The 109,083-nt window shown below is 32.4% G+C and overlaps 12 protein-coding genes, 1 non-coding gene and 1 pseudogene across 18 annotated transcripts; 8 read left to right on the top strand and 6 right to left on the bottom strand.

Annotated features, from left to right (window-relative positions):
* The first annotated feature begins 9,836 nt into the window (after window positions 1–9,836).
* On the top strand, window positions 9,837–10,604 carry LOC137809925 (uncharacterized). Its single transcript, XM_068610985.1, has 2 exons — window positions 9,837–10,186; window positions 10,271–10,604. Exons 1-2 carry the CDS (start codon window positions 9,837–9,839, stop codon window positions 10,602–10,604), a joined length of 684 nt encoding a protein of 227 aa, XP_068467086.1.
* An 8,043-nt stretch (window positions 10,605–18,647) lies between these two features.
* Window positions 18,648–19,199, top strand: LOC137809926 (uncharacterized). Its single transcript, XM_068610986.1, has one exon. The coding sequence runs from the start codon at window positions 18,648–18,650 to the stop codon at window positions 19,197–19,199; it is 552 nt and encodes a 183-aa protein (XP_068467087.1).
* Window positions 19,200–21,399: 2,200 nt separating this feature from the next.
* On the top strand, window positions 21,400–22,065 carry LOC150028968 (uncharacterized). The gene has a single exon (XM_090299404.1). It carries the CDS (start codon window positions 21,400–21,402, stop codon window positions 22,063–22,065), a length of 666 nt encoding a protein of 221 aa, XP_090155530.1.
* Window positions 22,066–32,734: 10,669 nt separating this feature from the next.
* Window positions 32,735–37,590, top strand: LOC137810515 (L-tryptophan--pyruvate aminotransferase 1). Its single transcript, XM_068611844.2, has 5 exons — window positions 32,735–32,893; window positions 33,098–33,404; window positions 36,017–36,300; window positions 36,771–37,072; window positions 37,159–37,590. The coding sequence occupies exons 1-5, from the start codon at window positions 32,802–32,804 to the stop codon at window positions 37,338–37,340; spliced, it is 1,167 nt and encodes a 388-aa protein (XP_068467945.1). The 5' UTR covers window positions 32,735–32,801; the 3' UTR covers window positions 37,341–37,590.
* A 946-nt stretch (window positions 37,591–38,536) lies between these two features.
* On the top strand, window positions 38,537–41,929 carry LOC150028969 (uncharacterized). Its single transcript, XM_090299405.1, has 4 exons — window positions 38,537–38,609; window positions 38,773–39,744; window positions 40,746–41,437; window positions 41,588–41,929. The coding sequence occupies exons 1-4, from the start codon at window positions 38,537–38,539 to the stop codon at window positions 41,927–41,929; spliced, it is 2,079 nt and encodes a 692-aa protein (XP_090155531.1).
* A 1,400-nt stretch (window positions 41,930–43,329) lies between these two features.
* LOC137810516 (AP-1 complex subunit mu-2) lies at window positions 43,330–47,784 on the bottom strand. Its single transcript, XM_068611845.2, has 11 exons — window positions 47,485–47,784; window positions 47,253–47,399; window positions 47,103–47,165; window positions 46,828–47,004; window positions 46,649–46,752; window positions 45,276–45,383; window positions 45,056–45,152; window positions 44,846–44,943; window positions 44,569–44,710; window positions 44,336–44,458; window positions 43,330–43,836 (listed from the first exon to the last, which is right to left on the bottom strand). Exons 1-11 carry the CDS (start codon window positions 47,611–47,613, stop codon window positions 43,738–43,740), a joined length of 1,287 nt encoding a protein of 428 aa, XP_068467946.1. The 5' UTR covers window positions 47,614–47,784; the 3' UTR covers window positions 43,330–43,737.
* A 3,761-nt stretch (window positions 47,785–51,545) lies between these two features.
* LOC137813154 (U2 spliceosomal RNA) lies at window positions 51,546–51,731 on the bottom strand (annotated as a pseudogene).
* A 1,196-nt stretch (window positions 51,732–52,927) lies between these two features.
* LOC137813153 (U2 spliceosomal RNA) lies at window positions 52,928–53,123 on the bottom strand. Its single transcript, XR_011081386.1, has one exon. It is a non-coding gene; the product is annotated as a U2 spliceosomal RNA (small nuclear RNA).
* Window positions 53,124–53,665: 542 nt separating this feature from the next.
* Window positions 53,666–58,381, bottom strand: LOC137809600 (lysM domain receptor-like kinase 3). Of its 2 annotated transcripts, none has more exons than XR_016518413.1 (10): window positions 57,574–58,373; window positions 56,903–57,106; window positions 56,636–56,772; window positions 56,468–56,557; window positions 56,275–56,398; window positions 55,652–55,803; window positions 55,229–55,326; window positions 54,944–55,082; window positions 54,632–54,730; window positions 53,666–53,983 (listed from the first exon to the last, which is right to left on the bottom strand). XR_016518413.1 is itself a non-coding variant. In XM_068610713.1 (10 exons), exons 1-10 carry the CDS (start codon window positions 58,241–58,243, stop codon window positions 53,819–53,821), a joined length of 1,860 nt encoding a protein of 619 aa, XP_068466814.1. In that variant the 5' UTR covers window positions 58,244–58,381; the 3' UTR covers window positions 53,666–53,818. The 2 variants fall into 2 exon arrangements, 1 of the variants encoding a protein (XP_068466814.1); XM_068610713.1 differs by having other exon boundaries at window positions 56,275–56,380; window positions 57,574–58,381.
* Window positions 58,382–60,387: 2,006 nt separating this feature from the next.
* Window positions 60,388–62,050, top strand: LOC137809601 (peroxidase 57). The gene is made up of 2 exons (XM_068610714.2): window positions 60,388–60,812; window positions 61,141–62,050. The coding sequence occupies exons 1-2, from the start codon at window positions 60,441–60,443 to the stop codon at window positions 61,918–61,920; spliced, it is 1,152 nt and encodes a 383-aa protein (XP_068466815.1). The 5' UTR covers window positions 60,388–60,440; the 3' UTR covers window positions 61,921–62,050.
* A 4,186-nt stretch (window positions 62,051–66,236) lies between these two features.
* LOC137809927 (Putative thiol-disulfide oxidoreductase DCC) lies at window positions 66,237–68,856 on the top strand. Its single transcript, XM_068610987.2, is given in 3 exon segments — window positions 66,237–66,417; window positions 67,648–67,815; window positions 68,636–68,856. Coding segments are annotated over 3 exon segments (570 nt in total).
* A 5,025-nt stretch (window positions 68,857–73,881) lies between these two features.
* On the top strand, window positions 73,882–77,864 carry PHR1 (photolyase 1). Of its 4 annotated transcripts, none has more exons than XR_016518414.1 (9): window positions 73,882–74,287; window positions 74,755–75,104; window positions 75,183–75,423; window positions 75,554–75,711; window positions 75,787–75,823; window positions 76,065–76,123; window positions 76,280–76,874; window positions 76,968–77,039; window positions 77,295–77,864. XR_016518414.1 is itself a non-coding variant. In XM_068611839.1 (9 exons), exons 1-9 carry the CDS (start codon window positions 73,970–73,972, stop codon window positions 77,481–77,483), a joined length of 1,506 nt encoding a protein of 501 aa, XP_068467940.1. In that variant the 5' UTR covers window positions 73,882–73,969; the 3' UTR covers window positions 77,484–77,864. The 4 variants fall into 4 exon arrangements, 2 of the variants coding, with proteins under 2 accessions (XP_068467940.1, XP_090154316.1); XR_011080908.2 differs by having other exon boundaries at window positions 76,731–76,874; XM_068611839.1 differs by having other exon boundaries at window positions 76,793–76,874.
* Window positions 77,865–78,990: 1,126 nt separating this feature from the next.
* Window positions 78,991–89,051, bottom strand: LOC137810510 (SNARE-interacting protein KEULE). Of its 2 annotated transcripts, none has more exons than XR_011080910.2 (21): window positions 88,654–89,021; window positions 87,399–87,457; window positions 86,868–86,949; window positions 85,889–85,967; window positions 85,328–85,378; window positions 85,137–85,233; window positions 84,999–85,031; window positions 84,225–84,350; window positions 83,926–84,117; window positions 83,764–83,847; window positions 83,577–83,675; window positions 83,419–83,495; window positions 82,018–82,114; window positions 81,012–81,137; window positions 80,753–80,848; window positions 80,498–80,617; window positions 80,338–80,422; window positions 79,840–80,024; window positions 79,525–79,615; window positions 79,340–79,429; window positions 78,991–79,241 (listed from the first exon to the last, which is right to left on the bottom strand). XR_011080910.2 is itself a non-coding variant. In XM_068611840.2 (21 exons), exons 1-21 carry the CDS (start codon window positions 88,724–88,726, stop codon window positions 79,188–79,190), a joined length of 1,989 nt encoding a protein of 662 aa, XP_068467941.1. In that variant the 5' UTR covers window positions 88,727–89,051; the 3' UTR covers window positions 78,991–79,187. The 2 variants fall into 2 exon arrangements, 1 of the variants encoding a protein (XP_068467941.1); XM_068611840.2 differs by having other exon boundaries at window positions 80,338–80,415; window positions 88,654–89,051.
* A 6,727-nt stretch (window positions 89,052–95,778) lies between these two features.
* Window positions 95,779–96,878, bottom strand: LOC137810511 (uncharacterized). Its single transcript, XM_068611841.2, has 2 exons — window positions 96,734–96,878; window positions 95,779–96,613 (listed from the first exon to the last, which is right to left on the bottom strand). Exons 1-2 carry the CDS (start codon window positions 96,791–96,793, stop codon window positions 96,035–96,037), a joined length of 639 nt encoding a protein of 212 aa, XP_068467942.1. The 5' UTR covers window positions 96,794–96,878; the 3' UTR covers window positions 95,779–96,034.
* Window positions 96,879–109,083: the final 12,205 nt, after the last annotated feature.

Below are 109,083 nucleotides of genomic sequence, written 5' to 3' on the forward strand. Positions count from 1 at the left end.
TTGGGTCAAGCTACGGATGGTAGAGAAAGGAACTTGTACATGTTGCATAAAGGCCCACTCCGTGTAGCTTAGTATTTTTGTGGTGTAATTAGCCTAGCTTTATGAACCTTTTGATTATTTTTCTGCACATTAGAATTAAGGAAGAGTTAACCTTGATTAGCTAAAGGTTTCTAGAAGCCTTCACTAATCAAGTTCGGCCATGTGAAGGTTGGAGGACCATGTGCACCCATGTGCTCCATGTGGCCCATGTGCTTCACATTTACATTACATTTAGCTAGCATTTCATCTTCTATTAGCTTAACATTTACGGCCTCCTTAGTCTATAAAAGGAGAAGCCTATCACTTGTATTGCAAGATTAAATTGAGTAATGTTATGTTGCCCATTTAGTGCCATACTTTGCTCCTTGCCTACCTTCTAGGTTTTAATCTTCCTTTCACCATCTATCAAGGGGCTGGCCGAACCTCCCCTCTTTCCACACTCTTCATGCACCTTCAAGGTCACCACAACTCCTAGGAGGACCTTGCCCATCTCCTACATTGAGCTTTCACACCATATTACCGAACATCCAAGAAGAGCTCCTTGAGAATGCCATCAAACCTACTACGAGAAGTTGCTCCCCCAAGGACACAACATGTTCACCCATGTGTAATGAAGTAGTCTGTCATTCATAGTCAAACTACCTATGTTTCTTACATTTTGACCGTGCATCTCTTCTCTTATCATGGTTAATAGGGTCTATTGACGATAAAAATGTATGTTCTCAGGGATGGTACCAGGGGTTAACAAGAGACCATCATATTTCAGATTCGCCACGTTCATACAATCTATATGTCTAATTATAATGTTGTCTGTTCCGATCTGAGTAGTAAGGTAACCCTGTGTCGTTAGATGAAGATTTAAATAAAAAAACCTTAACCATATCCTTATAATATGGTAGTCTTATACTAAGAAAGTGTTGCAATCATTGGAAGTTCAAATATTCTTGAAACTGAAAACCAGATGTGGCAAAAAATGAGAAATCTAAGACTTTTGGAGGTATGACTGGTCTGCCATGAAAATTTTCCTCAAATGCAACCATCTAATGTTTCATTTGAAAATATCAAGAATAATCTAAAACGCCCTCCCTCCTTTGTAGTGGGATCATAGGAACTTCATTATCATTTGGACCACCTTTACCCTTACCCTTAGGCGTTTTTGCCTCTTTGTGGATGAAGATGTCATCGATAAGAAAGTTAAAACCTATGATAAAAATGTTACGAAAAAATGATAAAATAATATTATATTAGAAAATATCCTCACACATAAATTTCAGATGAAAAATAATTCAACAATAATAATATTAGAAGTCAAATAAGAAGAACAATGTTTGTCTTGAATTAAAAGTAAATGCAATTAAATTACAAATTGAACAACATAAAAATATATTTAGACATAATTTATTAACGTCAAGTCATGATATTAAACAATTTTGCAATTCTTCGCTCTTTCGGCATACCAAATACTCGCATAACTATAGCTGAATTTTCACAAAGAAAGTCATAGCATTGATCCATGACTGCTTCATCCTAAATATTTAGATCAAATGGCATAGACCAAATATCCGAAGGCGAGTATTTATACGAACTCTTACGACGATCATTTCATACGTGTTCACCATAATAGTCATTCCGTTGTCTGATTTCCGCAACGATTTCTTGTGATGAGGTGGCTTGTACATAATCAATGGCTAATACCTCATCAACGACATTGTTACCACGGTTCATGGAAGCGACACAATTTTGCAGGTTCGTATTCAACATATTGAACTGATTCTCAATTACATCCACCATGAGGCCTTTTCTCTTTGATCCCCTAGATGAAAATGTCCCACCAGATGGTTGAGAGGGTGCAGATGGAGTATTACCTGGACTGTCAGTTGATTGAACATGCGCTACAAATGAGCGTGGAAGTTCGTGGTCCGTAGCATGAAATTCTGGTAGCTTAGGTATGTAGTCCATGTTATGACCGCCTAGGTCCACACTTAAATTTTATGTGTGCACCTGTCTGGATGGCAATCAGGTTGTCCTTTGACCACTTCCAGTGGCCCTGTTGTTTGACCATAACTCCTCCATAAGATTGTAGTGTCAAATGGATTTGGCACGCTACTTATTAGTTGATGGTTTCACCTACAAAAAGTGAGGTGTTATTATAATAACAAATTATGGGATATTGCCATCTTTAATTACTTTACGTGAATCAAGTTTTCCTAGACTTCATCTTCGACCTCAAAAGGTTTTGTTGCTTGGTTGCAACCAAAACCACTAAGACCACTAAATAGGTTGTGGACCTCCCTCCACCTGTCTTTCAAACATTTTTGTCGGTTATTGACATTATTTTTCGCAATGGCAGGGAGTCCGACCTCGTGTAGTGCAAGTACAATGTTATTAAATCCCTGAGTCGTCCAACTGTCATCGATTCTCGACCCTCATCATGCCTCATCCACCATGACACTAAATAGAATAAAATCCATATATGTAGTCCATTTTGTGGTCTATGTGATCCCAGTGGATGAACTTAGTTGAACACTTTTACTACGATCCATCTAAACATGCATGATGAAAGTTAGGACCAAGTAGAGTAAGCATAATATAAAACAACATTAATTACAATATCAATTGTTTACATAATCTTGCCACATTTCGTTCGATATAGTGTCCCTAATGTGTGAATCTAGTCTATGATCATCATCACGGACTTGAGAAGCTGTAACTTGTATTTCTAATTGCAAAAATTCACAATCCACTTCTTCTATCAAAGACTCATTATTGTACACCCTGCGAAGAAAGTTATGCAAAATACAACAAGCTAAAATAATATTTGTCATAGTATGCAAATCGTAATGTGGCTCGGTCCCACTAGCTATAATTGAGAAATGTTTTTTTATGACACCAAATGTCCTTTCAATTACATTTGTGAGCGACAAATGAAGATGATTAAACAATTCTCTCGCATCTTGTGGTCCTTTTCAAGAATACTCTTTCAAGTGGTATCTAACCCCACGATAAGGTGTTAATATTTGTGGTTTTCATATAAAACCTGCATCGTCAAGAAAGTATTTTCCTACAAACATTTCAAGGAAACATCCATTAGTTATGTATATTATGACCTTTGTATCTATTGTTATGAATTCTCAAACACTTTAAACTTACCTTCTGAAATAACCAAAGGATCCTTTCCTATGAAAGCCTCCTTCAATATCCTCGAATCTGAGGTTGTTCCTTCCCACCCGGGTAGAACATTTGTGAATTTCATAGCCAAATCACAAGTTGTGAATACATTTTGAGTTGGCCAATCTTTTCTTCCTCGAAAACGAAGTGCATCAACACGTGAGACCTTCACACATACATGAGTGCCATCAATGACTCCTAAACAATCCTAATGGTAACCAGAATTTCAGGTATAAAGAAATACAAATACAAAAGACATTATGAGAATTGTAAAGGAAATTTGTAATAAAGAAACCTTAAAGTATGAAAAAAAATCGGTTGTTGTGTAAGATTTGGGGTTAGACTTCAATACCATATGCTTGCTTTATGAATTGTCATTCCAACATCAAAATTGCATTTAATACGTTGTGAAAGTGACGAGAAACTGTTTCTCCAGACCGATGGAAAAAAATGAAACACTTGGATTCTTGACGTTATGTCCAATAATATGAAGAAAGTTAGCAACTTATTCTTCAACTGTTGAACGATATGCGTCCTTAACAACTTCGGTTGCCCTAATCCGTTCACATAATTGAATGAATGTTTCTGGTCCCATGTGAATAATGTCATGAGAACGTTTGGTGTGCACTAAATACTCCATCAATTCTTGTTTGCGACGCTCTTTTCTTAGTTCAAACCCAATAATAAAATTCGTTGTATCACTTAACGTACACAAATTCAAACCAAAAACAATGAGGCAAAGGATCATTGCTGATGCAAGTTAAGTATTTCTCCTCAACTGTTCTTGAATTTTTGAAATTAGATTCATGTTCACACGAGCAAGATCATTATAAATTGCAATTGTGTCCTCAAACTCTTGCATGTCGTCGTCGTTCGAAAATGATTTTTACTTGTTCTTGTTTTCCATGTAATCTTTACCTTATCATTGACAACCATAAAATAATTTATAGATATACTTGAAATAATTTATACTACGAATAATTCTAACCACTTAAAGTTGAAGTTACTACAATATCATTAGATTAGGGTTATGCAAAGGATAATGTTAGGGTTAAGATTTACTTTAATTCTTATAATTAAATCTATACATAACTAATACTACTACTAATTTTTTTTATAACTAATTCTAAATTTATTTAAAATCATAATAATGTGAATTTAATTATAATACATAATAACATTGCATATTTAACAAAATTAAAATCAAATTAAAACAATGCATATTTAACAAAATTAAAATCAAATTGTTATAGTTCTAAATAAATTTATAAAAATTTAAAACAGTAAACACATAATAATAAAAAATATAAAAACAATAAACACATAATAATAAAAAATATAAAAACAGTAAACAAATAATAAAAAATATAAAAATAGTAAACACATAATATAAAAAAAATGTAAATAAATTTATAAAACTTAAAAATAATAAACACATAAAAAAAATAAACAAAACAGTAAAATCCTAACAAAAAAAAAACTTTCAATACGATTATTAAAATTAAAAACAGTAAACACATAAAAAAAACTAAGCACTTTCATGTTAATAAAATATATAAAAACAGTAAACACATAATAACAAAATATATATATATATATATATATATAAATACATTTATAAAAATTAAAAACAAAAAACACATAAAAAAAATAAACAAAACAGTAAAAATATAATAAAAAAAATTAATTACAATTATTAAAATTAAAAACAGTAAACACATAAAAAAAACTAAACAGTTTATTGTTAAAAAAAATATAAAAAGTAAACACATAATAACAATATATATATATATATATATATATATATATATATATATAATAGAAACAGTAGATACATAAAATAAAATAACACTAAACATATAAAAATATAAAATATAAAAACAGTAAATACATAATAAAAAATGTAAAAACAGTAAACATATAATAATATAAATACATTTACAAAATTTAAAAACTTTTTGATGTAAATACATTTATAAAAATTAAAAATAATAAACGCATAAAAAAACAAAAAGAAATGTAAATCAATTTATAGAAAAAACAGTAAATGCATAATAAAAAAATGTAAATACAATAAAAAATAGTAAACATAAAGAAATAAACAAAACAGTAAACACCTAAAAAATGTAAACACGAATAATTAAATATAATAAACAGATAATAACAAAAAACATAAAAACAGTGAACACAACAAACACATGCTAACAAAAAATATATAAATATATTTATAAAAACTAAAAATCAGTAAATACATAAAATAAAAATTTAAACAGTAAAGACATAATATTAAAAAAAATATAAAAACAGTAAAAAAATAATAAAAAATTACAAACAGTAAATACACAATATAAAAAAATATAAATATATTCATAAAAAATAAAAATAGTAACACACGTAAAAAAAATGAAATACGTTTATAAAAAATTGAAAAAAATAAAGATATAAAAAAAATAAGTAAAACAGCAAAACCTAACAAAAAAATTAAATACGATTATTAAAATTAAAAATAGTAAACATATAAAAAATATTACAGTTTCTTGTTAATAAAAAATTAAAAACATAAAAATACATAATATATATATATATAGTTATTAAAATTAGAAACAGTAAATACATAAAATAATAAAAACTAAACAATAAAAACATAATAATAAAAAATCTAAAAACAGTAAATGCATAATAAAAAATTAAAACCAATTAAGATATAATAATAAAAGAAAATGTAAATACATTTACAAAAATTAAAAACAATAAACACTTTTTTATATAATATATTTATAAAACTAAAAAATAATAAACACATAAAAAAACAAAAAAAAGTATATCTTAAAAACAGTAAGCACATAATAAAAAAAATTGTAAATACATTTATTAACATACAAAATAAACTACATAGTAAAAATATAACATAAAAAAAGTAAATATAATTATTAAAATTAAAAACAGCAAATACATTAAAAAAATTAAACAGTATCTTGTTAATAAAAAATTATAAAAACAGTAAACAAATAATCATAACATATATATATATATATAAATTACAAATAATAAAGACATTGAATAAAAAACTAAACAGTAAGCACATAATAATAAAAAAAATGTAAATAAAATTACAAAAATTAAAAACAATAAACAAATAAAAAAAATATAAGTGCGTTTATAACAATTAAAAATAGTAAATACATAAATAAAATAAAAAAAACAGTAAAAATATAAAAAAAAATATAAACACAATTATTAAAAATAAAAATAGTAAACCGATAATAACAAAAAATATAACAACTGTACACACATCAAACCGGTAAATTACCTATCTAGCACCATTTACACTTTTATTTCCTAGTTAGCACCCTTTTGTTTTTATTTCCCTATCTAGCACTTTTTTGTTTTTATTTCCCACCCTTTTATTTTTTATTTCCCTATCTAGCACCATTTCAAAAATAAATTAAAAAATAATAAATTATTATTTTTTGATAATTTTAATTTTGAATGCATTAAAAAATAAATATTTGTAATGTTTAAAATAGTTAGAAATATAATTAATGAATAAAGAAATGTGTTTTTACAAAATAAAAAAAGTAATAAATTTAAAATGTTTAGTTTAAAAATTATTTTTTTAAGAATGAATAAAATTAAAAATTAAACTCTACAACAATATAAAAGTTGAATATATAAACATTAATTAGTATTTTTATTATTATTATTGATGATGTAATTATGTTAATTTCAAGTAAAAATACAGGACATAATTATAAAAAAAACAAAGTTAAATAAGGACTGATATGGACATAAAAGAACAACATGATCGGAAAAAAAATGTTCATATTGTCAAACACCAAGACACACATAAAGAATATGTCCCAACATTACTGGATTGTGCACTTCTCGTCATTAATTATGTTTCATTTTGCACAAACTATTTAATGTACCATTGAAAAAAATATTAAATGAATTATCATCTTTCATTTATTTTCATTTTTATGATCAACATATACTTATTTAGTATCGCCTTATATCTCTTATATTTATCTTATTTGGATTTATTTTTATATCTTTTATCTTTATCTTAATTTGTTTTGCCTTTATTTTATATCTTTTATGTTTTTAGTTATTATTCTTCTTCTACCATTCTTTTTTTTTATTGTTGCTGTTTTTATTTTCTAAATTTTTTTTTTCTTCTCAATTTTAAGCATTAAGTGTAACATTTGCATTAGTTTTTTTTTTAGGATTTTGCATTTAGGATAGACACTTTAATATTACTTGTGTATCCACTATTAATTAATACTAATTAACTTTGTTTTTTTTGTAATTATGTCATGTATTTTTTACTTGAAATTAACATGATTACATCATCAATAATAATAAAAATAAATAGTAATTTATGTTTATAGATTCAACTTTTATGTTGTTGTAGGGTTTAATTTTTTATTTTCTTCATTCTTAAAAAAAATAATTTTAAACTAAACATTTTAATTTTTTTTATTTTATTTTATAAAAACTCATTTCTTTATTCATTAATTATATTTCTAACTATTTTAAACATTAAAAATATTTATTTTTTAATGCATTCAAAATTAAAATTATAAAAAAATAAATAAATTATTATTTATTTATTTATTTATTTTTGAAATAGTGCTAGATAGGGAAATAAAAAATAAAAAGGTGTTAGATAGGGAAATAAAAAATAAAAAGGTGTTAGATAGGGAAATAAAAACAAAAGGGTGCTAGATAGGAAAATAAAAACAAAAGGGTGCTAGTTAGGGAAATAAAAGTCTAAATGGTGCTAGATAGGGAATTTACCCCACATAATAACAAAAAATATATAAATATATTTATAAAAACTAAAAACAGTAAATACATAAAATAAAAAAATTAAACAGTAAAAACATAATATTAAAAAATATAAAAAACAGTAAACAAATAATAAAAAATGTAAAAATAATAAACACATAATATAAAAAATGTAAATATATTTATAAAAATTAAAATAGAAAACATGTCAAAAAATGAAAATACATTTATAAAAATTAAAAACAGTAAACACAAACAAAAAACAGTAAAACCTGACAAAAAAAAATTAAATACGATTATTTAATTAGGAAACACATAAAAAATTAAACAGTTTCTAGTTAATAAAAAAAATTAAAAACAATATATACATAATAACAAAATATATATATATATATATATATATATATATTATTTTTTATTTTTTTTATAAAAATTAGAAACTGTAAACACATAAAATAAAATAAAACTAAAGAATAAACACATAATAATAAAAAAATGTAAAAAAAGTAAATATATAATAAAAAATGTAAAAATAATAAATTAAAGTGTAAATACATTTATAAAAATTAAAAAACAGTAAATGCATAAAAATAAACAACACAGTAAAAATATGAAAAATATATAAATACAATTATTTAAAATTAAAAACAGTAACACATAAAAAAAAATTAAACAGTAGTATCTTATTAATAAAAAAGTTTAAAAACAATAAATATATAAACCCTAAACTCTAATCTCTAAACACATAATCACAATAAATAAATAAATAAATAAATATATATATATATATATATTAAAAATAATAAACACATAGAATAAAAACTAAAAAGTAAACACAAAATAGTAAAAAATATAAAACAATAAATACTTAATAATGATAAAATGTAAATAAATATATAAAAATTTAAAAACAATAAACACGTAAAAAAAATTAAATGCATTTATAATAATTAAAAATAGTAAACACATAAAAAAATAAACAAAACAGTAAACACCTAAAAAAAATTAAATAAAATTATTAAAATTAAAAAAATAAACAAATAAAAAACACATAAAACATAATAATAAAAATATTAAACATATAATAATAAAAAATATAAATATATAAAGATAGTAAAGTCATCAAATAAAAAATTAAACAATAAAACATAATAAGTTATAAATAGTTTCTAAATTGGTATCTAATTAATTACCAAGATTTTAACTACCAATTATTTAGATTATGAATTTGGTAGCAAAAATCTTGGTAGCTAATTAGATACCAAAATTTTTTTTAGTCTCTAAAATGGTATATAATTTAGTCAATATAACAACTAATTATTTATTATTTCTAAAATTGGTTTTTATTTAATGATTTTCTTGTAGTGATATAATAGAAAATATTATAAATTAGTTTACAAAATCGATTTTGTATGTAGTTATAAAAAAATCAAAATCAATTCAGCACTTTTGTCACACAACAAGAATCTATTCTCGTTCTACTTTTAAAAGTCATAGAATCGATTCTCTCAAATCATCCCACATCTAGAAAATTCAAAAATCGATTTTGCACCATTTTGGAAAATACGAAAATCAATTCTACACTTGGAAAACTCGAAAATCAATTTTGCTTGTTTAAAACAAGCACTAGAATTGATTTTGTTGTTTATGTTAGAATTTTAAATGACTCTCAACATACAAGGGAATTGATTATGTTAAAACAAATCAAGACAATCAAGGGATTTTACCTTCTTTTATTGCTCTTCCTCAAACCAGTTACAAGAGCTCTAACTTCACTAGTATAACATAATTTAAAATTCTAAAGATTTATCATGAATCTTTCTGGTGTGTTTTATAGAATGGCTCCTAGACCTCCTACCCCTCCCCAACCTTCTTCTGAGATGAACCAGATTGCAAGGGCTATTGAGATTATGGCAAATGCTATCCAACAACAGAATGTGGCAATGGCTCATAATCACCAGGCAGCAATGCATCATTGGGAGAATGCTAGATCTGTTGCAACAGCTTCCCATGTCAGTTTGTCCCAGGAACAGATGGGACTGACAGATTTTATGAGGCATAACCCACCTAAGTTCAGTGGGAATGCCACTCCTGATCAAGCAAACCAATGGATAAGGGAGCTAGAGAAGATCTTTAGGGCAACCTCTTGCCCTGAGGATAAGAAATTGGTTTTTGCTACATATTTGTTGTTTGGAGAAGTGGAGTTCTGGTGGATGGGAGCTCAACAAATGATGGAAGCCAGAGCTTAAGTTTTGGACTGGGAGTGTTTTAGAGTGAAGTTTCTGGAGAAATATTTTCCAGATAGTGCAAGGTTTGCAAAGGAAGCTGAATTTCTCAAGTTGGAACAAGGAGAGATGTTAGTGAATGCTTATGCTGCTAGGTTTGAGTATCTAGCCAGATTCTACACCCAAGCTACCTTTGAGGCTTGGAGGTGTAGGAAGTTTGAAGAAGGTTTAAAACATGAGTTGAAGAAAACCATATCACCTATGTGCATCAGGGAGTTTCATGCCTTAGTGGAGAAGGCAAAGATGATGGAGACCTTGGAAAAGGGAGATTCCAGGGTAATGAGATCACACCCAGGAGGGTCTTCTAGTGGGAAGGCCTAGGTACAACATCAACCACACAAGCCTTATGCTAGACCTCCACCGCATAGGACAGGAGCAACTCCACCCCAGTTTCAGCAGCAACAACAATGGAGACCCAGATGTTCCCTTTGTGGTGGACCACATATGATGTGATTCCAATAGCCACATAGAACAAGATTCTTGACACTTTGAGGAATCACCTTGAGCTGGAAAATGTAGAGGCACTTTCTTAGAAGTTGGATCATAGTTCTAAGATCAAGAACTCACCAAAACAAGTACCAAATCCCAAACTCATTTGGATGAACCAAATATTGTCAAATTGAATCAACAAAGGAGAAGGAAAAGAACAAACCGAACAGAATTGAACTTCAAAACAAAAGAACCGAACAGAATTTAAAAACTAAACAGAAAATAGGTGCTGGAAAATTAAAGGAACCGAAACAAAAACAACTCAAAACTCAAGGCAATAAGAACAAATTGAAGAAGAAGAAAGGAAGGAGAAGAGAATGCTCATGAAGATGGAGGAATGGTTGGATGATCACGCCACTAGAAGAATGGATGCTCCTAGATGAGTGTGGAAGCCGCCACTTGAGGAAACCATGGTCCTTCAAGATAAGACTAGAGAAGAAGCTCAAAGCTCTCCAAATGCTCACTCCAATTTTGAGTATAGTTTCTTTAGATAAAATTCAAATCTGAATTTTACAAAGGAAGCACCTCTATTTATAGCCTAAGGTGCTGAAAAATAGGTGGGAAATTTCAAATAAACTCATTTGAAATTCCCACCAAAAACAAGTCACATGGGAGGTGTGACCTTTTTCTACTATGACACCTCCCAAAAACTACACCTACACCTATCTACTAATACACCCCCCTAAAGGTCCTATTTAAAACCTAAAAGATGCTATAACAAAAGAGGTTTCTAAGGTTTCCCTCTAAGCACCTTCAACTAAAGACACTACAAAAAGAGAAAATAAATGTCCTCTTGCTCCCAAGGCTTTGAACATGCTTCTTGTAATCCTTTGAGGTGGACTTTGACCTCCATGGGCATCCTCCATTTGTGCCTCCACCTCTTCTTGAGCTTGATGAGTGGCCTCCATGTTCTCTTGGGCTTGATCTCCATCATACTCCCCGAGTTGGAGAGAATTCGACCACGAATTCTGGAGACCTACAGAAAAAGGAGTTAGATCGCTGACATTAAAAGTATGACTACCTAAGAATGTATCAGGCATATCTAACTCATAAGCATTGTCATTAATCCTCTTGAGGACTTGGAAAGGTCCATCCCCTCGAGGCATTAGTTTGGACTTCCTTTGAGTAGGAAAACGATCCTTCCTCAAGTGAAGCCAAACCCAATCGCCCTCATCAAACAACAATGCTTTTCTCCTCTTATTGGCAAGTTCAGCATACTTGCCAACCTTCTTCTCAATTCTCTTCTTGATGTCTTTATGCAAAGTTTTCACAAAAGAAGCCTTTTCATCCCCATCTTTGCACAAGACATCGTCAAGAAGGGGAATAGGAAGAAGATCAAGAGGTGTTAGGGGATTAAACCCATAGACCACCTCAAAAGGAGAATGGGAGGTGGTAGAATTTACTACTCGGTTATATGCAAACTCAACATGGGGTAGTAAATTCTCCCACACTCTAGGATTCCCCGAAATAAAGCATCTCAATAGTTGTCCCAAAGTTCTATTTACCACCTCGGTTTGACCATCGGTTTGTGGGTGGCAAGTGGTAGAAAATAAAAGCTTAGTTCCAAGCTTGCCCCACAAGGTCTTCCAAAAGTGACTCAAGAACTTAGGATCTCTATCGGACACTATAGACCTAGGAATCCCATGCAAGCGAACCACTTCTTGGAAGAAGAGGTTTGCAATGTGGCATGCATCATCCACTTTGTGGCAAGGAATAAAGTGAGCCATTTTTGAAAAACGATCCACTACCACAAAAATGGAGTCCTTTCCCTTTGATGTCTTGGGTAAGCCTAAGATGAAATCCATAGATATATCTACCCAAGGCATTGAAGGGATAGGAAGAGGAGTATAAAGACCATGGGGATGCATTTTAGATTTAGCTTTGCGGCAAGCTATGCATTTATCACACAAACTATGAACATGTTTATGCATATGAGGCCAAAAGAAATGTTCATGCAACACATCCAAAGTTTTAGCAACCCCAAAATGTCCCATTAAGCCCCCCTCATGAGCTTCTCTAACAAGAGATAATCTAATAGAGCATTGGGGAACACAAAGACGTTTTCCTTTAAAAAGAAAGCCATCTTGAATAAAAAAATCTTTGTGTCCTCCCTTAAGACACTCTTGATAGAGGAGAGAAAAATCAAGGTCATCATGATAAAGTTCCTTAATGTGATCAAAACCAAGATATTGAAAGGTTAAAAGATTTAGCAAGGTGTATCTTCTAGAAAGAGCATCCGCCACAATATTTATTTTGCCTTGCTTGTGTTTGATCACATAAGGAAATTGCTCAATGAATTCCACCCACTTAGCATGCCTCTTGTTAAGTTTGTTTTGGCTTTTCAAATATTTAAGAGATTCATGATCACTATGTATCACAAACTCTTTGGGAAAAAGATAGTGTTGCCAAGTAAACAAAGCCCTAACAAGTGCATATAATTCCTTATCATAGGTGGAATAGTTGAGATGACTTCCCTTCAATTTCTCACTAAAATAGGCTATGGGGTGGCCCTCTTGAAGGAGAACAGCCCCAATACCTATGCTTGAAGCATCACACTCAATCTCAAATGTCTTAGTGAAATTAGGAAGGGCCAAGATGGGAGCATTAGTCAATTTTTCTTTCAAAGTATCAAAAGCATTTTGTTGTGCTTCTCCCCAATGAAAGACCACATCCTTTTTCACTATGTCATTGAGTGGTGCGGCAATGGTACCAAAGTTTGGGACAAATCTTCTATAGAAAGAAGCAAGCCCATGAAAACTTCGGACCTCATTCAAAGATTTCGGTGTAGGCCACTTTTGAATGGCCACCACCTTGGTTTTGTCCACATGGACCCCTTTACAACTCACAACAAACCCTAGGAATTCTATATGATCAAGAGCAAACATACATTTAGCAAGGTTAGCATACAAATGTTCCTTCCTAAGGGTTTCCAAAACTTGCCTAACATGCAACCTATGGTCATTCAAAGATAAGCTATAAATGAGAATGTCATCAAAGTAAACCACAACAAACTTACCAATGAAAGGTCTAAGAACATGATGCATGAGGCGCATGAAGGTACTTGGTGCATTAGTTAAACCAAAAGGCATAACTAACCACTCATATAAACCAAAGTTGGTCTTAAAAGCCGTCTTCCATTCATCACCCGGTTTGATACGGATTTGATTGTAGCCGCTTTTAAGATCAATCTTTGAAAAGATTTTTGAACCATGTAATTCATCCAACAAATCATCTAATCTAGGTATGGGATGCCTATACTTAATGGTTATGTTATTTATGGCCCTACAATCCGAACACATTCGCCATGTGCCATCCTTTTTTGGCACTAAGATGATAGGCATAGCACAAGGACTCATGCTATCTTGCACCCACCCTTTTTCAATCAAAGCCTCAACTTGTTGGCGAATTTCCTTGGTTTCACTTGGATTGGTCCTATATGCGGGACGATTTGGTAAAGAAGAGCCCGGTATCAAATCAATTTGGTGCTCAATCCCTCTCAAAGGTGGAAGGCCATTTGGAGGATCTTGAAACACATCTTTGAACTCTTCTACCAAATTTTCCAAGCAATGAGGACTATCAACAAGTGTTTCTATGCTAAGAGTTCTAGGGATGGCTAAAAAAAGAGGATGATGAGCCACTATTTCCCTTTCAATGTCACGCCTAGACACAAGGAGTGTAGGCTTAGAACTCTTATCTTTTTTATCTTTTTTATCTTTTTCACTCTCCCTCTTTTTCTTCATGATAACTTGGTCCTCATGGACTTCTCTTGGAGAGAGAGATTTTAAAGTAACCTTGTGACCATGGAATTCAAAAGATAATTTGTTGGTAAAGCCATCATGTAAAACTTTTCTATCAAATTGCCAAGGCCTTCCCAAAAGAACATGAGTGGCTTCCATGGGCACAACATCACATAATACCTCATCTTTGTATTTTCCAATGGAGAAATGGATGAGGACTTGTTTATTAACAATTATTTCTCCTACTTCACTAAGCCATTGTAATTTGTAGGGCTTTGTATGAGAGATAGTAGGCAATCCAAGCTTATCTACTACTCTTGTACTAGCCACATTTGCACAACTACCCCCATCCACTATCAAGGAACAAATGTTGTTTTGAATAAGACATCTTGTATGGAAAATATTTTCCCTTTGACTTTCATCAAAAGGTTGTGAAACTTGTCCAAGAAGTCTTCTCACAACTAACAAGTCCCCTTCAAGTGGACATTCACTCTCTTCCTCACTAGATGCATGAGAATGCAATGAATGCTTTGAAGAATCCGAATCATGCTCACTAACTACAATGCCCTCATGTATGTACATACTTCGTTTTGAAGGACAATTTGCAGCAATATGACCATAACCCATACATTTAAAGCATTTAGTGTTAGATGTTCTAGTGGGAGACTTAGGTCTAGATGTTGATGGCTTAGATTCCTTGGGTTTGAAAGAAGAATCTTTGGAAGGATGTTTTGAAAAAGAAGTTTTGTTTCTCCAAGACTTGGAGTAGTATCCATTATTGGAAGCATTTTTAAAAGAGTTTTTCTTAGCAAGTTGGGCTTCCACCTTCATTGCAAGATGAACTAAAGAGCCCAATGATGAATACTCTTGTAACTCAACAATGTCTTGGATATCCTTCCTAAGACCACTCACAAACCTAGCAACCATGGCTTCTTCACTTTCTTCTAATTCAATTTTAAGCACAAGCGTCTCAAGCTCCTTATAATATTCATCCACATTTAGCGTGCCTTGTTGAAACCGTTGGAGTCTCAACATGAGGTCTTTCCTAAAATGTGGGGGCACAAACCTAGCGCGCATATGATCCTTTAAAGAGTTCCAAGAGTCCACGGGAGGACCCTTGTGATAGATAATGTCCTTTACAATCCCATGCCACCATTTCATGGCATAATCACTAAACTCTAGGGTGGCTAGCTTGAGCTTATGCTCATCTTGGATCTCATGGATCTCAAAAATTTGTTCACACTTAGCCTCCCAATCTAAATACACATTTGGATCACTAGAACCATTAAAACAAGGTAGTTTGACCGAAGGAAGCTTGGACTTTGCATCATGGTAGAAGCCATTGCCGTAGTGAATTCTTTCCCCTTGGTGATGATGTCTTTGTCCATGGACTTGGGGTGGAGGTCTCCTTCTCCTATGCTCATCTTCACGGCCAACATCATTTGAAGAAGCTCTTGAAGATGGTCTATGAGAATGATGTCCATCATGGATAGAAGGAGATGGTCTAGTTTGTTTGACCTCCATCTTTTGCAATTTCTCTTCCAACCTTCTAATTGTTCTTTGAGCTTCATGTAATTCACCAAGAATTGAAGCTTTGGAAGGAGAATTCTGCTTGGAGGATGCATCACTTGAAGATCCAGCCATTTGTAATTAAAAAACAGCAAACACACAAAACAGCAAACAAGTTAAAAATTAGCAAAAACAGTGAGCTTTCCAATTGAAACTGCCGAAGTGAATTTAAGGCTGAAAAGATATCACTCTCAAAGAAATAATGTTCTTGCACCAATCTGATCTTGAGGCCTTGGAATCCTCAAATGAAATATGTCAAAGCAAGCACACCAATCTTAAGAGCAAACCACCACAAAACCAATGAAACAATAAAGACAAACAAGAAAAGGTATAAGCAAGGAAAGGTAATTGCAAAAGGAAAACTATGTGTAAGACAAACTCAAAGAGTAAGAATGAAAGACAATCAAGAAAATAAAGAACTCAATGAGAAAAGTAGGCACACAAAAGAATACCTAAGGAAAAGCACTAGAGTAGATGAAGAAAACAAAAAAAATTTAGCTACTGGAAATTTTTTTTTAATGCAAACTGTGTTTGATATTCACTGATTTAACTGGAACGTTGTAGAGCGAACTGGATTATGAAATTTATACCACAGAAACTTCAAGATGTTAACTCAAAAATGGCACTGGAATCAATTAAAAACAGTAAGCCAATTGAGAGAAATAAATTTTTTAAAATCACTGCCAGATTACCGTATTTTTTTCGGCAGGAATGTACACTTTTTTTATTTTATTTATCATTTTTTGTGTACTTCATATTTTTGAATGATTCTTTTTTCTATTCTTTTCTAACACTTTCAATATCTCAAATCCAGAATTTCAGAATTTTACAGTACGTAAATCAATTGCAATAAGGAAAAACAGTAAGCACTTTTTCAGAAACAGAGGAATCCTAATAGGAATAAAAAAACAGGATGATGAACTAGCAAAGACATAATAGAAAATGATGTATTGGAACTTGTATAGGTCTAGAATACAAGTATGAACTCAATGCTAAAAAGAAAATGCTCAAAGGATCAACATCAATTCAGAAAAATATATGACACCAAAGCAAGAAACAATCAAAACAATAAAAGTACTACTAGAAGTAATGACATATATGGAATAACATGACTAAGACAAAACTTAACAAGATTCAAAAATTAAAAGACACAACACAAATTGTAACAAGTGGAAGGAAGCTTAAGGTAAACTCTAGGAAGGATAATGCCATTCCAAAAGAGCAACCATACTCATAAGAATTATGAGTGCCATAAACCTTTCCACAAACACTTGGAGCAAAAGAAAAACAGCAAGAATACTCAATTAAAATTCTAAAACAGAAACTTAAATTGCAAGAAATTAAAAAGAGCTCTTGAAATAAAGTGCACACAACTCAACAATTAAACAAGAATGAACCTAAGACTCATGATACCACATGATGTGATTCCAATAGCCACATAGAACAAGATTCTTGACACTTTGAGGAATCACCTTGAGCTGGAAAATGTAGAGGCACTTTCTTAGAAGTTGGATCATAGTTCTAAGATCAAGAACTCACCAAAACAAGTACCAAATCCCAAACTCATTTGGATGAACCAAATATTGTCAAATTGAATCAACAAAGGAGAAGGAAAAGAACAAACCGAACAGAATTGAACTTCAAAACAAAAGAACCGAACAGAATTTAAAAACTAAACAGAAAATAGGTGCTGGAAAATTAAAGGAACCGAAACAAAAACAACTCAAAACTCAAGGCAATAAGAACAAATTGAAGAAGAAGAAAGGAAGGAGAAGAGAATGCTCATGAAGATGGAGGAATGGTTGGATGATCACGCCACTAGAAGAATGGATGCTCCTAGATGAGTGTGGAAGCCGCCACTTGAGGAAACCATGGTCCTTCAAGATAAGACTAGAGAAGAAGCTCAAAGCTCTCCAAATGCTCACTCCAATTTTGAGTATAGTTTCTTTAGATAAAATTCAAATCTGAATTTTACAAAGGAAGCACCTCTATTTATAGCCTAAGGTGCTGAAAAATAGGTGGGAAATTTCAAATAAACTCATTTGAAATTCCCACCAAAAACAAGTCACATGGGAGGTGTGACCTTTTTCTACTATGACACCTCCCAAAAACTACACCTACACCTATCTACTAATACACCCCCCTAAAGGTCCTATTTAAAACCTAAAAGATGCTATAACAAAAGAGGTTTCTAAGGTTTCCCTCTAAGCACCTTCAACTAAAGACACTACAAAAAGAGAAAATAAATGTCCTCTTGCTCCCAAGGCTTTGAACATGCTTCTTGTAATCCTTTGAGGTGGACTTTGACCTCCATGGGCATCCTCCATTTGTGCCTCCACCTCTTCTTGAGCTTGATGAGTGGCCTCCATGTTCTCTTGGGCTTGATCTCCATCAACATACCACCAGTGTGTGTTCAAAGGGGGCTACAGAGAAAAGATGTTATACATGCCAGAAGGTGGGACATGTTGCTAGAGATTGTCCTAACAGAAATAGGATAACTCCATCAGGCGGTTCTCAATAGTTTAGGAGTGAAGGCAGTAGACCTCAGGCAACAGGGAGAGTTTTTGCTATGTCAGGAGCTGAAGCATCTCAGTCAGGTAACTTGGTACAAGGTCTATGTTATATAGCTGGTAGATGTGTGAAAGTTTTGTTTGATTCAGGAGTGACACATTCTTTTGTATCAAGTTTGTGTGTAGATGAGTTGGGTCTTTTAGTGAAAGAGTTGTCGTTTGAACTGCTGGTCTCTACACCTGCATCAGGAAAAGTATTGACCTCTACAGTTTGCTTAGAATGTCCAGTAATAGTAGAGGGACGCAAGTTCAAAATAAATTTGATTTGTCTACCTCTTCAGGATCTGGATGTTATTCTAGGAATGGATTGGCTATCTGCCAATCACATTCTCATAGATTGTAGTCAACAGAAAATAGTATTTTCAGATTCCAATGATTCATATGTGATGTCTGCTCAGAATGTGTGGTCAGAATTGAAAGAAGGATCAAGGTGCTTTGTAATATTAACTCAGATGGGAGTTAAGAATGATAAAGAAATAAGTAGTATACATGTGGTGAAGGATTTCATGGATGTATTTCCAGAAGAAATACCTGGATTACCTCCAAAGTAGAATTCTCTATTGATTTGGTACCTGGAGCTGGACCAGTGTCAATGGGACCTTACAGAACGGCTCCAGCTGAATTAATTGAACTAAAAAAGCAAGTTGAAGACTTATTGGAGAAACAATTCATCAGGCTCAGTGTATCTCCATGGGGGGCTCCGGTACTTCTAGTTAAAAAGAAGGATGGAGGGTCTCGGTTGTGTTTGGATTACCGGCAGTTGAATAAGTTGACCATCAAGAACAAGTATCCTCTGCCCAGAATTGATGATTTGATGGATCAGTTACATGGAGCCTCAGTGTTCTCAAAGATTGATCTGAGATCTGGATACCATCAGATTTTAGTAAAAGCTGAAGATGTTCAGAAGACAGCTTTTAGGTCTCGTTATGAACACTATGAGTATGTGGTGATGTCGTTTGGAGTAACAAATGCTCCAGCTCTTTTCATGGATTACATGAATAGAATTTTCCGTCCTTTCTTGGATAAGTTTGTTGTAGTATTTATAGACGACATACTTATTTATTCAAGGACCGAGGAAGAGCATGAAGAACATCCGAAGATAGTGTTGGAATTTTGAGGGAAAAACAATTATATGTTAAGTTCTCTAAGTGTGAGTTTTGGCTGGAGGAAGTCAATTTCTTAGGGCATGTAATATCAGCTCAGGGGATCTCAGTGGATCCAGCCAAGGTGGAGGCAGTACTTCAGTGGGAACACCCTAAGACAGTCACTGAGATAAGAAGTTTTGTGGGTCTAGCTGGCTACTATTGGAGGTTCATTGAAGATTTTTCTAGAGTAGTAGCTCCTTTGACACAGTTAACTCGCAAAGATCAACCTTTTGCTTGGACTGACAGATGTGAGCAGAGTTTCATAGAGCTGAAGAAAAGGTTAACTAGTGCTCCGGTGTTAGTGATTCCTGATACAGGAAAACCTTTTGAGGTTTACTGTGATGCTTCCTATCAGGGTTTGGGTTGTGTCTTGATGCAAGAGAAAAGAGCAGTTGCATATGCTTCAAGGCAACTCAAAGTTCATGAGAGAAACTATCCTACTCATGACTTAGAGTTGGCAGCCGTAGTGTTTGCTTTGAAGATTTGGAGGCATTATTTGTATGGAGCTCAATTTCAGGTGTTCAGTGACCATAAAAGTTTAAAATATTTGTTTGATAAAAAAGAGTTGAATATGAGACAAAGAAGATGGATGGAATTTTTGAAGGATTATGATTTTCAACTGATGTATCATCCAGGGAAGGCTAATGTAGTTGCAGATGCTTTGAGTAGAAAGTCAGTACAAGTGTCAGCTATGATGATTGAAGAGCATAAGTTGATTGAGCAGTTCAGGGATTTAAATTTGGGAGTGAAATTCCATGTTAATCATATTAGTTGTAGTAAGTTAACTATAACTAATGATTTCCTTGGAATAATAAAGGAAAAGTAGTTAGAGGATCCTAGTCTGAAGCGTATTGTGGAGTTACAAGGTACAAATCAAGTTAAGGACTTTGTGATGGGAAAAGATGAGATCCTGAGATTTAATGGCAGGATTTGCATACCTGAAAATGAAGAGCTGAAGAGAATGATCCTAGAAGAGGGTCATAAGAGTCATCTTAGTCTACATCCCGGTATGAATAAGATGTACCAAGATTTGAAGGAGTCCTTTTGGTGGTCAGGCATGAAGAAAGAAATAGCTCAGTATGTTGGTACTTGCTTGACATGTCAGAAGGCAAAAGTAGAACATCAGAGACCTGGTGGTTTGTTAGAGCAGTTGGATATTCCTGAGTGGAAATGGGATAGCATTGCTATGGATTTTGTTACTCATTTATCAAGATCAGTAAGAGGTCATGATGCAGTCCGGGTAATAGTTGATCGACTGACAAAGAGTGTTCATTTTCTTCCAGTTAATTTAAGGATATTTATGGCCAAGTTGGCACAGTTGTACATCAGAGAGATTGTGAGATTGCATGGAGTGCCTTTCAGTATTGTTTCAGATAGAGATCTCAAGTTTACTTCACGGTTTTGGAAAACTTTGCAAGACTCTTTGGGAACTAGGTTGAGAATGAGCTCTGCATATCATCCTCAAACAGATGGACAGTCTGAGAGAACGATCCAGTCTTTAGAAGATCTGTTAAGGACATGTATTTTGGATCATCTGGGAAGTTGGGATGAGATGTTACCTCTAGTGGAGTTCACTTATAATAATAGTTATCATGCTAGTATTGGGATGGCACCATATGAAGCTCTATATGGGAGGAAGTGCAAAACTCCTTTATGTTGGTATAAGGATGGTGAAACAGTTTTGGTTGGGCCAGAGTTAATTCAACAGACCACTGAGAAAGTGAAGCAGATACAAGACAAAATGAAAGCTTCTCAAAGTAGGCAGAAATCTTATGCAGATAAGAGGAGAAAACCTTTGGAGTTTGTAGCTGGAGACCATGTATTCATGAGAGTGACACCAACCAAGGGTGTAGGACGAGCTATCAGATCAAGGAAGTTATCTCCTAAGTTTATTGGACCATATCAAATCTTAAGGAAGATAGGTCCAGTGGCTTATGAGATTGTTCTACCTCCTCATTTAGCAAACCTGCACAATATCTTTCATGTATCACAGCTAAGAAAGTATATTTCAGACCCTAATCACATATTGGAAGTGGATAATGTGCAAATCAAGGATAACTTGTCTTTTGAAGCAAAACCATTTAGGATTGAAGATCAACAGAGTAAACAGCTCAGGGGCAAGACCATCAGTATGGTGAAAGTGGTATGGGATGATAGATCTGGTGATTCCACTTGGGAATTAGAAGAAACCATTAGGGAAACCTATCCCTATCTCTTTTCTGGTAAGTCAATTTTCGGGGACGAAAATTTTTTCTTGTTGGGGAGAATGTAAGGATCTAGAAAATTACTTTATAGTAGAAGTGGTATATTTTAAATGACTCTTGAATAATTTTAAATGAAAAAGGCATATAAATAGAAATTCAGTTATTCAGGTTTCATTTTAAAAAGAACCACCATCTCTCTAGAAAGTTCTTTTCCTTTCCTCTCCCTTCTCTCTACAATTCTGACTTCCTCGTTCATCTGTTCGACGATCAGAGTCAACCATCAGACTCCTGGCAGTGAGTACTACAAGACTGCCCGGTCAGAATCTCTGATAAAGTAAGTTCATTTTTTGCTCTTCTCTTTGAGTCAAATTTGGAACTTGTTAGGTTGTTTTTGTCCTTGCTTGCATGTGACCCTTTTAGCTTCAGGGTTAATCTCTATTAGCTCAGGGTCATAGTGATATAGTTAGATTTTTTATTAGGACTCTGTGATACAGGTTAAGTTACCTTTGGGTTCTTGGTGGTTTTGGAGCTCTTAGTGTATATCTTCTAATTTTCAGGTAAGGGAAGCTAGCCTTAATTTCCAATAGAACACTAGGCTAGAAGATTTGAAGGTGAAATTGGATATATGGTTGTTGTTATACAATTATAATGTTGTTGAGTATTGGTGGTTGATGTTGATTAGAGTAATTTAGCTATAACAGGGACTTTGTTAATTTGGGTGCTCTCTGGTGTGATTTCGATCAACCTAAAATATTTTCGTTCAAACCAAAATTTCTGGGTGCTCTCTGGTGTGATTTCGATCAACCCAAAATATTTTCGTTCAAACCAAAATTTCTGGGTGCTCTCTGGTGTGAATTCGATCAACCTAAAATATTTTCGTTCAAACCAAAATTTCTGGGTGCTCTCTGGTGTGATTTCGATCAACCTAAAATATTTTCGTTCAAACCAAAATTTTGTATACATATATGAATATTGCTATTTTTATTATTTTAGCATAGTTTATTTTAGATTACTATTGTTAAATAACTTTTTGGGTATATTTGGGTTGTTAGAAAGTCTATATTATATGTTATGATTGAATGGTGTATTGATGTGTTAAATGAAGTGTGCAATGATTTGAAAGTGTGATCAAGACATAGTATTTTCAGGAAAGGAAATACCGTGTTGAGATTGTTGTTAGGGTGTATTGATCTGTCAGGCCCGTAATGAGACATCCTGACTCTACTGATATAATGGAATCACATAGATGAAGTTATTCAATTGGTGAGAGTCGATGGAGGTTCATATGACTTTGTCTGGGGTTTGAAATATAATCTGGTCTTTCAGGTCATATGAATTTACCCTGTCATACGAGATGATGAGATATTGAGATGTTTATGCGCATGGTTGTGTGGATTCACAACGAGTAGTATGACAGGTGCAGGTCTCAGGATTCTAATTTCAATACACGAGTCTTCCGGAAGTAGAGTCAAGTGTCTATGTGATATGAGTCAGTGGAAGTCTGACATGTGAAAAATGAATATTGAATTTTAATAGACACTTGATGATTTGAGAATTTGAATGGCACTTGATGATTTGAGAATTTGAATGGCACTTGATGATTTGAGAATTTGTATGAGACTTATTATTTATGTTTTATTAATTTTAAAGTGAAATTTTATAGAATTTTGTTTTATATGGCTAGCTTACCCTGTTATTTGGTTGTGTTGTTTCTCTAACTGTGATGATCGTGTATTTACACGGGAGCATATGAGATTGCAGGGAATATAGCTCCTCAGTGAGCAGTAGAAGGATTATATAGATGTAAATTGAATGTTTTGCTTTGTTTTTGTTTTTTTTAAACTTTTTGATGTATATATTAAATCCCTATGAAGAGGGATATATTTTGTTTTGAGATACAAATATGAGAAAACAATATATGTTTATCTGTTAATTAGATATTGCATGTATAATATATTAGCAAATATGAGTAAAATTAGGGATGTTACAGAACTCTAAGAAACCTAATTTTATTTATACACTAACAAAACTCATGGGTCTACAACTTTTAAAAAAAGTGGTAAAGATTCTCTTTTGCACCACTGCTAGAATTCTGAGCACGGTAAGTAAGAAACCCCATTCAAAAATGCATACACAACTGCCCACACTGTGTTTAATATATTCAGAATGGAAGAAAGGGTATGAAAGTAAAATTGCATTGTGCCTCTTGTGCCAACGTGTAATCAACGCAAATCTTCTCAATTTTGTGAAGAGTAAAAAAACGCCACACCCCACTCCCCCATCCACACTAAAACCCTCAAACACACTGAACCAAACATACACTCCACCCGCTCGCCCCTCCTTCCTTCCTTGTGATACCCAGAAACAAACAGATCATTATTGAGAAAGTATATATGTAGTATATATTTAACAATAATATTTTAAAAACATGTTCTCCAAAATTTTACATACAAATAATACTTACAAATGTTAACGTATGAATTTACCTATAAATTTTTTGTCATAGATAATTTGTACATAACTTTATTTTACCCATAGATTTAGTATTACAAATATTACATACGAAAATTATGTACAAATTTTAGTGTATGAATTTACCTACGGATTTTTGAATTTTGAAAATATGTATGTAATATCTACTTATAAGGGATTTATCTATGAATTTTGGATTGTATGTAGATCGTATGTAACTTAATTTTAACCAAGTTTATTGTATTCTCTACATATTCACTACAAGAAAATTTGTTATTACCTATTGATAATTCTCTACATATAAAAGAATTCTATATAATTTCAATTTCAATTTAACAAACATAAGTCATCAACTCATACATTTTCTCAAATCTATCATAATTCACCATTCACATTACTCATGTCAGATTTCTACTAACCAACATACTCAAACACTTGACTGTACTTCCCTAAGACTCGTGCATTGACTTAGACTCAAATATCTGCATCTGTCATACTATCTCATTGTGAAATCCACACAACTATGCGCATAAATAATCTCAACATCATATCACCTAGTATGACAAGATTAATTCATATGATCTGAAAGACCAGATTATATTTCAAATCCCAAACAAAATAATATGAACCTTCCTCGATTCTCAACACCTGATGATCTTCATATGACTCCAATACATCAGGAGAGTCATGATATCTCCTTCTAAATGAATCCCTAATCAATGCACATCCTAAACAATCTTAACACAATATTTTCTTTCCTGAAAATACTATGTCTTGATTAAGATTCATATTTCACATCTCACAATATCCAAAATCACACAAATCAATCATACCAAAGTTTAGAATTTTAAAACACACAAAAATTCATCCAATAATTACACAAATATCTAACTAAAGGATTTTTCAATTATATATACATAAAATAAAATTTTACATAAGTTATAAGTAAAAAATATAAAATAGAAATAAACCAACCTTTTCACCTATTTCTTGGGTATTGCTATCGCACCTGTGAGAAGAAAGCAACTAAGATAGCAATGCAATGGATTTGGCACCATAGCAGAAGTGAATAAGCAAGGATAAAATTTTTAGTTTTAAGCTTTTTCTTTTAAAAAAGGCTACCTTTAACAAGATTGAACCTGAGAGCACCCAGAGTTTCATCTCAGGTCTTGCTTGAGCGAGATTTCTTCTTGCTTGGGCAAAAACAGACCCGAGAGCACTCCATTTTCATTTCATTCTCGCTTGAGCGAGAATTATCTCGCCTGAGCGAGATATGTAGAAAAATCTACATAAACTTGCTATATTTATGATTTTTCTACCAAAATTACATTCAACTCGTATTTTTATAAATCTACACATTAAAATGACAATTCTCACTCAAAATTATTCAAGTGCTCTCATTGAGCTATTATGTCAATTTATACATATATATATGCTCTCTAAACCAAAATCATCTAAAATCAAACAACCAATTCTCATCAAACATTATATTTTAAGTGATTTAACAAACTATTCAAATACATTCATTAACTCATTCAAATCAAACCCATATACATTCTACAACATCTATCATATCTACAATTTCACATTCCAATTTCAATCAAATTATAATCTATTCAAAAACAAGAAAACATGCAAGAAGATTTGAGATTCTTGACCACGTCACCCCCACATCCAAATCTTCTAACCTAGGATTCTATTGGAAATTTAAACTAGCTTTCCTTACCTGAACTTGAGCAGATGCTCACTAAGAGCTCCAAACCTACCAAAAGATCAAGGGTAGCTTAACTTGCACCACAACGTCTTGATAAAAAATCTAAAACTATATCACTAGGACTCTAAGCTAAGAGACTAATCCTGAAACTAAAAGAGTCACATGCAAAACCTAGACTGCGACAAACCTAACAAGTTCAAAGTTTGACTCAAAGAGAAGAGCAAAAATGAACTTAGTCTATCAGGGATTATGATCGGGCAGTCTTGCAGTCTTTATTGTCAGGAATCTAATGATGGTCTTCAATTGTCAAACTGATGAGTGAGGAGGTAAAAATCTTAAAGGAAAGGGAGAGAAAAGGAAAAAGAGAAGTTTTAGAGAGATGATGGTTCTCTTACATTACATTGAAACCCGAATAACTAAATTTTCTATTTATAATTTTTTTAATAATAAAATATTCAATTGTCATTTAAAATATAGTACTTTTACTCTAAGATTATTTTCTAATCCTTACAATTATTATTAATATTATTAAAATTGTTATTAATATTATTATTAACAATATTATTATTATTATAAATATTATTATTAGTATTATTAATATTATTATTGTTATTAATATTAATATCAATGATGAAATATCATTATTATTAATATTATTGTTAATGTTATTAATATTATTAACATTATTAATATGATTGTTAATATTGTTGTTCTTTATAATATTATTATTATTAATTATAACTATAATTATATTAATAATTATTATTATTAATATGATTGTTAATATTGTTGTTCTTTATAATATTATTATTATTAATATAATTATAATTATATTAATAATAATAAGTATTATAAGAATAATTATTATTATTATAAATGAAAACATTTTTTTAGTGTAGTGATTAAATATTTTAATTATTCCGTAGGTAATGTTATTTCTTCTACTGATTTTCTTAAGAGGTAATAACGATTTTTCTTTGTAGAATTGATATTTTCTTTTAAATTTTTCTAAAGCCAATATTTTTTCAGGTTGTTTTCTTTCAAGGTTGTTCAGATTTCTTTAACATAACTTTAATATAAGCTTCTTTGAATTATATATAAATTTTCACTCTTTTTTTTCTCTCGATATGCATAGTATCATTCAAGTCTCCTCACTTTTGAATAAGTGTGTATGTAATGTATTTTGACAAAAAATATGTTTCTAGGAATTTTTTGAAGTAATTTAAAAGAAAAAATTTTATGTGGCACGTGAGGATCTATATATCTTTTTCAAGTTAGCTTTATTTGAAAAGTAATAATATTACTTTTATTAAATCATTTAAAGTAATAACAAACTAAAAAAATAAATTAACATATTACTCTTTGATTTATTAAGAAGTTATATAATATTTTTTACCAAACCAGCATATACTTTTCTAAACATTACGATTACCAAAATTCTCCATTCTTAAAAGTAATAATTTCTGAAAAAACGATTTTCAGGCTTTTTTATGTAATGCAAAAACAAATATTTAGAAACATTTCTTTAGATTTTTAAATTAAATATATATATATATATATAATGAATTTAAATGAGGTTAACTTTTTTCTTCATATGAATATAAAAACGTAAAGGTGTATTAAAAATGTGTAATATTTTAAATTCGATTTTATAAATTAATACTGTTTTTATATAATTATTTCAATTTTGTTAGTTTTATGACGTGTTAGTTTATCAATTGAGAAAATTTCTTGATTTCTAAATAAGTAAATAGTTAATAAAATTTGCAGGCACTATAAGACGTCAATCACATACTTTAACATTCACGTGTGATAAAAAAAATTGAAACTATTTGATCATTCAAATTTAATTAGTTAGAGCCATATAATTAATAATTGATTATGTATGTTAGCATAATTGAATTAAATGTATCCATGATCTATATATAAATTTATTTATATAATTTTTTTATTTTGGGTATCACTATGAAATTTCATATCATATCTCAAGTAACAACAATCATCTAACACCACATGAAAAAAATATTATTAAAAAAAAAATACAAGAAAATATGAGGAATTAGACCAAAACTCATATATTAACAAAAACGGTACATAGGTAATCTATACCTATTAATAAAAAACTTTAAAAAAATATTAGACAGAAGTCTATTATACCAATGGAAATACTCTCTATGAATAAAACCTAGGTTAACAAGCTTATCAACACAGACATTCGCTTCACGAAAAATGTGAGGAACCTTAAACCTGATTTTCCTATAGTAATTAAGACAAGTGTTCCACCTATTACAAAACATCCAAGGAACATTAGTCTGAACCGTAAATGTAGCACAAACCAAGGTAAAATCACATTTAAACCATAAACTAGTAAGACCCATCTTTTGAGCTTGTTCAATAACATGTAAAACTCCATAAAACTCAACAACCAAAACAGTCCGAACATCAAGAAAAGTAGATAAATCACCAATAAATTCTCTTATACTCTCACGGAAAATACCACCACAAGTAGCAAAGATCAAGAGAACCCCTAGCAGCACCATCAATGTTTATTTTAATCCAACCTAAAAGAAAGAGACTCTCATTGAACTGGAAGAGGAAATAGAACTTTATCACTATGAGTATTAATAAAAAAAAACTTAAGCACATTGAATCAAACATATCATTTCGCATAGAACTTTTAGACGAATTATCCACTAAACAAATGAGATCTTTAATGACCGAAATGATCCCAAAAACATCAATTTTAACCTGAAATCTAGCATAATTCCTCATTAGTCATATAATCCAAATAGAAAAAGTTATTCCAACAAGTTTAATCAAATTAATCAAAAGACTTCCATCATTAATTAATAAAAGAAAAAGAACCCATATATAAATTTAGTAACACCATAACTATGATACACATTGATATCATATTTTGCAACAAAATTGGTTTGACAAAGTTTACGTTGTCTTAGTTAAATGTAACATGAAGTTTAATCAAAATAATGTCAACTGTAAATACAATAAATATAAAAGTACAATGGCAAAAACGTAAAATTACCCTTCCCACTTGTCTTTCTTCCCTATTCCTCATACAAACAACTCTCCGTACCTATTTCCCTAATATTATTTCATTTTAAATCAACAATCATAATTACTAAACAATCTTTTCTCACACACAATAAATAATAAATGACCTAAATAATAAATGACATAATGAACAAAACGCAAGAGAGTAAAATAACACAATTCATGCCTTTTAAAATGGATTGACTTGGCTCATCGTATATTATTTCAAACTCTTAGATTACACTACATTCTACATACATAGCAATATCTTGTTTAAAATTATTTATTATGAAACTTTATTAACTCTTTCTTTCCATGTATAACTAATAATATAACTATTCAATTTTTTCTATTGTGAAATAATATTTCTATGGTTGTTCCTAGTGAAATATCTCTTTATATTATTTTTATGTATGTGGATTTCCCTTCTTATAATCGTGTAATAGAGTTTATGCTATTTTTTACTAGTTTCTCTTTTTATAGTTTTTTTTTTCCTTTGTTCATGTGGGTTTTGGGAGAAAATTTGGATAGTTTATCTATCTATTTTGTATAAGGGTTGGAGTACTTTTAAAGTACTTATTTTTTTACATTCTATTAATTCTTATAAAAAAACAAAACATTTATTCATCATAAATAATATTATTAATAATTTTTTTTAATATCAATACCTAACTTTTTAAGGTTACTAATAGAAACAAAATTACTTAAAAAATATTAAAAAAGAGGGAACTAGAAATTAATATAAAAAAGTATGCACCTAATATTTTATGTAAATATGTTGTTTATATATATATATATATATATATATATATATATATATATATATGAAGGGTACTGTTTTATGTAAAAAATAATATTAAATAATAAAATAAAAATAATTTATACAACTTTCTATAATCTCAATGTATAATGTATAGTTTATACTAGTGGAATTACACATATAAGTAGTTCATGCTATTTTATAGTCCATACAATGTGATTATATTAATAAAGTGAAAAAATGTAATATTAAATAAAATCTTTACGTTTTATAATATTGATATAAATTTATTTGTAAGAAAATATTAAAAAAAAAGCATGATATGTATGAAAAAATAATCTAATTGAAATACTGTAAGAAAATATTAATTTTCTAATTAAAGTAAAGAACATACGAATTTTTTTTTCTAAATGAAAGAACTGCCTAATTCTAATTTTATAGATAATATATATTACACATATATAACAGTACAATTAACATAAAGTCAATATGTTAGGATATAAAACTCAATATTAGCGTTGAATTTTGGTGAGGTCATTAAATAGGGTTGGCAACTAAAATTACAAAATCTTTCGGAGAAAATAATCACTATGAAATTTCAAATTGTAATGGTTAACTAACAGAAGTTTGTTGGTGCACGTGATAATATATATATATATATATATATATATATATATATATATATATTTGAATAGATTTTTCATGTTTTTTTACGTAGGGTCACATTAAATATATATACAAACCTTTATTCTGAATATGTTAATTTGTAAGAAAGTTGATGAAAAACTTTCCAAAGTATCAAATGAATAATTTTTTAACATTGAAAAATTAATTTCATTAGATAAAAAATTAAAATAAAATTATTTTAAACTTGAAAATCAGTAAATGCATATTATTTAGAACACTGCTTAGATATAACTTTCAATTTGTTTCTAGAATGAATTTTTCTCTAATGATATTTTTAAAGAGAAGTTATACTAATTTGGGTTAAGTTGTGGGGGAAGGAAACTATTTTGAATGAGAAGTCGTGGGCTGAAAAACAAAATTGCTGATAAAGATAAAGTTGTGGGTGGGGTATATGTATTTTATGTTGAAATCGTGTAATATTTGCACAATTTTATTTATGTTAATTACATGAAGTTGTCTCAATGTAGAATAATACAATTGTGTATAATTTATTTTAGTTGTATTATTATGCATTGAAGTTATGTTAAGCACAACTTCAATTTTGATTATTTTTTTATAATTTTTTAAAAAGGGAAAGAAATAGGTTAAGGATTTTTTTAAATCAAGAATTTGTTTTAACTTATTGGTTCCTAGAATATTTGGTTAAATAATTTGATAACACGAAGCAATTAGATTTTCTGAAAAATATATATATATATATATATATATATATAATTTGTGAAGTTTATTATTTATGTAATTATGTTGTCTTTTTTATTGTTTGAATTGGAGAAATTTGTATGATTAAGTTTAACGAAACAAGAATAATGAAATAACATAAAATAATAAACATTAATATGAAATAGTGAGATTGTTTTGATTACATAACTGAAAAGCGACTATCTATGAGAAGAGGTATCACATGGTGGTCTCCTTCTATGTCCTTGTGGTCGTCGTGGAGGCACATACTCGGTTTGTTTTGGACTATCGTCAATATGTTCCGGTTGATTTTGGTCAGACGATGGATTCATAACGAAATGGATGACCCAAATTGGAACAAATAAAAAAAAAGTGTTCTTATTATACAAATGAAAGCACAATAGGAGAAATTGTTTGTATCGATAGTAGCGTGTCCTCATTTGTAAATATTTTTTTCTATTAAGAAAAAATACCTTTCGATTTCTTATATTCTCATTTACCATACTTACATGTTATTCAACTAACTCATGTAAATTTACATAATATCGTAATCTGCAAATAATTACAATTAACACATTATTATGAATTTAAATTTTACCACTCTTTTTAAAATAATATACATACAATTTTTTAAAAAATTTATAAATATATTACAGTGTAAAAAAGTGCATTAAACCTATATTTTTCATTTTCATAACCAAACTAAAGTTGTACATGAATGACACAACTTTAGTTGATTATTTTACACTAAAATTATGTCACTCATACATAATTTTAGTTAATTAACATAATTAAACAAAATTATGCGAATACTACGTAATTTCAACACAAATTTGTATACTATATCTACAACTTCATCTTTGTCACCCCCACAACTTTATTTAAAATGGTTTTCTTTCCCCACAACTTAACCCATAACAAAAATTCCCGATATTAGTTTTAAATTGTACTATTGGTAAGAAGTAAAGTTTTAATTAACATGTTCAAACACATGCATACATGCATTTTCTTTAAAAGATATACACAAATTATAATTAAATTTTTAATTAATTATAGAATTTTCCTTAAAAATAATAAAAACATTAATACATTTTATTTAAATATTATTTATGAGAAGCTGTTAATAGTTCCTTAATTTGAAAAATATATTAATTCATTGTTTCATATAAAAGTCTTACAATTTAAAAAATCAATAAATTATTACCCAATATGCAGGTTTCGTAAACAAAATATTAAATCAACTGGCTTATTATGGAGGGAAAAATAAAATAACATACAGGGAAGTTTAAGATGCTTTAAGAGTAAATATGTTATGTAATATTATAATAGGTGGAGTTTATTCTCTCAGTGTATGTATATATATAACCACAGAGACATGTGAGGGAAGTCAGAAGCGAAGAAAGAAGCAAAGAGGACTAAGAGAGTGTTCTAACATCTTCAATATGGTGGTCGCCACAAACAACTTCCCTTCATCCAATGGCAGAACAATTCCAGCAACTATCATCTCTCCAAATACCATCATCGAACTCGAGAAGTATTGACTCTTTCATCTCTTCTTATTCTCATTCTCACGTTCTTGTTTCTGTCTGCAAAATCACAGAAGTAAATATCACTGTCATATTCTTTTTGTGTTATATATATATATATATATATATATATAATTCACGTTCTGAAGTGAATAAAAAAGATGATGTTGTTTTTGTTGTTATTACATTAATAAGAGTTTATGGTTTGACAGAGGTGATCCAGTGGTGTTCGAAAAATACTGGAAAAAGAGGAGTGAGGAATGCAGCATAGTGATAAGAGGATGGGAGTTGATGAGTTATCTTGGGGATGCGAAGAACAGTGTGTGCTGGTACATGTTGCCGGAAGTTGAGAGAGGCATAAGAAGGCTCCATCACGTGGTGGGAAATGCTGTCACCAATGACAGATACATTGTGGTGGGGACAGGAGCAACACAACTCTTCCAAGCTGCTGTCTTTGCTCTCTCTCCTTCGCACCCTTCTCAACCAATCAACGTTCTTGCTGCTGCACCATTTTACTCGGTGACTATACCCTCTCTCTCAATTTTCTCTATTTTTATCTCTCTTCAATTGCAGACATCACTCATGAATACCAGTTTCTGTTCTGTCAGAGTGTTGAATTGAATACTTCACCCTTTTTTTTTTCTTTTTTTTTTTTGTCTGAATCATGGTTTGAGAAAAAACACAAACAAGACACAGACATAACAAGGGGGTTTAGATCCATATGTTACCATGCACTTTATTTATTTTATTTGTTTAAATTACTTTTTTTATTATATTTGAAAAATAAGGTTACTAACTAATGAAACAAATATACTGATTTTTTTTTCTAAGTATTAGAATTACGTTACCAAAATAACAATAAGAAAAAAAAAATAGTATATATATTAGTATTTTAAATTAAATATTAAAATATTAATGTATTGAGTTATTATATAAATATAATTATTTTTAGAATTTCAGAGTATCAGTACTATAAGAATAATAGTTAATACAATAGATTTTATTAAAAAAAGATTATCAAAATATTATGAAAGTAAAAGTGGGATGGTGAAACAAAATATATATGTATACTAAAAATAGTTATGAAAATTGGTATAAATTTGTATATGAAACATAAACAATTGTGTGTTTAGATTTTTTATTTTATTATTATTACGTAATTTTGTTTATATATAAAACATAGGATTTTTTTTATTTTAAATTTTGAAAATTAGTTTGTACTAAAAAGATCTAATTGTATAGCATTAAACATTTTAAACACAGTTTAATTGGAGATAGAATGTGGGTAGTAATTTTTTTGGCTTACTAATATTTAATCATCTTCTCACTATATTTTGGTTTATATTTTTTTTGTAATTTTGTTCAATGTAGATGAGAATCTATTTACACTATATGTTAGTTTATTTTCTTTTTTTTATTCTTTAATATGTTTTTATTTTATTTTATTTTTTTATGGATAGATTTTAATTTATGATTGAAAATATCATTAAACATAAAATAAAATAAAAATTACTTGTATATACATCAAATGAGATGTTTGTTTTTATAAATTATAGATGACTTAAAAATATTATTAAAATTACAATGAAAAAAAAAATCCAATTTGTATATACAGAGAATCCTAATATACATTCTTATATTAATATATTATTAAGAGAAAAATAAAAGATAACCTGCATAAACTAAATGGGAGAATTTTTGTTATATATGACTATGAATTAGAATAGGTGATTTTGTTTTAAATTTAGTAAATGATTTATTAACTAAAATAAGTTTCATGTTTTCTAAACTTTCTATGTAAAAACAGTTTCTTACAGGTATTGACCAGTCTAAGATTATTGTTTAGTATATGATTGACACAAACGTTGTATTAATTATTAATTTTTATAGCATTAATTAATTTTTCTTTTATCTTTATCACATGACTCATTCTTATTATTCTTATCTTATCTTTATTTCTCTTTCTTCTCTGTATAATACTCTCTTATTCTTTTTCTTCTTCTTTTTTATTCTTTTTAAGTGTGCATTTTTTAAAATATTTTTTGTTTTTATCTAATTGTCATTTTTAATAATATAATTACTGGTACATATGTGTGCATTCTGTAATACAAAAATTTAAAAAGTTAAAATAGTTTTTTATAAAAAAAATTATTAAAGTCAAGAAAATTTAATATATTTTTTTATTTTTATAAAAAAAAACTTTAAATAACACTAGGTAACAAGGGAGGATATCATGATTTCAATTTTTTTTAAAGTAGTATTTATCTTCATATTGACACGGTTGAATTTTTAATGGGCTTTAATAGGTTTAGTTATGGTTTTAGAAGGTAAGGTGATAAAAATATTTTCAAAGTTAAAATATTGTAGAATTTAATTTAGATCTTCTGAATTTTAGAGAAATCTAAAAAGCAATTGTAAAATTTAAAACATCTCTCAATCCATCCATCCATCCCTATCCCACATAAAAATATTTCCTTGAATTCTATGCTTAAAGATTTTATGAGTTGATTTGTATAATTAAGTTGAAGAGGACGCAATCTATGATATATATGAAGATAGCATTCGGTGGGTCAAAACTTGAATTTGTGGGATCCACATTAGTTCGAGAAGTAAAAAATAAAATAATTATGACAATGACAGAAAATGATGATTTGATAAGAAAAGTTTAATATACGTATGCGTATGCATTTTGGTGAGTTGTATGCGTCCACGTTTGATCTCAAAACCGTGTCTCTTGGCGATGCATATTGCTAAAGTTTCTCTCTTTCACCAATCAACCATGTTATGGCGGTTACCACTTAGAATATTGAGTTGAATGCAATGATCAGCACCTCGTGTTCCCCCTATGGGAGATGGAAATGAAAATTCAAATGAAACCTTCCCATCCATGTTTTCTGGGGTTTTTAGCAGGCCAAAAAGTGACAAACATATGTTTTGGAAACATATGCACATAGACCCTTGAAGATGTAGATTTGATTCTATAGGCAAACATGGGTAACGTGGGTGTCTGTCTGTATAGCGTCCACCATTTTGTTAATCATCACAGTTTGGTCAACCTCACACAACGTGGTTTTATTTTTATTGTTGAAACTGTTGACTTGATGTGATGTAATTAAGAAAATGTTTTGCAGGAGTACCAAGATGAGGTTAGTATTTTGCGTTCAGGGTTGTACCAATGGGGTGGTGATGCTGCTTCGTATGAGAAAAATGAGCCTTACATAGAGGTGATAACCTCTCCAAACAACCCTGATGGGATTGTTCGAGAACCTGTGGTGAAATCTGAGGCCAAAGGGAAGCTGGTTCATGATCTTGCATATTACTGGCCACATTACACTCCTATTACTCACCAAGCTGACCATGATCTCATGCTCTTCACATTCTCCAAATGCACCGGTCATGCTGGTTCACGTTTCGGGTGAGATAATTGATCACACACTTTGTTATGTAATCACTCATATGCCTTTCATATACAACTTACATCTTTGAGTTTGTAAATTCATGACATGATTAGTCTAGATTTGATTCTTGTTCTTCGTTTCTTTTTTCTGTTTTCACACAAATGAAATAGTAAGTGGATGATATACTTTCAAATCCGAAGCTTTGTTGGCTGAAGGAAAGTATTAGAAACAGAAATTACAGTAATTATATAAAGAGCTTAAATATAAAGTTGCATGAGTTGAATTGTTGAGTGAGAAAATTTGTATTTTTTGCTGCATTAGAAAAGTTGAGTATATACCCTCAAGAAGGGTGTCCAATGTGAGTTTTATGCAGACACATATGTGAAATGAATGAAGTTGTTGTAAACTTTTTGAAATCTGCATTCAATTTCTCTTTATGAATAAATAACAGTACATGCTAAGTTTTGATTATGCTGTGTGAGTTAAGGTGGGCACTGGTAAAGGACATCGAGGTTGCTAAGAAGATGACAAGGTATGTGCAGATGAGTTCCATTGGAGTCTCAAAAGAATCCCAAACTCGAGTTGCTAAGATCATTGGAGTGGTTTGTGATGGATACGAAAACTTCGGGTCCATGGAATCTGAGCTGTTCTTTGAATACAGCAAACGCCTCTTGAGGGAGAGGTGGGAAAAACTGTGGGCAGTTATTGATGAATCCAAGCTCTTCTCAGTGGCTAAGTACCCAAAGGCCTTTTGCAACTTCACCAATGAGTCATCTGAACCATTCCCTGGTACGTACTTCATTCTCCCACTCTTAGTAAGACCCATTAATATTCTTTTGTAACTTTGTAACTTATAATGCATGTATATGGTTCAGGTTTCATATGGTTGAAGTGTGAGGAGGGCATAGAAGATTGTGAGAGTTATCTTCTGGAAAAACTGAAGATTAGGGGAAGAGGAGGGAAAAGGTTTGGTGTTGATTCAAACTATGCTAGACTCAGCCTGATGGGAACGGATGATGATTTCAATGAATTCCTGAAAAGGGTGTCAAATGCTTAGAAGGAATGAGAGAAGGTGTGAATTTATGAATAAACAGATGATTGGAACACTGTCATGTAGCACTAGCTAGTTCCAGCACCGCCTTTCCACACTTTAGAAGGTCTTGTTTCTGGTATAGAATGTGCAATAAGGATGAGTGCTATAGGATATGAATAACACAGACCTTGTCACATCCAAATTTACTAAACATTTCAAGTTTACCGAGTTTATTTATATTATATAAATAAAGTGCGGTTACTTTTATGCTAAATATTTAATTTGCCTTTAAATATATTTTTAATTTCTTAATTTAAGTTAAATTTATTTTCCTTTTTAAATTTGAAGTTAATATTTTTAATCTCTACATGACATAACAGAAACACCGAACAAAAGTATTTTCATAATCATCATGGATCTAATGAAAGGGAACCATTCCTAGATCTCATAAATCACCAATTTGTCCAAATTTCAATATTTTATAGAACTATAATCATAACAACAAATAAGTGACCACAGCAGAACTCGATCTTGCTAAAAGCAATTACCTATTTATAGTTAATTTCATTTAACCCTTTTTAAGTTAAAAGCCAACTATTATAAAGAAAAAAAAATTAAATTAATATTTAATTATATATTAAATTAAAAAAATATTAGTCGTCATAAGTGATAGCCACTTGTATATTTTAACTAAGTGCTTTAAAGTTTTACTTTAAAATAAAACGAAAAAAAATATTAGATAAATTGATAAATATTATATAATCATATTAAAAGTCAGACTCTATTTAATCTGGATTAGCAGACGATACTTTATTTAATTTTTAATCCTGCTTTCTTATCACTCAAAATAAAGGTCTTTTATCATCTTTGATCTAACAATCATGAAATTCAGATATTTAATTAGTAAAATATTAACAAAAATAAGTTAACTAATTAATAACATCGTAGTGTATTTTATTTCAAAAGTAGTTATAAAATTAAATAATAATGATATTCAATAACATTACTTTTAATTCAAGAAATAATTTTTAAGCAACAAATACGACTACACGTTTTTGAGAAAATAATGAATATTTCTTTAATGAACTTCCCAATAAATTAAAGATATGAATAAAAACGTGAAAGTATTAATATATTTCTTACCATTAAGTTGTTCCAATTATCTAGTTTTGTAAATGGGAGAAACTATACGGTGTTAGAGGGATTCTGGAAAAGGGGCAATGGGGCCACGTATCTATTGTGAATGTGTATTGTTCAGGTTCTCTACGGGAAAAGAAGGAGATGTGGAAGGAGGTTAGTAGTTTCAGACAGGGTCAGCTATCTAAGGCTTGGTGTATTATTGGGGATTTTAATTCTATTAGACGACGGGAAGAAAGAAAGAGTGTGATTTCGACTTCTGACTAATCTAGAGAAATAAAGAGTTTCAATGAGTTTATTGAAAGGTCTGAATTGGTAGACATTCCGTTGGTGGGCAGGAAGTTCACTTGGTTCAAGCCCAACGGGTTGGTAAAAAGCATAATAGACAGGGTGCTAGTGTCTAAGGAGTGGCTGGATTTTTGGCCAAACAGCCAACAATTTGTTTTAAATAGAGCAATCTCGGACCATTGTGCAGTTATTCTGAAAGAAGTCTCAGTGGATTGGGGTCCGAAGCCTTTCAGATGTTTGGATGTGTGGCAGAAAGATAGTAGGTTTAAGGAGTTTGTGAGCTTGAGCTGGTCCTCTTACAAGGTGGCCGGCAGAGGAATCTTTGTGTTCAAAGAAAAACTGAAAATAAAGTCAGATTTAAAAGGGTGGAACAAGGAAGTCTTTGGAAATGTGAATCAGGCTTGTGTGGAAATACAAAAGAGGTTGGACGAGTTAGACGCTCGAGATGACGAAGACAGGTTGGATGAGTTGGAAAGGGAAGAAAGAAAGTCTCTCTTTGCAAAACTTATTGTCTCTAAGTCTAAACATGAGGCGATTTTATTTCAGAAAGCTAAGCAGAGTTGGATAAAGCAGGGGGATCTTAATACAAAGTTCTTTCATTCAGCGATAAAATGGAGGAGGGCAAGGAATCGGTTGCATGGTGTGCTTGATAACAATGTATGGTATGATAAGAAAGAGGAGGTAAAGGAGAAGGTATGTAAGTACTTTGAGGAAAGGTTTGCAAGGAATGACGCTTGTCAGGTCAGACTGGAAAAGGTTAAGTTCAACACCATCTCGGAAGCTGACAATGAAATGCTAACTAGCGACTTCACTGAAGAAGAGATCAGAGCAGCTATTTGGGGGTGTGATAGTTCAAAGAGCCCCGGTCCTGACGGGTTTAATTTTGGCTTTATAAAATATTGTTGGGACATTTTGAAGACGGATGTGTTAGCAGCAGTGAAGGATTTCTTATGGCTGCTGGCAAAGAGGTTCAAACGCGTCGTTCCTTTGTTTGATACCAAAGGTAGAAAATCCTCAACAGTTAGGGGAGTTTAGACCCATTTCTTTAGTAGGTTGTTTGATGGAGGAGGGCCAAGCTCACCACCCCATGGAAGACAAGAGCCAAGTCTAGAACGTCTAGAGCCAAGTGGGGATCGTCTAGCACAAGGTGAAGAGCGTCTACCCCAAGATGAAGGGCGTCTAGAAAGGGAGCGTCTAGGAGGAAGACTAGAGCGTCTAGGACCTATCACTATGTCCATAGCCAAGCATCTCCACACATATTTGGGTCAAGCTACGGATGGTAGAGAAAGGAACTTGTACATGCTACATGAAGGCCCATTAGGGGTAGCTTAGTATTTAGTGTAGTGTTGAAAAGCATAAACTTGTCTCCTTTTGATTTACCCTAGATTTCTCACGGTTTCTAGAATATTTCTCCCACTAGGACCGGCCATGTGCTCCATGTGCCCATGTGATGTAATTTGCATTTCATTTTGATTAGCATTAGGGTTCCATGATGGTCCTCTTTAGCCTATAAAAAGAGGAGCCTACACCTTGTATTTTGAAGATTGAATAGAGTATTGTTATGTTATGCTGCCAATTTAGTGCCATACATTACTCTTTGCCTAGCTTCTAGGTTTTAATCTTCATTTCACCACCTTCAAAGGGGCTGGCCGAACCTCCCCATTTCCACACTCTTCATGCACCTTCAAGGTCACCACACCTCTTAGGAGGACCTTGTTCATCTCTTCCATTAAGCTTTCGCACCATCTTCAACAAACATCCAAGAAGAGCTCATAGGAAATCCATCATTGTTTGTACAAAATCATAGCAAAGGTGCTTTCCTTACGATTGAAAAAGGTGATTGGTAAAATCATTGATGTTAGACAGTCAGCTTTTCTTGAAGGAAGAGGTTTATTGGATAGTGTGCTGGTCGCAAATAAGGTTCTGGACGAATACAAGAGAAAGAGAAAAAGTTGTGTGTTCTTTAAGGTTGATTATGAGAAGGCTTATGATTCGGTGAAGTAGGACTTTATCTATTATATGCTAAGGAGGTTGGGTTTCTGCGAACAGTGGATCCGGTGGATAAGGGGTGTTTAGAGTCGGCTTCGGTATTTGTCCTGGTAAACGGGAGTCCAACTAGGGAGTTCTTTCCTAAAAAGGGGCTTCGTCAGGGTTATCCGCTCGCTCCTTTCCTATTTCTCATAGTGGCGGAAGGCTTAACTGGGGTGGCAAGGGTTGCAGAAGATAAGAGGTTGGTTGATAGTTTGGAGGTTGGAAAGGATAAGGTAAAAGTAAACATGTTACAGTATGCGGACGACACTCTGTTCTTCTATGAAGCAAATACCAAAAGTATTTTTAATATCAAGGCGATCTTGCAATGCTTTGAGTTGGCTTCAGGGATAAGGGTTAACTTCGCTAAAAGCAGGATTGGTGGTACGGGGTTGGATCAGGCCACGCTTCAGCGTCTTGCAGTTATTCTTAACTGTGATACGATGGCTTCCCCTTTCGTCTACTTGGGTATACCTATTGGCGGGAGTCATAAGCGTGGTGTTTTCTGGAACGGGGTGATCGAGAAGGTTCATACTAGATTAAGCAGATGGAAGGGAAGGTGTTTGTCGATGGCTGGGAGGGTCTGTTTGATAAAGTCGGTACTTTCTTCTATTCCGTTATTCTTTATGTCACTATTCAAATTGCCTTCTGGGGTGGCAGGAAAGTTGGTTAGTATTCAAAGGAATTTTCTCTAGGGGTGGGGTGCAGACGAAAGGAAGATCACTTGGGCGTCCTGGAACTTGGTTTCTAAGCCGCGTGAGTTCGGGGGGCTAGGAATTATTGATCCAAAGCTGTTTAATATGGCTTTGTTGGGAAAGTGGATTTGGAGGTTGGGTTCGGTTGAGGACGGTCTGTGGAAGGAGGTTCTCATTTCCAAATACAGTGGGTGGAGAAGCTTGGGAGAGGAAGGAAAAGGTAGAAAGAGCTCTCTCTGGTGGAAGGATTTGAGAGAGGTTTGGTCTTCGGAGGGTTGGGGGAGAAGTTTTGAAGATAGTTTTAAGTGGAAAGTAGGAGACGGGAAAGATGTTTACTTCTGGAAGGACAGATGGCTGAATGGCGAGGCATTGAAGATTGCCTTTCCAAGATTGTTCTCCAATAGTTGTTCCAAAGACGCAAAGGTGTCGGAGCTTGGTACTTGGACTAATGGAAGTTGGGTTTGACAATTAGCATGGAGAAGACCGTTCTTTGATTGGGAGAAGTCGTTGGCGGATCAGTTTAGTAGGATTCTGCTTGAGGCTAGGATGGTACCGGGTGAGGCTGACTGCTGGATTTGGAAGGGAAGGGGTTTCCAAAAAAATTCAGTTAATTCTGCCTACAATCTTGTTAGGAAGGACAAAGAGGTGGTTTCTTCGTCGGTTTTTGGTATGCTTTGGGAGTGCAAGGCAGTACCCTCTGCTGGGCTTATGGCTTGGAGGTTGTTGGAAAATAAACTTGCTACCAGGGTAGATTTAAGCAGAAGAGGGGTGTTGGTAGAAAGCTTGATGTGTTGTTTGTGTGGGAAGGAGGAAGAGTCTTGTGGTCACTTGTTCTTCTGGTGTAGCTTTGCTTGGCGAGTTTGGAGTTTATGTTTTAGATGGCTTGGGGTTTTGTTCGTATCACACATCGAGCCGAAGGCTAACTTCGTTCAATTTAGGATGAGTCCCCCTTTTGGGTCAGTTAAGTTTTGGAACACAATCTGGGTCGGGGTGGTTAGTGAGATTTGGAATCACAGGAATCAAATAATTTTCAAAAAAGGAGTGGTTGACACAGATGAAGTTTTTGCTTTGGTTCAAGTTAAGGTATGGGCTTGGGTTTCTACAAAAGTCCGATTTGCATCGTTTTCATTTTTTGATTTGTGTCTGGAACCTATGGAGTGTATGAGATTAGTTTATTGATGTTTTTGCTAGGAGTAGTAAGAGATGGCTTTTTTAGTTAGTTTTGGTGGTGCTTAGGTCTAGTTTGATGCTTGAGTATCATGTATAAGGATTGAACCACCCTGAAGTAGTTCCTATTTATTTATTTTTTATTGTCGATAAAAAAACTATTAAAATAAAAAAATGTGTTCAGTTATTTATTTTTTTAGCATTTGAAAGTAATAATGCATTCCAAAATGAAATTCATTTTAATATTTTTTTTGTGCAAAATAATATGAACAAAGATTAAAAAAAATGTATCCCTTAAAAAATAAGAATTTCTTACACCTGTCTAAGTTGTCAAAACTCATCTTTGAATTTCAACCATTGTTTTCAAAAAAAAAAAAAAAAAAAAAAGATGTCAAATCCAAAATCCCACTGACCCAGTGTATCATCTCGAGTCCAGCTTGGTTTGTAGGTGGTTCACATGATAGATTTGGGTTTTTCTTATAAAATAATTGGTTCATTTCTTTTTATTTCGGAAAGGATGTGTTCCAAAAAGTTAATTTTTTACATTCTGAAAAAATCATTCCGAATTATAACTTTTTACATTCCAGAATAAAAGATTGCGAACCAAAAAAAATCGTAGGTGTGTGTTGTCCACAGAAGTTTTCTAGGTAACAATAAAGACTAGAGAGAGGGTTGACTCTTGTTTCCCACAACAGTAATTGGAACCAATGTTTCTTTACTTAGCTTAATATTCAGTCTTCGTAATACAAAAGCTAATAATTCTATTACAAATAAATCAAACTGATGGCAGTGGGAAAAGATTGACAGATCGTAAATAAAAAGCAATAGAAGAAAAAAAATCAAGCATTTTCCCAACAAAAAACAGATCTGAACAAAGAACTTACAGAAGATACAGCCTTACGCTTGCCAATTCCTGACTTTAGTTATGAACTTTATGGACAAGGGGCAACTTACGATCTGTTGCCAAAACAACTATAATGATGGGAGATAACTAACTAATTTCACTCTCAAGAGTTCCTCTCCCACCCACCAGTTTAAAACCATTAACCATGGAAGTTGACATGATTATTCGGTGGAATTCAAGCGCCAAAGAAAGATACAAGTTCTTAAATAAGCCGTAGTTCGTACTCTCCAGCCATCGTTATGTATCTCACCCATGGAAGAGCCTGATACCCACTTTTCTCAATAATCTTCAAATATCTAACCTATAAAACCAAAACATTTACATGTTGATTACCATCATCAGATCAAACCTTCAGCTAACTGAATAACACCATCAAATCATGTGGGTGTCTTCAAATTCACATGGATCAAACAAACTACTTTTCAAACCTATTTATCATGGACAATAGAATAAAATTAAGTTTGGTAGTTTTTTATCCTTTCCAAATGTCAAGTTCCTTTTTCCACAATTATGTTTTTATATTAATATTTTTTTGAACATTTATTGTAAATCCTGAAAATAATATTAACTAAAATAAATTCCTCAAGTTCACTACAACCCTAAATCCATTGAAATAATGAAAAATGTTAACACGTAAATGGAAAGAAAGACAGAGATATGGGAAGAATAAATATTGATTAAAATAAAAGGTCACATTCACCTAAATTTAATCAGAGGTACTGACAAACATTATTTCCTATGCTGAAAAAATAGTCTAGCTATATTCTGTATATAAATAAACCAGATTTACGTTGCAATACCTGTATGCCAGAAACAGTAAAGTATGGTATTTCAAATTTCACATTTATAGGGGCTTTTCTCTCAGGAGTTGCATCCTCGTCTGTTATACTGGGAAGACGAAACTCTGCTCTCAACATATATTCCTGAAAGTATCAAAGGAGGAAAACCAGATCCAATAAACCATGATCAAAACAAGGTACCAAAAGATGGGTGTTATTCAAGGATTCGATGCCAATTAGAAGTGAACTCATACCTTGCCTCCAGGGAAGGATCTAATTTTCCAGATTAACGCATCCTTTTCAGGTGCATATGATGCAGATCCCATTGAAGTTCGGACATTAGGATTTGTTGCATCAACAGGCACAGGCAACTCAATCTCCACGTTTGTGGCAGTGCTATAAAATAAACTCAATTAATTGGGGCAGCAAAAGACAGTTAAGGTTCTAGAGATCTAAAACCTGATTTACCCATCTTCTATCATCAGGGGTGAGGAAACGTAGTAAACATAAGAAAAGAAGAAATCTCATTACCTGCGTTCTTTAAATTGACTCCTTGCTTTTACCATAATCTCCATCCGACTCTTTGAATGCTTTTCAACACTTGCTTCCACCCAAATTAAAGGCTTAACCTGAAAACAGTGATGGTAGAATCATCAGACTTCGAAATGCTTTTATTCTCTCTTTCTCTGTGTTTAGCTCTAAAAATAGAAACTTATGTCATGTCTAGAGAAAAAGATGAACCTGTGTACTGAGCCTGTATGTCATCAAATCAAATGACCCATCAGGAGGTATAAAGGAAATTGTTCTATCATTTTCAAATCGAGCCAAACGCACACACCTTCATAAAAGGCCAGATATAATTTGAGAACTAGCATCAAGAAGAAACATGCTTAAAAAAACTATACAAAACTTCCAGTCTAAATTATCATTTTCTAAATACAAGGAAGACCAGCATACATACTGATGAAATTTTATGTCTTCCAAGTCAATAGCCTTTCCCTTGGTTGTTCTACCTTGTGCCTCTAACAATACTCTATCATTTAAGCCAAGTTTGCACTCAGGCATACCGCTGTATTATGAAAGGCACACTTGAGTTTCAGATAAATACACTGGCATACAAGTCAGTTAGTTAGAATAATAGATACTTCACGGTTAACACAGTCTACCAAATACTCTCAACTGTAAAAAAATTGGGAGTGAAATATGGACTCAGTGGTCAGACTTGTCTGTAATATACCTAACTCAAATATGTATGTTTTGCACGAGCAGTAAAAGAAAGCCTCTGGACTAAGGAGTACCAAATGAAAAAAAGCCAATTTTTTAAATTCCAGATAACAACGCATAGTGGTTGGTCTAAAAAATGCTATAGCAGGATAGCCACTATTTAGAAATTTTTTGTATGGTTTATACAATGCATACTATATGAATACATATTCTCAAAAACGGTAAACATTAATCAAAATTAATTGCATTCAATTAATAATTAACAATAAAAAGTAATTGGTGTCAACAAAATATACAAGCAAATACCAACAAAAGTCAAATACTAGTTTCCCAGAAAGGAATTATCATCTTCTAATCCAAGTCCTCTTTATCATTTTCACTACTATTACAATTATAGAATTCTCTGTCATCAATATACATATACATATATATGATTAATTATTTAATAAATAAAAAATATTAGAGCAGAGGTCATTCTACTATCTCACTTTTGGGGTCAGCCACTCCGCTATCCAGGACTGACTACTATGGTTGAATTCATTTTTTGAAATTGAAATCCCCACACAAAAACCCTAATCCTGTCATTTGGTCTGCATCACTACTACTCTAAACCACTCCACTAGGACAGCTACTGAGGTGGGCAGGCACCACTATGCTGCCACCATAGCACACCCCTTAAAGTGCTGAATAAAACTACCCACAAGTCTGTTTAACCAGTACAAAGTAAAAAACAGAAAATAACAAACTGCACACGTCCTCATAGCTAATTTCATTTGCATTCCTCAAAAATTTACATACACATAAATCAAAGATGGTTTTAAGAAAAGATTCAATAAGAACTAAGTTTAGGCTTGGTTCTCTAATCCCTAATGTACCTCTTCAGTCCTAAACAATGACCACACACACATATAGTATAGTATACTCTGCACACATGAGTAGACAGAACAACAAAAACAAGCAAAACGAAAAACCAGAAAACTGAGATCAGCACATTAGAGCCCCTAAACCAACATAGTAGAATTTGGCCAAATCAATAAATAGTAGAAAGACCAGTCAGTTAATGGCCAATGTCAGAAAATCAATAGATCTCAAGGAAAGTAGGAAGCCAACCTCAAATACGTTCTCATCTTCAACGCCCCAACAACATCAGATCTAATTATTTGTCCATTGCTATTGACAAGTATATTAACATTCTCCACCACATCCAAGAAAACCTGAAAACACAATCGCTTAGAGCATTAAATTACAATTAAAAAAAGCTTCAGATTCTTCACTTTCGTAACGGTTACCTCATTTTTCTTATAGTTTATCCCTTCGCTGCGCCAAGACACAGCATTAGTCACAGCCATGGGAGGTCTCTGCGTAACTTCCATTCTATAAGCATCAGTCTTGATAAACTCACTAAGAATTTGCGCCTCAGTGTATTGAGGATAGCCAAAGTCCATAATCTCATCAAGTAGTTCATACTGCCAGCGACACAACAAATCGAAAACGACACAATTCAACCAATTCATTACCAATCGACGAAACTAGTAATTAAAAGGCGAATTCATCGGCAAGTTACCACGACGACGAAGTTGTCCCTGAGCGATTCCTCTTCCAATTCTTCGAAGTAGTGCTTAAACACCTGCCCCAAAAACACGGATCGATGATTATTCGCACAAACTATATCGAGAAATTCTCAATTTGGAAATGATTGAATAAGAAATCGTACGTCGACAACTCGGTGCAGGAAGAAGAGGAGGCTTGCGGCATTGCAGTTCTGTCTGGTGGCTATCATGATATAGACGTTGCTATGCTGAATGAACATGTAGGTCACGCCGTTGTCGAGCACGACCGGATCTTGAGACTGCGGATCGGCCTTCGATGAAAAGGAGAGGAGCTAGAGAGTGAGGATTCGCGTTGTGAGAGTGAGTGAAAGAGAAGAGAGGTAAAGCGGAAGGAACCTGTTTCTCGATGAGCTTGGTGAAGAAGCGTTCGGCGTCGAGGGCGGAGACGTCGCCTCGGTAATCTCGCCAGATGAGGACGCGGCCTTTGATGTCGAGGAGGAACAGAGCAGAGGCTGCCCCTGCCATTGCTTGCTGCTGCAGTGATCGGATCCTGGATTCCAATCAGATCAGCACCACCGTCAAAAGAAAAAGGAGAAGAAGAACATGAGAAACAAGGACTCCTATACGACGCCGTTACTACAAAGTAATTATTCTTATTTATTTTAATTCGGGGATGTAATTATTTTTCTTATTTACTTTGTTTTGTTTCAAGCGACTTACAATAAAAATTAATTGCGATCAATTGTGTTTATGTTTATTTGCTTTTGAGAGAGGTTTAAATTAGGTTAATTAATTTTATATAAATATAGTATGCCTTAATACATTCTAGTGCAACGAAATTACGAATTTATAAGTAGCTTTCAAAAATACTCATATAGACTTTCTTTTGTGAAATTATGAAATAAGTTAAGTTTCTAGTTAAAATTAACTCATATATTAATTAATTTATAATAAATACATATTAACTTTATTCTAAAAAATAATTTATTAAACGATGCAACTTATATCATATTATCAAAGCATATAATTGAAAGATGAAAAAAACTCTTCTACGAATTTTTTATAGGGAAATTTGATATAGTAAACACATCTTTCTCAAATATCCATAAGTATTTATCGAGGATTGAGAGAAATTTGTCTTTTCTTTTTCTCTTAATTATATTTGGCTTAGTAAACACTTGATAAGAGGGAATTTTTTATTTGTCAAATCTCTAAGAGTCACAACCATTTTAGTTGGCAATGCAATGGAAACCACCATGTTTGCAACAAAAGGGAAAGAAAATAAATTTATTTTACGATGTTCCCCTCCAAAGAAAAGAGTCAGTACAACCCAAGGACGACTCGTTTCCAATGACAACAACCTTTCTAATTAATGTAAGGATATTTTTGTTGGAAGAAGAGAAAAGGGAATAAGAAGAAGTCATCAAGATGTACCTAGACGTATTTTTTTATTTGTCAAACCTTTTCTTTTTCTCTTAATTATATTTGGCTTAGTAAACACTTGATAAGAGGGGATTTTTTATTTGTCAAATCTCTAACAGTCACAACCATTTTAGTTGGCAATGCAATGGAAACCACCATGTTTGCAACAGAAGGGAAAGAAAATAAATTTATTTTACGATGTTCCCCTCCAAAGAAAAGAGTCAGTACAACCCAAGGACGACTCGTTTCCAATGACAACAACCTTTCTACTTAATGTAAGGATATTTTTGTTGGAAGAAGAGAAAAGGGAATAAGAAGAAGTCATCAAGATGTACCTAGACGTAAAACACAACGAACGAAGAAGGGAAACACTTAAAGCTCTCAAGAAAGTTAGAAAAGCACAACGAGGTTGGAATAATGTAAGTGGAAATGATGTTGGAATACAAGACAACTAAAACATTTCAAAAGTTTTGTATTTCCCACAACGAGACACCCCAATTTTGTATATTAGAACAACGTTACACAAAAAAATGAAATGTTAGCCACCAAATAATGTAACATCTCAAATGAGTAAAAACTCATCATTAATGCTAAAAACATATCATTAATGTACATTGAAAATCATATCGTTATAGACTAGAAAGATAGAATAAACTTGATCATCTCATGTCAAGTTATAAAATACAATTTCAAAACTAACTTAAGCTCATATATCGAAAACACTAAAACTCATCATCCACAAAATCTTTCCACATGCACCTTATTTGTGGAATCTGAGTGTGGGGAACTTATGCACATACCCGACTTCGAGATATTTAGAGATATATTTCTAACTGAATATTCATAACAAAATATTTATTTGTTATTTAAATAACTAGTATATATGTGTGTGTGAGATATTTAATGGCTTAAGAGCTTATAAATACATATTAATCCCATGAAAGTACTCACTCAATTTTGTCATTTACTTCAATACTCGTATATCTTATTCTATAATTTCTCTAACTTTTAGTGACTTGAATGTTAGAGAATCTTCTACACATGATCTCTCTTCAATTTTCATCAACTACTTTCCTTAAAGATTTAAGCTCAGCTTTCCAAAAGAGAAAATTCTTTCACTAAAAAAGAATCACACTCATTATTAATAAGAAGACTTACAAGAACAACCTAAATAAAACTCCAAAATTATGAAAATTACCCGTATTTACTTGTAAGTATTGAAAAATGTTCTAAATTAAAAAAATGATAAACAAAGAAGAAAAAACACGAATATCACAAACAAATAACATTATCCATTTCTCCACAAAATTGTAGACAAATACTACATAAAATTGATTACACATAAACATATAACTCATTATATTTTTTAATACAATCAATTTCTATTAATAATTATATTTTTCAAATAAATAATTAAAATAAATAATAGAATAATAAATATTTTTTATGTTATAACAAAATAAATAATTCAAATAAAAATATTCAAATAATTAATAAATAAAATAAATAAATTTAATATATATTTTATATTATAAAATAAAATAATTTAAATTTTTTTATTTTGATATATTATTATTTTAAAATATAATTTTTTTTATTAAAATTTAATAATATTTTTGTATTTAAACTTTATTTTAACTAATTTATATTTTAAAACTTACTTTTTATGTCAAATTAATTTTAGAAAGTTATTTAATAAACTATTTTTTAGATATATACAAAAAAAATTATTCTATTACATAAGTATTAATCCAGTATAAAAAATTTCATTTTTTTCATTAATTTAAATACCCTTACTTTTTACTTTCTTTAATTTTTTAATATTTTGGTCGGATGCAACTATTTAAATTTTTTAATATTAATTTTCTAATTTAAATAAAGTATTTCAATCATCAACCGTACAGAAATGGTAAAAAGAATAGCTACTACATTGACATCCACAGAAAAATAGCACCATCCACATTAATTGAGAAAACCATGAAAAGTATTAGTGAAAAATAGTTTGAACCTTAAAAAATAACTAATGTCAACTGGAAAAATAATGTCAAGTGACAAATTATAACAAATATTTTAGAATCTCTCAGGAGTTGCACATTAAATTGAAAAAACTACTCAGGAAGATACTTCACTTATATTTTGTATGCATCACACAATAATTACAACAGAAACAACCAGGAATTGACTAGGTGTGCCCTAAAAAGAGTACCAAAGACGGTTTCTTCATGCAACTCTACTCTATAGATTCTTCAACCACCCTCGCACAATATGAAAATATTTTTTTATTTTTCATAGTGCCACTTCTCTAAAGGAGTTTTTCGATTATGTAATTTGAATACGTATTTGAAAAAAAGACTTTTAATGTAATCCAAAAGCTAAAAAAGACTTTCGAATTACATAATCCAGAAACTAATATTATGCATATGAAAAAACTTTCAGATTATGTAATCTAAAAGTTAATTACGAATTTGAAAAAAGACTTCCAGATTATATAATTTAGAATATTATAGAAAGATATTTTTAGAAATATGAAAATTTATAAAGATGAGGAAAGAATATTTTTAGAAATATGAAAATTTATAAAGATGAGGAAAGAATATTTTTAGAAATATGAAAATTTATGAAGGTGAAAAAAGAATATATAGAGGTGCAGGAAGAAATAGCTGAGTATCTTATGTTTCTCTAAAGAGAAGAACCAATTCGAGAAAGTTAGATTGTTTGAAGTTCAGCCCCAAAGCCCGAGAATATTGTTTGAAGTTCAACATTGGCCTAAAGAGCCCGTTAGATTATTTGAAGTTCAGCCCCAAAGCCCGAAAATATTGTTTGAAGTTACACATTGGGTACTGTTGCTATCCCTATTGGTAAGTGCTCACAACAATCCAACAAACTTAAACTGCATAATCTTTTGAAAGGAATATTTGAATATGGTGATACAGAATAGAATAAAAAAACTAAAACTTTCATCAACTAATAGAAAAAAGACCCTCTTTACAGAGATGCCACATTTCAGAATCGAACCAAAAGATTGAACTGTTCAAGTGGGATGCACCAAAACCCTGCAAAAGTGAAATACAAGGATGATGCTTGAGAGACCAAGTAGCAAGCTACCTTAATGGACCTCACCTTAAAAAATTAATTTAATATCGTGTGAACTAATAGTCCACATATAAACTGATAAGAAGAGATACTATACTTTATCTTAGCCAAAAGACCATGAAAGGTATAGTGTTCAGTTTTTATATTCCATGCTTCAGCTGTTTATCAGTGTTCTGACAAGTGTAGACTTCATAATTAGTAAAAATTAATTTCTAAGATAACAGACTCAATTTAGAATAACAATTGATATGTAATCTCTGATGAAACTTGAAACTAATTATAGTCAATTCCAAATACTTTTTACTTATTACCAACAGTGTTGATCCTTCTCCAATAGGACTGGTGATACCTAATTAAGGTTTAACCAAGTATTTCTTATATAATTGTCTTTCATGCTAATTATTTTCTAACAATGGTAGGACTTTTATGTCTACAATTGTCTTTCATGCAAAATATATACCAGAAAACTACATATGCTAAGCTGTTGAGCTTTCATGAATGGTAACCTGATTTGTAGTAGTAACCCCAAACAAATCTAAGGATAACTTTATCAACTTCACCACTGATTCACACAAATGTTTTGCAATGTATAGATAAATATAAAACTTAGAACAGGTTCTGTTAAGCAATTTCTCCTTCCATCTTGCTAAATGACCTTTGATGGATCCTGAGGTTCCAGGGAATTTAAGGTAGTTTCCAATTTTTAGCAAAATCAAGAATAATCTTCCTGACAATCTGGGTTCGAAAAGTCTTGACTGATCAGAAGAGAAAACCATCATCAAAAAAATGAAAAATTCAATTTTCTGCAATCTTCTTCACATGTTTATAAGAATTGTCCTCCATTGATTGTTGGACGAGGAAGGATAATTTCTATGCATAAAACAAGCAGACATGGTAGGTAATATGATATGGCATTTGTGAAGCAGTTCTACCTAATGAGATTTCAACAGAATAATATTACTATATATTACAAAAGTAAAAATGATATCAGAAATTAGATAACATAATTTAACTGTTTTGAGTAGGAAACACCAGTTCCTTACAAAATTAATTTAATACCGTCTGAACTAATAATCCATATCACATTAAACTATATCCCATTTACACTGTGGGTCTTCATATCTATCTAAAAATTAATTCCTAAGATGGTCCTAATTAAGATTTAACCCAAGTATTTCTTAATTTTCATGCTATTTATTTCTGATAATGAAAATAAGTATTTCTTATACATTTCAATGATAATAGTTTTTAAATTACTTTCAATTTCCATTGTAATTGTTTCTAACAATAAACATATAAAGCTCAGAAATAAATATATTAAGCTCATCACTGTATCAGTTAACATGTAAATAAAAGACATCATGACGATGCTTGAGAGACGAAGTAGCAAGCTACTTTGATGGCCCTCTCCCTCAAAAAATTAATTTAATATCGTGTGAACTAATAGTTCACATATCAGATATTAAACTGATAAGAACAGATACTACACTTGATCTTAGCCAAAAGGCCGAGAAAGGAATGCCTGGACAATTAGAAGTATTTGGTTTTTATAATCAAAGCTTCAGCTGCTTTTCAGTGTTCTGATAAATGTGGGACTTCATAACTTCAGTCATATGCTCTCAAACTCAGTACCTAAGATCAACTGACTTCAAAATTTAGAACAACAATTGAGTTCATTTCATAAAACTTAAAACTACTTATTACAGTCATTCAATTTTATTTTACTTTATATAACAAACTATGTTGATCCTTCTCCAATCGTACTGCTTCATGTCTAATTATCTTTTATGCTTGTGAAGATATGCTGGTAGTAGTAATTCATCTACCCGTTTATTCCTCCTGAGTGTATTCAACTATATTCTTCTCTCTCCATTTACAAATTTTTTTAGTAAGAGTTTATTCTTGCAACTATGTATTGGAATTTAAGGTCACAAAAAGTTCTTTGTATAATGTTTATATAACTCGATGGTGATCCCCTAGAGTTAGTGCTCTAGACTAGTCGGTGGGGGGAAACATTAGATGCATAAAATTGACTGAAGTTTTTTTCAGCATAAAATTGTTAGTATTAACAATTTTAGATTCATTAAGAAGTGACTATCAAAATCTGTATGTATATATACACCCAAGCATAAACTCCAAATGGCAGCAGCATGACATTTGATTAATGCAGCAAAGACGAGCATTAGTGTAGAATTCTCAAGTAACAAAAGGGGCTTCATCTTCCATCAAGTACCCCGCTGAAGACTTGGCTGTCTCCACCTAGTGATGCTTCCCATTCGGTGGATGACATAACAATCTGTGACAATGCCACAACCATCTCCCTCATCTCAGGCCTGTCATTTGGATCTTCGCACAAACACCAATGAGCTAGTTCTGCCATCTGCAAAGGGATATGTTCGTAATAAGAAAATTATGAAGAGAGAAAAATGAGATAAAATGAGTATTGTGAAAAAGTGCAATAAGAAGTTTATGTCAGAATAACATTAGAATAAGGAAAGCAACAATATTAGCCTATCCCCTACAATATCTCGAAAGACACACAATAACTATGTTAAAGGAGTGACCGTAGCTTGTTCAAACACAAAATATTCCTTGAACCAAAGAAGCTCATCCTTAGTTCTTACCCATCTAATGTTTTTGCTCTTAACATTCATGTCATTTGTTTGTTTTAGGTGATTAAGAAACTCATTTGTTTTGTTTGTTTTTACCCCTTGTCTAGTTGTCTACGAAGTTTTAGTCAAAGAAAATGTATCCAAATTCATGATAAACTTACAAATAAAATCCGTATTACCTTTGAAGCATAAACTTTTCATTGGTGCTCTTGACTTCTTATAGGGAAAAGTATTGGTTACAGGTTTGGCCTCGCGAGTGAAACTGATATCCTCAATTACTAATTTACTGTCTCTCAAAAAACAAATCTTTGTCTAAACTATTTTTTTTTTAATTTCTATTTCTATTGAATCCACAGAAAGATATTAAATTGAACTACAGTATGCGAATAAAAATAGGAACTTTAGGTAAATCTAACCCTGTAGACATCTTCCATGGGATAGCTATGCTGAAGATTCCCATCTATGACATCTGGTAAAACAGTCTGTGGGTACTTATTTCCGAAGATTTGGCTAACCTGAATGTGATGAAAAGAAGGATCATCTTTCTTCCTTTCAAATAATAATAATAAATGTTTGAGAGTATTAAGTCAACTGCAGATAGATTTCTCTGAATAAAAGTGAACGAATGAATGTTTTGGATTTCATTTTCATAATACATACTCTCAACCATAAATTCAATTTCTCTCCCATCTCTTCTTAATTTTCACTCAGAAACGAGTTTGACTTACAACCGTAACAAGTGATTTCATATTGTTGGCTTGTTGGCTGTCACGATATAGTGCACGTTTCCCTGTTATCAACTCTGACAGAACCACCCCAAATGCAAATACATCTGTTTTTATAGTCACTTGAAGCTCCTTAACAGATCTAAAGGGAGCAAAAAAAGCATTCAAGTCAGAATAAAATCAACTGGTGTGTAATTTTTTTTACTTGAGTTTAAGTATATAATGATAGCAAGAAAATTGATTGAATACGCCAAGAGTGTACTTATGATCTGAAAGCACAAAACCTACTCTGGTGGAAGGTAGCCCGGTGTTCCAACAAGCCTTGTTGCTATGAATTCTTCATCATTGGTTCGTTCTACTAGCTTTGCAAGTCCAAAATCTGCTACCTACGTATGAAAGGCCAAGTTAACGGATTGAGTTTGAACTAAGTATAGAGACTTGGATTCAATGTTTTCCCAACTTAGTTTTAGAAAGAAATAAAATATATTCATCTCCAGCAAGTTCTTACAAGACATGTTAAATTTAATGGGATAAGTGCAATGTTTTAAAACCTTTGTTGTTTGGTCAAACTACAATGTTATAACATGTTTATTATATGATAACATGAATAGCTGATTTAGTTACCGTCTGTATTATTAAAAATTTTGACAACTCGTCCCAAATTTCTTTGGGTGCATTTTTGGACAGAGCAGAACTGAGCAAAACAAGTACCTTTGCTCTGAGCTTCTCGTCAAGGAGAATATTACTTGTCTTTATATCACGATGCACATATCGTGCTTTCGTGTAATCATGTATGTATTCAAGACCTTTTGCTGCATCCAATGCAATTTGAATCCTAGCACACCAAGAGAGAGGCTGATGACCTGTTCCAATACAATGGTTAAGAATCTTGATATTCAATTAAGTAAAAACCTTTTTTTAAAAATGTGTTAGAAGTTCTACATTAATCAATATATATACTACTCAACTTATTCACCATGCTCAGTTAATACATTTCATGGAATAGAATATATTAGTATTTTGGATTAAGTTTTTTCTTGTAATTGGTGTTCCCTAAAGGCTACCAACAAGCTTAATTAAGCTGCATCCCATATCAAATACTTCTAGATTTGTGAAGTTTTCGAAGAGACAAAATAAGCTATTCTCAGGTCAATATCATAAAGCATGTTAGTTCTTAAAGGAGTGTAGGTTATATTACTTGATTTGATCATGAAGTAATCAGCCTCTTTCACCTGATGGTTTAATCTTTTGAAAAGAGTTTACCTTTTGTGTTTGAGTCATAAAATGTCTCGTAGGTTTACTTTGTTTGGAAAATAATTTTGACATCGATATACCTTTCAGCAATGGATCATGAAGGTGTTCACTGAGAGATCCATTTGGAACATACTCATACACCAGATAAAGGTGGTCATCTCCGCTAGCATATCCCAACAACTCCACCTGCAACAGTGATTATATCTATAGTATAATCAAACATCATATCTTAAAGACAATGTCAAAGCTCTCTTCATCAGAGACATTACTTACAATGTTAATGTGATGGATCTTACACAAGGCTTTGAGTTCTGCATAGAATTCTTTGGATTTATTAGATCTCATCTTCTTTACAGCAACCTCCTGAAGTTAAAACAGCTATCATTCCCCAATTATCAATCAGTACATGAAAATATGTTTCAATGTCTTGGGTTTTCATACCTTCTCTAACATTCCGAAATACACACTCCCGTATCCACCTACTCCAATCCTTCGCGTTTCATCAAAGTTATTCGTAGCCTCTTCAATCTCCTCTAGAGCATAAATTACTGGTCTTTCTGATTCAAATGGAGTTGCATCTTCGGAAATATTTACCATGAATAAGCAAAAGACCTTCTTAGTCTCCTTGTAGAGATATTAGCAAATTACTGAAAACTGTATTTTCGAAAATGAGTTGCTTTTACTTCCAAAAGTTTATTTTCAAGTTACCTTCTCCATGTTCTGCATGAAAGTCTCGGTTCTTTATGGAAATAGTTCTAAATCCAACTGATCTTTTAGACACAATATTTGGATCATTTTTGGCGGTTACATTGGCCCTGGATCTCCTAAGAACGACAACGAGAATGATCAAAGTAATAGTTGAAAAGAATGCCACAGCCGCTAAGATGCCAATGATTATATGGTGTTTCTTGTCTGCAAACAAGGGAAAGCCAAGTGTCATCTAGCAATGATAAGTCTTTTTACTTTCTTTCTATACAAACTACTGTTTTCTAAACTTCTCCGGGTAAGTGAACAACAATCGGTGAAGCTTACCAGTTCATTATTGCCAAACTAAACCAATTTCAAGGATTCAAACTTAAGAAAAATATTGTCTGATGAAGTTGAAATAGATTATTGAATGACCTGTTACTTATATTTTGCAATCACTTTGAAGGTTAAAAACAAGGAAGCCATATATACGTAAAAAAATTGTGATTAGACAAAAGTGTTAGAACTCTTTACACCATTAGTGCATGCAATGTTTATTTCAAATCAACATAAAATAAAGAGTTTAATAGACATGTACCCTAGTGTAAGATTTTGCACTGCGAACCAATAAAAATATGGAAAAATCATGAATGATGAAAATATAGAAGGGATTGAGGAAGAGAAATCATCACCTTTTCCTTTGGAAGGCAACCCATTGAGTTGGCTTGGAACATATAGCACCCAAGTAATATCTATGTATGAGGGGTTTTGAGCCAGAACTTCGTTCATACTAACCATGCCATCTAGCGTAGCATTTAGCATAGTAGCGATTGATGTGGGTGTATCATTCCGCTGAACTGTATAGGTGACAACAATTTGGGAGTCATTTTTTTCTGAACACCCACAAGGAAGATGTATTGCCAAGTCCTCATTTGGGTCCACTTCTCTATTAATAGACCAGGCTTGGCCACTGTAAACAATGTTGTTAATCTCCACAGACGAGTCATTAGGCTTCACCTTGTAGGTTGTATCATAGAAATATCCGGCAAGGCCATTGGTGTTATGGCAGGAACAAGGCACTGTTATAAGGTAATCTTGCTTTGTGCCACGCGTTATAGGTTTGATTTGGGAGGGATGAACGGAATAAAAGTTGGCTATCTCATCTGCATTGTGACTGTAACTTATGTGGTAGAGTGAGGCATTGCATGTGCTGATCTTAGAGGAGCATCTGAGAGGTTCCAAATAAGTTGTTTGAAGAGAAGCTTGTAAGGAAAACACAGCTACACCCACATAAGAAGTTGCAAGAAGAGGAATGAGAAGAGAAAGAAGTGAAGTTAGAGAAGCCATGGTTTGTGTGATCATGAAACTTGTTTGAAAGGGAAGAGAGGTAGGAAAACAATAATGAGCCGGTTAGTTTGCAAGTGCATCCGTCGCATTGCACTTGTCATCATGTGGTTGTTCCTTCTTGATTTCAAGAACCAGAAACCTCGTCCACTTAGCATGAATTTACAAAATGTGATGATTATTATAGAATTATTTGGATGGAGCATCTTTGTGGGATCTCCGACGGCAATAGTAGACCAATTCCACCAAATAAAAAAGCCATGGTGCCATCACAAGTCACACTCTAGCTTTAGTTTAATGCCACTTGAATGTTGTTGAGCGGCAAAAGTCACTTTATGTTATCTGGGTTTTCGTTTTCATTTGAAGTGTCCTAACTTAGATTTTAAACAAATAAGTGTGACAAGAATCTAATTCATGGTCATAAACTTTGACGCTATCTTCGAAATTAACTCCGTAAAACATGCTTTTTTTTTTAAGTATAAAGGTTAATATAATTAAGTAAGAATAATAAATATATGACTTTAATATATTATAAAAATAATAATATAATAATACTAGAAAAATATATTTTTTTAATTTATTTAAATAAGTTAAATATTAGATACAAAAGACTTTTGAAAAGAGTTATTAGTTGATATTTTGAACTAGATAGACTTTCACAAGTAAAGCTAATCTATCATAGATTTTGTTCCTGTTAGGGAGATGTGACCTAGAGAACTATTGAAATCTTCGTCTCCTTCCTTCAGTCGGACAGGTTGTTGGGTGTTGGACTGGGGTCCTCCTCGTCTTCGTATTTCTCCTTCGGCTCTCGGTCTCGGGTGAACACTAAATGGGGTACCTGCGGAAGGCACCCCAACGCTCAAGTCAGTAAAGCGGGTGGTCAGTATTCGGGTAGGTGCACAATAATAAATGACGTACCTTTCTTATTGGGATGTGTGCTATTTATATTAGTTTAATGGGCTTACCTTGTTGGGCCTGATTAGTGGAATGGATCACACTTAGGATTGCATTACCTAATCCTTAATGATGGTTTAACTTCACTGACCTTGGTTTGAGCGTTAGTGGTTATACATGTTGGTCGGCCTGGCCGTGTGTCGGTCGGTCGGCCAGACTGACAGAGGTCGTGCCAGCGTGTCTCAGTCATCTCGGGCAAGGAGACCAAGACATGTCATGTGTCGGTCGGCCATACCAGTACAAATTTCTATATAATAGTCTTCGTATTTCTCCTTCGGCTCTCGGTCTCGGGTGAACACTAAATGGGGTACCTGCGGAAGGCACCCCAACGCTCAAGTCAGTAAAGCGGGTGGTCAGTATTCGGGTAGGTGCACAATAATAAATGACGTACCTTTCTTATTGGGATGTGTGCTATTTATATTAGTTTAATGGGCTTACCTTGTTGGGCCTGATTAGTAGAATGGATCACACTTAGGATTGCATTACCTAATCCTTAATGATGGTTTAACTTCACTGACCTTGGTTTGAGCGTTAGTGGTTATACATGTTGGTCGGCCTGGCCGTGTGTCGGTCGGTCGGCCAGACTGACAGAGGTCGTGCCAGCGTGTCTCAGTCATCTCGGGCAAGGAGACCAAGACATGTCATGTGTCGGTCGGCCATACCAGTACAAATTTCTATATAATAGTTTGGCTTATTTCATTATGTACTTAAAATTACCTTTCTTCATTAATTTACTTTATTTTACATATAGTAAAGAATGAGAACGAGGTGCAAATTTTTGAGGAATTTCTATGTTTTATAGGTTGAAATGAAGAAGAGGGTGCAGGAAGAAAAAGCCTCCTCAAGTCTTAGGTGTTTGGCCCAGTCACTCTAGCATTTTTTCTCTGACGAGTGGCAGGTATTATATTCCGTGAACAGCGAATTTCTGGCGCCAATTCCTTCCTTTGAACAAAACAAGTAAGGGAGAAAAGAAAGGCTGTGAAAGTTCATTGACTTTGGCCTAACTAATTCCCCTTCCAAAAATCTATAATTAATTTGCGACCTGTTTTATTTATCCTCTTGCAATCAAAATTTCTCCAATGGGTCATGCCTATTTCAATCAAAGACTATAATTAACCCAAAACAAGACACCAACAAGGAAACACCAGTCCTTAATAACAACCTCAGACAACAAACACACTTTCTTGGGTTATAACAGAACCCAAAATTTGCTTCCTTTGGGTGCCATTGAACCTACATTGAGTTTTCCCAGCACTGGAAAATGTCGCGGATCTTCCTTACTACTCTTTCTCTACTGCTCTTGCTCCTTGCTCCTTACGCGGCTGGTGAAGGACTTAAGTACAAAAATTCTGAATTTCATAATCTGTTTCCATTTCTGGGTCGTGATGAAGATTCGAACACGGAGATAACTGGTGATACGCCCGAGGACAGAAAAGAATTCAATGATCGATTACCCTACTCAATGCCTAAAAATGCTGTCCAGTCTACCAGCAAACTCGGTCAAGGATTCTACGACCAGAGTTGCCCCGATGTAGAAAATATCATCTCCAAAGCGTTCGCCCAAATCCTTAAGGATAATCCAGGTGCAATCGCTCACGTCATTCGCCTTCAATTCCATGACTGCTTCGTCAATGTAAGCATTTCCAAACAATGCCATGCCTCATCATTCTTCTCTCCAAATCATTATTATCATAACCAAAGTAAATGTGGTGCAAATATTTCAGAGAAAAAGTAAAATTAATAAATATTGAAAACAGTGAAGGTGATGATGACAGTAAAATAGATTTTATAGTTAATCTAGGATTTATTCAGACAAAGTTGTGATTTATAAACTAATTTGTAGAGGCTCACTTGTATATATAGTTCTTTAAATTTATATTTTGGGTATATGAATGAAATGACATATATAGTGAAGAGTTTCTAACCGAAGTTGGGGACGATGGGATTGATTGAACAAACAGGGATGCGATGCATCGATCTTGTTAGATTTTACACCATCGGGTGACAATGTGGAGAAAAGTTCATCGTTCAATGGTCTACTCCTGAAAGGGGCTGACCTGATGGATGACATTAAGGGAAAGGTGGAGGAGAAATGTCCTGGAATCGTGTCATGTGCTGACGTAATGACATTCAGTACCTACGAAGCAATGGCAATGGCGGGTTTACCTCGTAAGAGGGCCGTGGCTGGTCGTAAAGACTCTATTATTTCCCTTGCAAGCATTGCAGAATCCAACAATCTTCCTCTGCCAGACTGGACCATCGACCAAATGATGGAACTCTTTGGCAGGAAAGGGTTCAACATAGAAGAAATGGTGGTGTTGTTGGGTGCACATTCTCTTGGCAAGGCTCATTGTGACTTCTTCATGCAGAGGGCCTTCAACTTCAATGGGACTGGGAAGCCTGACCCTCTCCTCCCTAAGGATGTGGTTGATGAATTCCAAAAAGCATGTCCTAACGGTGGCACAGCCCTGTTCAGGAACCCCCCAGTAGCCTTTGATTCCACTCCAACTGTTCTTGATAACCTCTTCTACCAGGAAATGATTCAAAAGAATAGAACGTTGCTCCCTAGCGATTCACATCTCCATGAAGATCCCAGAACTAAGCCAACTGTTGAACAGATGGCAAACGACCATGCCTTGTTCAACAAGAGGTTTCATGATGTCATGTACAAGCTCACTTCTTTGAATGTTCTCACAGGGACTGAAGGGGAGGTCAGGAAAATCTGCAGGTCCACCAACTAAACTCTCCATCAACCATATGCTCATGCTTAACTAAATTTCTTATTCTTTCATTTTTTTTTTTAATTTTCATATTACATCACTTTATTATTTTCTTTTTTTATTCTACATGCAAGCTTCATATTTTAATTAATATTGCTATAGTTTATGTTTAAGTGCTATGATAGCTTTGATTTAAACCACTATACATGCTATAAGTAGTAAGAACTTATAAAATGACATTTCGCTATATATTTTAGTGTTATAAAATTATGTTTATTTAATACTATTTTATGAATTATTATATTACTATTTTATTAATATCGATTTATCTATCATTAAACAACTATTTGACCATTCAACCTTAAACTTGTCTTCAACTAGAGAAACAAGAAGTATAAATAATCATTCAAAAGCTTTTAGTTGCAAAAATAATTGTGTAAAATTACCTTTCGCAAAAATCAGAGGAAGAGACCAAGGCAGAAATCCAAGGTTCTGAATTATTGCCTTTCGGACTCCCTAATGGTTATGATAATACAGTTAAAAAAGATTTCAAATCAAGTGAATTGATTTGTATAAAAGAAATTGAATTGTTTTTAAAAATTTATATTAAATTTTTATATTAATTGAATTATTTTTTAATTTTTTTTATATAACATGTTTTGAACTAATTATATTCTAATTTATGGTATTAGAAAAAAAAGATGTTTATAAGTAATAATTTATATAGTTTAAAAGTAATAATTCAAATAATTTATATAGTTTAAATAATTTAGAGAATTTAGTTTTAATCATTCAAATATTAATTCCGTTAAATTCGTTAAAATTATAATAAAAACTAAATTTAATGTTAGTGACTTATATTTAGGTTTTCTTAATATGTACAAATTTATTAATTATAGAAATAGATTCATTTATTTACAAATAAATCTTTTATGTATATTAGTTAAAGATTTTGTACTTATATTGCGAGGAAGAAACTTCTTTTTTATTCTCACTATATGCAAAAATGAAAAAGTGTCAGCAACTAAGCCATATTAATTTATAACCCAGTGAGCTGATGAAAATGTAATGCCAAGACAAAAAGAAAAACTGAGGTCAAAGTTCATCCTCAAAAGAATTAAAGATATATTAAAATATATATTAAATATGTAATATAATAAGATAAATCTAACCAAAATAATCTTTTTATATAAATGAAGTTCAATACAATGTGGTTTTGTAGTTCAAATTTTAAAATATTATTGTTGAAAAAAAACAATATCCAAACTAATGTTCTTAATAAATAATAACATTATTGCCGATAAAAAAAAATAATAATTAATAACATCACAACTTCAGAAGTAAATTTAAAAAACAAATAAATATATATATATTAAAAAATAGCATAATTAAAAACTAAAATAAATCAAATAAGGCCAATTAAGTTATTCGGTTTTGAATGGAGTTAAACCAGATTGATTACATTTTCAGTCTAAACGTTAACTTCTTCCCGTCTAAATAGACCTTTGAAATTTAGCGAAAGTTAAAAAAAATTATGTTATTTTACTGAGATTTTATAATAAACTTTTGGAATTTAACGAAGGTTAAACAAACTTCCGTTCTTTTGTTGAGATTTTATAATTAACCTTTGGAATTCAACGAAGATTAAAAGAAACCTTTATTATTTTGCTGATAAACCTTTTGAATTTAGCGAAGGTTAAAAAAATCTCTATCATTTTGCTAAGGTTTTAGAATGACTTTTGGATCTTAACGAATGTTAAAAAAATCTCTGTTAATTAAATCAATTTCTAAGATTATATTAACCTCCGCTAAATAATTTTCGTTAATTTTTTTTTCTTGTAATGTGTAAAGTTATAATTTTGGGTATTACAAAACTAAAACTTCTAATTAATTTGATTTAAATATATTTAAAATTTATTTATTTTCTTTTAAAAGAAAATGATTTCGTAGTTAGTTGATTTTTATATCCCATCTCTATTATAAAAATGTTTCTTGAGATTTATTTTTTACTTTTTATGAAGTTCACTATATTTTATAGAGGAGATTTTAGTTTATTTATTACTTTAAGGCTGGTAGATACATATAAGTATCTTCTAAGACTGACCAAAAATTGACCTTATCAGGGAATATCTACCGAAAATCAACCTTATCAGACAATATCTACAAAAAACTAACCTTATTAGGCGGTATCTACCAAACCAACCTTATCAATAGTATCTACAAAAATTGACCTTATCTAGCGATATCTATCAAAAACTAATCTTATAAAGCGGTATCTACAAAAATCAACCTTATCAGATGATATCTACAAAAATTGACATTATCATACGGTATCTACAAAAATTGACCGTATCAGATGTGATTTACCAAAACTAACCTTATTAGGTGGTATTCACAAAAACTGACCTTATCAGTAACAACTAGCTCTACTAACATTTGCTTAAAAGTCTAACTCCATGCAACATGAATAAGTTTGTTTTTCTTTAACTTAGGCAAATCATTGAATAATAGCATGTAAAGTAATAATTAAAGCAAGACAAAAACGATAAGGGAGGACATGCCCATTAGGTATAACTTACACAATAATTTATTTTCGGGTTTTGTTGTTGGATAAACCTCTTATCCTACTCGACTCAGCTGGGGGCAATGTATCGTTCAAGACTCTATAGATCAATCATTAGGCATGGTCCAACCACGATCGTCATGTGAACCCGCCCGCGTAAAAAAAAAATTAAAATTAAAATTTTATTAATTATAAAAAATTTATTTTTACTGCTGAAAAATTAAAATATAAGACTTTACCTAACAAATTTTTACTTAATGAGTATCTTATTAAAATCTTTTTTTATTAGTAAATTTTAAATATAAGACTTTACTTAAAATTAAATTCAATGTCACTTTTAATATTAACTTTTTTAGATGATTAAAATAAAATTCTTAATATTAAATTATTAAAATAAAACATTATATTTTTAGTAAATTAAATTTATTTATTTTATAATAAAATAAAATAAAAGTCACATTACAATAATGAATGAGTAAGGATTTTTTAGTATTTTAAATTTATTTTTTAAAATAAAATAAAAATCACATTATAATAATAAATAAATAAAATATGATTTAAAAAAAATATTATTTATTTATGCGATTCAATTACCCGCATTTGTCATCCATGAGAATGGTTTTACACGAAACTCTTTATCTAGAAGTGTATATCTATCATAGATTTTATATAATAGTTTCCTTGTGCACTCAATTGGCTTTCTTCATTATTTTACTTTGTTTTATATATAGTAAAGAATGTGCAGCAATCTTTTTAAGGAATTTCTAACTTTTATAGGTGGAGATTCCAATTATTTATAAATGATGATATTTTAACATCTTCCTCCACTTTATATCTATAATAAAATATAAATATTTGTAATAAAAGAAATTTAAAATAATTTTTAAAATTAAAAAAATTATAAATAATTAGTATTAATATTTATTGCCAAGATTTTTGTTATTTATATTTGATGAACATTTATTGCTTCGGTTAATAAAGTTGTATATTTAAACGCATAGTAATTGAATTTGCCTATTTAGAACAGGAGAGACAGTGTTGAACACAAAGTCTAAGGTTGAAACTTTGGTACACGTAGAGGGAGCGCATGATGGATTTCCTATGAGCTCGGATGTTTGTGGAAGATGGTGCGGAAGCTTAATGGAAGAGATGAACAAGGTCCTCCTAAGAGGTGTGGTGACCTTGAAGGTGCATGAAGAGTGTGGAAATGGGGAGGTTCGGCCAGTCCCTTTGAAGGTGGTGAAATGAAGATTAAAACCTAGAAGCTAAGCAAGGAGTAATGTATGGCACTAAATTGGCAGCATAACAATACTCTATTCAATCTTCCAAATACAAGTGATAGGCTTCTCCTTTTATAGGCTAAGGAGACCGTAAATGTTAAGCTAATAGAAGATGAAATGCTAGCTAAATGTAACGTAAATGTGAAGCACATGGGTCACATGGGTGCACATGGTCCTCCAACCTTCACATGGCCAAACTTGATTAGTGAAGGCTTCTAGAAACCTTTAGCTAATCAAGGTTAACTCTTCCTTAATTCTAATGTGCAGAAAAATAAACATTTGTCCACATGGCTATGCTATTTACACCCCAATTAAAATTAGGCTACACTTGATGGGTCTTCATGGAACATGTACCGATATGTCATTCTCCCATTCATAGCTTGATCCAAGTCTTCTTGTCCTAGACGCTCCTAGCTTGGTCTTAGACGCTCCTGACTTGGGGTCTAGCCTTTCATGGGAGGTTGTGCTTGGCCCTCCTCCATCAGTGCAGGAGGATGATGAATGTTAGGATGAAGAGAGAACTCACAAGCTTAATGAAGGCGCCAATAGAGAGAGGATGGTGTAATGGATTGCGTTGTTTCAGTTCTGTTTCTTCGAGGTGGAAGGGCGACATCCCCACTCTGCTTCAGCCCAGAGTTCTGTTGTACGACGCCCTTTCCCTCTTCTGCCACCAAGGTATTCATTCTTCACTGTCATTACTCTCTATCTAGTTCATGGGGGTGTCGTGTTTCGTGTGATCCAACTCGTGCTTTTGCTTGTTAGCTACCTTGGTTAGAATAAAGATTCCACCTTTCTTATTGGGGATGCTCCCAGATTCTGAAAATTTGGGAACTGAGCATTTTGCTAGGTTAGTCAAGATTTTAAATTGCTTGTAGGGTCTTAATTTCATTGCGATCCTCGAAGTTGAGGGAGATTTTATGTAGACATGCATTTGATGTGACCGCAATTATAGTTTCGGAGGCTCCGAAAATCTTGACATTGCAGTATAAATCACGTCCAAAATTTCTGTCACTAAGCACAGACCATAATATTCCATTTCTTTTTGGAATTTCATCGCGTTCTTGTAAGTTTATTTTTTTGTCTTTCAGTGTGAGGTGGATTTTTCTTTGTATGTTTTATGGTATTTATTAGTCTGGAGTTTTGATCACTTTGCTTCTTTGTTGAATGCTAGATGGTGCCTCTTGTATTTTGTTTGTAATGATTTAGTTTAATTTACTCAGATTCCTTGCGTTCAAATAGAGACAAATTGCTAAGAGTATTCTTAACTCGGGCGTTGAATTGAAGAATGCAGTTGACTTTAATTGGTATCCATACATAATCCATGGTAGATGACAATTTGAATATCCATGTAATAGGGATTGAGGATGATAAGATGATGTCGGAGCAATTGCTGACCCTTGTTGTTCATCCTTTGAACATTTGCATTGTATATTAGGATCTGATAATGAATTCCAACTTGGTGGGTTATTTCAGTTGATCAGTGAGTTTTCAACTAACCTATTTTCATTTTATGGGGGCATTGTCTTAAAAAGACTAAAGAATAATTGTAGGAAAGTCTCTTTAACTGCGGTCACTCCTAGCCCCGTCTTAGTTGTGGCCTCTTTGAGAGCTGTCTTAGTTGCAACTTCTAGGGTGGTGGTTTTGCCTCACATCAACTAGTAATATGACTAAAATAAAATATATAAAAATTTCCAATAATAATTTATTGAGTTTGTGTTTATAGATGTGGGAAGGAAACTATCTATATGGTGTTGGATAAGATAACATAGACATGGAGAAACTAGAGGTTACAAAATTATTAATTGGCATTTTACGGAAAAGAGGATTTGGATCTTTGATTGATGTTTTTAAAATATGGTAGGCTTGTCCACGATTTTAAGAGTTGTGATAATTCTGTGTTGACAGGAGTGAAATGGGTAATTAGAGCAGATAAGGACATACAGATCAAATTCTGTTGTGTTTAGTCTGATGCTGCTGAGCCCTATTTAAGAGCTTGCGGTCTTGATCGAGAGGATGTCCTACATCGAATGTTGTTTGTTGAAGGCCTAAATGAATATTCTCAAGGATCCACTGGTTAGAATGCTCTCACTCATTTGGTTAGAATAGATCCATTTTGCTGTTGTTTTTCACATTCTTTAGACTATTTTACTGCATAGTAGTTTTGGCATACATATGTGCGTATATAAAGCTTTAGCATTAGTCCAGATTTGTAGTAACTTTGGAAGGACCAATATGAGATCTGCTTTGTATCTTGGGTCTTTAGGTCTTTGCACATGGATACTAAATATTACTAATTCAGTTTAGCCTTGATAAATTTCTTTCTTTGTTCAAGTGATGGAGTCAGAAATGTTCCATAGTGTTTAGAAAGAGTGGCCTAGTGCTCACAAGGCTTTCACCATTTGTGTAGTCTGGAGAATGTGAGATCACTCAGATAGTTATTTTATTTTAATGTCATATTTAATGAAGTTTAAGCTTGGGCAGTTGCTAATAATCTCATTCTTCTTTCACCCTATTGTGATAGTAACTATCTCAGATTGAAACTGCAGTTCACACTGTTCTGTCCAAAAGTAAAATCTCGATTATTGATGATAATCCTCATATTTTTATGTACTCGGTCACCATTGAACTCTCTGACTACAAACATTTTAAAAGTCATTAACCTATAAATTTTCTGGTGAAGTCTATATTCTGTGGTATGATGAATGTCACTCTTAATCTAAATTAAGAGTGACCTTGCCAACAACAAGTGGACTCTGAATCATGTTTAGAACAAATTCTAGAATAAATATTTAGATTAATTCTTCATATGAGCATTTGACATTATATTTCACCACACTGCTCTTTCTATGTGATTTTGTTTTGTGTGTCAATCTCATTGAGTTGTGATCTGTAGCTGCATTGCGAGTACTGTCATACTTACCACCACCTTACTCTGCTTTAAGCTCACTCTGGGTGATTCCAACTCCTCTAAGGGATATTGTTTATGATTTTGCAGCAAAACAAAGATATGAATGGTTAGGTAGGGCTAAAGGTTATTTGGTTTTGCGAGAGAAAGATCTGCTTGAGCGTTTCATTGACAGGGAAGAACTGATGAGACGAGCTCAAGATTTGTAGTTTTAGCTGCTACCTAAAGGTATCAGCCACAATTTACACTTACAACTTTTTTTTTTCTTCTGTTATCTTCCTGTCTTTGACAATGCTAGATTGTAAATTTGAAATGCTTTCGCAAATAGTGTCCTTAACCCAAAATCACTTATCCTTGTTCAAATTACAACATTTTCGGTGTACTCTGCAATACCATTCCTGAGAAGTACATAAATATCAATGTTGAGTTAGATATTTCATTCCATTCTCGCGACTCTTTAGATGATGTTGTATCACAAATTGATTTGTAATTTTATGCACCACATTTTACACTTTTTGCAGCAAAGAGAATAAAAAGGGCTGGTTGTATATTCTGATGTTACCAATACTGAGTTAAGTAAACATTATTATTGAAATCTCTCATATATCATTTGTGTTTTACTGTGTGTAATGTTTCATTAAGATGTCACATAACACATTAGAAGAAGAATGTCATAAACAATTTGAATTTTAGTTCACAAGTAGGCCAATTAGCAAAAATTCTCATTTCACAAGGGTGTAAGTGTGTCCCAATTACTTTGGGGCAATTTGTACTCAATAAATGACAAAAATGTTATTAAACAATAGGGGTATACCGATAAAAATACATTCTTGAACTCATTTTCTAGAATACTTTTCTCAATTTGGATTTTTAAAAAAATTGAATTTTGGAATTCTTTTTTCTGAAATACGTTTTAGATTTTGTTTTCTAAATTTTATTTTGAAATATGTTTTTTGTATTTTAAATTGGTTTTTCTGAGTGAGATTTTGATTTTCAAATTTTATTCTTGAATTTCATTTTGGAATATAATAACATATTCTGAATGTATTTTTCTGAATATTTTTTTTAATTTCGGATTTTTATTTCTAGAATTGAAGGACGTTTTTTGAATTTTAAAAATGTATATGCAACTTCAACAATGTTACTTTTTTAATTCCAAATTTTTATTTCTAGAATTACTGCTTCTTCCTACATCTCTATAAGTTCTTGTGCCACCTCCATACAAAATGTGAGAATACCTTGTGCCACCCTCATAGATTTATAAAATCTGTAAAAAAAATTAAAAAATTATATATATTCTAGATTATAATTTTGGATTCGGAAATAGTTTACGGTAATCTAAAATATATTTTAAAAAAATGGTATTCTTCTAGATTATATAATTTGAAAGTCTGGATTTGAGAATAGCTTATGGATTATGTAATTCGGACACACATCTGAAAAGAAGTTTTTAGATTACATATTCCAGATATTAATTTCGTATTAGAAAAAACTTCAAAATTATATAATCTAGAAACTAATAATGTATATGAAAAAAAACTTTCAGATTATACAATTCGAAAGTTAATTACGAATTTAGAAAAAATTAAGAATATTACATATGGACATTTTTAGAATACAAAAATGTAAAATGTATGAAGATGAGAGAATAACGTGCAGGAAAAAGCAGTCTTCTAGAATTGAAGGACATTTTTTGATTTTTTTAAATTTAAAAGTGTATATGCAGTTTCAAAAATGTTGGGGTAGGAAGAATTTGCCTTACTTTGGGGAAATTGTAGAGTGGATGGGCTGGGCTGTCAGAACTTGGTCCTGGGTTGGGCTTTTGCAAACCTCAGGCAGGGCTCAGGGCACACGCAGACCGTTAGTGGTATTTGGATAAGAACATTTCTGTCTTGGCGTGTGATTGAGAAAAGTTATTATATTGGCAATAAAATTTGCATCGCAATATTATGGGTTATATACCAATTCATTTCTCCATTATTCATTCGATTAATTCACAATTAAATTCCTCCATTATGAAAAATTAAAAAATAATCGAATCAAAATTATTCATTTAATTTTATAGAAAAACAATTATTCATTCATTATTCTTCAAAAAATAATAAATTATCTTATCAATATAATAAATTAAAAAAATTATTTCAAATTTTTAAAACATATAACTTCAAAATTTTATTTTAACATTTTTAGAGAATATTTTTCTTGTAGATGAATTGGGTATCTATCCATAAAAAGTTTGTAATAGACTAGATACTCATTAATAAAAAAAAGAGAGTTAATGAATAGATTTAATTTTTTATTAAATAAAATTGGATTAGATCAATTTTTAATAAATTGAATTGATGAGTATTTTTTTTTATCTAATCCACTGAAAAAAAAATTATCCATGTAACCCGTACTCAATATACCTATTTATACTTTTGCCAGCCTAATAACTACATTACAATTCAAAAATTTGGTGACCAACACAATTTATTCTTTCAAATTTTAAAACTATGCCTTTTCTTTTTAGGCTGACATGATTTTCATGGATATATTAAAGTATACCTCCACACAAATCATACTACTCACCAAAAAGTTAACATCATGAATATGAACTATATTTTAAGGTTCAAATAAGGTTTGAAATTATTTATATATTAGGTATGAATTGAATTTATTTATAGTCAATATAAAATCTTCAATATTTTTCTTTGATAATCCACAAATCTTGAAAACAAGTAAACAAACTTTTTACCTGAATCAATTTTTAATTTCTTGAGAGAGTCCAACCCTTGAAGCAACTTCATCTGTCCAAAAATTACCCAATGAAATAATTTCAAGTGTGGAAAGACATGAGAACATGTTTCCCCCATTTTCCCATTATAACCTCTCTAGGTTTGGTAGCTTGGAGTGTGACAAAATATTCTAGAACCATGAAAACTACTATACCATCACATTCTTACACAGGTATTTTACATGAATCATGCTATATATTCTTAAACTTTTTAGAGTAGTTTCTCAAACTATGGAAGTTGTAAACAACTTTTGCAATCCTCCAGTTTTAAGTAAGTTAAATATTTGAGAGCAGGACTGACATCTATTGTGAAAAACGAACACCTTTATATATTACCAAAGTCAAACTTTGAAGTTGTTGGCTGAGGTTGAAACACTTCAAGAATTTACTCAACATTTTCTTGTAATCCAGATTCTTCATTTTTGTCTCATGACAACCACAATTTATCTGGTTGTTTAATTAATATGTTTACTTCTTTAACCTCCAGTACACTTTTGACTTTCCATAGGTACTTCATGTGAAGGAAAGTAGGTCAGTTTAAACTCTAGGTCCTCAAATATTTAACTTGATGCAACTGGATTGAATTAGGTTCATGTATGAATACTTACGATATCATAGATGTTGGATTCTCTATGATAAAATAGTTACACAATTATCGTTAGGAATGTAACAAACTTCTTCTGCAAAAAATTGTGCAAGATCGTGGACAAAATCATGCATATTGAAAGTTGTAACTTCGTCAAGTTCATGTGTCTCAATGTCTTGAAAAATGATTTCCAATGTAATTCATTAGTCATCCAAACTTGAATTTGTACCGTCCCGTCCCCGAGCGTTGACCAAAGTCAAAGTCAAAGTCAAAGTCAAACACGTGGTGGGACCTGCCAAGGGCCTCAAGGGAGAAAGTCAATAGGTTGACCATTTTGGGCGTCGCCATAAGTGGGCGTCGCCATAAGTAGGCGTCGCTAGGTGTGGGTGTCGCCATGTTGAGGCGTCGCTGATGTCACCCCCCGATACCCACGGGTAGTGAAGACCGTGGAGGGGGCGACACAATCAGAGGTCACGGTACGGGCGAGGAGGCATCGGGTCCCGGTACCTCAGAACAGTAATGAAGAGAAGAGAAAGGTGGCTTCAAGGCCATAGTCCCAATATCAGTAGGGGGTAGCCTGCCTCGTGAAGTACCCACGCCACCTCTGGAGAATCCTTGGGACAGATACGACAGGAGAGGGCCACACCCAGGGGCGAACCATGTGCATGGTACGAGAGGAAGGCAGATACACTCCCAGGGCGAGTGAGCTGGGGCGCATGTGTTGGCACCCAGGTAGTCACCCCTCGCGCCAGATGCACTCCAGAGAAGGAGGACTTACACGTTAGAGTTTCCCTAAGTTGGGTTACAGCGTGGTAAGGCCCTCCACGTGGAATGGCGGTTAAGTCAAAAGGACACGTGACAGTGAGCACTGAAAGTTTATTAAGGTACGTTCTATCAGTTGCGCATTTTTACTCAGTTTACACACTCACTCAGAGAGGAAGAGAGAACAAAGTTAGTTACGATTCAGTTACGGTTCTCCGATACGGAGGTTTTGATGTTTCTTGCTTTGCTGACTTGATCGTCGGAGTGCAAACGGTCGCGAGGGCGCCCCTTTGCTCACTTCATTTCAAGTACTCACGGCGACGTAAGGCGGAGATATGAAGTTGAAGAAGAAGGAGTCCTTGTTCGCGAGTTAGAGCCACACACGAAGATTTTCTCAGTCAGCCGGCAGGAACAAAATTAAAATATTTTTTTTTTCTATTATTTCATCTTTAGGAAATATTAACAAAGATAATCACAAGATTGAGAAGAAGCTTACGAAGAATAAACTCATAAATAAGAACTACACAATAAAGAGAAGAATCTAAGAAAAAAGATTGTAGAAGAGTCGAGAAAAAGATAAAGCAGAGAGAAAGAAAAAATGAAGTTTCATTAATAAAAAGAAAAATGAAATAAACGATGTTGTGGTACAAAGAGTAAAAGAGCTTATATATATAGAAGAAAGAATAACGGATACGAGTTGGAGTCTGAATTATCTAATTCAGAAGGTAATTGGTTTTTTAAATGTTTATGGATTATGTAGTAAATATATTGAATTATCCAATCCAAAATAACCACAATTACATATACGAATAACATAGAGATGAAAACCACAACACTAAAAACTCACCTCAGACTGCCACGAACAACCACCAACACAACCCACCACCAGCAGAACAATCAATGGTGCCTTCAACACTCAAACTCTCTTCACATCCAACAACTTCAAGACCTCCACAACCAATGCCTCATGTTTTCTTAACTTTTTTTACTGAAGTGCATTTATGGAATTATGAAATTTATGGGGTTGCCTAAAGAACATACGGGGTGCAGGAAGAAGCAGCCCAAACAGAATAATAATAAATAGCATTGTACACGTGCCAAAGAGAGAGTGGAGCCACGTAGGTGGGTTTGAAACCATACATAGAACTGTTGAATTTCCCTCCAAGACTTGTGGAGTAGAGGCGCAGGGTCGAACACGATGGCTTCCAAATTAGCGTCGCCGATGACGGTTCAGGCAGGTCGAATTCGGACCCTGAAAGAAGGTTCATGCGGAGAAGCGGGTTCGGGTCCAGTTGTGTACTGGATGTTCAGAGATCAACGGGTGAGAGACAACTGGGCTCTGATCCACGCCGTTGCAGAGGCCAACAAAGCCAACGTTCCCGTTGCCGTTGTTTTCAATCTCTTCAACAGCTTTCTCGGCGCCAAATCCCGTCATCTAGGGTTCATGCTCAGGGGCTTGCGCCAATTGTGCCACCGTATGCAACATACTCTTCAAATTCCATTTTTCTTGTTCCAGGTATCTTGCACAGTTATTCGAGTTTCGCTTTTGTTTGGATAGTTTTTATAAACAATATTTAGGTCTCCATCAACTTTTTAACTCTCAAATGAAACTCAAGTTAGAATTAGTTTATGTATCACTTTTCCGCTTGCAGAAGTTGTTTAGCTACATTCCATTCGAAAGAATCATGCACGAGTTTGGTAGAATCACCGTAGAGGACAAAACATTTCATCCAAGTTATTGCATATGAAGACTCGAACTCAAGATCACTGCTTAAGCTAAAATAGTTTCACATTTTATCAACACAATCAGTGGTGGTCCCCTCTGTTGAAGCTAATTTATGGAAACATTTTTGCCTAATTTCTTCAAAAGCTGATATTAATTTGTACACGAACTAATTAATTTTATCCCTTGTAAGAGACCTTTAACTAAACAAGGTCTTAACTCTTCCAAGATGTTGTTTCTACTTTCAAACTCTATTGTAGGGAGAGGCGGAGGAGACGGTGCCAAAGTTTCTTAGAGAATGTGGAGCTTCACTTTTGGTAACGGATTTCTCACCATTGCGGGAAGTACGAAGGTGTAAAGAAGAGATTTGCAAGAGGGTAAGTGATTCGGTTACGGTGCATGAAGTGGACGCTCACAACGTTGTGCCACTTTGGGTTGCCTCTGATAAATTGGAGTACAGTGCTAAGACAATCAGGACAAAGATAAACAAAAGGCTTTCTGAGTATCTCGTAGATTTCCCTGACGTCGAAGTTGATCTACCAACTAGGAAGTGGGTACTTCCCGAGAACCATTCCGTTGATTGGGATGATCTCATTGCTGACGTGTTAAGGTTAGTGTTGTATGCAGTTAAGCAAATCATGGGGATATGATGACCCTGACTTGATGATTGTTTTTGTCAAATTACTAGGAGAGGAGCTGAGGTTCCTGAAGTTGATTGGTGTGAGCCGGGGGAAATTGCGGCAAGGGAAGTGTTGATGGGAAGTGAAAATGGATTCTTGACTAAAAGGTTGAAAGGTTACTCCCTAGATCGCAACAACCCGTGCAACCCCAATGCACTTTCTGGTTTATCTCCCTATTTGCATTTTGGACAGATATCTGCTCAGCGATGTGCTTTGGAAGCACGTAAGCGGCGAAATTCACATCCTCAAGTTTGTTTACTTGCCCTGCACTAAATTTTTTCTGTTTCTCGATGTTCTTTTCTTTCCCAAAATGGTGATAACAGACAAACATCTTATACCCATGTTTAGTAACTTCCTGTTCTTAACTTGTGATCTAAAGGCAATTGATGCTTTCTTGGAGGAGTTGATTGTGCGGAGAGAGCTTGCTGATAACTATTGCTTCTACGAGCCCCATTATGATTCAATAAAAGGAGCATGGGGTTGGGCTCAGAACACCTTAATCCAACATGCCACTGATAAGCGTGAACATATTTACTCGTGAGTCACTTTGGTCTGTTTCCAACTCTATTGTTTTTTTTACTTGCAGCTCTAATAGTTTTAGGACTTTTTCAGGAGGGAGCAATTGGAGAAGGCACAGACTGCTGATCCTGTAAGCCAATTATTTCATGGATAATAATTATATTCTCAGCTCAACAACCTGAAACCTTCAAAGATTCTCGCACTTTCTTTCACAGAATAATTTACTACTTCCCAAGTTCTAAGTTTCTCAATGCCTCTATATTAATAGTTGATGCGTTGTTACGCTTCAGCTTTTCTAAATCTTTGTTATTTTATTCTCATTTGCCTAATTATGTATTATATTCAATATATTGTTTTCTGGCAAACATCAGCTCTGGAATGCTTCTCAGCTGGAGATGGTTCACAATGGGAAAATGCACGGTTTTATGCGGTATGTAGCTTCTTGATGAATTCTTTTCTCCATTTTGTTTCTTTTCGAAGTATCTGATGTTGCACATTCTGATTCTAAGTTTATTATTCATGTTGTCATGCAAAGAAGACAATCCCATAAACTCTTCTCCTTTCGTTATTCTTTTTCTCCATGCAGGTTTTCTTCATAGGTTCTCTTTGATTAATAAGCCTGCATTATGGAGAGAGGAAACATGCGAGTCGTGCATATTAAAGAATGATTTTCAGTACATCAAAAATAAAAATTTAAATAAGAGTATGATCACCATTATTTGAAAGCTAATAATAGACCGAAAAAGGAAAACACAACTCATAACGTGTGTCATGAAGTTTACTAACTGATGTTATACCACTTCCTAGTTTTTGTGTGTAGCATGTCTGAAGGTAGAGAAATAGTATGAACGATTCTTACATTAAAAGAGACTACAACATATGCTGAATATCTTCACAGATATGCTGAAATCCTTCAGATCTAAGAAATATTTTATTTTAGTCTTTTCCTGGAATTCTATTTCATTGGTGGAATATTATCACCAATTTCGCATAATGCAGTATGATATCTTATCAGAGACTCACCATATCTCTTGCAGTATAACGCTAGCTTCCAAGGGGAGCCTTATTTTGTTTCCTCAATATTACATTCCTTGTGCAGAATGTATTGGGCAAAGAAGATACTTGAGTGGACACGAGGACCTGAAGAAGCCCTTGAGATATCTCTATATTTAAATGACAAGGTAATGTGCATGACTTTGGTTAACGTATGTGATTTCATGAAATGAAGGTTGTTACAATTTGTAAAAAATGACCTCTATTTTGACTGATTGCAGTATGAATTAGATGGGAGAGATCCAAATGGTTATGTTGGCTGCATGTGGTCAATATGCGGGGTTCATGATCAGGTTCGATTGCATTGTTCTCATTCGTTACAATTTAATTTAGATGTCGAGGAAGAGTGGTTTTGGTAAATTGTGTTTTGTTCCTGGAGGCTGTTACTTGTTCATCACAATTGATTTGATCTTGCCTTTTTATCTTTCCGAAAATCGAATGAACTGAGAATTGGGTGTTTGCTTGATCACATGAAAACCTAGCAGAGTTGTTAAATTTTCTTCTAAAATTCCGAGTTTTGGCATTTACATTCTTCTGATGCATTTCAGGGGTGGAAGGAGCGACCCGTTTTTGGGAAAATTCGTTATATGAACTATGCAGGCTGCAAAAGAAAATTTGATGTCGAGAAATACATTGCATATGTCAATAAATTAGTTCGTGATCTTAAAAAGAGAAAGGCTGAAAACTTGGTATCTCAAAAGGAGAAAGTTCTTCGCAGTTGTGATCCTAAAGATTGAAATAGCATGCTAGGCATATTATGTATTTAGCCAGGAATGTTAGTACGGCGCTCTTTAAGATACTTTTCTAACACTATTATTTGCTTGAAATTTATTGGAAACCATACAATTATAAGAAAATATTTGATGATTTTCAATAAATTTTGGTCAATAATAATAGTGTATAGAAAAGTATGTAGTTAGCATTTTGCATTTAAGTAAAGTTGCCGTCGTTTGGACGATGATATTTGAAGCAGGAATAGTCTTCTAATCTTCTAATTTGCCTGGAGTTTTGAATACGGCGTTGCAAACAATTCTTGATTTGTTGTGTTTTCAATGTGAACGTTACTTTCAAAATAATTTTATGGGAAGAAATAATAAACCATTAATGTTGTTTTTGAATTACTATCTTTTTTATATTAATAGTCTTTTAAAGTAATTAAATAACTTGAGTAGTTTTTAAAGTAATGAAAATTCATATATTTAGTCCCAGCGATCATATCTACTATTTGCTTTGAGAGGCTAGTTTGAAAAATATTTAAATATTTGAATAAGCATGTATTATTTTTTCTAATATTTTGGGAGATATTTATATCTATTTAATTAGATATTTTCACTCTATGTCGTTATTCTTTCCTCCTTAATTATATTTTTTAAATATTATACTAAAACAATAGTAGAAAAAGTAATAAAGATAAATTATTCCATTTAAAATATGCACTACATACATCATTACTTTATAGTACAGAATTATCTCTTCTTCCTCTTCCATACAAATTTTCCAATATGTATTATTTTTTTAATATTGTTTTCAGTCAAATTATAAATTACACGCCAAATGCAAAAATAAAATTTATATATTTTAAGAATAGATGGATTATAAGTAATATAAATATTAAAATTTATTTTTCAATATCTTATGTATTTCACAAAAGAGAATATTACTAAAATATATTTTTTAATAATTGTAATGATAGTGTATAATATAACTCGAATTAATTTTTAAAACCTTGAACATACTCATTCTGTTTTTTAGCTAGTTATTATAATTATGATTATATTATAATTATTTCATTATTATTAGCACGTGACAGCATAATTACTCTTACCATGTCATAACATAATTCACTACTATTGCTACAATTCATGTAGTAGACACTTTTTGCCTTGATGTAAAAAGTGCTTTTTGATCAGTAGCACAAAAATAATGCCTACTTTAAGATTTAGTATAATTGAGAATTAAGTAGTATTTTGAGCAGCAGAAAAATAAGTATATCCTCCGTTAATAAAATAAAAATTAAAAGAATATGTTTTAACAACTTCATGACTTATTACATTGCATATGATAATTCACTGCTATATTAATGGTTGGAAGCATTTTATTGTTTTTCTTTTACAATACTGACAATATAATTTAACCCAAAACTTAAAACTATCTAACATTAAAGCATTCCAGTAAGTTGAAAGTATTTATTATTTACAACAAAGGGCTCTCTAACTAGTTTCTAGTCTAAATCAGTCTATCCACTGAAAATTGAAGTTATTCTGATCAGTAACCAATGAAGATTATTCATGTTAGTCTGTAATATCAAATTTCCAAATAATTTGTAATAACATGATATTTTTTTTTACAGAATAATAACATGATGCTTAAACTACGAGATTACAACACAAATATAATTTACAAGTATGCGGAGGCTCATCTTCTAGTTCAAGTCCTTAACATCATATCTGGATATCATCTAATGAAAGCTCATGCGTCGTTATCATCTTTAATTTCTGCAAAAGAGGAAAATTAGCATGGAAGAACGGTTAGACAATTCCCGATTAAGAAACAGATTACATTTTGCATTAAAAAAAGGTAAAAACTTCAGTACCGTAATAAATTGTTCAGGGTCATCAATACTTGATGAACCGAGAATAATCTCCCTCTTTAGCTTTTCGGTAAGCTTATGGCAAACCCTAAGCTGAGCATTCAAATTAGAAACGCATCAGACCAGAATCAGAGGGGCAAGGGGGGTGATATTGAATGATACAAGCTCATTTTATATGCAAATCAAACCTCAGATCTGGTTGCTCCACCGACAATGAATACAAAGATTCGTTGCCCCACCTTCCTGAAATCACTCGATGCATGTCTAAGCACCGAATCGCTGTGGCATCAAAAAAATATAAAATTTACACATGAGAAAGTCACCTCATGATTGACAATTTCAACAGAGACGGGTATTTCCCAACTTATTATCTACAATAATAGCAAGCTTAAACAAGTCTCTACACAACTCAGAAGTGAGGGGAATAACCGACCAGAGAGCCAGAGTAAAAAAAAACTAATCTCATTAGATTACTGGGTACTGATGAGGAAAGAAAATTAAACCTTGAATATCCATCTTCAGAACCTCGCGGTCGAGCCCAAGTTGGTGTTCGTCTTGATCTCATCGAGTGAGGATTTTGGTTTACAGGCCCAGAAAAAGGTGAGCCGTGGTAAGATGGACTTGGATCATTCAAACATGGATAATCCTCCTTTGACAATTCATTTCTCGTGAGATTTTCAATGATTTCCTGAATAAAAATTCAGTCATCACATTCGAGGATCATCATAAAGAGATTGTTATAAATTAAAGATTGGTTAGCATATGGAAAATGGAGTTTGCCTTGTTCTTCTTTACATCGCACAATCATAAAGAAAAACTAGTAAATAGCTGTCTGCTTATTTCACATATTTGTAGTGAGAATTATAGTTAGAACGACAGTGTGGGAATGAAGCATACTCTCGATGAAATTGTTACTGCTCGAGTTTTATTTTAATGATATCCAATTGGTGGAATTGTCATCGGTGAATGAATGCATATGCGGATATCAACCTAATTTGTACCTCTATTATAGGATAAAAGCGTGATAACTGCCATTTCTCTTCTTCACCAGGACGCTCTTTTCTTGCAGCGCGCTTCTTCTGACAACTTAAAAGAACATTTTTCATACAAAACGTAACGTTGAAAACCACATTTTCTTCATCAAGAAATTACTACCATTACCTTACGGATCTCAAACTTAAGACCAAAAGCAGATGTTACACTTTTTTTGGCAACTGGTTGTCCCCCAAGCATTCTCAAATTATGCACAACACTCATATCCTCTTCTGTCAATTTTGCTAGCTGAGAATCACATGAAAGGTAAAAATTGGATAACATCATTGCAGTTGATAGGAATAGTCTATAGCATATCTTTAAAATAAAAAAATGAACAGCAAGTGGAAATTAAGTTTGTACCCAGTAAGAAAGAAACCATACCCTCATCAAATTCAGGCCCTTTTCTCCCTCAAATTTCTCGGGATAAACAGATGCAAGAATCATTAACAGGCGCAACTTATTTTCATGGGTTATATCCTGCACAAATGCATCATTTGTAGGAAATTTAAAAGACGAAACAGCGCAAAAGTTGCATGTCTAATCACACAACTCATCTAATACTGAAAAGCTTTCTCGTTTTGATATAAGCATTTATTAGGTACATGGAACCTAATTTCTTTTCCCTCTTGGAATTTCTTACTTCTTTTGTGGTAAAAAATTTGATCACATCTTTTGTCGTTGCATCTCCAAAAACAAGATCTTGCTCCAGTTGGCCAAGTTCCCGTAATTCTGACTCCCTAATGGTTCTATTAATCTTTCCTGCAATCTGGACGAAGAAGCCATTGTTTATATTATGCGGAAATTGGCACCCCAGATCATAATCAGATTCACTGTCTTACTTAATGGTTAAATTATTCTACAAGTCCCTATATACTTGAGGGTTTAACAGCCCCCTTATCCACTAAAACTGTAAATGTGTTCTAATCAATGTTTTTAAATCAGCTGGTTCCCTGTAATCCATACGAAACAAACGATACCCCTCAAGTACATAGCGACATGTAGAATAAGGTTAGTTTAGATAAAAAATTTCAAATAGCAAGTATAGGAGAAGAAAACAAGGAGATAATATGAATTAAATTTTCCCCCCAAGTCAATAAACCTATTCACCTCAACTTTTGAGAAGCCTTCCCATATAACTTCAAAAGTAAAGGAACAAAAGTTAATTTCACTTGAGAAGTTTGATTCATTTTTTTTGAGTTTATCCAAAATTGATAGTAGATTTTTATCAGTCATGACCTGAAATTAATTTAACCTTATTATATCCATTGACAAACAATTAGCTTTTATCTTAATCAACTGTAAAAAAAATAATTAACTTTCAGAGATATCTAACCGACTCAAGTGCAAAATTTCATTTATTCTATCATCTATCAGCAAGAATCATGACAGAAGCAATAATATTGCATAATTAAGCAGGGAGGTCATAAAAAGGGAAAACGGAACTAAAATGATTACCCAATCCGGCAATTAAAAATCTGGCATTACCAGAATACAAAACGATTTCTCCTATAGGACAAATTCTAACTGTAGAATACCTCTTCTAGGCAGCTTCATAGTACTGAGAGCACATTTACTTGTGCAAACCATATCAAATAATCATTAGAAGAAAAACAAGCAGTATAAGAATTGCATTACAAAAGAACTACCTCTATATGGAGGGAGAGCTTGTCAATTTGTTCACTGTATTGTGGAAGTGCTTGAACCATCTTTTGTATGTCCCTTGTTGACATATCACCGCTACCTCTATACATACAACACAGTTAAATTATTATTGTTATGATGAAAACTACATGAATAGATAAACACTTCCACCAAACAGCAAATTTAGGCATGGCTAAACAGCAAAAATATACCTTTAATTACCAATCAAGGACTTAAATATTTTACACAAAAGCACTGTTTTTAAATGATTCAATAGAAAACAGGGAGTTTAAAACAATACATGGCATCCTTGCAATCCTTTAAGAATAAATCCCAGTGGTAAAAAAAAGAATTTTTTAATATAAAATTACCCCCCAAAATTAGTGCTAAAAAATTTAACTACTATATAGTGAGGGCAATATGGCAAAATCTTCCCCAAAAGCTGAATGTCTTACTGGATGATCAAGTAGGAGGATAAAGGTTCTTGAACATCTGTTATCATGGTCGAGGAGCTCAATGCTACATTTAAGCCAGGCAGTTAAAGAAGCTCAAACTGATTAAAATACACTATGCAGGACATACACTAAGTAGACATGGTATGCAACTAAGATATTTGTGAAAGTTCAAGTAGCAAGTGGAGGTTAGAGTAAGAATAAATATTCAATAGCCACAGATAAACAAAACCACTGACTCACCATCCAGGGGAACAAAGTTTCTTTCCAACATGGCCGATATTAATGAGCAGGAATTGATCATATTACGTTGAGCATAAAAAACTCAAATATCCAAGATGGATATTAAATTCAGATTCTCATTTACGAAGGGTAACTACACTATCCCCACCCAGTAGTTTAACCCGTGTTCTCCTTGTCCCCTATGGTAAAATACAAAATGGCTCCAAATGGTTTACTTTACTATCATAAAGCCGGCCACAAGTTTTTTTCCTTTAAATTATAATATAAAACTGCATAAGCAGCAGTGGAAGCTAAATTTAACTTCGGTTTCCGACTATGCTTTGATCCAAATTAATTTGTCCCATGGAACAAAAAATCAACACTTTGCCATCAATGATTTTCTCCTTTGTCTCATCCCAGTGGTTCAAACCAGAAGGGAAAGTATTGGAAGTCTTCTCAAAGATAAATAGCAGTTACAAAATGGATGATAAAACTCGAGTAAATAAATATGTAATATCGGAGCAAACCATGAACGGGCTAAGTGTCAATCCCATATCGCAGTGTGGAATGTAACTAGTCAAACCATACAGTCACATAAAAGAAAATATACAAATTAAAACAATTAGGCAAATAATTAATTTCTGATAATAACTAAACCATTAAGTTCAGCATCAATAATTCTCTTCTATGACAATGTCATTGCTGAGAAATCACAAGATAGTTATCACTCACTTTGAACCATGTTGTATTTGTGCAGCTTTGTTCTTTGAAACGAAGTTGGTCATCTTCTCATGCAGCCGTTCACTAGCCTGGCATGGTCATCAACATCAGAAGATATTCATGTCACTTAAATCTAGTTTAGTAGTGAAGGCATAAAAGCAGGAATGTACATCTGCAATATGAGCATGGCGAAGTTCAAGCCATATAGGATCATGATCCTCCAAAAGAACCTCTTTCCTCTCTGGTGGACCATCGGATTTGCCAGGAACCTTAAAAATACAGTAGAATTTTGTTTAGGCACGAGAGTTGACACAAAAAATTCAGAATGAGAAGAGAAGGGGAAATTGTGGATGTTACTTCATGAACATATTTGTTTCCCTCCATGTTCAGCAAATCATGACACATGGCATCATAAGTCCATTCATGTATCACAGGAGTTATCTACAAAATCAGAACAATATCCTCAATGTAAACATGACTGTCTGTCAAGTTGATGACTAAAAAATGGAGCTAATATACCTGATCAACAGATCTGTCAAGAATTAGCAATTCACAGGTCTCTGTCTGAGGAAAATTAGGAATACTTTTTTTATATCTCATAAGGCAGTCCCAGACTCCAGCAGCAAGCTTTGTAGGTATAAGATCACGAAAAGTAGTCATTGTGGTTGCATCTAGGGACTTGGCAGCACGAAAGCGAACAGAAGGAAATTCCTTAAAAGATATTTACATGCTTCGTAAGACTTCATAATTACATGTTTGAAAAGTTTTAAAACAATGACAACTTTTTGTATCCTTGTCAAATATCACTATTCACATACTCTTAAAGATGCAAAAACTGTAGCAATTCGTTTTGCCATCACATTCAAACATGTAACACCTCTATAATTATTCTCTTCATCCCCAAATAGCTCCTCCAATGCCCTTTCATTATTTGTGATGAAACCCTGTATTAACATGACAAAAAAAAAACAAAAATTGAAGGCATCCATTAATGGAATGATGATGACATTAGAAAATAATAAATAATTCCTAACAAGAAAAATTGGAAATTGATTTTCAAAAAGGAAAGATCTCAACAACTGAGTTCATGAATGCTGAGTTGAGTTCCTAAATAATATAGAAGATACACATGAATGGTCAAAGTTGCCCATTTGCAAAGATGGACTTCCTAATCTTCATACTGGCTGTAAAACTTTTATTTCTATGCTACTTAAATTTATTCTACATCATGCTTCTAAATCTGCAAATTCGGCATAGATAGCTAGCTAAGTCTATTCAGTCTTTTCAAGCACAGTCTTTGTTTATACCTGGGAAATATTTCCTTCAACAGCTAATAGATTCTAATTAATTTAGCGGGAAGGAAATTTTGATTCATCACTTGAATCTAATTCATGGCTATGTGAAAATTGACCAAAACAAGTAACACTTGTCATAAGTTTTGAGATTTATTATCAACCTACCCTGTCACATGAAGTTATTTGGCACGGTTAAAAGCAAAGCTTTAGGAATATGATTATATTCATAATAAAAAAAAGTGACATATTATAGATAGAAGATGAAATAAATTAAAGTACAAGTGGGAAGCCACAAACCTGGCTGTCTATGGGAAAATACTCCAAATTCAACTGCATGTGCCATCCAAATGAGGGGGGAAAGCACAAAAGAAATGTCAATTGGGCACAATTATGAATTCAACCACAACATAGCTTGGAAACAAAAAAAATGTCCACCTCTCTCAGTGCACCTAATCGAGACAACACCTTTGAATCTTTCTTAATATCCATAACTAATTCTCTGGAAATGCTTGAACTGAAGAAAATAAATGCCCTACAAGATCACAGAAACAGACTTGAAAACAAATAAGTTGTTGAAGCCATGATGAATAACAGACAAGGGAGATATTATAATGATCACCACGTACTTCCTGTATAAGGGTGTCCTTCCAGACATGTCTGACAAGCACATAATTACACTGCAAATAAAAATGGAGAAAATCACAAAATATGGACCAACTCAAAAAGGAATGATAACTAAATTCCACATCAAAGCTAAATGAGATTGTTCCATGGTCAAAGGATGCAGCATATTAATTACTCAATAAAATTAAATTATAAATGAATAATTTGGAGAGTCAGAGAGACAAAGTAATGCATCATCATGTAACTTGTACTGAGCAAAAAGTAATACCAATAAAAACTACTGAAATAATTCATGACATCTTGAAAGTAAACATAAGGTAGAATTAAATACACAGCTTAATAAAAATAAAATAAAAGGGAAGCTATTTGATAGAGAATTTAAGAGCTCGAAGTAAATAAAGTTAGAAGAAAAACAACAATTATAGATTTACAAATTCAAAACTCAACAGAATTATATTCCCCAAAATGCTTTATGTAAACTACATATTTACGATGACATTAGTTACATACTTAACAAAAGATTGTACTACAATACGACCAAAAGCAAATAGCAGATATATTACTTCTCTCTGGTTGGCTGGATGAAATATATGGCATCCATGGAGGGCAATGGCTGCCTTCGCTTGTATATGTCTTCAACCACTACAAAAAGAGAAGCAAAGTTTCACAACATATAACAAAGGAACTAAAAATTGGAGGCCTAATGGACGAGGTTCCCACCATTACGTAAATAACCTTACCTTGTAAAGGTGATCATAAATCAATGCATAAAGGTGTTCTACTTTATTATATAGTTGAGTTTTATATTGATAAAATTAGTAGTAATAAAGAATGAGCAAAAGAGGATACGGCATCTTGAACAAATCCATAAAAGAAGACAAAAGCAAAAACAAAGATAATTGGTGACTTAAAAATGCTTGCAGTAGCTTTGTGTAGTAGGTTTTTTAAGTAATCTAGATATAAAATATAAATTATCTGCATTTATGCCTCCTTTAAAGACAAAACAACCTAATCTGCTACTACCCTACTCAGTTAGGTGATCAGAGGGGATATTTCCACAACTAGAACCAATGAAGACCAGATCACAATGCAGCATCCTTATATTCTGCAAAGGCTCACTCTTTATACAAGAAATAAAACTAAATATACAAATTGCCATATCGACTGACGTCAATATTAAATTATTAATATTTATGAAAATTATTTATTTTAATAGGACAATTAGAAGGTACTAAAACATCTGACATACCTAGGACATGCTAATAAACAAGACAGTTCAAGTTTAGTCAGTGTGAAAACAATTAATTCATATTCAAAACGAAGAAAACCAGCATCAAACTCTTGAGGATATTTAATTCTCGAAGACAAAATGGGTGCCAACCATACTGTTATAGTCTTTTCAGAAGAGGGTGATAAGAGGATGGGATGCGAATAATTACCCTATTTTGGAAATTTGAGGTTACAACATGGCACACTAAAAAAGAGAAAATTATGAGAAAAACGACTCAGTGTTTCTTGGTATAAAGAAAAATGATTGCTTACATGAAACACCTTCATCAGTGATGTCAGTCATCTTGCACGAGTGAGACATTATCTTTACAGTAAGTTTGTCCATTATTAGTACCTGCAGGCAAGTAAACCATGAACAAGTATCAGATGGTAATTAATAAATTCAACTATTACCTTGTACTTAGCTTCTTTAATTTACCTTCAATGCTTCATTCAGATGTAAAATATGTTTAAATCTGGGGCTACACCTATGTGAGTTTTATTTATACTTGGGACTACAACATGCATGTGTATCTTACCTGTATTTACTGTATGAAATCTAGCCCATGGAGTATAGTGCATACTAGTATAGATATCTAGAGAGAACTGATGAAATACTACACATGACGATCCCAGTTCCAATGAATTAAGCAAGCACTTTAGACATGTGAATTATATAATTGAGTGTAAACTACAAAACTTTAAATAAATAGTACAGAAGAGTGAGTCCTTCATTTCTTCTGTAACCAGAGGAAAGATAAATGAAACAAGGTAGGATTCATTTAACTAAATAGCATCATATACCTTCCAAGTTGATTTGGAATCCCCTGTTTTTGTTGACCTCAGCATTTCATGTAATAATCCTGTAAATAAGTCAGTAAACAGAAATTAATCAAGTTTATCTGATCATAACCAATTAAAATTTAAAAGGAACAAGAGGAAAACCATAAAGATTGCAATACTGGTAAAAGGTTAGGAAATATATCCAAAAATAAGTAATTCTATTACAAAACAGTGCCACGTTGAATTTGGCTATGATGCTAAATTCTAAAATTCTAACTGTAGAGAACTTCTCATGACATGTGCAGTAACAAATTGATCTGATGAGTCTTTAAATAACTATGAAATGATTCGGAGTGATTTCATCCATCGTGCAACTTTCCCTCTTCTTTTTCCTTCTATTTACTTGGACAAAAGATATAAGTGAAAAAGCAAAGTGAATTACAATAATATAACCTATGGAACAAAGGGAGGGAGGGGGGGAACACATGCATTTTGACTGCTATGCTGAGTTTATCTTTTTTATTTTATGAATTAACATTATTTGATTATATAATATTATTAGATTATTGAATAATACTTATCAGAAATTGATATCCTGGTACTTAAATGATGAATTTAAGTAATTGAGCTTTCGATGTGAATGACCCATAATGAGTTGGGCTACTCACTTGTTGCTTGTTGAATGATACACTGAATGTAAGCTTGTGAGATAAAAGGCAGAGTTTCTCTCAGTGGTGTTTTCTCTCACACCATTGGGAAGGAAATCTCTCAATAATGCAAAGACAAAGATGAAGCCATTCATCACACCAGGTGCACGAATTCTACCTTAATTCTCTAGATAGATAATGATGGAACATGTTATGAAATAGTGTCTGCATAAAAATTGATGAAGGCATGCCATGAAAATTTCCATCGTGGAGCATACAAATGACATATCACCCTGAAATAATCATAAGCTGAGCACCCATGGAATAGGCAACGGAACCAAAATCACCCAGAAAACTCAATCACTCCATTCCAGCCATAAGCACCTAAAAACCACACTCCAAAGTCCAAACTCAATGCACGAAACCATAAGCCAGTTGCCCTAACGTGCTTATCATGTGGCTGATAAAAGGCGGAGCAGTAGAAGTCATGCGCCAAAGATGATAATAATAAACTTGAACACTAAGATTGTGTTGAAAATAGTAACGAAATGGCACAAGTCGAAAAGGCGTGACGAATCATTGATGAGTAACGTGACAAGAAATATCAGGAGGAGAAAAAGAGGGCTTACGCTCGCGGCTAATTAGCTTGAAACTTTTGCAATCGCTGACATAAGAGGAGGAATCGGAATCGGACATAGACATGTTTGCTTTGCTCTGCTATGCCGCCCTCTCACGCTTGATTGATCGCTTCAGAGACGACGAGCACAGCCACGGATCGTTGATTGTTCACGATGAAAAAGCGTACGCACCAGCACCAACACCAACACGCTTCCACCAAGAACGAACGAAAGGAGAAAAGGATTTAGTTTAATTTGAATGTGAAAAGAGTTTAATACCCATGCACTATATTTATTTATTTATTTTTAATTATTATTTTTTTAAATTAAAAACGCATCAATGACTAGTCACGACGCGTTGGAAAATTGTCAAAAATCCCAAGTTCAATGGAAGCTCCAAATGGCTAGCCGTTCGGCGAGTTTTCTTTTCCGGATTTGGCCAGAGGAATGTGATTAGTAGATTAATTAGAAAATAATTATTGAAATCGTGATTAATTTTAAATTTTGCAGAATATTTATATTAGCGTACCTTGTTTTTAAATCAAAGTATTTTCTACTCACTCAAATCCTTAAAAAGGATAAAGTTTCGTAAAGAGGGGTGAACCTCTATCCTGGAAAAAGTAAAGAATAATTAAACAAATTTGATTTATTCTATAAAAATGTAAACAATATACTCCATAAATTAGCAAATTATGATTAAATATATATTTTAATCATTGTTTAAATGTCAGTTAAGTGTTGAAATGTGATTTTAGCAACATCCAACCAGAAAGCAACTATTATGGGGAAAAAACAAAGCAAACTTATCTATTACCTTTATCAAATCTTCACTCTAATATATAAAATATAATTGTTACATCAATTTCAATTACCTAATAACAATATATATTTTTTATTCCATGACAAAACATGTTTAAAGATATACAAATAATCTTTTCCCATGCATATATCCAACATCTCAGTAAACTCATAATCCACACTGAACATTTCTTTAGTTTCATAATACAATCGTATACATATTTTTACTTCTATATACGCAACTTAAATTATTATACATTTTACACATCTATTAGGATGATAATGTGAGATGAACTATGTGGGCTGAACCACAACCTAGTATTAAAAATGTGGGCTAAATAAGATATTTGTATAATAAAATAAAAAATTACCATTAAATTTTATTTATAGAACTTTAAATATTTATTTATTTAAAATTTATTTTAAAATAAAACTTAGATCTTACGCTTTAATCATTTTTATTTTGCGGCAACATTTTACAAATTGAAAAAAAAAACTACAACTGGTTTTAATCTTTTTAAATAATTAAAATAAATGGAAAATGGGGCAAAATTAATTAAAAAGTGTGAAATTGAGCCATGGACTAACTTTTGATATTTATCATTTCACTACAAGAAAATCATGAAGTAGAAACCAATTTTTAGAGACCAAAATAATTAGTTGTAATAGTAACTAAATTAGAGACCATTTAAAAACTAAACAAAATGGTTTCTATTATTGATAAAATAATTTCTAAATTGATATTTAATTAGTAACTAAGGCTTTAACTACCAATTATTTACATTTTAAATTTGGTAGAAAAACCTTGGTTACTAATTAGATACCAATTTAGAAAGTATTTTAACAATAATAGAAACCATTTTTGTTTAGTTTCTAAATGGTCTCTAATTTAGTTACTATTACAACTAATTATTTTGATCTCTAATGATTTCTATTTCATGATTTTTTTTAGTTTTTTAAAGACTAGTATGTAGTATTGTTCTTTTGCCATTGATTATAATTATTGATAATTATTATAATTTTTTGACTTATTATACTTACTTGATGTAATAAGGAGAATCTGACTGAGATAATGGATTAAAATATCCTAATTAATGAGGTTTTAACGTTTCATTGCATAATATATATATATATATATATATATATATATATATATATATATATATATATATATAACCTCGCAACTTGGATTTAGCGCTTTGAAAATCTAATAAATATTTGTTTTCTTTTCTAAAATTATAAGCATTTTAAATTTTGATCATAAGAAACTTTTTGTTTAATTTCTATTTTTTTAAAGGTGGCATTGATGCTTGTCCTCATTTAAAAGAATGTCCGCCATATCACTTATGTCAATTAAATACACTATGGAAAACATCACAATTCATTGTATTTATTTTATTGTAAGTTCAACATTACTACTTATTTAAGATTAATTAAAAAAACAAGCTATTATAATTATAACTTTGTAGGTAGTAAAACAATAAGGAATCTATAAAATTGTTTGGCATCTATGCATTTAATATTGAATTGTTATATATTTCCTTGGTTAGTTGTGGCAAAAGAGCGATGGTTAGATTCTACACTCGTAAATAAAAAATTATCATGATATTGATTATAATTCTTACTTGTCCATCCAATAACATAACAAAGTGAGAATAGAAAAAGTAAAGAAAAATTAACATTCAAAATGTAGTTTTATATGTGTACGTATCACTCATAAAATTGAGAATGTTCAAAGATTTTGGGTGACTGTATACATCTCTTAACCGAGTCTTTACTGTCATCAATGACTATTATAAGTAAAACGGTATACTCAATGAGTCTTAAATGATGAGCGACTATTTATGAAATAATGAATAGCATTTATGTGGCTAATCCAAATGAATCATAGTGGTCTACTCATGTGATACTACCTGATTAATCTATAAATATTCCCTCTCTAGAAAGTACATTATATGTTATTTCATACTCTTAACTCTTATACAATTAAAATCTAACCATCTTTGTGCTCCTACTGGCTTAAGAATTGGAGAGTCTTTTGCAGATGGACCTCCCCCTCTCATCGGAGACCAACTACTGATCATCAGTAGTTTTTATATTGGCAGTCTTGATCAGCAGTTTATGGGTAAAAATTAGGGATGTTACACTGGGTAAAACTTTTCCCGGACCATAAGATTTATGGTTTTGATGAGAAGTCAATCTATCACATCATCCTCATCCGCAAACCATTGAAGAACTGATATGTTTTATTCATAATCGATCATGTGTCATTACTTCTCTCTCTCAATATCTATCTTTCATTTGTCCATCTATTTATGTGTTTGTAGTTCATGCATGTCAAATTCGGATGTTATTGATCGAACAACTCTAAAGTTTGAAGCATCTATTTATAACATTTTTCTAAAAACTATTTTTAGGCACCCTTGATTATGATTTTGAATAACGTCTTCATTGGAATATTTTGCTACCTCAGACCAAATGGTAAGATAGCTCACCAAGACCAAACGGTCATTAGATCAACAATACTAATCTGAGTTCAAAAATGAACATCGGCAAAGTTGTACAATTAAGTATGTATCCGAGTTCAAACACGAACATTGACAAAACTTTATCAATATTGAACCGATTAACAGACATTACTCGAAATCGAAATCAATGGTCCTACACTAAATTCAAACGGGTCCAAATCGAACTCATTCACCCTTTGGTTACTCATCACCAGATTATCACTTCGGCTTCTGAGCTGGGGGGCTTAAGTACGTACCGACCATAAGATCGGGAATGCCAAAAAACTCGAGTGATTGTATGCATCTTTAACCGAGCCTTTATTGCCATCAATGACCATCATGAGTAAAACGGCCTATTCAATGGGCCTTAAATGATGAACGACTATTTTTGGAATAATGAATAACATTTATGTGGCTAATGCAAAGGACTCACAACGGTCCACTTAGATAATACTACCTGATTAATCTATAAATATTACTCTCCAGGAAGTACATTATATATTATCTCATACTCTTAAGTCTTATAAAGTTAAGAACTTACCATCTTTGTGCTCCTACTGACTTAAGCATCAGAGAGTCTTTTGCAGGTGAACCTCCCCCTCTCATCGGAGACCAACTAAAAGTTTGTTTCTCAAGGAACATGCAGTCCTCACCGAGTTGTACTCCCCAAGCTCATTTTTGGTAAGAACACTATGCAAACATGAAAAACACATATTTTTTATATAAAGATACTAAAATGATAATAAATTACTTATGATTATAATTTGTGATGAAAATCTTCTTTTACAAATTTTTATAATAAGAAATATTTTATTTAATATTTCTCTTACTTTTAAAAAGAATCTCTATCTACATTAATGTATTTTTCTTATATTCAAAGAATTTTTATTAACTCACTTCTCACATTTTTTTTTTCTTCAATCAATATTCTCTAGTTTATTTCTTAAGTATTGAAGGTTAAGGCATTGTATCATCTTAGTTGGTCAACTAATTAACTAGGACTTATAAAATACAATCTTATAAAATACATCTCTCACTATAAACAAAAGAACTCAATTATGAATGTTTTAACTTGGGGTGATTTAAGCTTTAAACTATAACATTGCAAAATTTGTCTACCTCCACAAGATAACACAATACAAAATCATGAAAAAACCTAAACATGCACTTGAAGACTAGAAGGCCATCTATATGGGGTGTTTGGTTGCAAATGGCAACCTCCGCAAGCCCTAACGACACTAACGAACTTGTTATGAGTGTAATCAACAAGCGAATCCACGCTTTCAGCAAGAAGATGAAATGACATCCTCGTCACATAAGAGTCCCTCTCCCAGAGAAAAACCTTGAACAATGAGCAGAAAATTCTTCGCACCTCGCCATAATCAACGCTTCTCCAACCCTTTGCCTTCACACTAATTGAGGAATTCCAGGGAGTAGTGTCGAATGCACGAGGCACTAAAGATCAGACTCCACGCTGATAAAGTGGTAAATAAAATTTAAAATGTTCTTGCATATGCTATGTCTTTTATTATTGTTGGAGTATATAAGTGGGTGCAAACCTCACTCCATGAGCTAGTTTTATGGGGTTGAGTTATGCTTAAAGTCCATTTCATTATATGGTATCAAAGTCATTTCGAGCCTATCCTAGCAAGTGTTTGGTGGGCTTATCAGGCCACCCGCTATCAGGCCGTTATCGGACCACCCATAATATGTTGTTCCACGCACGAGTTGGTAGTCTCGGCGTGAGGAGGGTGTGTTGGAGTATATAAGTGGGTACAAATCTCACCTCATGAGCCGGTTTTATGGGGTTGCGTTAGGCTTAAAGTCCACTTCGTAATAATTATTTTATTTTTATGGTTATGGGCACAACAATATTTATGTTACCTGAAGCAAATGCACTATTCATTTGCATGTATCAGCACCATTTTTATTTTATTTTAATGAAGATAACCCAAATGCTCAAGGTGTCAAATTGACCTTATCAAACAACAAGTCGGCCTTATCAGGTAATATCGACAAAAAATTACCTTATCAGGCAACAAGCCAACCTTAGCCGACCTTCATCGATCAAAACTGACCTTATCAGGCAAAATCAACCTAACTTTGCTCACATTTTCTAGAGGCAATTTAAGTTAAAGTCTTTTTTGTGATAGTCTTTTTCTTTTTTGGTTGTTTGAACTAGCATGTTTTCTTTTTAGTGGTTGTCATAAACTAACTTGTTTTAAACTTAAAGCATAAAAAAATAGTTTCAATTAGCTTATATATTCTAACTCATAAGTTCTTTTTCTTAACTAGCATTTTCAAAAACTTAGGTGAATTGAATGAAACTTTGTTTAATAACTTACATTGTAATTTATTTACAGCCATTCAGTTAGATAAACTTCTTTGCCTACTTGACTTACTCTAAGAGACTATATTAGTTAATATGATCTTCTATTAAAATGAAATGCAATTTATCTAAAGAGTCAATTATAAGGTCTATTAATCATTAACAAAGATTCAATAAAACTATCCCAAATGCTAACAAAAAATAAGAGTATATATACATCTGATATTTACAATTGGTTGAAAAAAACCCAAACTTTAAGAATTAAATAATATTAATTAAGATTAATATATAATTAACCAGAACCTAAAATAACATCTCACTATAAACAAACAAACTCAAATCTCAATGTGCTAGCTTTAGCAAAGTTAATAATTTTACATATAACATCATATTCTCCAATGTCAATGTGAAATAAATGACATTTAATAAAACACGTCTTTATGTTTAGAAATGACATAAGTCTTCTTCTATATCAATGTGAAATAAATGTCATTTAATAGGAGACATCTTTTATGTTTAAAAATGAAATAAGTTTCATTCTCAATAAATACCATAACATTTACACTTAAGTTAATTAGGATTTTGTCCAACCCCTGTAGAAACATCTCTTTACCCGATCAAGAACATTGAAAAAATGTTATGTCAAACTTTATGAAGTAAAACATCATGTAACTTTGAGTAAGGAATAAATTTTTGTAAAAGAATATCATTCTTATTATTGACTAAATGAAAAGAGGTTGAATTCAAGCATGTTTATAACATGAATTTATAGGAATAGTTACGAAAATTGTTCTGGTACAAGTATGATCAAATGCAACCTTAGAGCATGAAATATATATTTCTCGTCGACATTAGATGTGGTTACAACCCTCTAAACTCAAGCTCAAGTGCAAAAGCGAGAAAGGTGAGAATCCAATCCCATGAAGATCCAAGAATTGGCCAATTAAATTATCCTAACAAAGTGAAGAAAACTCTCCTAACAACTACACTACATACTTTGGAACCACTCAAATTACAAATGTATTCATATTTTCTGATACATATTATTGCCAATTATAGTCATTATGTCTAATGTGTGAAAAGTTGTTTGTGTTGTGGATACCCAAAGTTGAGCACACGAAACCACGACTTTCATGACAAATATTGGACATTGCATCTTAAGTGTCAAAACTTCTCTAATAAAAAAGTTCTATCTCCTTGATCATAACTAGTGTCCCCCCTTTTTTTATTCATCTGCTTCTGTTTCTAATTCTATTCCATAATTAATCATAATCCTGCATATTCAACTCATCTTTATTATTAACGCTCTCGTCTCTTTGTGAACTAGCAGTATATGTGATTTTCTTCATTAACTCCAAATATCAATGTTAAGAGTATTTCACCATATAAATAAAGTCAACCCATGACCTCACAAAATGTATAACTGTTTGACAAGACTCGAGGCTTTCCTCCATTACCAAACAAGAGACCACCAAAGACTAATGCAAATAAGAGAAAAGAACAGAAAGAGGAAAAACTAATGTTTATCATTTTCTAAACAAATAAAGAAATAAATGTAATGGTCTGCGATACACACGGAAGTTCATCATGTTACAAGAGAGAATAACAACTAGTTTTAGCTCCTTCTCACGGTGTAACATGTTTAAACATCATCCTTTACTTTTCTAATATGTGTATACATATCCATCATACATGCAGCAGCACAAACTGTATTTACAAAAAGGAAGAACTGAACAAAACAAAACACAAAATATACTGTTCATCTCCGAATCAAATGCACGTCCCCTGATTGTTGATCAACATGCTTAATCCATCTACGTACAGTGCTATTACCTCCAGAGGCAGACACGTATGCCATGTCCAGTCCCTTCCCCACGGGAAGAAACGCCGAACGAACCACGCGCCGAGAAGAACCCTGCGCCACCAGGCTCCGCCATAGGAAACCCTTGGAGTTCGAATTCGCGTTCTTGCAGAGCAACACAGCGCCTTTGTTACTCAACTTCGCCAGCCTCAGCACGCGCGGAAAGTCCTTCCTCCGGGAATCCGCCACCAAGAAGTCCACGCCGACCAAGCCCCCCATCGCCTCCTCCGCCTCCCCCACCACGATCTCCGCAGCCACGCCCGCCTCGCCCATTCTCTCGGCGTACTCCGACCTAGCGCGCTCGTCGGGAACCACGCACACGTGCCGTCCGCACGTGTGCGACCGCGCCACGGCTAGCCCGATGCTGGTAGCAATAAGTCCTCCCTGCGACCACGTCTCCACGATGAGCTGCGCGTTCCACCCCGCCGCCATCGCGGAAATGAACTCCGCCACTCCTGATTCGCTTGAAACCCGACACTGCACAGAAACGACCGAACAAAATTACTAACACAACACAACACTTGAAGGTAATGAATAATTAATAAAATAATAAATGAAGAAGCAACAGTTTGAATTGATTTGATAATCTATGCTTACAGATTGGACTGTGTTGATGTATGCTTTGGAAGCTCTCTCGGGTGACCAGGTTAGTTTCATATTGGCTTTGATGTGTTGGTGATGGTGTTGGTGTGAGTGTGAATTTGGAAAAGGAGGATTCAGGGGTGTGGGTTTAATTTATGTAGGACAGGTGCAGGAGATAAGGGTTGGGTTTGGACAAAGACAGTTGACTTTTCATGCATTGCTGATTCAACTAACGTATGGGATTACGATGGTGGTGGGGTACCCAAGACCAATACCCTTTTTCCACTCACATATTTTTCTCAAGTGTATATTAATGTCACAATTTCTGAGCAAAAAATATTTTTTATTTCAAAAATAAATAAAAAATGGTCAATAGATATTATATAAAAAAAAATTATTGACTTTGTTAAGTTGGTTTTAGATGTATGTTTTAGAAGCAGTTTGTGAACAAGCCGACCGACTCTGCTCATTGGTCTTCAACAAAAATATCCGCATTTCCCAACATATCAAATAATATCCCGCGTCACACAAAATATCAAACTTCCTTCTGTTCATACACCAGGTATGTTACACATGTAATATTTTGTATCATATATTATTTTTCTTTTTATCATTATTACATATAATAAATTATGTCTAAGGAAATATGAAACAAAAATGCACTATAAAGAATTTTTTTATATATAATATTGTCCTATGTTTTCTGTTTCAACCTTATAATATAAAAGTGCTACTAGATTGGAATTTTAGGTTGTTTAATTAACAGCATAAATTACTAATATATGTAACTAGTAATTTTATATCTATATTGATATTATTAAGATTCTAATATTTTTCATGACTAGTTTTGAAAAATTATCAGAGGATGTGAAAGATATTACAGAAAATATTATATAAAAGTAGTTCGTTTTAATTCATGTGTTTAATTAGCTAATTAATGTAAATAAATGTTTTTGTCTTTATGTTTGGTTCACGTTAAAGGACTACGGGACAAGGGTTTGAATGTAATAAGATAAAAAAACTGAGTTGAACTTTACAGGTCTGAACGAAAAAGACACTAGAAGAATTCAAAGCCAAATGGTCAAAAAGTGGAATGCATGCCATAAAAGATGGTACTAAGAAGAGGAGGTGCAAAAATGAAAAATCCAGAAGAAGAATGACCAAAGAGAGAAAGGAGTTCTGAAGGAAATTGTATATGAGATCACTGCATCCATAATTAATAACTAAGAAAAAGCAATTGAGTAAATATATTTGGTTAATAACTATTTACTTAATTATTATTTGTTAAAAAAATATTAATGGACTCCTATATTTAATATTATTATTAAAAAAATTATCAAAATATAAATTTCTCTACCCACCATTATCTAAGAGATGAATACATATCCCAAGTCTTGTTCAAATGTGTCCAGCACTTTCAATAAACAATTCTGACTGTAACCTTCTTTGATTAGCCATTATAGACTGATGAGCATTCATAACATTCTCTAATACATTAACTTTAATAAACAATTTATATTTAATTACATTTTTTTAGAAAACTTTAAAATAGAATTGTGACTTGTTAAATATTAAATAGAATCTACAAAAAAATATAATATTTTTTATTAAATTTCAGTTTACAAAAATATCCTTTTAATCCTGTAATACAGAATAAAAAAAACAATAAGGTCAGTGTTTGACTATCTTAATTAATTCACATAAACCAATCACAATTATTTGACGGATTGGTATAATTTACTAAATCAACTAGTTAAAAATATCTAATAAAATATTATTATTATTAATCCTCCTTCTTAGTTACTATTATTGAATACTATAGTATCAATAAGTATGTTTAAGTTATTTCTAATGAAAAAAATATATAATAAATTTTATTGATATTAATAAAATATTTATAAGATTTTTTCTGCACTACAAAATATATATATATATATATATAATTTAATACAAAATTACGTGTAAGGTAATAATATAAATCACAAAATATAATTATCATTTTAAACTATATATAAACAACTGTTAAATTAAAATAAAAAATTCTAAAAATATGACACTTAAAAAACAGAAAGAGTAATTAATAATTTGGAATAATTTATTTGTTTTTATAACTTTCATGTTAGGCATTATTATCCAACTTAACATCTCAGCTAGACTGACACCTCAAGCAACAACAATACCATCACATGAAAAAAAATATTAAAAAAAGAAAAAAAGAAAGAAAATACAAAAATATGGGAGGACTAGACCAAAACTGATATGCTAACAAAAACAATACACAGGTAGAGTATATCTATTCATAAAAAAATCTAAGAACAAACTAGATGGAAGTCTATTATACCAATGAAATGGTTCTCTATGAATAAATCTTAAATTAGCTAACTTATCAGCACGTGAAGGGAATGTGCGTGCTGTAAGTTGGCTAATTTAGGATTTATTCATAGAGAATCTTTTCATTGGTATAATAGACTACCATCTAGTCTGTTCTTACAATTATTTATGAATAGATATAGTATACTTTTGTATCGTTCTTGTTAATATATGAGTTTTGAACTAGTCCCCCCATATTTTTTATTTTTATTTTTTTTAATAATACTTTTTCATGCGATTACAAATGATTGTTGTTACTAGGTGTCAGCATAGCTGAGATGTCAAGTTGCATATTGATGCCTAACATCAAAACTTTTATTTAAAAAAAACATCTAACATATCATTCTTCATTGAAGTTTTAGACGAATTTCCCATTAGACAAGTTAAGTCTTTAATTACCGAAATAGCCCTAAAACCTCAATCTTATCCTAAACTCTAGCATAGTTCCTCATACGTCATATCATCCAAATAGAAAAAAAAAGTTATCACAACAAGCTTAATCAATTTAACCAAAGGACTATCATCACACTCTTAATAAAAGAAAGAAGATCATCCTTATTAGAGAAATGAGAAGTAAGAAAATTCTGTTGAACCCAATTTCAAATATGCAATACATTAGAACATTCAACAAATAAATGTTGAATAGATTCCTCGTGTTTTTTCAAAAAACATACACATAGAACATATATGCAAACCTCTATTCTGAATATGTTGATATGTAGGAAGCCGCCAATGAATACCTTTCCAGCATACTAAAGTTTTTGAAGGCAGAATAGATGAAGACCAAATTGATTTACCCCAACCACATGGAACTCTTGGTTCCAAGAAAAAAATCCTAACCGATTTAAGAGTGAAACAAACAAACTCATCTATAATCTAATTAAGAATATCATGTTCCTCCCTAACCATGATATCCAGAATGCTAGCACTATTAAATAACCCTGTAATATTTGCTAAAAAAATAATACAACATCATTTATCATTCTAGTAATTAATAAAAGTACTTAAAACAACGGTCTAAAAAATATAATAATTTCTTTAAAAGCATGGTAATATGGACATTTTTGTTACATATAAAAACATGTTTAGATTGTAAAATATATGTTTAGTTATATTTTACTATTTCTTGAAATTATTTCAATTTGATGTGAAAGTTCAAAAGAATTTAAAAATAAGTAAAAATAGGAGTGATCAATGCATTAGAAAATAACTTCATATATGTTGTCAAGAGAATATCATTTTTCATCTCGAGGGGAGAATGTAAATATAAAAAAAATGAGATTACCACTTTTACAAAATTACAGTTCTACAAATACAAATATAAAAAATAATTTGCGGGTACTATTTGTATATTATTTTTTTAAAATTTATTTTATCCTATTATTGAATTTATTGAAAATTAAAAGTTTTAATGTATTTAATTCTAGTTAATGACCCTTTTTTTATCAATTTTTAATTAATAGTAAAATTATGTTGAAAGACGTGTTATATATATATATATATATATATATATATATATATATATATATATATATTAGAGAATGTGTTGTTAACGTTGATCTAAAAAATTACTGTCAATAAATTGTTGTGAAAAAAATAAGTAAGTACAAAATAAATTTAAGAGAACGGTCATTATAATTTTAATATGATATTAATAATAACGGTTTGTTTTGTAAGATTGTTATTTTCTTTTACATAATTACTGTAATAATTATCAAAATAACACTTTTATGAGATGAAAAGTAAGTTTTAATATTTACAATTTAAACAAAAATAATCTGAATAAAAAAAAGTGAGAAAAGGGGTTTCTTTGACCTAGAAAGTGGGACGCCATAAATGGTGGCTAACTTTTCCACTCTCAACCACCCAAAAAGATATGTTCTACTATCAAATGAGCATCCTTCAAAAAAATATCTGAGAGTTTACTTTTTCATATTTAAAATAAAAAATTAAATTTTCTTTTAAAAATAACTTTAGTTTTATAAGTAATTAAAAATATAAATTTTGCAAAATTAAATTCACGGATGGTATCTGCTTATTGAATAGTTAAAATGTTTATATTCATTATTTTTTTTTGTCTATTCATTAAAAATACAAATTTTAATATTTATAACTAAATTAGGATAAATATTAATTTAGTAAATATTGATATATTTTATTTTTAATTAACTAAGAGAAAATTACGTCTTATTATAACAGCTTTAATTTTAATGTTAATATATAATTAATTTAAAAAATTACTAAAAAATTTAAATTTACAAATAATTTTTTTTTTCTAAAACTTAATTATATCTTAATATTAATTTTTCGTCTAACAATTACATAAATAATTATTAAAGATAAACATAATGTTGAATTATCTTAAATATTATTTAAATAAAAATTAAAGCTTTTATTTTAATATCATAAATTTTCTATTATTCAAAAAATAAAATATCAGCACACACTTTTTTTTTTTCTCCGTGGTCTGTTCAAAGAACCGGCTTGGTCCGTACCTTTAATATTCTTCCGTTTATATTTACATAATCGCTAAACATAATATGCTAAACTAAAAACCATGTACTGCTTAAAGTGGTTTGATTGAACTTAGTAGTTCATGTTGTGTCCAGAAAAACAATTTGGATTTCAACACTGAAATCAATTACCATTTTATTTAAATATTGTATTCATATATTTAATTTAATATTCAATTGAAAGTAAAAGTCATATAAGCATATTTTTAAATATATTTTTTATATTAACAAAAAATTAAGCACATAATTACTCAACTATCATATTTTATGCAATAAATCTATTATAAATAAATTTTTTAATAAACTTTAATAAAAAAATGTATTATGAGAATTTAGATTAAAAACTATATTTTGTGGCTGCGCTTATGATCAATAGTTTGATCTTGTACTATTACATATACTCTCTAGATAGAAGTATTGGAACCCACGGTTTTGAATAATATATTCGAGATTTATTATTCTTACTGTTGTTGTTATTGTGTGTATTACTTAATTACAAATTTAAAATATTATAAGAAATCATGAAAAGTGAAAAAACAAACAAACATGTATGTACTATTTATTAAAGAAAATTCACTTTTAACTATTAACCAATACTCATTAATGTTTTGTTACCATCCGAAGGTAAACAAGAGAGGTTATAAAATATGAGTGATGGTTATATAAACCACACTTCAATTTGGTTTTGGTGGCAAAAAAGTGATCCTTGATTAAAACTGTACCATATAGATATCGTGGGAATAAGTGGTTGACTATAAAAGGTATCTTTTGAAGAATGATTTATAATCATTGGTTTTTGAAGTCTTTTATCATTGGAATTATGATTTTAGTAATCAGTTTTGAATACATCGGTTCCTCAATTTTTTTTAACACATTTTTAAAAGTATGATTGAAATTTTTGATGAGAATTTTAGGAACTGATAAACTAATATGCGATTTTTGTAAATCGTTTTTCAATATTTATATATGGTGAGAAGTATTGAGTTTTATAAAGATGAAAAACTTGATAAGAAATGAATTGATTTTTTTTACTAGTTTAAAGAGATATAAATTCTTTAAACATCATTATACTTAAAGAAGCTTCTGAACAAATTAACATATATACTGTGCGATAGGTAAAATTGGTCTTGACTCCTCAATTTTCACAATAAACACCTTAGAAAAACAAGCAACGACGTGATAAAGTTGCATATTTTACCCAAAAACTACAGTCTATTTAAAAAAAAACAATAACGTCAGAAGGAACCAGATACAAAGTGCTACGATGGAAAAAGAAATATTAAAATGAAAAAGGCTCTTTAGTGAGAATTCTTCCTTGTGAGATGATAAATCATTTTTTAACTTGTGATGTCCGATAAGTAACCTAAAAAACGGTGATAGCTTTGGAGATGTTGGTGTGCATGATGCACAAAGGTGTTTGGACGCACAAAAGTGTTTAGAGATGGAGCAAGAATCACAGTTGCTTTATTTCATCAATTTGACGAGGTATTTTTATTTCATTCTAATTTTTACTAAGAACTCATGATTTTCTTAGCTAGATTAAACATATTCCATTTATTATATATTGCTTATAAAATTTTATTATTATGAAAACGAATTTGTGTTTTTTTTTTCAGTTTTGATCTATTATATTTTTGGATAATCAATATAAAAAAGGGTTTGTCCTAATTTCTGGCATTGACAGTTGCATAAAAAAAGTTTTGGTCTAATTTCTGACATTGCTTGTCGACTTTAAGGACATGAGCTATCAACCTAAATTTTGTTACCGTTAGGTGACATAAAAAAGGTTTTGGCCTAATTCATGACACAACCAAATGACTTAAAAAAAGGCTTCGGCCTAAATTCTAACATTTCCTGTTGACATAAAAAAGACTTTAACCTAAATCCTGGCACTGACAGTTGTCATACAAAAATGTTTCGACCTAAATCCTAACATTTTCGTATTAAAAGGTTGATCGATCGACCTCAACCATTAAAAAATTAAATAAGTAGAGCACCATAAAACAAATTTGGACAGTCTCTCAGCGAAAATATGATTTTAAGCCTTAGACTCAACTTATGAAAATGAGTGATCTATTTTTTTTGTGCACGACCATAAATCGATTAAACACAACTTAATTTATTTCGAATTTTTTGGTGGATAAATCTCTTTGCCTACTCGACTTGAGGATGGAGGAATGTGTACTATCCTGATTGGTCTTTGCCTACTCGACTTGAGGTCAGGCATAAGTGATTGGACATAAGTAGTCAGCCATGAAGGAGTATCCCACGAAGGATGATTTCTAGTAATTGATTTTGAGGAGATCTAACTCTAAAGTCTCATATCGTCCAAAGAATGATCTATGGTCATCGATTTTTGAAGAGATTTACCACTAGGAGATCAACCTCCCAATTTCCTTGAATGTTTTTGTAGATGTATGTCCGAGATTTTTGGTGAGAATCCTAGAAACCAATACCTCATACTTTTTTGTAAATTAATCCACGATTTTTGTAAATTATTTTCCAATACCTCATACTTTAATAAGTCTTTGACTCTATAAATGAAAAAAGTTTTAATAAAAAAATGGATGAATATTTTTTAGATTGATTCAAGAAAAGAATTCAACTCTTTCAACATCATTATAATCCATAAAAAAAAATCAACTAGAAAAAAAAGTCAAAGTTTGATAAAGAAAAAATTCAGGTATTAAAATGGGAATTTGTGCGGAACTAACAAATATGCTGAGTAATTTATCAGCTATGTGTACTGGTTTGATGAAACAGGGTTACATGGTAGTGAAGGTATAATGGTAGTTTTACAAACTCCCTAACTTACTTCCCCAAAACTTAATAAAACCAAATAATAATAAAAAATATTTACTTATTACTCAAAATTTAATTTAACTTTTTATCTATTTAGTTTTTAAACTTGTTTATTTTCTTTTCTTATTTACTCTATTTCCTTTCACAAAATCAAATGCAAAAAATCACAAAATTCTTCTTCCAATATTCATCGAAACACATTTTAAATAATAAACCATGATAAGTGAGTTGAAAACTTTTTTTCTGGTGACAGTACCTGATCCATACGCAAAGTAAGAGTGTGAAAGTACCGAGGGTAGTATTCTGTGTGATTGTTTGTGACAGAGAGGCAGAGGCACGCATAGAAGCAAACACATGTAATGCAGTCCTTTTGGTTCTTGTACAATGAACGTAGTCGTATTCATTACGATGAAATTAAATACGAAGAAGATAGTGTTCAATTGAAACAGAAACAACAATGCTACGCGTCACTCACATTGCACAACACACCTTACTTTTCTCAAACCTACCTACTAAATAAAATTCAGTTGTTGAGCACTAGCCGAATAAGGTATTGGGAAATCTTCCTACTAGGGAGATGGACCTAGAGAACTATTGAAGTCTTCTTCTCCTTCCTTCGGTCGGTCAGGTGACTGGGTGATGAGCTGTGATTCTTCTCGTCCTTCTACTTCTCCTTCGGCACTCGGTCTCGGGTGAACACCGGATGGTGGGGGTACCTGCGAAGGCACTCCGACGCTCAAGTCAGTAAAGCGGGTGGTCAACTCTGAGGTAGGTGAACAGTAATAAATGACATACCTTATTGCTTAGGTATTGCATTACCTAATTCTTAATGATGGATTAACTTTACTGACCTTGGTTTGAGCGTTAATGATAATAGGGGTCGGCCGTCGGCCAAGTTCCCCGGTATGGGTCGGCCATCGGCCAGATTTCCCTGGTCTCAGTTGTCTCGGCCAAGTCTTCTAAGGTCTCGACCAGGTAGACTGTCGGCCTTGTGGTCTCGGCCAAGTCTTCTAAGGTCTCGGCCAGGTAGGCCATCGGCCTCGTCATCTCGGCCAAATCTCTCAAGTCTCGGTCAGGTAGACCAGGTCTCGGGCAGCCAGGTGGGTCTCGGCCTCGCCCATACCTGATGGTATTTCATGAAGGTCTTCTTGAATCATGTAAGCAAAAGTGGTGCGGAAGCTATGAAGGTGTGTGAGCAAGATCCTCCTAAGAGTGGTGTTGATCTTGAAGGTGCATGAAAGGTATGATTATAGGGAGGTTCGGCCAGCCCAAGGAGATGTGAAGGAAGTGAAGTTTAGAGCCTAGAATTCTAGGAGAAGCAAAGCTTGGCACAAAATGGCAGCATAACTTTACTCACAATAAACTTGTAAATACAAGGTGTAGGCCTCCCTATTTATAAGCTAATTGGCCGTAAGTTTTAAGCTAATGCCTAATGAAATGAAAACCAAATTAAATGCAATTCACAAAGCCATGTGCCATGTGCTCATGACCGGCCAAACCTAGAGAGTTTCTAGAATGTTTCACTCAAATATGCTTTCTACACTACTCTAATTACTAAGCACCCCTAATGGGCCTTTATGCAACATGTACAAAGCTTTATCTCTTCCATCCGTGGCTTCATTCAATTGGGCTTGAATATGCTTAGCCATTGACCTTGTGATAGGTCCTAGACGCTCCATGGGTAGCCTTTCCTCTTCACGTCCTAGACGCTCCATCCTTCTAGCTAGACGCTCATCTTGGTCTAGACGCTCTTCATGGTCTAGTGTTGGGCTTTGGCTTTCATGGTTAGATGTGCTTGGCCCTCTTTCATCATCCCCTCCCCCTTGGAAAGGATTTGTCCTCAAATCCAGCTCGTCATCGTCATTGGTACCTACAAATGGAGAAAGGTCAATTACATTAAAAGTGTCATGTACTCCATATTCAAGAGGTAGGTCCAATTTATATGCATTGTTATTGACTCGCTTGAGGACTTGAAAGGGTCCATCACCTCGGGGACTTAGTTTGGACTTCCTTTGAGTTGGAAATCTATCTTTGCGAAGGTGAAGCCAAACTAAGTCTCCTTCCTCAAAAATTATTTCTCTCTTCCCTTTATTGTTGTATTTTGTGTACTTCTCATTTTGGTGTTGTATTTGGAGTTTAATCTTCTCATGCATTTTCTTTACAAAGTCAGCTTTGATTACTCCTTCCTTATGCACAAAATCTTGTGGATTAGGAAGAGGTATCAAATCCATGGGTGTGAGAGGATTAAAACCATATACTACTTCAAAAGGAGAAGCATTAGTAGTCTTATGAACCACTCGATTGTAAGCAAATTCAATGTGGGGAAGATACTCATCCCAAGATTTGTGGTTGCCCTTCATGATAGCCCTAAGCATAGTTCCAAGAGATCTATTGACTACCTCGGTTTGCCCATCCGTTTGAGGATGACAAGAAGTTGAAAATTGTAGTCTTGTTCCAAGTTTACCCCAAAGAGTTTTCCAAAAGTGGCTTATAAACTTGGGATCTCTATCGGACACTATACTTCTAGGGAGACAATGGAGTCTCACCACTTCTCTAAAGAAGAGTTTAGAAATATTTTGAGCATCATCTACTTTGTGGCATGGAATAAAATGGGACATTTTGCTAAAACGGTCCACTACCACAAAGATAGAGTCATGGCCTCTTGCAGTCCTAGGAAGTCCTAAAATGAAATCCATGCTAATGTCTTCCCAAGGAGCATTTGCAATCGGCAAAGGGGTGTAGAGTCCATGCGGCATTGTTCTAGACTTTGCTTTTAAACATGAGATGCATCTAGAACAATGTCGTTGGACATCTTTCCTCATGTGTGGCCAACAAAATTTTGCTTTTAAAAGATCTAGAGTCTTATCAACTCCAAAATGGCCCATGAGTCCCCCCTCATGTGATTCTTTGACAAGGAGTTTCCTATGTGTCCCTTGGGGAATGCAAAGTTTTCCCTCTTTAAAAAGATATCCCTCGGACACATAGTAACCTCCTTGCGCTCTATGTAGACATTGGGCATAGATGTATGAGAGTTCTTGAACTTCTTGGTAAAGTTCTCTTATGTGGTCAAATCCAAGAATTTGAGCACCCAATTTTGAAAAGAGTGTATGCCGTCTTGAAAGAGCATCGACCACTATATTGGTGCTTCCTTTCTTGTATTTGATTACATAAGGAAATTGTTCAAGAAATTTCATCCATTTAGCACGTCTCTTGTTGAGCTTGTGTTGGCCCTTCAAATATTTTAAAGACTCGTGATCACTATGGATGACAAATTCTTTGGACACAAGGTAGTGTTCCCAAGTCTTTAGGGCTCGCACAAGAGCATATAGCTCTTTGTCATAGGTGGGGTAGTTGAGGGTGGCACCATGGAGTTTTTCACTAAAATAAGCAATGGGGTGTCCACCTTGCAACAAAACCGCACCTATGCCTACCCCCGATGCATCACACTCTATCTCAAAAGTTTTGGAAAAATTTGGGAGAGATAGAATGTGTGCATTGGTGAGTTGAGCTTTTAGCCTTTGAAAGGCTTGCTCATGCTTTTCATTCCAACAAAATGCAACATCTTTTTTAACAAGTTCATTCAAAGGAGAAGCTAGACTAGAAAAACTAGGCACAAACCTTCTATAGAAGCTAGCTAACCCATGAAAACTTCTTACATCACTTACATTTTGTGGAGTTGGCCACTCGCGGATGGCTTTGATTTTCTCGGGATCTACATGCACCCCCTTTTTTTTTACTATGAAGCCTAAGAAAACTACACTATCTACACAAAAGGTACACTTATCCCTATTTGCAAAAAGACTATTTTTCCTAAGCACTAGAAGAACTTCCCTAAGGTGACTTAGATGGTCTTCTAGGGTTTTACTATATACTAAGATATCATCAAAATAAACTACTACATATTTACCTATACAATCCCTCAAGGTGTGATTCATAAGCCTCATGAATGTACTTGGGGCATTAGTAAGCCCAAAGGGCATCACCAACCACTCATATAATCCAAATTTGGTCTTAAAAGCGGTTTTCCACTCATCACCCTCCTTGATTCGAATTTGGTGATATCCACTTTTAAGGTCAATTTTGGAGAATAGAGTTGACCCATGCAATTCATCAAGCATATCATCAAGCCTTGGGATTGGATGCCTATACTTGATGGTGATATTGTTGATTGCTCGACAATCACAACACATGCGCCATTTTCCATCCTTTTTGGGCACCAACAAGACAGGTACAACACAAGGGCTTAGGCTCTTTTGAACCCAACCCTTCTCCAACAAGTCTTGAACTTGTGATTCTATCTCCTTTGTTTCCTCGGGGTTGGTTCTATAAGCAGGCCTATTTGGTAGGCTTGCCCCCGGAATGAAGTCAATTTGATGTTCTATCCCTCTAAGAGGAGGAAGCCCAATGGGCCCCTCATGGGAGAATAGATCTTCAAATTCACTTAAAAGATTTTCTATTTGAGGAGGTAAATTCATAAGTTCACTACTTGTGGCAGTGCATGTAAGTGCTCCTTTACAAAAGATAAGGCTTGGTTGTTCAACAAGAAGCAAATTTTCAAAAACGTTTTCAAGAGGCTTTTCTTGTTGACCAACCTTGTGGGAAGGAACACTTTTCTCCCACGCCTTCCTATCCCTAAGGATTTTCTCTTTTTCTAGCGCTCTTTTTTTTTTTTTTTGTTTT

The sequence above is a fragment of the Phaseolus vulgaris genome, chromosome 2 (assembly GCF_051622355.1).
Source record: "Phaseolus vulgaris cultivar YP4 chromosome 2, ASM5162235v1, whole genome shotgun sequence".
NCBI classification, from domain to species: Eukaryota; Viridiplantae; Streptophyta; class Magnoliopsida; order Fabales; family Fabaceae; genus Phaseolus; species Phaseolus vulgaris.

Excerpts from the sequence above, each read along its gene's own strand:
- LOC137810515 (XM_068611844.2), top strand. The coding sequence starts at position 32,802 with ATGGTGGTCGCCACAAACAACTTCCCTTCATCCAATGGCAGAACAATT. Across the intron at positions 33,405-36,016 it reads CTGCTGCACCATTTTACTCG|GAGTACCAAGATGAGGTTAG; the intron begins GTGACTATACCC and ends AATGTTTTGCAG. Across the intron at positions 36,301-36,770 it reads CATGCTGGTTCACGTTTCGG|GTGGGCACTGGTAAAGGACA; the intron begins GTGAGATAATTG and ends GTGTGAGTTAAG.
- LOC137810516 (XM_068611845.2), bottom strand. The coding sequence starts at position 47,613 with ATGGCAGGGGCAGCCTCTGCTCTGTTCCTCCTCGACATCAAAGGCCGC. Across the intron at positions 47,400-47,484 it reads CCAAGCTCATCGAGAAACAG|GCCGATCCGCAGTCTCAAGA; the intron begins GTTCCTTCCGCT and ends TTTTCATCGAAG. Across the intron at positions 44,459-44,568 it reads GATCCTTCCCTGGAGGCAAG|GAATATATGTTGAGAGCAGA; the intron begins GTATGAGTTCAC and ends TGATACTTTCAG.
- LOC137810511 (XM_068611841.2), bottom strand. The coding sequence starts at position 96,793 with ATGAAACTAACCTGGTCACCCGAGAGAGCTTCCAAAGCATACATCAAC. Across the intron at positions 96,614-96,733 it reads ACATCAACACAGTCCAATCT|TGTCGGGTTTCAAGCGAATC; the intron begins GTAAGCATAGAT and ends GTTTCTGTGCAG.
- PHR1 (XM_068611839.1), top strand. The coding sequence starts at position 73,970 with ATGGCTTCCAAATTAGCGTCGCCGATGACGGTTCAGGCAGGTCGAATT. Across the intron at positions 75,424-75,553 it reads GGCGAAATTCACATCCTCAA|GCAATTGATGCTTTCTTGGA; the intron begins GTTTGTTTACTT and ends TGTGATCTAAAG. Across the intron at positions 76,124-76,792 it reads AAAATGCACGGTTTTATGCG|AATGTATTGGGCAAAGAAGA; the intron begins GTATGTAGCTTC and ends TTCCTTGTGCAG.
- LOC137809925 (XM_068610985.1), top strand. The coding sequence starts at position 9,837 with ATGGCTCCTAGACCTCCTACCCCTCCCCAACCTTCTTCTGAGATGAAC. Across the intron at positions 10,187-10,270 it reads GTTTTTGCTACATATTTGTT|AGTGAAGTTTCTGGAGAAAT; the intron begins GTTTGGAGAAGT and ends GGAGTGTTTTAG.
- LOC137809601 (XM_068610714.2), top strand. The coding sequence starts at position 60,441 with ATGTCGCGGATCTTCCTTACTACTCTTTCTCTACTGCTCTTGCTCCTT. Across the intron at positions 60,813-61,140 it reads TCCATGACTGCTTCGTCAAT|GGATGCGATGCATCGATCTT; the intron begins GTAAGCATTTCC and ends TTGAACAAACAG.
- LOC137810510 (XM_068611840.2), bottom strand. The coding sequence starts at position 88,726 with ATGTCTATGTCCGATTCCGATTCCTCCTCTTATGTCAGCGATTGCAAA. Across the intron at positions 85,234-85,327 it reads AGGACACCCTTATACAGGAA|GGCATTTATTTTCTTCAGTT; the intron begins GTACGTGGTGAT and ends GTGATCTTGTAG. Across the intron at positions 83,676-83,763 it reads GAAACAAATATGTTCATGAA|GTTCCTGGCAAATCCGATGG; the intron begins GTAACATCCACA and ends TGTATTTTTAAG.
- LOC150028968 (XM_090299404.1), top strand. The coding sequence starts at position 21,400 with ATGGCACCATATGAAGCTCTATATGGGAGGAAGTGCAAAACTCCTTTA.
- LOC150028969 (XM_090299405.1), top strand. The coding sequence starts at position 38,537 with ATGGGGCCACGTATCTATTGTGAATGTGTATTGTTCAGGTTCTCTACG. Across the intron at positions 38,610-38,772 it reads AGAAGGAGATGTGGAAGGAG|ACATTCCGTTGGTGGGCAGG; the intron begins GTTAGTAGTTTC and ends CTGAATTGGTAG. Across the intron at positions 39,745-40,745 it reads TCCTTTGTTTGATACCAAAG|GACTTTATCTATTATATGCT; the intron begins GTAGAAAATCCT and ends TCGGTGAAGTAG.
- LOC137809926 (XM_068610986.1), top strand. The coding sequence starts at position 18,648 with ATGTCAGGAGCTGAAGCATCTCAGTCAGGTAACTTGGTACAAGGTCTA.
- LOC137809600 (XM_068610713.1), bottom strand. The coding sequence starts at position 58,243 with ATGATCACACAAACCATGGCTTCTCTAACTTCACTTCTTTCTCTTCTC. Across the intron at positions 55,804-56,274 it reads TCATGATCCATTGCTGAAAG|GTCATCAGCCTCTCTCTTGG; the intron begins GTATATCGATGT and ends GTATTGGAACAG. Across the intron at positions 53,984-54,631 it reads CCATGGAAGATGTCTACAGG|ATGGCAGAACTAGCTCATTG; the intron begins GTTAGATTTACC and ends ATCCCTTTGCAG.